Below are 140,909 nucleotides of genomic sequence, written 5' to 3' on the forward strand. Positions count from 1 at the left end.
CGGACTGGAACTCCAGCTCTGCCCCTTGCTCCATGCTCATGATCTTGGGCAAGCTGCTTAACACCTATCTGCCATATATACAAAAGAGATAATAACGGCTACCTTTAAAGGGTTGAGGGCTGAATGAGTTAGCATGTATAAAACACTTAAAGCAGTACCTGACAAATAGTAAACATCCACTAAGTATTAGCTGCTATAATTCATTATTACATTGTTATTGCCAAGAGATGATGCAAGGCTATACCACAGCAGTGGTAGAGAGAGTGGGAAGGAGAGAACAAGAGACTTGAGAACTAGAACATAGTAAATAACTAAATACATGCCCAGAGGAAGAGGGAACTTCAAGTTCCTTATAACTCAGAGTATTCAGCTTGCAAACCGCCCCTGACAGGAAATTCACTAGCTCTCACAACAACTAGTCAATGTTCAGGAAGTTCTATTCAGTTATTCCGATTTATTTATTTATTTTATTTATAAGATGGGGTCTCACTCCATCACCCAGGCTGCAGTACAGTGACACAATCTCTGCTCATTGCAACTTCTGCCTCCCAGGCTCCCATCCCAGCCTCGCAAGCAGCTGGGAAACAGGCGCACACCACCACACCTAGCTAATTTTTTTGTATTTTTGGTAAAGAAAGGGTTTTGCCATGTTACCCAGGCTGGTCTCGAACTCCTGAGCTCAAGAGATCCACCCGCCTCGGCCTTCCAAAGTGCTGGGATTACTGCACCCAGTCCAGTTATTCTTTCTGCTGAAGAATCTGTCTCTTAGTGCTTCAAACCACTTTTAGTTTTAGTTTTGGTACCCAAAACCACACAAAATAAGTCTCACCTCTTTTCCACAAGTGAGTTTTTATTTAGTGGCAGCTATTCCACCACCCCCTCACCCTTTCTACAGGCCGAAGGTCCCCAGTCCTCAAAAACATGCCTGTTCCACATCACGTCTTCTTATCTGCATGGAATCCTAGCAGCTCTCCTCTAAGTATATTTCACTCATCTGGTTGACAGATGGTGAATATAAAAAGTATACTTCAGTTTGTGTCTGCCCCTTTTAAACTGCTGCTCAGCACAGGATACAGGGCAACGGTCTGTGGACTGCACAGAGATCAGGCCAGCTCTGCCTCTCACCTGGCGATCAGCTCGCGTCTACCTGTACTATCAAGCACCATCACGTTTTGTTTTTGTCTCTACCACTAGGCAGACAATTCCTATATGCTGCTTATAGGGCAGAGACTATATTCCATTCATCACTATAATGGTAATTCCTATTACCTTGTACAAAACAACTGCTCAATTCAGCCCAACCCAGGAATTCCAGGTTCTTCCAGGGGTTGCTGGATTAGTTTCTCCTACATGCTTGGATCAAGAATGAGAAGGGCTCTCTTGCTGGTTTTGCCCTCCAGTTTTACTCCCTCCAGCAGTTTTCTTCCCATCTAGAGACTCCCGGCTCTGGTCCGGCTCCCTTTCTTCCACGACTTCTCCCTCTTGTGTCCCCCGAAATCGTCCATACAAGCCACACATCTCACTTGTGCCCCAAGCCTGGGCTCCTTCCTCATTCTACGTGCTATTTTAGGATCCACTCCTCCAAGAAGTCAGTCCTGACCAACCCCATTCTCCTTCCCACAGCAGCCACATTTGGTCTGTGAAAACCTTGTTGTCCCCTGCCCCACACAGTGAGCAGTGAGCAGCAGGGCCCACCAGAGTAGGGTCTGGAAAGTCTCGTCCCTCTTGTCCCCCCGAGTGGCAGAGGCTAACAGCTGCCTTCTCAAGCCTGGCTGGAGCACAGGGCGCGCCCATTCCCACCTTGAGTGCAGAGTCTGGAGCACGGATTCCTCAAGCTCGGCTCATGCCCTTCCTCCTCCTCCTCCTCCTCCTCACGCCCTGGTGCGACCTCCGCAAGTACGCGTCAACCTCCGCACGGCGCTGAGCCACAAGAGACCGGCTAAAAGCAAAACCAGAAAGCTTACTTGGCTCCATATCAAGAGACTCGGGACGGACGCAGGAAGGAATTCCCGCCCGGGTCCCGTACCCCCCGCCGCCACTACGCGCGAACCTCCACAGTCCACGTAACCAGGGAGGAACGGACTCCTCGGGTGTCTCGGGGGCGGCGCCCCGGGCCCGGGCTGGCTGGACTCGGAAGCTGGAGGAGCGCCCCCGTTCCGCCGTCCCGGGGGATGCCCACGCCGGCACAGGAGAGGGGGCACACGGTTAAAACAGCTCCCACCTCCCCCAACCCCCGTCCGCGACCAGCCTCTCAGACGCCACCACTCTCCCGGGAGGATCCAGACTACCTGGGTCGTAGGCTGAGCCGGGACCGGAAGCCGCACCGCCCCCCGCGCGCCGGGAAGCTCACCATATCCCGAAGCCCCGGAGGGGGCACCTGCCCAGTTCGCCGGGCCCCCGCACGCATGTAGCCGCCCACATCATCACGTAGTCACAGGAGCACATACAGATAGTCAAACGTTGCTCTCTGATCTGGGGGCTGCTCCTTTCGTGGTTATGTCTCGGATTTTAAGAGTTGATGGTGATGAGGATCCCCCTCATATGGACGAGTCCATTCAGCCCACCACCGAGAACGCTGTGGTGTTTCGGCCGGGACAACCGACTTCCGCCATAGAGACTGGTGGGAAGGAGAAGCCCTATGGGCTCTCGGCCGCCTCCCTAGGCCGAGCTGAGTCATCGGCGGCGAGCCCGGCCGGGGGACGCTGACGCGGTGCCCAACTCAGTCCGGACTGAGAGGCCTGGAAGGAGCACTGATCTCCACAAGATGAGGGGCGTACCCCGTAGAGAGAGGTCCTGAAGATGAGCCCACACCGCTGTGCTGCAGGACGCCCAGTGGATGGCAAAACTTGAGTTTGTTCAATGTGCGTAACAGACGGGATCCCTGGCCCTCCACCCACACAGATGCTGGAGAAAGGGGCTTCATCCCTCAGTGTTGCCTTCATGCAGCAGCACTACTTGATACTCCACGGTGACCAATCTGGTGACAGTCCTTCGGAGGCTAGTCATTCGGCCATTGCTTCCCTGCGTGACCCTTAACATGACTCATCCTTTCTGATGCTCTCTATACACAGGTGGCTGTTGTGAGGATCACAGGAGATAACTCATATGAAAGATTTTTGTGACCTGTAAAGTGTAATATGAATACAAGTGTATTTTTAGTCCTGTGTAACTTCCTGGAGCGCATTTGGTTCTCCATGTAGATTGTAAGCCCGAGAGCTCTGCTAATGCACCCACCTCCAATAGGAGGCAGTCTTTTTTTTGTTTTCGTTTTTGTTTTTGGTTTTGTTTTTGTTTTGAGACGGAGTCTCGCTCTGTCGCGCAGGCTGGAGTGCAGTGGCGCAATCTCGACTCACTGCAGGCTCCGCCTCCCGGGTTCACGCCATTCTCCTGCCTCAGCCTCCCGAGTAGCTGGGACTACAGGCGCCCGCCACCACACCCGGCTAATTTTTTGTATTTTTTAGTAGAGACGGAGTTTCACCGTGTTAGCCAGGACGGTCTCGATATCCTGACCTCGTGATCCGCCCGCCTCGGCCTCCCAAAGTGCTGGGATTACAGGCGTGAGCCACCGTGCCCGGCCAGGAGGCATTCTTAAGATGTTAGTTGGGGATTACCATGCTCATTTTCTGGCCATTGGGGTGCCTCACCCCTGTGATCCCAACATTTTGGGAGGCTTAGGACAGAGCATCACCTGAGGCCGGGGGTTCAAGACCAGCCTGGTCAACATAGTGAGACTCCCATCTTTAAAATAAAAATTAAAAAATTAGCTGGGCGTGTTGGTGTACCCCTGTAGTCCCAGCTACTTCAGAGGCTGAGGTGGAGGATCACTTAAGCCAGGACGTTGAAGCTGCAGTGAGCTATAATCACGCCACTGCACTGCAGGCCGAATGACAAAACAAGATCCTGTCTCAAAAAAAAAGCCGGGTGTGATGGCTCATGCCTGTAATCCCAGTACTTTGGGAAGCAGAGGCTGATGGATCACTTGAGGTCAGGAGTTTGAGACCAGCCTGGCCAACATGGTGAAACCTCATCTCTACCAAAAATACAAAAAAAAAAATAGCCAGATGTGGTGTCAGGCACCTGTAATCCCAGCTACTTGGGGGGTTGAGGCAGAAGAATTGCTTGAACCTGGGAGGTGGAGGTTGCAATGAGCTGAGATTGCACCATGGCACTCCAACCTGGGCAACAGAGAGAAAACTTGTCTCAAAAAAAAAAAAAAAAAAAAGCTCATTTTTCTAACACATGCTTTTATCTCCCAAAACAATAATAGATAACATTTATTAGGTGGAATGGAAAGGTCATGATTTTAAATACCATATATAGTACATATAAATTTAAACCTGATACTAATCAATCCTGCAATATAGATAAGAGATTGGGCCGGGCATGGTGGCTCACGCCTGTAATCCCAGCACTTTGCAAGGCCGAGGCAAGTGGATCATTTGAGGTCATGAGTTCAAGACCAGCCTAACCAACATGGTGAAACCCCATCTCTACTAAAAATAAAAAAAAAAAAAAAAAATAGCCAGGCTTGGTGGCACACACCTGTAATGCCAGCTACTCCGGAGGCTGAGTCAGGAGAATCGCTTGAACTGGGGAGGCAGAGGTTGCAGTGAGCCGAGATCACACCACTGCACTCCAGCCTGGCGAAAGAGCGAGACTCCGTCTCAAAAAAAAAAGAGAAAGAAAGTGACTGGGGAGAGGTTAAATAAGTGGCCCAAGGTCATTCAGTAAATAAGAGCCTTGAGTTCAAATCCAAAGCTCTTTGCCACTGTGGGAGCTCTCTTTCTGGCTGGCTTCTTCAGCCAACTCTCTCCTATGTACCACCACTCTCCAATACACCCCCACCCACCAGTGGTGTCCTGATAAATGCTTCACACCTGCTCTCTGGTAGGGGAAATGCCTTGGTTTGTAGCATTTGCCCATTTCCTACCATAGGTGATTTCAAACTACAAGACATCAATGAATGCAGAGTCCAGAATGGATGGACGATTGCATCTTGATCGTCAAGGTGAAAATCAGCCCTTGCAGGCCAGTGCCAGCTGGCTCCAGCACACCACTGTCACCACCTCACCCTTAGGCTTCCCCCCTCCCATTCAGTTCTTCCAAACCTGGCTGCACAAGCTCCTCCTCTGGCTGGCCTTTCCCCCATCATCTGTTCCCTATCCTCTTTCCTTCCTCCCCACAGTTCTGCCCTTTTTCAGCCCTTGCCTCTTATCCCAGGTGTGGGTACCTCTCCTGGGAGAAAGAGAAAGCTGCCTGCCCTGCAGACCAGCAACCTCTTCGGGAGGCTGCACAAAACCAGAAGGGAATCAGGAGGAAATATTGACAGATAAGGGTCTGTAAGGAGCTGAGAGAGGGACCAAGGGAGGTTGGAACCAGTCCTGGAGTGGAGGAGGTGCCAGAGCCCATCCCCAGAGACTGCCAGTGAATAAGGGAAGTGACTGATCTCTCTGGCCATCCACACACTCCATCTCAGAGCCCTTTGCGGCCACTAGCCTGACATCACCATCATCATCATCATCATCATCATCATCATCATCATCATCACTACTACCAATCATTGAGCCTCACTAGGTACCATGCCAGCACTCACAGGCCCTATAGTGCTGATTTTTCCAACTAAGGTAGATACAGTCCACCTCCCCAACACTCCACTCTGTGATTTACTGATATTATAACTGAAGCCCAGTCATACCTAGTGATGTATAGTGGTTTGCTGTGATGCTTAATTTTACGTGTCAGCTTGACTGGGACACAAGGTACCTAGACAGTTGGTTAAGTATGATTCTGGGCGTGTCTGTGGGGTGTTCTGATGAGCCTAACATTGGAATTGGCAGACTGAGTGAAGCCGATTTCCCTTCCCAGTGTGGAGGGGCTTCATCTGATCAGTTGAAGGCCTAGTAGAACCAAAAGGTTGACCCTTCAGTGAGTAAGAGGAACTCCTGCCTGTCTGTCTTAGAACTGGGACATTAGTATTTTCCTGCTTTCAGGTTCTAACTGCCTTCAGATAGCTGCTTTTCCTAGGTCTCAAGACTGTGCCGGGCACGGTGGCTCACCCTTGTAATCCCAGCACTTTGGGAGGCCGAGGCGGGCGGATCACGAGGTCAGGAGATCGAGACCACAGTGAAACCCCGTCTCTACTAAAAATACAAAAAATTAGCCGGGCGTGGTGGCGGGCGCCTGTAGTCCCAGCTACTCGGAGAGGCTGAGGCAGGAGAATGGCGTGAACCCGGGAGGCGGAGCTTGCAGTGAGCCGAGATTGCGCCACCGCACTCCAGCCTGGGCGACAGAGCGAGACTCCGTCTCAAAAAAAAAAAAAAAAAAGACTGCAATGACACCATCAGCTTTCCTGAGTTCAGATCTTAGGACTTGTCAGCCAGTTCCTTATAATAAATCCCTCTCAGCCAGGCGTGGTGGCTCACACCTGTAATCCCAACACTTTGGGGGGCCAAGGCAGGCAGATCACCTGAGGTCGGGAGTCTGAGACCAGCCTGACCAATATGGAGAAACCCCATCTCTACTACAAATACAAAATTAGCCAGGTGTGTTGGCGCATACCTGTAATCCCAGCTACTCAGGAGGCTGAGGCAGGAGAATCACTTGAACCCGGGAGGCGGAGGTTGCGGTGAGCTGAGATCTCGCCATTGCACTCCAGCCTGGGCAACAAGAGCGAAACTCCATCTCAATCAATCAATCAATCAATCCCTCTCTTTCTCCCGCCACATATATATGGGGGAGAAACTCCCTCTCTATAGTATGTGTGTCTATGTCCTACTGCTTCTGTTTCTCTGGAGAACCCTGACTAGTACACGTCCAAGGCCATGCAGCTGCTCTTTCCTCCTTCCACCAGTCTTTTCACCCACTTATGTCCCTGCTCTGGCACTCACACTTTCCATGGAGCCTTGCCTGCTGGACTGGGGAACGTAAGGAAGGCTGAGTCCTCTCACCTCTTTATCTCACATGCTGACCCACACTTGCCTCTTCCTACCTCCCTGAATTCTTACAGGGAAATTCTCACTGCAACCCTGGGTCTCAGCCCCTCTGAGTAGTCCCATCAGGGAGGGGAGGGAGTGGTTAAAAAACTGGCACTGTGTGGGATGAATTATCTCATTCCATGCCCCTACCTCTGATGATCAAGACGTAATCGTCTATTCATTCATTCATGCCACACATGTGGAACTGTCCACATGCCAGGCCCTTGTAATACCTTGTGATGCCAAGGGGGACAAGTCACAGTTCTAGCCCTCTGGGAGCTCCGAGTCTTCAGAGGTGGACCAGGAGATACCTGTGGTTAAGAAAACCCAACAAGTGGTATCAAAGAAATGGCAGCAGGTTTTGTGGGGACCCAAGAGGGCCAGGATGGAGAGATACTGGTTGCCTGGAGCAGAAAGTGACACATTCAGGCTGGATGCGGTGACTCACACCTGTAATCCCAGCACTTTGGGAGGTCAAGGCGTTGGATCACCTGAGGTCAGGAGTTCGAGACCAGCCTGGCCAACATGGTGAAACCCCATCTCTGCTAAAAATACAAAAAGTAGCTGGGCCTGCTGGCACATGCCTGTAATCCCAGTGACTCAGGAGGCTGAGGCAGGAGAATGGCTTGAAACTGGGAGGTGGAGGTTGCAGTGAGCCAAGATCATACCACTGCAGTCCAGCCTGGGCAACAGAGAAAGACTCTGTCTCAAAAAACAAAAAACAAACAAAAAACAGAAAGCGACACATTCAGAGTGAAGAGGAGTCCCAAGCCCTGCTCTCAGCAAGTTGGGAAGTGACCAGGCACCAGGAGAAAACCAAGACAGCTTGAGAGAGCACCAAGCAGCAACCTAAGGAGATGGCAGGGAAGGGGATTGATTCCAGGAGGAAGTGGGAATTATTCTAGGAAAGCTCCCTGGAGAAGAGGGAAGAAAAAAAACCAGGGGACAGGGGCAGAGAGTGGAAACTGAGGGTTCTGGGGCTGAGAGAGGCAAGGATAGAGAGAGCAGACTTTTCAGCCCGAGCCCAGAGCCACAGCTGCCAAGCAGATAGGCGACTGGCTGAGACTCTCCGAGCTATGCCTGCAGCAAAGGCCTGTGGGGAGACCTTGAAGGCCAACCCAAGACCTTGGGAGTAGGCAGCTGGCTTCGCCTGGTGAGTGTGGCCTTAAATGGCCCCAACTCATCCTGGTGTGTGCCTAGGGGAGAGCTGAGCCCCAAAGCTGCCCCTGCAAGCCACCCCAGCTGCTCCAGCACTGACCCCAGTGGCGTCACAGGGAGTGACTCAAGCCCCAGCAACAACAGTGAGTGGGACTGACGTCAGGCCGGGGCTCCTGCTGGTGGCCAGGCTGGCTGGAAAGCCAGTACCCTGCCTGCTGACCCTCCAGCCCGGGCAGGCTGCGGGGGTGAGGAGGACCAGCTGTCCCTCTCTGACATCTGACCCCTGGACCGTGGGCAGGGGCTCTTCCACCTCCCACCCTTTCTGGGATGTCACTTCCAGCCCCCACCCTCCCTGACGGGGAAAATGTCTGGGCGGATGAAAGAGTGGCAGAGAGCATGAGAAAGGGGCGCCTCCCAGCCCCAACCTGCCAACCTCACCAGGCAGCCCGGAGACCAGGACCAGGCCGGGAGCAACATGTGTGCTGTCTGTTCTCCTGAGGACCCAGGGATCTGTCCATGTTGGGGAAGTGTTGTGTGGCTTTTTTTTCTTTCTTTTTTTTTTTTTTCCAGAAAGGTCTGTGTTTGGCCAAGTTGGGGTAGGAGCCGGGCTTTATTTCTGTGCCTCCATCCCTCGGGGTGCAGGACTGTCTCTCCTTTGCTGCAAGATCTGTTCCTTTGGCAGGCCATTCTGAGCATCTGTCATTCTTTAAGGAAGAGGATTCTGGGCAACTATGCTTGCGAACGGTTAGGGGGCTGTTTTCTGCCCCAGATAAGGCAGTCTCTGTATCTGCCTCTGGGGAGCTGTTTTCCTGTCCCTGCTTTCTTGCCGGGCAGGGGGCGTCTCTGTATCTGTCCTTGTGGTATCCCAGCCACCTGGGGCCCTGGGGTGGAGTCCCGCTCTCCTGCTTGGCTATCCCAAGGCTGGGCTCCCTGGTTGGAGGCCTCTTTCCTCTGATGTCCTCCAGGCTAGGAGCGCAGCAACAGTCAGCAACCTGCCCGCCTGGCTTGCAGCTGGGCACTGCTCCCTGCTAACGCAGCATGTACCAGGACAGGCCCCCCCGCACTCCCCTCCCTGTCCCAGCTGCCACCCCCAGCCCCTGCAGCCACACCAGGCCTGATTTATGGCCCTGAGTTGGGGCTGGACAGTGCCAGCGCCTGGGTCAGACCTTGAGGAGACCTCAAGTGGCACCCTTGGCCTGGCAGGGTCAGGGCCCAGGAGGAGACAAGGGGGAGCCAAGGTGCTGGGGAGGATGAACACAGCAGGGGCCCAGGAATGGCAGGCAGGGGGTGGAAGCCAAGGCCAGGGCCTCTAGGGGCCCACAGGCTTCCGGCTGGCTCCGAGTCCAGCTGGGGACCCGGAAATGTGCCTCCTGCCTTCAGAAGGTCTCTGGCTTGTGTGGGAAAGGAGACATTGGAGAGTGAAAAGGGCTTTTCCTCTGCTTTGCACTGACTCCTTCCTGTACCCACCATCGGAGGCTGGAGGTTTCAAAGTCCCACTGGCCAGCCTAGGCCAAACCAGACAGTCTCTCAGCCTGGGGCCCAGGAAGAGGCCTGAGAGCCTGAAGCTGGAGCAGGGATGGAGGCAGAGGTTTGGAGCAGAGACTGCAGCCCAGAGCTGAGCACTGGCTGCCCTGGGAAAGACAGAGCAGCTGCTCCCTGAGCTATGAGGCTGCAAGGCCAAGCCCCTGAAGGGCTGAGTGCCAGATAGATACCCAGGGCTCACCCCTTCAACTTCATCCTCTGAGGAGGCCCAATGGCCCTGTGGCTCTGCTGCACTCACGGACTTGTGAGAGAGGAGCTGGGGCTCGCCCAGATGTCCAAGCTAAAACTCTCTTAGGATCCCAGGCCCAGCTCACAGAAGGCCACCCAGCACTGCCTCACCAGAGCACGACTCTGACGTGCCTGGCACAAATGCCTCATGGCTGCAAAAGGATGTCGCTGCTGACTGTCCGGGGACCACACAGTGGCCACCTGCCTCTGACAAGTCTCTCTCAGGCTGCCCTCTGCAGCAGCGGAGCTGCCGCCACACAGCTGAGCATGCTGGGTGCTCAGAGCGGGCCATGTGGACAGGACACCCCATTACAGCACGGTCTCCCATGACCTTCAGGAGCTTCTCACCTCCTGGAGGCTGACCCTTGCCACACCCCTCCATAACCAAGACCAGGTGGCTGGAACCCAGGTGTGGGGCAGCTTCCTCCACACTGGCCTCAGGGAAGGGCTACAGGCAGAGACCCCCGGAGTACAGAGCTCTCCCTCAGTCCCTAGACCTCAAAGCCACCCCTCCCCAGTCACAGTGGCACCTCAGGGCTGGGGAGGGGGCCAGGGGCCTCTGGGCACTGGGCCCAGCGTGGGTAGGGTGGGGGAGACAGAGAGGCAGGCTTCCTGGGTCTCCGCGTGAGGACAAACAGCAGACTTTGAGGCCTTGGAAAATCCCGCCTGGGATTCCAGGCCCTGCCGGCGTCACTGCCTTTTGACTATTGTCCCCGTCGGAAATGGGCCCAGCCCCCGGCCAGCCTGGACAGAGCAGCCATTGTGAGGCCCCATCAGGCTCAATGCCCCCTTGTTTGCCCTCCCATCCCATAGCAAGAGTTGGAGGCCAGTTCTTCCAGTTGCTGAGTGGAAAGAAAGGGCCTGCCTCCGGGCTCCAGCCCTTGGGCGGGGCAGGGTGGGGCAGGGTGGGGCTGGAGGAACTAGCCCCCCACCCCATACGCTAATTGCCAGGGTCCTGAAAAGGAACCACCATCAATGGAGCTTCTTATTTTTGAGGCCCTGGGCAGGGAGACCTAGTGGTTAAGCAGCCAGACGCACCCAGCTCAGCTACTCACAAGCCAGGTGACCTTGGGAAAGTCATAGCCTTTCTCTGAAATGAATTCTCCTCTTTTGTAAAAACAATAGCTAATATTTATTGGGTGTTTGCTGTGTGCCAGGCACCGTGAAAAACATTTCGTATGTATTCACTCCTATAATCCTTATAGTAACTTCATAAAATAGATTCAACTCGTTTTCTTATTTCTAGGTGAAAACACTGAGGCACAGAAAGATTAACAAACTTGCCCCAAATCACACAGCTAGTAAGAGCTGGAGCCAAGATGTAAACCCAGGCCTCGGGCTCCAGGGTCCTTGCTTTCGCCACTCTCCCATGGTGCCCCTGTGAAGTGGGAATAGCCAGGCTGTCTTCATGGGATGGCAGCTAGGGCTGGAAATCACAAGCGTCTGATGAAAAGAATCTGCCAGCGTGAACCCTAATACCCGCTAGCCTCATCCATAGCTATAGAGATGCTCCCTCGGCCCCACTCCACTCCCAGCCCTGGCCCCTCCCTGAGCATCTGAGCAGCCCTCTTGCCTTCCCCAGTGCCTGTCCTGTCTTCATGTCTGTCTGTGCTAAAGGCAGGGAGCTGGAGGCGAGTGACACAAAGGAAAAGGACTTGGTCCAGCCAGCTGGCGGGAGATTTCCCAGCAAGCTCTGCTCCTAACCAGCCTCACCTCCCCACTGAACCGATGGGAAACTGAGGCTCGGTGAGGAGGAGGGACTTCTCAGAGAGCAGCATGGAGTTGGAGGCAAACAGAAGCCCACCTACTGATGGCCCTGTGTCGTCAGGTGCGGTTGCAGCTGACAAAGCCTCTCTCAGGGGTCTGGGGCTCGGGGGGCGATGCCAGGGATACACGTTTGGAAGTCCACAGCACTGCTGGGAGCGTGTCCCAGCATGCTGCTTACCCCAGCCTCACGCGGACCTTCGGCAGGCCTGAGGCTGGACTGTGCTCCCAGAACCCGAGTGAGGGCATGTGGATGGGGGCTCCCTGCAAGCTGTGGTGGAGCACTGGGGAAGGCCCTTGCTTCCCCCCATCCACAGCCGAGAGCCCTATTCTGTTGGGCCCCATCCAGTAGGAGCTGCCCCTCAGCCAGCCACTTCCCAGGAGCCATGGAGGTGGAGACTTGGGGGTCCTGGGCCAAGGGCTGTGAGGAACACATGTGAGGGCACTGCCTTCAGGCCTCCTACCGGGTCCTGGAGAAGGAAACAGTGAGGCTGGGCAAGCACTGAGCACAGGAAGGTGCCAGACCCTGCATGATGACCAACTCCCGTGGGCCTCAGGTTAGGTCCATCTAGGTCTGTTTCTTAAAAGGGTGGCCCCAGGCCACCTGCATCACAAGCACCTGGGTACTTGCTAAAATTGAAGGTTTGTGGGCCCCCTTACCTCCCCAAATCTGAGTCTCTGGGTGTAGATCCCAGGAATCTGCATTTTAAGCCAGCTGACGAAACAACTGATGAGCCTGGGGGGTTGGAGGGCCTACGTGGGGACATGGGCACAAGTAGGGACTTCAGCACAATCTTCTTGCCGAGAAGGTGAGGGCCGCCAGATCCCTGGATCTTCTTGCTGGGGTGGCAGGAGAGTGGGGAGGAAATGTTGAGAACAGGGATGTTAAAACACTGAATATAACAGCTACTACCAATTTGGGCTTACTTAAACCCAGCCCATGCTAAGCATTACACACACACTCCTCTGATCCTAAAAGCTCTGTGAGGCTGGTTCTATTCCTGTTTTATGGGTGTGGAAATCAAGAATCAAAGAATAATATGTCCAGATTAGGAACCATGACAACCCTGAGATCTGCAGCTAAGTCTATTGCTAGGGCCCTGCAGTAACCCCTGGGCTAGTCGGCCACTGCAGACCCCAGCAATGAGCCAGGCACATCTAGTGGAGGCTTCCCCATGTTAGAAATTAGTCCAAGTGCTTTGAATAACAACCTCATGGAGCAGGTGTCATTATTATCCACTTTTTACAAATGAGTACACCGAGGCCTGACAGCTCAGGCTGGTAACATCCGAGTTTCATCTTGAGCGGCCCATCTCTTACGTAATGATGGGGTGTGTCTGGTGGGGGAGTGGGGAGGGGGCATCAGAGACAGACTGAATCCCAGTTCCAGCTACATGTCTATTTTTTATTCAATATATTAAATATATTAATCAGAAAAGTCACAAACTATAAATCCAGGAGAATACACAAATATAAATGTCAGAATCTGTCATTTGTCTTCTTCCTAGAGTGACAGTTTATGTACATGTGGAAGGAGGGTAGGAAGAGAGAGCCAGCAGGAGGCTGGAAAGGCTGCCCAGGCAGGTGGGGCCCATCCCTTCCTCCCAACCCTGCTCCCATCTCAAGCTCTTTCTTCCTGTATTTACAGCAGCACTGGGCTTATTTACAGCACGGCGCTATGTGTTAAAAATGGTTTATCTTACAAAAAAACATAAAGGCCGGGGCCAGGCTGGGGGGATAAGACAAATTGTGGGGTCACCCCCATGAAGGCATCCCCCTCCCCAAGGGCTTGAGCTCCCTGCCAACCTCCTGGAGCAGGTGAGAAGGTGGAGTCATTCTGCAGCTCAAGCCCAGGCTTGGGGGTGCTCTGGGGGTCCGTGGACTAAAGGCACGTGGGGTGGCATATGAGAGTGCACATGTGCACACGTGTTCCCAGGCGGGGGTCAGAAGGGCAGCGTGTCCATGAAGATCTTGTCAATGATGGGTGGAGGGGGCACCAAGTCCTCCAGCTTGAGGTAGAAGATGCGCTGCAGGCCCTGGGTGCACAGGGTCCGCAGCTCGGGCAGTTTGCCCAACAGACGTGACAGGCAGTTGGCCGGCTGGGGCTCGCCCGCCACAGCTGCCACGTGCTCTTTCAGGCAGCTGGCGATGCGGTTCTGCAGCTCCTCCACCCGCCGCGGCTCCTGCAGCCCATGCCGGTCTGCGGGAAGGGTACAGGATTAGCCAAACATCTGAGAACCAGGCCCCCAAAGCCCCAGTCTCCCCAGGCCCCTAAAACTGCTGCCCCTGACCATCCCTCATGCTCTGCTGGCACTTCACAAAAGCGCATTCACATGTTGGCCATTAGTAAGCATCGTCACAAGTCTGAGAAGCAGTAACCCTCATTATCTCATACTCCAAGTGAGAACCCGAGGCCCAGGAGGCTAATGACTTGCCCAGGGTCACAAACAGGAAATGAAATCCTAACCTAGGTTTTCCGGCTAGATCATTGGGTTTTTAAAATCTAGACTGTTCTGAGAAACCCAGCCTCAGAACTCAGCACTCCCTCAGCCCAGAGTACCTCTGATTGTGTTCTATATAGTTGGGTCCCCTGTGCAATTTAAGTGAAAAAAGGAACGAGGGTGGATTCTTTCCTTTAAAAAACAGAGAAATCTGAAAACCTCTGCATTCAACACCAGATTCCATCCTACAGAACTACATTTACATAAAGTCCAAAGCAGGCACAACTAATCTGATCTGCATTGTCAGAAGTCACAGTGAAGGGCTGGGCATGGTGGCTCACGCCTGTAATCCCAGCACTTTAGGAGGCTGAGGCAGGAGGATCACTTGAGCCCAGGAATTCGAGACCAGCCTGGGCAACACAGTGAGATCCCATCTTATGTTTTTTAAATATTTAAATAAAAAGTAGTGGTTACCCTTGGGGAGGGCAAATGACTGGAAGGGGGCACAATAATGGGTTCTGGGGGGCAGTTATGTGCTCCTTCTTGACCAAGGTGCTGGTTGGGTAAGTATGGTTTATGAAAATTGACCATTTGTATACTTTTCTATATGCAGCATAACTGACAGGAAGGTTTTAAAAACAAGCCAACACCCTAGGCCACATACATGACACCTGCAGTCTGGATCCTGACAGTCTGGGACCAAAGGCTCTCTTGGGCTTTAGAGCTGGATGCAGCTAAGCCCATCTACAATTCCTGTGGTCCCTACTTTACTGTTGGTATGAGCCTGGGGCAGTGCAGGGGCCCAGAAAGTGCTAGGTCCCGGCCCACCAAACTCCCTGGGACAGTGCCCTCCTGAGAACCAGTCAACCCCCTGACACCCATTCCCTTGGACCTGGTGTGGTGCTGGTCACTCACCGGTGATGAGGACAAGGGCAGAGAGGCAGGCGAAGGCAGGGACATCGACAACCAAGCTGTGCAGGGACCTTGAGAAGGCCAGGATGCTGTCAATCCAGTCGCCGAAGCCACGGGCACACTGCAGCCGGTGTAGCACCAGGCCTGAGCAGAAGATGAGCTTGCCCTCGCCTGGCTTAGACCTGGCAGGCAGATGGGCACGAAGAGCGATCAGGGTGGTTCACAGGCAGGTGTATCAGGGAAAGGGCTGGGCAGACAGTCAGTAGCTCTCACCTGTACGCCAGGCGGAGGATGAAGAGCTCCAGGAAGGCCGACTCCAGCAACAGGTCCTGGTCAGCTGGTGACAGCTCAGCAAAGCCAGGGATCTTCTCCGCCCACTTGCGGATGACCTCCAGAGAACCGGAGAGTAGGTCGTAGAACTGCTGTACATCCCCAGCATCTTCCTTCCCAAAGCGGGGCAGCACTAGCTCCTGGAACTAGGAAGACGGTCCAGTGGGGTCAGCACCCTAGGCAGGGTCCTGCACCCACCACCACGTACGGCTGTGTCAGACACTTGGATGCCAGATCCCGGGAGTGGGAGTGGATCTGAGATCCTGCCCAGGCTCTCGCTTGCCAAGTCTCACATATTAACCCAGGGCTGCAGCTGCCAGAAGGACACATTTTTCTAATTGGCCACCTGCCTGAGGGGGTGCATTTTCCCATCTGGTTAGCCGAGAGGGGGCTCCTCTCTTTGATCTGTCAAACTGGAGGGAGTAGCTTTTCTTTCTTTCTTTTTTAAACTTCCTTTCTCATTCAGTCCTTCCAGAGGGGGTAGCTCTCCTAACACGCACAAAGGCACTGCATGTGCTCATAGACCTCCCCAAGGCAGACGCGGGTGGGACCTCACCTTGGAGTAGTCCAGTTTGGCAGTGCTGGGCCCTGAGTCCAGGTGTGCACGGACCAGGGAAGTGAGGAGATTGGCAGGGGAGGCATCTGGGGGCTGCTTGGGTTTTGAAGGTAGCCGGCCCCGCCGCCCCTTCAGGCTGTCTGTTCGGACAACTGCAAAGGAATGGGTAGGGTTGAGGAAGGAAGGGATCTGAGGAAGGGCCTCTCAGCCCAAGCCGTGCACACCACTGCTGAGACGCACCCCACCGAGTCCCTAGGACCCAGAGTCCCTCAGATCCAAGGTACCCTACAGGAACCTCCCCCTGCCACCACCCTCACAATCCAGGCAGGTGTAGGCTGCCTCCCTCCAAGGCCTGGGGTTCAGTGGGGTGGAAATAAGACGTGCCCTCCTCTGGGTCCTCTAGGGCAGAAGCCTGGGGGCCCTGCTGGTCCCACTCCACTCAAGCCTACCCTTGCCCCGCTGGGCCGCACCCTAGCCACACACCTTCCTTCACCATGCCCACCGCCAGGCACTTCTGGAAGCGGCAGAACTGGCAGCGGTTTCGCCGCCTCTTGTCCACAGGGCAGTCCTTGTTAGCTAGGCAGATGTACTTGGCGTTTTTCTGCACTGTGCGCTGGGTGGGGGGACAACACGGAACAGGCTGTCAGAGTGTGGGGTGGGGAGGGGGGACCTAGGGGAGGGGACCGTCCAGATCCTGCTGCCATTGCAGACAAAAGCGCTCTCTGTTCACAGCTATTTTTCTAACATTTGGGTGGCAAGGGAGGGAGAGATAGGGGGTTGGGGGGGAGAGAAAAGTCTTGAAGACATTGGGGGAGGTTTCCCGCTCTGAGGAAGACCCCAGGACACAATATTGGGGGCCAGGGTCTCCCTGGCAGTCCAGACACCTGTATCTTTTCATGGGCCCTTGTCCGCCTGCCCTCTCCCTAGGGCAGACAGGAGAGGGCCAAGGGGCTTGGGGGTGGGGACGGGAAGCTAAGCAGGCACCATTGCTGGGACAAACACACAGCCTGTTCCCAAGTCCACCCCCAGCCCTCAGGAACCAAACCCTCCGCAGGGATCCTTTCATCTCAGGCCAGGAACATGAGAGCCTGGGGGCACCCCTTCCCACTAGAACGTTGAGTTGGGGGAGGGCAGGCAGAGGAAAACCAGAGGCTCGCCAGGCACCCTTGCAGCCCCTATCTGCCCCTATCTCACCCCTCCCTCCAGTTCTGTGCAATCCCACAGGCCCCTGAGTGTCCTGGCGAATCAAAGCTTCCAGCCCTGGCATCTACGGGTCTCCAGGAAGGCGGCCCACCTGGCAGGGCTGATCCACCCTGCAGGACAGGACTTAGCTAGGAGAACCCAGGGGGAGACCACAGGTCCCAATGGGATGAGGCCAGACTCTCCCCATTTCCAACACAAAGCCCCACCTGGGGCCGGGCGGTACCTTGAAGAAGCCCTTGCAGCCCTCGCAGGTACGGACGCCATAATGCTGACACGACGCGTTGTCCCCACACACAGCACAGCGGCCTTCACTTCCACCTGGGGCCCCGCTCCGGGCCTTGGTTGAGCTCACGGGTGCATCCAGTATCCCCGAGCCCTCAAGGTGTGGAGAAGTGGGTGCCAAACCTGGGAAGGCCGTAGGCATGGAATAGCTCTCTCCCTCCCCCAGCTGGTGGGTGGCCTGTGAGGGGAACAACTTCAGGGGGCTCTGGGCCAGGCTGGGGCTGGGACCGGTGGGAGGACTGAAGGAAAAGAAGGCTGGAGGCTGTGGGGGCCCAGAGGCTTTGGGCAGCTGCTCTGTCCATGCCCGCAGGCCTTCGTAAGTCTGGCTGGGTGAGAAGTGGCCGAATGAGCCATCCCAGGGAGAGAGCTGGGGCGGCTGGAAGCTGGGCGTGGAGGGCGACGGGACTGAGCAAGGGCTGCCATAGTAGTCAGAGCCACTGGAGGACAAGGCCTCATCCACTGGACCGCTCAGGGGGCCGGGGTAGCAGCCGTACACCTGGAAGTCCTCGAACTTGAAGGAGGCAGAGGCGGGGGAGGTGGCTGAGGATGAGGATGTGGAGGAGGCCGAGGAGGAGGCTGAGGAGCATGGCTGGACTGTTCCCGGCAGCTGGTAGAGGAAGGTGTCAAACTCTCCTGTGTAGCCGTCCATGAAGGTGCTGAAGCTGGGTAGGGCAGTGGGGGCAGCGGGGGCCGCCTCGGGGCTGGCCAGGTCCATGGTGGGCTTGATGAACTCCGGGGTCAGGGGGTCGCTTGCCAGGTGGTCACGGGGTCCTGGACTCGGTGCTGGTGTCCCATATTGGGCTTGGATACAGGGCATCTCTGGAGAGAGAGGAGACCCCAGGGAGGGAAAGGAGAGTCAGTGGGAGAAGCCTATAGCCTGGTCTCAAAGTATTTGGGCCCCAGAGCAGCAAGGTGGCAGGAATCTCAGCCTAAAGATGGGACAGAGGCACCGGGACCAGAGCACCCAGGAATCCTGACCCCTGGCCTGAGTACCATCTCGACCTAGGTGCCGCAAAGCCCCTGGGCAGCGGCCCAGCGTGAGTGGGCTCCATCAGAAGGCCAGCCACACCCTAGTCAGCCTGGGAACCCTAGGGGAGGCATCCAGCCAGCATTTCTCTGCTGGAACAGGGGGAAGCTGTGTTCCTCCAGCCCCCTGCCCCTCCCCCCTGGGGAAGGCGTGGTGGGGGCTGGGAAAAGGGTGAGTGGGAGAGGCAGCCCAGCAAAGCCTCAGCCCAGCTCCCAGGAGCAGCTCCCTGGTTGTTTCGCCAACCAGGCACTTCCTGGGAATACTCCCAGGCACACCCCAGCCTCTGCAAAGCCCCTTTTCTCCTCCCTTCGCAGTACCTAGGAAGAAGGACATCGTGGAAATGGAAGAGGAGCTGGGAGTGAAAGCCTGCCAGCTGCCTAAGAAGGCAGCCTAATGCAGAGGCCCCAGCCTGTCCCCAGTTTCCACCCTAACCCTGCACACTGAGCAAAGGCAGCAGATCCCAAACCCACCCCAATCCTGCCATCTGGGGCTGGGAAGCCACTCTGCACTGCTCAAGATGCTCCCAGAAGCAAAGAGGAAGGGAACCTAGGCCTCCTCATCGGTAACCTGGCTCCAGACCTTTAAAGGCCATTTGCTGGGGACAGAGGAAGCGGGAGGAAGGAGACCACAGCCCCCTGGACTCCCAGGAGAATGGACAACAGTACCTAAAAAGAATGTTCTGCTGCCCCCAGTTATTTTAATAAGAGAACTCTGAGACTCTGAGAGTCCAGCAGAAGACTTAAGGAGAAGCCTGCTGGTGGGTGGGTGGAAGACATTCTGCCCCTGCCTGGGTCCCTTCACTAAAGCGGGGTCTGTGCCCTGAAGAATCCAGGGGCTCAGGCAAAGGAGGTTACACAGCCCCAGTCCTGAGGAGCCTGAAGAGAGCCTGAACAGAGACAGCATCATTCAGGCAGATCCTTACGTTCACAGAATGGTCAAAAAATAATGCAGAGGAGGCTCCAGGACAGTCTCCCTCCCAGCCTACACGCCTGGGGTCTGCATAAGTCTGGCCTCACCAGTCAATGAGAGAAGCTGGAGAAGAAATCAAGCAGGAACAGAGTACCATAATCAAGGGGTGCAGTGATGGGGGCAAAGGCTGTCACCACCTCCTGGCCAAGAGCCCAGGAAGTCCTCTCTGATCCTAGCCTTCCTTCTAACTCCACGGGCCCTGAACAGGGCACCTCCACCCCTAGCCTGACATTCACATAACCAACCAAGACAACAGAGACCCTCGTAGCTTGGGCCCCACACATCCAGTGGCACCAGTCCACAGGCATTGCAGCACCCTGCGAGAGGTGAGGGTGGCCACATCTGCCTGCACTAGGACAGCCTGGCCAGGGGAGGAAAGACAGCAGTTGGGCAGAACTGGGCGTTCGTTCCTGCCTTATTCAAATCCTGTTTCTCCACCTGGACGTCCCACATCCGGATCAACCCCCATCAATCCCTCCCCCTTCATGCAGGTTCTTAACAACACAAGATATGGACCTACATCTAGCCTCACGGGAGGGGGGAGCAGTCCCACAGGAGGAGGAAGAGGTGGGGTTGAAGGAGGGAGTGGGGAGAATCCGGCTTCAGGCAGGTCTTGGCAACAATGTGGCTTGCACCTGTTCTGCTGAACAAGCCTCAGGCTGCACCCTACCTGTAAGATCCAACAGAGACTAGGGGAGGGGGCATAGGGATGATCAGCATCTGGAGCTGGAATGGTTGGGAGGTATCCTCTAGGCAGCACCGCCCCAAGACTCCAACACTGGCAACTTCTATCCAGGATCCCCAAGGACAAGGGTTTCCACCTCTGTCTGTCTCTCTCTCTCTCTCACTCACACCCCCCCACACACACACACGTGATCCAAGCCCCAGCGAAATCAATTCTCCCTGTGCTTACAGAGACCCTGCCCCGAATCCAAGAAGCCTCCTTTATTCAGTACACAGCAAGCAGCCCTCCACAGCTCAGCCACCAAGCCAGTCACTTCCATCAGTGATCCGGAGGCTTCCTAACGCACCTCAGACAGAAAGTTCAGGGTGGGGAACCCCTGCCAACTCAGCCGCAGCCTCTAAAGTGTTAAGAAAACAACCGGGGCACTGGGAGGGGGCTGACAGGCTGGGAGGAAGGAGGGTCTTTTGGAAATCCAATCCCAGTTGGAGTCGTATGGATCCCAGCAGCGCCAAAGCTCTGTGTACCTGTTCCCCCACGGTGCTGTGACCCCCATCCCCACCCACCCAAGTTCAGAGCACCGTGCGCCCAGCTGGGCACCCTAGGAGACTGAACTAAGGCCAGCTGCCTGCTGGACAAGTCCCTACTCCCGGCGCCAACCCCAACCCCCTACAGCTTCCACCTTGCAGGTAGTCAACCTCCCCTACCTCCTACCCCGCACCCAGTAGTTTCCAGTCTGACTTGGGTTCTCATCCCGTTGCGCTACAGCTGCACCATACACCCGCCCTCTTGCATGCTGGCCCTACAACATCCTCTCTGCCCGCGCGTACACCCATCTCCTTCATGCACCTCCCCTAAAAACAGATGCACGTTCCCCGAAGGGAACCTACCCGGCCGGCTCCCGCTGCCCCTGCCCGGACCGGCGCCCCGAGTCTCAGCCTGGTCCCTGGTCCCGCGTGCGCTCCCGAAGTTCTTCTGTGCACTCCCCTAAGTTTCGCAGCCTCAGCCACTGGGACTCCCCGGGCGAGCTCGACCCTCCTCTTAAGCGCTCCGTGACGCACGGGGAGGGGCGGGGGCGCCACTGACGCAGGCCGCCCGTCGAGCTTTGGCCATACAAGGGCGCGGGGGGCGGTGCGGTTCCGGCGGGAGGCGGCCAGGGGGAGGCGCAGCCCGGGGAGCCCGAGGGGGCGGGGCGAGGAGGGGGGGCCTGGAATGTCTGCGCGCGTGACGCACGCGGGGTTCCATTGACGCAGGGAGCGCGGATTGTTTGATCTATAAATAGGCTCCTCGCGCCCGCCGCGCCCGCTAAAAATAGCAGCTCCCAGGCCCACTAGGCTCCCCGCACCGGACCCGGGTCCCAGCTGGGGGCCCCCAGGTCCAAAATAACCAGCGGGAGGGCCAGAGCCCAAGAAGGGGCGCTGTGGAGACGCGGCCCCGGGGCTTCCCCGAATGAGGATCTCCTCACCCTCCAGTTGCTCCCGGGAGTCAACCGCGCCCGGTCCCTCCGGCTCCCTCGGAGCCCAGCCCCGCCTTTGCACCTTCCCAAGCCCTTCCTGGAGCCCTAGGGTGTCGCTGCTGCCGCTGCTGGGCGGTCAGGACAGGCCGCGGGCTGGGGCGGGTAACTCGGACACACCCTGGGGAGCCTGCGCCCTCACCTCAGCCCTAGGCCCAACTAGTGCACAGGACGCGGCTTCCCCAGCAGGGTCCCAGGCTGAGAAGCTGCCCGAGACGTCAGTTAGAGCCCTCGCTTAGTCCCTCCAGGCAGTCTCCCTACACAGCACCTTCCCGAAGGCAGGCGTTGGACAAGCCCAAGCTCGGCCAACAGCTCTGGCTCCGCTCCACAGGCTGAACTTGGTTTCGCACCGTCCCCTCCCCAGCCCCTTACAGGGGGAGTGCACCCTAGTTGGGAAATTACCGAATTTCAGAACCGGGTGGAGCCTGAGAAATCTTTTCAAACTTGTGCCAACTCTTCCCCATTTTATAAATAAACAGGCTCAGAGAAATAATGGCACTTGGCTGAAGGTCACACAGCCAGGTGGTGGCACACTGGGTTGGAACCCAGGGCCACAGACTGCTTCTCTAGGGATCTCTCCACGCCTCTGATCAATCCCCCTCCCCCGTCCACATCAGGGAGCACCGGCCCTCCCACCCCACCTCCCGCACCCGTGGGGAGGCAGCTCTGACCAGTTGTCACCTGCCTGGTGGAGTGTGGAACAGCCCGCCAGGGCCCTGCTGGGCACAGACCAGGCTTCAGCCATCTGGAGTCTTCCCTGGTTTGGCCGTCACCCCTCCACCCTGATCTCTCCTGAGCCTGGTGAGCCCTCACGGAAACGTAAGAGCAGAGGGTAGGGCAAAAAAACAAAAACAAGGAAAAGAGAGCCCTGCCACCCCACTGCGGCCCCCATCCATTCCCCTTCTCCCATGTAAGTCAATATCCATGAGTTTCTGCTTCCACTGAGCCTGCACCCACCCACTCAGTTCTCAACTCATCTGGTCACTCCATAGGACTTCCTCTGCCCCGGAGGCTCTGCCTGCTCCTGATTTCTGCCCTCAACCCCCATCACAGGTTTCCCACACCCTTGTCTCCAGCCCCTGCTTCTGCCCACTCAAAGGTCCCACAAGCACCTCAAATTTCATCTGTTCCAGACAGAACTTGTCATTTCTGCACCCTCTGTCTGCCACCTAATCTCTGCTCCTGATGCCCCATTTGCAACTTTTCATTGTTTCCTGAAATTCTTTTTTGGAACATCTCTTGGGTCCTTTCCTCTCCCCGTTTTTGTTTTGTTTTGTTGTTTTTGAGACAACGTCTTATTCTGTTGCCCAGCCTGGAATGCAGTGGCACCATTAGGGCTGACCGCAGCCTCGACCTCCCAGGCTCAAGCCTCTTGCCTTGGCTTCCCAAAGTGCTGGGATTATAGGCATGAGCCACTGCACTCAGCCTCTCCCGCTTTCCTACTGCCAGCCACAGCCCATGCCTCAGTGGTCCCACAGACCAACTGCCTGCTCCCAGTGACCACTCCTCCTTGCCCACACCCATGAAGACCATCCATTAGCCTGCCTGTCTCCTCTTTCTAAAGCCTCACTGTCCACCACAGAGGGAGCAGTCTTCATACACAGTTGACCCTTGAACAACACGTTTGAACTGTGTAGGTCCACTTATATGGGGATTTGGGGATTTTTTCAATCCAACATGGATCCAAAAACCCACATATACAGAGGGCCAACTTTTAGTATCTACAGGTTCCACAGGGCCAACAGTGAGACTTGAGTATTCACAGTACAAGTTGGGGTCCTGGAGCCAACCCCCTTCATATACCAAGGGGTGACTGTAATGCTGATGGCATTCAGTCATCTGGTCAGAACCTGCCAGAACCCTCCATGCCAGCATACAGTCTCAACGTGAATGCGTCTGCAGAGAGCTCTGGGTTGCTCCAAACCATCTTCCTTCAAGGCCACTGGTTGAACGTGAAGTGTGGGCAGGATGATGCCAATTGGACCCATCCAGGATCCCTGCCTCATTTCAGCCAAAGTTTTGCTTTTCTTCCTGTTAGACTTTTCCGTAAGATTTTGCTTAGATTTTGTGGAATCCTTTTGTGGAAAATGACCCCACAGCTTAAAAAAAAAAAAAAGAAAGAAAGGTTTAAAACCACGTATAGAATTCAAGTCCTCCCATTTTGCAGATTAGGAGTCAAGGGTTCCAAGAGGAGCTGCACCTTGCTCAGGAGCACACAGCAAGTCTTGCTTGGTGGAACTGATCCCAGCTGTGTCACAGGCTGGCTTCCTCACCCTAGCACCCACTTTGCCCCAGGATGTCTCCCTCCACCCCAGCAGGGCCTTCCCTAGAAAAGAGAGGGTTTCATTCTAGCCAGGATGGTTTGATCTCTGACCTTGTGATCCCCCCTTGGCCTCCCAAAGTGGGTTACAGGATGACCCATCAATTTTAATAGGTAGCAAAAGATGATCAGCCAAGCCAGTGTTCTTCCTGCCAACCAGCAAGAACAAGTGCGTTATCTGTGGCTTGACCAGTCTGTGCTCTATCTCAGCCTTGCTAGCTCTTTTGTTGTTGTTGTTGTTGCCCAGGCTAGAGTGAAGTGGCGTGATCTCGGCTCACTGCAAGCTCCGCTTCCCAGGTTCACGCCATTCTCCTGCCTCAGCCTCCCGAGTAGCTGGGACAACAGGTGCCTGCCACCACGTCCAGCTAATTTTTTGTATTTTTAATAGAGACAGGGTTTCACCATGTTAACCAGGATAGTCTCAATCTCCTGACCTCGTGATCCGCCCACCTCGGCCTCCCAAAGTGCTGGGATAACAGGCGTGAGCCACTGCCCCCGGCCTAGCCTTGCTAGCTCTTTGAGAGTTGAACCAGCCTCAAGCTCAGGCACCCTCCTCTCCTCCTCACAACTTGGCATTTGTAAAAAGTGGCACAGACCATCCTGTGGGGCAGGCCTACCCATAAGCCCAAGGAAAACTGAGTGTGCTGAGGAGCTGTCCAGGTCCCTGGTCTGAATCTCAGCATCTAGCCTCCAGATCTGGGCCTGCAGCCCAAGCCCCACCTCCCCAAGCTGCTGCAGGTTATGGAGGCTGCAGTCCTGCTGCCCCAAAGCCTGGAGGAGGATAAGGAACTACAGCTGCCACCTGGTCATGCTTGCAGGGGTGGGAGATGGTGGGGGTGCTCAACACACCACATTCTGAAAATAAGTAAATAAGGAGAAAAAGGCAAAGTCCCTCTGTGGAAACACAGGTGGGGCCACCAATGCAGGTTCCCGTGTGGAGTACCTAGCCTAAGATAGAGGTGAGAGAGGTGAAAGGGGCTTGGGGATCCCAGGCCTTGTGGGCCCTCCAGGGAGGATGGCCTGGGCCTCTGAGAGAGTGGGGTCCAGCTAGTGGAACTTTGGAGAAAGGCACAATTGACATGGATTTTGGGAGGCCTAAAACAAATGCTGGTCCCAGACTGGCCAGAGACTCCCAGCAGACACCCCTCCAAGTCTAACCTTCAAGAACAAGGTCAGAGTGAACAGCTAATTGTCGGGGAGATGGGGTAGGAGGGAACAGGTAATAATGAGAGAGGTATCCAAAACTAGACACAGGGACCTGGAGCTAAGGCAAGGCCATGACAACATGGAAGGGCGGGGAGAGACGTCACGCTGGAGACGTCACGCTGGAGACAAGAGACAGCCCCACCCAGTCAGGCCCCCACACCACGGCCCAGCCTATCCATCTGCCCTCATCACCCCAGTTCCCCACCAACCCCATATAAGGACCTTGAGCTAAACCTTCCCACCACCCACTTTGCACATACTGTTTCACCCACTATGCATACTGTTTCCCTTCCTCCTAGTAGCCTCCTGAGTAGCTGGGACTACAGGCGCCCGCCACCATGCCCGGCTAATTTTTTGTATTTTTACTAGAGACGGGGTTTCACTGTGTTAGCCAGGATGGTCTCGATCTCCTGACCTCGTGATCCGCCTGCCTCGGACTCCCAAAGTGCTGGGATTACAGGTGTGAGCCATCGCACCCGGCCCGAATTTTATTTTAAAATAGCCACGCCTGAATGAGAGGAACATACATATTTCTTCATATGGATCCACATGCAGATGGAACTTATTGAGAACAAATTCTTTCAAGTGTGTTCTTCTGAAAGTACAGTGGCTGTTTCTCATTATATATTTGTTCTATCAACAGAGCACAAGTACGGTTAGCAGGGAATGCAATATCTCATAGTAGAAAGGGGTCCTCCTGCTGACAACACAGTTTATTTTCTGAGCAGTTCACCAGGCCCTTACCCCTCCTAGTCAAATCTTATGGGGCCCAGGGATTTATCGTGTACTCAGACCCATCCCTCACCCACCAGTATGTGAACACCATGAGGACAAGGGCACTGTCTCCTAGTCCATGGTGGGAAGATCCTTTGTACATACTCAGTAGTAAGTAGCCCAGGGCAGGCCCCAAATGAGCAGCCAATGTCCACCACCATTCCCCAGCCCAGAGGGTAGGGGTGGAGATGGGTAAACGGGATGAAGGAAGTGGAATTACACAGCCCTTTTCCCACGCTGCCCCTCCACCTTGGGCTGGGCCCCACCCCTACTGAGTAGAGGTCAGGAACTTGCCCTACTTTCACTGAGACCGTCCCCACCCATGGGCCTCCACACCCTTCCCCTGGGGTGGGCAGAAGGAGTGAGCTTCGCCTTCTCCCGCTCAGAAGTGGCCCTGGGAGCTTCCCCTCCTTGGCCCCAGGGCCTATTGCCAGCCCTGACCTGGCCACTTCCTCTTCCTGCTCTGGCAGTGGGCAGGGGGATTTGTACTGTGGGCAGGGAAACACTGCCTACTGCCCTGGGGGCTTCCCATGGGCAGCTCTGGGAACCAGGGGTGAAAGGTCAGGCCCAGGCCCCTGGCTCTGCTCTCCTGGCCCTTGCCCAAGCCCTACCATGAGCACATGTATCACTAACTCCCCAAAACCAGCCTCCCAGGGACGCAGGCAGGTCAGCCAGTGGCCGCACTCCTCCCCTCAGCTCTCAGCAGGGGCAAAAGATGGAAGAGCTATCAGAGGCATCTTTGTCCAGGAGCTAGCAAGCCTGATGTGTGACCTAAGGCTAGTCTCTTGTCCTCTCCAAGACTGCCTCCTCATCTGCCTAATGCAGACATCACCAGTCCCAGTGCTGGTAGAATTCAGTTCACAATGGAAAGGAGAGGGTTCAACATCCAAATGTAGCACTGCCTGGGGCCTGGGCTCCCCCCCATCATGGGAAACCTGTAATGGCAAGTGAGGGTGGAAGTGGGGAGGCAGCAGTACCTCCAGGGCACAGGGAAGTGCTACAGGGGGATGGGTTCCAGGACCCCGACATATATCAAAATCCATGCATACTCAAGTCCCGCCCTCGGCCCTGTGGAACTTATGTCTGCAATGGGACAACCATAGCGGCCTGCAGCAGAATCCTGGGGCTGGCAGGGAGGGCGGCAGGGGCAGGAGATAGCAGGGTCCTCAGCTGGATGGGGGAGCCAGCAGCCCTCCTGCTCCAGGAACTACAGACAAACAGTAACCTCATCTCTACTTCTCCCACTCCTGGGCTGAGTGAGAGGAAAAGAGTGTGTGCCCAGAGATGTGGCTCTACCCAGCACTGGGAGAATTCCAGACTCTGTATGCAGCGAGTGGTCAATTAATACTCTGGAGAGAGCTAGTTAATTAAGGAGGTCAGGCTATGGCCACAGAGGCTACCTTCAGTCCAGTGATTTCTCTACCCCTCCCTCTCAGGCCAGAAGAAATTAACATACAGCACAAGAGAATAAGATCAGACTTCAGGAAGAACAGCCAGACGGGGCTGGAAAACACAGACAAGATCACGGAGTTCCTTTGGGAAAGGCTGCCCCATGCCTTGAAGCTCCCTCGGTTTCCCTCTCAGTCTCTTCAGCTCCTGGCCAGCTCTCTTCTCTCGCCTTGGAGGGTCTCCCACCACCTTGCAGAACATCAACACCCACCGAATTCCCTTGCCTCTGCCCAAGGTCTCCACCCAGCCTAAGTGGGCAAAATTTCAAATTCCAAAATAAAAACTCTCTGATAACGAGTCCCAGCCGGAAAGACTGATGCACTGTGCTATTGTTAAAGTATTTTTAGTCACAGGCTCTGGATTCGTTTAGAGACTCACGTTCAGAAAGGGGAAAATTTTTTTTGAGAACTGGGAAGGAGAGCACAGGAGCCTCCCACGTAAGGAGCTGCTGCCTGTTCCATGCCGGGCCAGCGTCCCTGGCCCGGGTCCCGGAGCATGTTTGTGGCGGGCTGGTTGGCAGACTTGCCAGACCTCTCTCCAGCTCTGCTTCTCAGGCACCCAAAGCAGCTGGGAGGCCCAGCAAGGGCCCGGCAAGCGGGGCAGGCCAGGGGCTGAGGGCTCAGCAGGACGCCAAGCCCCTGGCCCAGCCACTCAGTCCCAACTACTGGGGGCTCAGGGGCCCCACTCAGAAGCCAATCCTGAGATACCCCAATGGACACCAAACTCGCCGCAGTGACCAGTGCCTCATCCAGGCGGGGTGGAGAGGAGAGGAGGACGGAGACCCTGTGGGGAAGCTCTGAGGAAGGAGATAGACCGCATTACCTGTCTCTGTCCACCTCTCCCAGTTCTCAGTCACAGCGTTCACAAGTCCAACTACCGTCATCCAGCTGTGGTCAAGCTGCACACTCATGCCTCCAGTTGTCGGCCACCCTTGCTTCCTCCCAGCAGCCCAAGGCCAAAGGGTTTGGCATGACAGTCACAATGGGAAAAAATCCAAACAGCCCAGCTCCCATTCCTCAATGTCCCTGTCCCAGCACTCACCAGCTTCCTCCTCACAATCTGCTTTGACCCTGGAAAAAGGTCCCAGACAACCGCACGAAGGGAGAATCCCAAGATTGGTTGGGGGCTCTTCCTGGCAGCCTCAGGGAGCCCTGTGGGGAGAGACGTGCTGCCCAGCCAGCCTATCCTCACAGCCGAGGCTGGGCAGCAGCTGAGCGAGCTCTGGATGTGGTGCTGCCTCCAAGCCAGCGTGTCCTCCTCTGTTTATATAGCAGAAACCAGAGCCGGCCTCTGGGGATGGGGGGAGCCACTTTGGGCCCTCTTGGCTGGACCTGACTTTGGCCCAGGTCAGCAAGAGCCCAAAATAGTCAGCTGACGGGAGCCCCAGCATGAGCGTGACCCTGGGCCCGTGCCCAGGCCTGGCAGACAGGTGCCCACGTCACAAGACCAGCAGCTCTAGCACTCATGGGGCCCCGGTTGGCAGCCCCTCAGGGTGGCCTTGGCAGTATATCTGGCATGGGAGTTCCACCCAATCACCACCATCACCCAGACAACAAGGGAAACAAGGAATTCTGCCCACCAGGGCTGCTGTGTACCCAGAGGGAGGGCTGGGTGCTCAGGAAGCTGGGTCTGGACTGGGGGCAGATGTAGGGGCCAAGTTGAGGGAGGGACACCTGGCCACTGCTGTCATCTTCACTCACGTGCTTCCCAAGTCCAGATCTCCAGCTGACCAGAGAACACCTGCCTCTCCCCCTTACAGTAATTCCTCTCCCTGCCTTCAGCCCGAGGTTGGTGGTACAGCACCTGCTGCCATCGGGAGGCCAGGTGCACACCCAGCCCCGCCCCCAGAACAGGAGGCCCTGCTTTCCAGGGCTTCCCCCTTCCCTCCAGCCTGGGACCAGACACCCCATCCTCCCCACCCCAGCCACCTCTCTGGGGCTCTCTGCACCCTGAACGCTGACCCCCCAGAAGGCAACAGTGTTTGGGAAGCTGAGGGAGATGCTGAGCCAGTGCGTGCTTCATCCAGGATTTCTCAAGGCCTGGGAGGGCTGCTGCTCAGAGATGGCCCTCTTCCAGGGAAAGAGGAAGGGAATCTCATGACCCCTGTCTGGGGTGTAAGGCGGAGCACCAGCTCCTTTAGGCACAGAACCAGGACTACAGTGCCCTTGGCCCCGTCTCATGTCCCCAGGAAAGGCCTGCTGGAAATCCCATTCCCGTCCTCCACCTCTCAGCCCCAGATCAGTGTGGGCCTTCTCTGGAAGCACCCTCAGTCAAGGAAGGTATGTCTTCCACAGTCAGACCAGGTGCCTGTGCTTGCCAGCCACCCAGGAGGCATAGTTCTGGGCTTGGCTCTACACATCCTCACTGCAGGACCCCTGGAAAAGTCATTTCTCCCCTCTGTATCTAAGTCTCCTCTTCTGTAAGTGAAGGAGATGTGCTAGATCACCAGTAGTGGAAGGGCTGTCTCTGCCTTCCCATTCACAGAGGCCACCCCCCACACCACAGACTCCATAGGCCCTCAGGCCTGCCGCAGTGAGGAGGGGCAGGCACCACGCTTTCCACGGGGAAGGGAGGTCCCGGCCTTCCCTTCATGCACTCACCTGAACAAGTGTCTACACCCGGGAGACAGGCCAGCTCCCCGCTGCCACGTCTGCCCCATGATGCTCCCAGCCCATCCCCCAGATACTCTATTCTACCCTATCTGCTTCCTGGAATCAGGCACCAGCCCAGCCCCCAGATACTCTGTTCTACCCTATCTGCTTCCTGGAATCAGGCACATGCTGCCTTGGGAGCAGCTGTCATCTCCTACTCCCACCAGCCCATGTCACCTGGGCCCAGAGCCCTCCTGCCAAGAAAATAAGGCTTCCCCAGTCCCCACACTCACATTACCCCCACCTCTGAAGACATCAGATCCCGCACACTGAACAGCACCTCAGCTGCCACCTCCCCAGGGCTTCCCCTCCATCCCCCTAACCACATCCACTTTGGGCAGCTCCACCCCCACCTCTGCCCCCCAACCCCACCTGCTGGAGGGGTGTACAAAGGACAATAGCAGAGCACTTACCACTCTGGATGGACCAACAGGCCTTGGCCAACCACATTATCCCGTCCGCCTTCAGGGCCCAGCAGAAGGAGCCAGGCTGCCTTGGAGGGGCAGGGCCTGGCCTCTGTCCATGGTGGAGGCCTACAGAGGGAGAGTGGATGTGAGTGAAGAGAAACCAGCCAGCAAGCACATTCCCTGGAGAGAGCATGACCAGGACACGCAGGAATGGGAGCAGTGGCAGGACCTAGGCCACAAGAGGGGGACAAGCCAGCACCCAAGGACCTCCCTGGGTTAGGCATCGGAGCCTGGGGGCCAAGGCCCCAGGCAATCTGCTTCCAGGGGTGTAGGGTGTGGCCAGGAGCTGCTGACAGCATCTGGGGCATTTCAGAGCCATATAGACACATCAGCATCTAGCCCCTCCACCTCATACCCTTCCCAGCTCTCGGCCTTTGACCTGCACAAAAGGGCATGTTGCAGGCACAGGAAGGGAGCTACTGTGAGGACAGAGCAGAATACCCCTCTCTCCTTAAGGGGCTCCAGTTTGGCCCCTAAAGCCTCGGAGGCCCCCAAAAGGCAGGGGCTCCACTCAGAGCAGAGTGGATGTGGATCCCAGACTGTCTGGGTTCGAATCCTAGCTCCACTGCTTATCACCTCGGGCAAATTACATAATCTCTTTGTACCTCACGCTCCTCATCTGTAAAAATGATGACATCTGTAAAATTAACAATCACAGGGTTATCAGCAGGCTTTAAAAAAAAGCTAATGTGTAAAAGACTTAGGACAGCCGGGCGCGGTGGCTCACACTTGTAATCCCAACACTTTGGGAGGCCGAGGGGGGCGGATCACAAGGTCAGGAGATCGAGACCGCGGTGAAACCCCGTCTCTACTAAAAATACAAAAAAATTAGCCGGGCGTGGTGGCGGGCGCCTGTAGTCCCAGCTACTCGGAGAGGCTGAGGCAAGAGAATGGCGTGAACCCGGGAGGCGGAGCTTGCAGTGAGCCGAGATTGCGCCACTGCACTCCAGCCTGGGCGACAGAGCGAGACTCGGTCTCTTAAAACAAACAAAAAAGACTTAGGACAGTGCTAGATACACATATCTACTACATATCATTATTAGGAGAAGTTCAATGAGGACACACACATAAAAGCTAGCCCCAGACCCTGGTTCCTAGTCCAAGGAGCCCTGGGTACCTGGCCTCTCCTTCCAGGGTGGAAGCCAACTGTGTGCCTCACCCCACACCCCAGCCTCTTCAGCTCTCCCCCAACCCCATTCAGCCAGGGTATCTTGACCCACATCTCCCCTTCTCTTCTTCCATCCCCTCCAGTGCTCTCTCCTCTCGACTACGTGCCAGAGTGAGGGCAGGACCAGGCCTTCACTGGCTATTGGACTGCCCTTCAGACTGAGATGAGGTCTGGGAAAAGAGAAGGAGATGATGGGAGCTAGGAGGGGCAAAGAGGAGGAGGACCCCACAGGGTGGGCAGTGGGCTTCCTCACCCTCCTGACCTCTGCCCAAGGTCTAAGGCCAAGGGGAGATCCTCGGGCCCACAGTACCCAGGCTCTCCCCTCACGACATTGCCAGCACCCCTCCCTCCCGATCCTGTGGGTATGATGGGAAGCAGGAAAAGGCCACAGGAGACGACGGAAGGGAGGGCAGACTGGAACGTCTGGAGCACCTTTAACCCCAAACAGAAAGCAAGACAAGGCTTCCAACCTGCCCTGGCCCATGGACTACACCTGCTTTCCAGGATGACAGTGGAAACTGGTCTGTAGTTTCCCCCAGCCTTGTCTTTTCTCCCTACCACCCCACTGCTGAGGAGGAAGGGCAGGGAGGGCCAAATACCACCTACCATAGTTAGGCCCAACCTGAGTGCCCAGGTCTTCCCCATCTGGTTCTCAGAATGGGGGCCAGAGTCTGGCACCAGGTGGTGCCCACAAATGATTCATAGCATCTTCAAACAGGTATCTGTTTCCCCGCCTGTTCCACATCAAAATGCCCCCCTCAATAGTCACACCACAAGCATTCACTGAGGACCCCCTGGGAGCCAGGCAGTGTGCCTCGAACAGGAGAGCCAAGAATGAGCACACCAAGATCCCAAGAGCCCCAGGAGCTGATAAGGGATGAACCAAGGTCAAGTACAGTCTGCACTGTGCAGAGAGCAAACCAAAGGCTGAGTGGGCTTGGAGGAGGAGAAAGTGACCCCCAAAATGGGGGGACCATCAGGCCAGACTTCAGTCCCCAGCTCCTGCTCCCCACCAACCTCATTTCCCAGCCACTCACTTGTGGTCCCGTCATGTGGGCCTTCTCTCCCCACTCGGGGCCTCTGCATCTGCCATTCCCTCTGCCCAAAACTGGCTCTTCCTCATCAACCAGGTTTCCATTCCCATGTCACTTCCCTGAACAGCTTGCACCCCCACCCCACCACACTAGCCTGATTTTATTCATCATAGGTCTAATGTTCACATCTGTTCACTGGTTTATCACCTGTCTACCCAACCAGAATCTAAGGACGCTGTCCATCTCAATCACTGCAGTCTGCAGTCTCTAAACCCTGCTCAGCACTGGCAGGTGCTCAGTAAGTGTCTGTGGAGGGGTGGGGGATGCACATGCCTGAATTGGAGCTGTGCTGGGAGGAAGGTCAGCTAGGTGGGGAGAGCATTCCAGCTCAGGAGCTGTCCCTTCCATTTGGGGGCAGATCCAAGAGCCAGAGCAGAAGTTCTTCTTTATGTTGAATCACATCCCTGACTCTAAAAGTCCCCAGCCCTGGATCCCAGCTCTGTCCCCTGCACTGGTCTACAGGAAGCCTCATTCTAGTCCTTCCTAGCAAGTATTTTAGTCTTTTCTTAACTAAACTGCCCCTTGCAACAGGACACCGCTGACAGGCCCTCTGCCTGAAAGGTCCTGGTGGCCTCCTGAGTATAAGCTCTGCATTGGCCAATATCCCTACCCAGAAGTGGGCATATTACTATTATTAGCAATAACAACAGCAGCTAATATTTGTTAAACAACATGTGCCAGATACATTAAGCACTTTACATGCATTTTCTCATTTCAGCCTCACAATGCTATGAGGAAGGGATTATTATTATGCACATTTTACCAATGAAGAAACTAAGGCCCAGAAAGAAATGTTAAGCAACTTGCCCAAGGTCACACAGCTAGGAATTGGCAAAACTGGGATTAGAACCCAGGGAGCCTAACCAAGGAGTCCAGAATCAGGCATTCTTGCTCCCCCTGCCACCCACTTGGACCTGCGTAGTGGATGGAGGCTTTACACTGCACAGAGCAGTCCCACAGCCTCCGTCCAGAGAGCAGGGCAGAAGCTAAGGGCCTGGGTCCCTGGGCCTTTGAGCCAGGCACAGGGCCTGAACTCCTCAGCTGACTTTCTGAAGTCCAGCACAGGCCTCGTCAGTCACATTCACATCGTTAATCTCGGCCCATCCTTCTGCCCAGTTACCTTCAATTAGAATCTTGACTTTATACTGTGCACTTGTCATTCCTCACAGCTCTGGATGACTACAAGGAGTCGGCTGACTTCCTTTTTAAGTCTCCATCCAAGTCACTGATCTTTTTTTTTTTTTTTTTTTTTTTTTTTTTTTTTGCTCTGTCGCCCAGGCTGGAGTGCAGTGGCGCAATCTCGGCTCACTGCAAGCTCTGCCTCCCGGGTTCACGCCATTCTCCCGCCTCAGCCTCTCCGAGTAGCTGGGACTACAGGCGCCCGCCACCACGCCCGGCTAATTTTTTTTTTTTTTTTTTTGTACTTTTAGTAGAGACGGGGTTTCACCGTGGTCTCGATCTCCTGACCTCGTGATCCGCCCGTCTCAGCCTCCCAAAGTGCTGGGATTACAAGCGTGAGCCACCGCGCCCGGCCCAAGTCACTGATCTTAAACGTTCACTTGCAGTAGGTCTAGGAGCAAGCCTTGTAGCCCCACCACTAGGGCCCCAAGCCAGGCCGACGACAGCCCCCAAATCCATCAGCACCCAGTGGGCATAACTGTTGTGAACCTACCGACCTCTGCCCAGCCTGCGTTTTCCCAATGTGCCCCTAATACTAGCCCCACACCCAAATTAACAATTCACTGTAAATAAACCACCTCTGCAGCATTTCTCCCATCCACCACGTCATCTATCAAAAACGAAGCCATAAAAAGGGAAGGAGCCGGGCCGGGCGCGGTGGCTCATGCTTGTAATCCCAGCACTTTGGGAGGCCGAGGCGGGCGGATCACAAGGTCAGGAGATCGAGACCACGGTGAAACAAAAAAAAAAAGGGTGGTGGCAGCCTGGTGTCCCGGCTGAGGCAGGGGAGAAGGCTGAACCGGAGGCGGACTTCAGGGAAGGAGCCTGCCAGGCTCGGTGGCTCACGCCCTGTAATCCCAGCGCTTTAGGAGGCCGAGGCGGGAGGATCACAAGGTCAGGAGTTCGAGACCAGCCTGGCCAATATGGTGAAACCCTGTCTCTACTAAAAATACAAAAATTAGCTGGGCGTGGTGGTGGGCGCCTGTAGTCCCAGCTACTCTGGAGGCTGAGGCAGTAGATTCGCTTGAACCCGGGAGACGGAGGTTGCAGTGAGCCGAGATCATGCCACTGCACTCCAGCCTGGGCAACAGAGCGAGACTCCATCTCAAAAAAAAAAAAGGGTGGGGGGTGGGGGAGAATGAGCCAAGTCAAGGAACTGCACCCTGCCCTCCACACAGCCCACCATGGTAAGGAGCTCTGGAAATACAGACCCTCCCCCCGCCCCTACCCCAACCAATATAAGGAGGGAAGACGCTGCGGCAAAAAAACAAAACAAAACAAAAAAAAACACGCCTGGTAGACACAAGCCCCGAGTCCTAATCCGCAGCTCCGCCCGACTCCAAGAGACCCCCAGCCTTGCTTTCTTGACTCGGTCCCGCGAAGGGGTTGCATCACGCAGCATCGGTCCCTCCCGGCTGGGTCTCCTGGCAGACGAGCTCCCGCGCTCCTGGAACCGGTTCCCGCAGCCGGCGGAGAAATGGAAGGAATTTCTCTGGCCTGGCCACCTCCAGCGCCCCTCGTGGGCCAAACCCCACCCTTGGCGGGCTGGGAAGAGAAAGCCTTGGCCGTCGCCCTTGGGGGCTGACTCGGAGCCAGCGGTTCCGCTGGGAATCCAGTCCCTCCCCCCGACTCCCCAGTTTCCAAGCGGGACTCCGGCGTGGCCCCGAGCCCGCCCCACGGCATCCACCGAAGACCCAAGATTGCCCAGCCTCTCGGGGCCCACCTCCCGCGACCCCGGCGGCCCCTCACCTGGCCCCGCGGGCTCCGCTCGCCTCTCCACCCCCGCTTTCCGGGGTCGCGCACCAGCCGGCCCTGAGCTGCTCTGCGCCGCAGAGGCGCCCATGCCTGGAGGCCGGGGGTCGCGGGCGCCGCGAGGGGACCCCCGCGAGTTCCGCCGCCGCCGCCGCCTCGCGCTCCTGCAGCCGCGCCGCAGCCACTCGGCGCCCCCCGCCCCCGGGAAGCCCCCCGCCCGCAGTTCCGGCCGCACGGCGCCCCCCGCCCCCGCGCCCGCGGCCGCCCTCGCTCTGTCCCAGCCCCGGCGCGCCTCCCCCGGCGGGCGGGGCGGGGACCGTGACGCGCGCCCATTGACGTCTCCGGAATCCCGGCGGCGGCGGCCGACGCAGCCTCATCAATGGGGCTAAAAATAGCGGCGCCCGGAATAGCCGCGAGCGCCCCGCCCCGCGGCTCCCCCCACGCCGCACACCCGGTTACATAACCCGCGGCCAGAGCCGGGGAGCTGGTTCTCAGGTGAGGGTGCCGAGGCCTCGCTCACACCTCCCGAGGCTGAGCACCTGGGGCTAGGTTATAAGTAAACTTACCCGGGGCTTCCCCAGGAAGAGGTGGAAAGAGCGAGGCCCAGAGAGACTCGGTGGCGGCCCAAAGTCACACAGCGATTCGGCTGCTGGCGAGGAGAGGGCCTGGCCTTTGAGTCTGCGGGCGCCCTGCCTGCATCGCTTGGCATTCATGCCACCCCAAGGGCAAGGAACCCAGGTAGCAGGGCACCCAGCTTCCACACGAGAAGGCAGCTTACAGAGAAATAGGACTTCCTCCGGAAGAGGGCACTTCCCGAGGCGGGGGTACAGGCCCTGGCAAAGCCCAAGTGATGGATTCACTGATCTGGCTGCTCCCATACCACTGTGTGACCTAGGGCAGTCACTTGACCTCCTGAGCCTCAGCTTCCTCATCTCTAAAACAAAGACATGATCAGATTATCCACCCTGTCTGGCTGTCAGGATGATAACAGCTGTGGAGGTGCCTTGTATACAGTAGATACTGAGTTAGTTCTCCTTGCTCTCCCCAATCCAAAGGAGTGCTTAATGCACTCAGAGGCCCACCACGGTGGCCAGGAAGCCCTGGGAAGCCCACCCTCCTCTGACCAGAGTCTCCAGGCCCAGGCTTCCATGGTAAGAATCTTCCTGGGGGTGCAGGCACTCGGAAGGTTTCTCTCTCCCAGGTGACTGGAGCCCTCTTTGGAAATGGGAGAACCATCCTGTCCTGAGCAAAGCCTTCTCCCCCAGCAGCTGCCCACTCAGGAGAGGCTGGTCAGGAAGGCCCGGCCAAAGTTGGAGCAATGGGGTTGGGGCTGGCTGGGTGGGGTTGGGGGTTACCATCTCTGCTCCTATACCCCCATACAGGCAAGGTCATTGGGGAACACCCATTAGGGAGGATCCAGTCATGTGCTCTGCTGTGCCAGCCAGTAGCCCATGATCCTTGTTGGAGCCACCTTAAATTATGAGCATGCTATACAATCTCCAGCACCCAGGCCAGGCCCCACGCAGCAAAGAATCTCTTCTGTGCTCAAAATTGTCCAAAAGAGGCCCCACACCTCCACTCAGCCCTCATTCCAGGGGCTGCATTCCTCTCTCCACCCCCCTGCCCACCCCCAGAAATCCTTTGCTGGACAAATCCTAAACTCTTGGCTCAACTCAGAATTCCCTTTCTCTCAATCTTCATAATGATTCCAAGTACCTCTGCAGAGTTTGTCTCAAAATCACCTCCCAAGAACCTGTACATCTCTCTCCCAGATTCAAGTATTAGGTCAATTTACAGATAAAGAAACTGAGGCTTCAAAAATGACAAGGTGTCAGGATGGGGGAAAGGGACTGGCTTTTCCTCACTCACCCTGTGCCCTCCTGTTTCCTACCCCAGCAGCTTCTTTCACATGGGCTTCTTAGAGGAGCAGCTACCCCACCCCCTCTTTTCCTTTCTTTTTCCAGAAGTCTAACTTTTGAAATACATTTTAAAATATTTGCCTGTGTGGGAGAAATACATTTATTTAGACAGGAAGGGAAAAAAAGGGCTCAGTTACCAGTTTTTCCATGAAGCCTTCCAGCCCACAGAGGTCTCTCCTTTCCATAAATACTTTTAGCATAACTTGTCTTTATTATATATTCTCCTATTTATAGTCAAATAAAACATATTCTAAAATGTGGAATGCCAGAACACGCACGCTTTGGGTGGCATGTGGAGGCGGCGTGAGATGGTGGAAGAAGCAGTCTCTAGAAGTCTGGGATGGACACTGGTTGTTGGAGGACTGAACAGCTGCGGAGGTGCCTTGTACACAGCAGGCACTCAGAGTTAGTTCTCCTCCCTGCTCTGCCCTAGGAGTCTGATTTCCCTAACGCACAAGAGGCTCTACCTCTTACCAGCTGTGTGACTCCAGAGAAGTTACTTGCCCTCTTTGGGCTTCAGTTTCCTCACCTCAAACACAAAGATGATAAGAAACCTATCTCACAGGGTTGCCATGAGAGTGCCTCTTTGATAGCAGACATAAAGCATGAAGCGGAGTCTGGCACATCGTGGCAGATCTGCCATTTCCATACAGGAGGACTTGGAGGACTTGGGACTTTGTCTTAAAGCTGTATATCCAAGGTGCTTACCCTAACTTTGCCCAGCCAGTATGTTTATTGGGAATACTGGGGGCCTTGGGGGCTGCACAGACAGAAGCAATGTCGCCTCTTAGTCATTACAAATGTCCAGTAAACGTCTGCCCCATTGTTGTCTCCCTGATTCAGGTCACTCAGCTAGTGAGTGGCCCAGCCAGAACCATAGCCCTGGTCTTCTGTCTCCATAGCTCTGGTCTTCTGACTCCCAGGCCAGTGCTCTTTCTACCCAGCCTCTTGTTCCTTCATATCTAATTCCTCTCCTTTCTACAGGCACTGCTTCACAGTCCCTATTGCAGATAGGAAAGGTGAGGAGAGAAAAGGTGAACAACGTGCATGGCCCAGGGAGTCGAAGCAGAGGGGAGACAGGCCCCTCAGCCAGTGATGCCCCACATTGTGGGAGGTTCCTAGAGGACAAGCTCCTACACAGAAAGCTGGCTCCTAGTCTGATGGGGTGGCAGGACACAAGAATACGTATGGAAACATTGCCAGGACATCCAAGAAGTGGCCTCCAAGAAGCCTTGAGCTGGCATTGGGGTAGAATCTAGAGGACTAGTCTCAGAGGTCTCCCTGGAGGAAGAGAATGTAGGGCCCAGTGTGAAAGAAGAGACAGGACCAGGCAGGGTATAGAGAAAAGGCACTCCACGGAGGAGAGAGGCTGCCCCCAAAGCTTAGGTATGCGGCAGGGCAGGGCTGAGATCCTGAGGGTGGGAAGCAGTGGGCCAAGGTAAGCCGCGGGACCCGGGACCATCAGCCAGACTCTCAGTGGCCTTCCCCAGGTGCCCTTCCATCTCACAGCATCTGAAACTCCACCCCGCCTAGGAGACACCCTTCCACTCTACCTCCATCCTGGCCCTCTGGGGCGGGGGTAAAAGAATGTCAAGGGGGTTCCCTAGGGCATTTGGGCCGAGAAGGTGGTCCCCTGCTCAGCCCCGGCCCTGAATAAAGGAGAGGGGCTGTGGAAGGGATTCCCTTCATGGTTTCCTTCCTCTTCTTGAGGATCAAGAACTACCCGGCCGGGGTCCCCCGACCTCTCCCCAGGCTTAAGAGCAATTCAAGGGCCGAAAAAATAGAGACACAAAGACGAGTCTTCCTGGGGCTGTCTCAGGGCTCAAGGGCTGTCCAGAGACACCGCCCAGAGTGTAATCTGGGGTTACACTCTCCAGATTGCATAAGGATGAGGAGACCCCACTTGGTGTTTTCGAAGCACTTCCACTTTTGCTCTACTTAGTTGCCATGGAAGGCGTCAGGGCCCCAAGAGAAAGTGGCCACGGTCTCCAGACCGGAAATGGCAGAGCTGGAATTAATGCGAGATTTCCCCTAAATCCAGGCCAGGGCTCTTAAAAATCCTCTGCAATTTTATTTGTTAAATTACAAAATCAAACATGCTCGTGGTAAACAAATGTGAGCGTTGCAGGCCTGCGTGATTTACGAAGTGAGAGGCCCGTAATCGCACTCCCAGAGGAGCGAGAATTTGGTCATCCTCCGACGCCGGCTTCCAGGTTTCTCTCCGCGTCGCCAGAGATGGGATCTGGCCCGGCGGGTCCTCCCTGAGGGGCCCGCGACCGGAACGCCCGGCCGGAAGGAACAGGGCCGAGCCCCAGCTGCGCTCCCGGGGGCGGCCGCGCTGCGCTGCGCCAGGCCCGGCTGGGCGGGGTGGGGCCGGGGAAGCCGCTACGTCACTAGCCAGTCCGGAGGGAGCCGCAGCAGGTCCAGCCAGGATTCCATTACCTCACCCGGCAGCGCGGAGCTGAGGCTCGGTCAACACCCCTGCACACCATTGGCTACCGTGCCGCCCCTCCGACCAGTAGCACGGGCGCATGCAAATGAACCATTGAGCCGAAGCTTCCTTCGGGTCCGTCGTAGGCAAACAGACGTCATTGGGAGGATGGGGGAAATGAGTTAAGAGGGGTCCTGAAATCTGTAGAGTGCTGGTCTGGGGGCTCGCCATCCTCAATCTGTTCCAGCCTGTCCTGAGGAAAATGGAGTGTAATTAAGGGTGAGCGCCCTTAATTCTTGGGCTGTCTTTGCAGATACACCTCGCTGCTTGGAGACTGAGTGAACCTAAAAAAAGGTGCAAAAACTATTTGGGTCAACTTGGAGAGCAGGGAAAGGAAGAAATAAGAAATAAAGAGGTACGGAAAGCTGGAACATACTTCGGAGAAATACCTAGGCCAGCCCTCTCACTGGAAACACAGCACAGAACAAAACAGACACAGCTCCTGTCCCCGGGCTGACAGCCAAGTAGGAGAGATGAATGTTCAACAATCTTGCACATAAGTAGTAAGTGCCATGGTGTTAGCCAGCGTTCTCCAGAGAAACAGAACCAATAGGATGGATATACAGAGATATAGACAAAGATTTATTATGAGGCACTGGCTCCCATGATTATGGACGCTGAGAAGTCCCCAGGATCTGCCCTCCGCAAGCTGGAGTAGTTCCAGTCCGCGTCTGAAGGTGCAAGAATCAGAGCATGGATGTCTGAAGCAGGGAGAATATGATGTCCCACCTCAAAGAAGAGCAAATTCGCCCTTCTTCTGCCTTTTTGTTCTATTCAGGTCCTTAACAGATTAAATTATGCCTGCCCATAGCGGTGAGGGCGGTCTTCTTTATTCAGTCTACGGATTCAAATGCTAATCTCTTCCAGAAACAGCCTCACAAATACACCTAGAAATAACATTTTACCAGCTGTTTGAGCATCCCTTAGCCCAGTCAAGTTGACACTTACAATTAACCATCACGGTGGCTCACGCCTGTAATCCCAGCACTTTGGGAGGCCGAGGCGGGCAGATCACTTGAGGTCTGGAGTTCCAGACCTGCCTGACCAACATGGTGAAACCCCGTCTCTACTAAAAATATAAAATTAGCTGGGCGTGTTGGCGGGCACCTGTAATCCCAGCTACTCCGGAGGCTGAGGTAGGAGAATTGCTTGAACCCAGGAGATAGAAGTTACAGTGAGCTGAAGGTTGTAGTGAGCCGAGATTGTGTCACTGCGCTCCAGCCTGGGCAACAGAGCGAGACTCCGTCTCAAAAAGAAAAAAAAATAACCATCACAACCATAAAGAGAAAACGAAATGGAGGATGTCAGTGAGATATTTAACAGGTAGTTATAATTTTTGCAAGGGATGGGTAAGAGAGAGCTTCTCCAAGGAAGTAGCTTTTTTGTTTGTTTGTTTGTTTGTTTGTTTGTTTGTTTTGAGACCGGGTCTCACTCTGTCACCCAGGCTGGAGTGCGGTAGCACGATCTCGGCTCACTGCAACCTCTGCCTCCCAGGTTCAAGCCATTCTCCTACCTCAGCCTCATGAATAGCTGGGATTACAGGCGCATGCCACCAAACCTGGCTAATTTTTGTATTTTTAGTAGAGATGGGGTTTCACCATGTGGGCCAGGCTGGTCTCACACTCCTGAACTCATGCGATCTGCCCGCCTCGGCCTCCCAAATTGTTGAGATTACAGGCGTGAGCCACTGTGCCTGGGGGGAAGTAGCTTTTAAACTGAGGGAAGGCTGGGCACCACTGGAGGCTCAAGCCTGTAATCTCAGCACTTTGGGAGGCCGAGATGGGAGGATTGTTTGAGCTCAGGAGTTTGAGACCAGCCTGGGCAATATAGAGAGACTTTGTTTCTACTAAAAATAATGATAATAATTTAAAAAATAGCCTGCTTGGTATTACAGGCCTGTGGTCCCAGCTACTTCAGGGCTGAGGTGAGAGAATCACTTGAGCCCAGGAGTCTGAGGTTGCAGTGAGCTGTGACAGCACCACTGCACTCCAGCCTGGGCGACAGAGTGAGACTCTGTCTCAAAATAAATAAACTGAGGGGAGTTTGTCAGTGGAGAGTTAGGGGAAAGGGATAAGTTGCAGGGAGAGGAAACAGTAATGAAAAAGTGCCAGCTTGTTAGAGCAGCAGAGTAAGGCAAGTGGCTGGAGCCCAGCGACTAAGGGGGACAGAGCTGGGGATGCAGCGAGAGGAGCACTCAGCCCAATCCACAGGCCCTTGTGCCAGGCTCTGTGCTGATGACTTTTTTTCCTTGTCTCTTCTTTCAGCAGCCATTGAAGGTGGGCACTATTTTAGTATTGAGGAAACTGAGGCTCTAAAAGGTTAAGTAGGCCAGGTGCGGTGGCTTGCGCCTGTAATCCCAGCACTTTGGGAGGCCAAGGCAGGCAGATCACATGAGGTCAGGAGTTCGAGACCAGACTGGCCAACATAATGAAACCCCGTCTCTACTAAAAATACAAAAATTAGCCCAGCATGGTGGCCTATGCCTGTAATCCCAGCTACTTGGGAGGCTGAGGCAGGAGAATCACTTGAACCTGAGAGGTGGAGGTTGCAGTGAGCCAAGATTGCACCACTGCACTCCAACCTGGGCAGCAGAGCAAGACTCCGTCTCAAAAAATAATACAAAATAAAAAATAAATAAAAGGTTAAGTAAATATGTCCAGTGTCACACAACTGAGAAGTAGCAGAGCATGGATTTGCATCCAGACTAGTGTGGCCTCAAAGTCCTTACACTGAGCTGCTATGTTATTGCCTCCCAGCGAAGAAGTTGAGCTTCCCAGAGGCGAAGAGATTTGCCCTTCATTTCATGGCTTGCCGCAGAGCTGGGACCCCTGCCTCAGAGAGTTCTGTAGATACTGTGAAGGGAGACAGGGCCTAAGAAAGGGGAGAGGGACAGGGAGGGTGGAGGTGGAGAAAATGCTCCTGCAGCAGCATTCCCTGAAGACCCTGCCTGTGCCCAGACCCTACCCATGCCTTTGCGCCTTTGTGTGCAAAAGTCCTTGCCCAAGCTGGAACTTAGGGTTTGCTGGGGTAGAAAGACGCAGAAGTTTGTAAGTGTCCACTTCTAGGGGTGTGCTGCTGGCCAGCAGCCACCGCCCTGAAGGCTGTGGGAGGGCTGGCCACTGGGGCAGCCCAGATGAGCTGGATTTTGTGTGCTGTGCCTGTTGCTAAGTAACGCTGCTCCTGCTCTCCCCAGCGGAGCCAGCTCTGGTTACCGGTGACAACCCTCAAGGGAGGGTGCCTGGAGAGACATGAGGCAGGCAGGAGGGAACTGAAGGAAGCCAAGCCCTTCCCCACACAGGTTTATCTGGCACAGGGGTAGGTATTCCTTAGCTCTCTGGTGTTCTGGTGTGTGTGTGTGGTTTTTGTTTTTTGAGACAGGGTCTCATTCTGTTGCCCAGGCTTAAATGTAGTGATGCAATCATAGCTCATTGCAGCCTCAGCCCCCCTGGCTCAAGTGATCCTCTCACTTTTGCCTCCCAAGTAGCTGGGACTACAGGCATATGCCACCATGCCTGGCTAATTTTTGTATGTTTTGTAGGGACAGGGTTTCACTACGTTGCCCAGGCTGGTCTCAAAACTCCTGAGCTCAAGCGATCCACCCACCTTGGCCTCCCAAAATGTTGGATTACAGGTGTGGGCCACCACACCGGCCGTCTCTGGAGTACATCAGGGGCCTGTTTCCCCTGTGCCTTGGCCATGGGCTCAGAACTCCAGGACCCACAGGCACACAAGGAGGGTGCAAAGGCATGGACAGGGTCTGGGCACAGGCAGCGTCTTCAGGGAATGCTGCTGCAGGTGTTTGGAGGGGAGTTCTGCCCCCACATCTGAGCACCAAGGAGAGAGGCGGAGTGTGTGTGCATGTGTGTGTCCCTCCCGTCATTGGACAGGCAATCTGTGGTCAGGCAGGTGGGGCAACTCACTCACTTTCCACTGCTCTTCTAGAAAATGTCCCACACTTCTCCAGCTGGGGGCTTCCCACCTGTCAGAGGGTCCTGGAATCAGAGTAAACAGGTCCTAGCTCCCTGGGAGTGCCTATTGTGCCTATTCCACTAAAGGATTTGGGGAATACTAGAGAGATAATTTCACTTAAAGCATTAATATTTTTAGGGAGAAGTTGAATTTTGGTCTTTTTGTTTTTGTTTTTGTTTTTGAGATGGAGTCTCACTCTGTCACCCAGGCTGGAGTGCAGTGGCACAATCTCAAGTTGCTGCAACCTCTGCCTCCCAGGTTCAAGTAATTCTCTGCTTCAGCCTCCCAAGTAGCTGGGATTACAAGTGCCCACCACCACGCCCAGCTAATTTTTGTATTTTTAGTAGAGACGGGGTTTCACCATCTTGGCCAGCCTGGTCTTGAACTCCTGACCTCATGATCCACCCACCCCGGCCTCCCAAAGTGCTGTGATTACAGGCATGAGCCACCGTGCCCGGCCTGGTGTTTTTGTTTTTTAAGCAGGTATCTTTTTTGTTTTTTTGTTTTTGTTTTGTTTGAGATGGAGTCTTGCTCTGTCACCAGGCTGGAGTGCAGTGGCTCAATCTCAGCTCACTGCAACCTCCGCCTCCTAGGTTCAAGCAATTCTCCTGCCTCAGCCTCCCAAGTTGCTGGGACTACAGGCATAAGCCACCACGCCCAGTTACTTTTTGTATTTTCAGTAAAGACAAGGTTTCACCATGTTGGCCAGGATGGTCTCGATCTCTTGACCTCATGATCTGCCTGCATCAGCCTTCCAAAGTGCTGGGATTACAGGCATGAGCCACTGCGCCCAGCCCCTTAAGCAGGTATCTTAAAGGCACAGAATTGGCATGGCCATAATCATTCATACTTCTCTCTGTCCTTTTTTTTTTTTTTTGAGACAGGGTCTCATTTTGTCACCCAGACTGGAGTGTAGTGGCACAATCTTGGCTCACTGCAGCCTCAACTTCCTGGGCTTAAGCGATCCTCCCACCTCAAACTCCCGAGCAGCTGGGACTAAAGGCACATGCCACCACACCCGGCTAATTTTTGTATTTTTTGTAGAGACAGGATTTCACCGTGTTGCCCAGGCTGGTCTCAAACTCCGGGACTCAAGCAATCCTCCCACCTCAGCTTCTAAAAGCGCTGGAATTACAGGTGTGAGCCACCGTACCCGACCAACATAATCATAATTCTTAACATATGATCCCCATATGCTGGGAGAACGCCCTCCTACACTCCTGAGCCTAGCCATGGTACTCTCAGAAGTAAGGGTGTATGTGCCTAGTCCCTGGAGGGGTGTGTGGCTCTGCCCTCCCCAGTGGGCATCAGAGTGTGTGGGTGCCCCCCTGTGTCCAGGGCCACCAGTTCAGTAACAGAGTGGGCCGTGAAACAGGAGGCATAGGGATGTGGGTGGAGTGCAGCCCTGGAATGACACCTGCAGCCTCCACGTGCACCCTGAGTTTCTCAGGCTCCTCTTCCTCTTTTCTTGGGGGCCCTTAGCACAGGAGCCAGAGCAGCAGAGCTCTCAGCCCTCCCAGTGCTGACTGTCTGCAGAGATCCAAGTGCTTGCTCTGGGCAAGGCCCTGGCTCCCAGCATCCGGAGGGTGCCAGTGGGCACGGCGTGGCTGGGAGCTGCCTTAGCTGCTCAGGCTTGGGAGAGGGATCATCCCACAGGAGCTCAAACCATAAATGTCCAGACACAGAATCACATCAGAGCCATCCTCAGCAGACCAGGCAGGGCTGCCTCCCAGGGAGAGCTGGGTAACCAGAGCTGCTGGCAGGCCCTCAGGTCACTTCAGGAGCACAGGGCAGTCAGCTGACGCTGCTGGGCTAAGAGGCACTTGTGGTAAGGATGGGGCTGCTCCCACCTCCCACTGTAAGGCCCCCCCCCAATCCCTAGTCTCCCTATGGAGATTTGTGGGGAGCCCACAGCTCTGGCTGGAATCCCTATGGATAGCCACTGTGCCTATCAACACACCCCTCACTTCCTGGCCAGAAGATGCCTGGCCATCTTCTGTCCATGGAGTTGAGGCCACCAAGCAGCCTCTTCCTCAACCCCATCAGCCCTGCCCAGTCTCTGTGCTCTCACCTTCCCCTCCCGCCTCAGAGGAAGAGTGGGTATGTCTGCTGCTGCCCCTCCGAAAGAACCTGTGCACATTCCTGAAGACCCTCCTAGCTCCTGCAGGCCTGGTTTGGTGGGTGGTTAAGCTGGGCTCAAATACGCATATTCCCAGTGTGGCTTTAGGCAGGCTTTGTATATCTGCTGAGCCTCAGTTTCTTGTTTGGGAAATGGAATGATAATAATAATATCTCCCTTTTGGTGTGGCTGTGACTGTGGGACTTTAAGAGCACATTCCAGGAGGCAGATTGCCCAGCCCTGTCTATCTGTGTGGCCTTGGGCCAGTCACTTAAGCTGTCCGGGCCTCAGTTTCCTCGTGTAGAACAGGACAGCGATATGACCTACCTCCCTGAGTTGTTGTGAGGATCCAGTGAGTTTTTATGCATAAAGCACTTAAAGAGTTCCTGGCATGAGGTCAGCACCATGTAAGTGTTGGCTATAATTAGACAATGTTTGGAGATCACTTTCCTCTGCCTTGGCTCCTAATAAGCTCTTGGTGAAAGGTAGTAGTTATTTTTAACTTCTTCATTCTCCTTCACTGTCTTAATTCCCACCTTTATTTAGCCTTGCAATTCCCTTTAAATACCTTATCTTCTCCCCTCTTTTGTTGTCAATCTGCTGCACTACCAATAAAGGCGTGCATAAATTATATTTGTCCCATGTTTACATTCATAAAACATTTCCCATGCACTCCTGTCCCGACCTCACAGCAAACCCGTGAGGGAGCAGTGCGGCTCATGTCATTGCCCTCATTTTGAGAGCCCGGGACAGGGTGTGATCTGTCCAGAAGCAGCAGCTGCTCAGGGGTGTGTCCAAGCCACCAGTGAGGGTATTCCGACCTTGGGCACCAGAGCACACCGGATGATGCACCCAGGGCGTGCCAGCTTGGTGCTGCCAGGGCAGATTAGCGCAGGGGGCCCTCCTGCTTCCGGTCCCAGCTGTGGGAGCGCCCACATTATGGGAGGAGAGGCCTGTGGGCTTTTTAAATACCTCCCATTCCAGCAGGAGCCCCTGCGGCCCCCAAGTGCTGTACGGTGCTTCCCTCTGCTGGTAACAGGAGGTACTGCTACCTCTTATAAGGGAGGAAGTTGGATCCCTTCACATCTACGCAAAAAGCTAGCCAAGGCCGGCTATGTGCCGGGCCCTCTTCTAGGAATCACAGAGGAAAAGAACCTCGGAAAGCCCTGGCCTTTCATGGAGGTGCCTTCTATGGGAGGGATAAAGACAAAAACATATATAAGAGAACGGCACATAACGAGAAGTGCAATGAAGAAAAACAGAGCCGGGTGAGCTGCTAGCGAATGATAGAGGGCGCTAGCGATACGGAACGGCCAGAGACGGCTTCTCCGAGGAGGCGACAATGTAGCAGGGACCTGAGCGAAGCTAGGAAAAGAAAGGCCCCTACCCGGGGAAAGGCCATGGAAACACAGGACAAGTGGGAAGGCGCTGAGATGGGGAAAGTCTGGGTATGCCGCAAGAACAATGAGGCCCACGTGGTTGAGGGCAGTGCCGAAAGGGGCCGGGCGTGGTGGCTCACCCCTGTAATCCCAGCAGTTTGGGAAGCCGAGGCAGGTGGATCACCTGAGGTCAGGAGTTCGAGACCAGCCCGGCCAACATGGCGAAACCCCATCTCTACTAAAAATATGACAAATTAGCCCGGCGTGGTGGCGGGCGCCTGGAATCCCAGCTACTCGGGAGGCTGAGGCAGGAGAATCACTTGAATCTGGGGGGCGGAGGTTGCAGTGAGCCGGGGTTGTGCCATTGCACTCCAGTCTGGGCGACAGAGCGAGACTCTGTAAAAAAAAAAAAAAAAAAAAAGCAGCAGTGAGCAAGGTCGCAGAGGCGGAGGCCTCCAGCTCCTTCCTTACCACGTGGTGCGTGAAGAAGGCAGAGCTCGTGCAGGCTCAGGAAGCAAAAGGAGAGCCCTAACCAGCATGCAATGGGCTGTGTGCGGGGCCTCACCGCTGCCTGTGAAGTGGGTATTCCTGGCATTACCACCATTTTGCAGAGGAGGAAACTGAGGCTGAGGAAGGTAGAGGTTGTGTGGTTTGCTCAAGGGTGGAAATATAAAGTCACAGAGCAAGGACATAATCCAGGTTTGTCTGACTCTAGTTTTTTGGTTGTTTCTTTTCTTTTTGGTTTTTTGTTTCCTTTCTTTCTTTTCTTTTCACTTTCTTTCTTTCTTTCTTTCTTTCTTCTTTTTTCTTCTTCTTTCTTTCTTGTGACAGGATCTCACGCTGTCACCTAGGCTGGAGTGTAGTGGCCAGTGGCACAATCATGCCTCACTGCAGCCTGGAACTCCAGGATTCAAGCGAGCCTCCCCTCTCAGCCTCTCCAGTAGCTGGGACTACAGACACTCAGATCATTCTTAAAAATTTTTTGTGGAGACGAGGTCTTGCTGTGTTGCTCAGGTTGGTCTTGAACTTCTGCTCAAGAAATCCTCTGGCCTTGGCCTCCCAAAGTGTTGGTGAGCCACCCCTCTGGCCGAATCTGGGCTTTTAACCATAAGTTAAGCACTTGGAGAGAGAGAAAAAAAGGCAGCACAGAACAGCACGTAGAGAATGGCCACAATTGTGTTCAAATACATATATGTGTATTTTATATACAGAAAAAAGGCTGAAGGCAATCCACTGCATGTGATAATCTCCGGAGGTGACTTATGTTCTCCTTCCACTGTGGGGCTGGGGCAGGGAGAAGGATGGTCGTCACCCCCGCAGAAGGCAAGAGACTGCCCTTAGCGTTGATAACAACCATACCTCACACTCACAGGCTCCTTTGCGGTTACAAAGTGTCCTTCACTGCTGAGCGTTTGCTCCTCACCACAGCCATTTCACAGGAAAGGAAGCCAAGCCTCAGAGAGGCCGCGACTCTCCCTCAGATACCCCGTGGCACGGCTGGGGCCAGGACCGACCTCTGCACGTTCTGAGTCCTGCAGGCGCATTTCCAGGAGAGAGGAGAGCTGACAGAGAGGTCCAGGAGGGTCCAGGAGCCAGGCCGGGGGCGGGGTGACGAGTGTGGCCGTTCCCGAGTCTGCCGGCAGAGGGCGCCGCCGCCCCGCAAGTCGGCCAGGCCACGCCCCCTAGCGGGACCCGCCCCTTTGCAGGGGGGAGCCACAGCACCCTGTGAGGAGCGGCTCGGCGGGCTGGGGTTCGAGGCCATGGGGATGAGAGGACGGTGGACGGGCTGGGCCGCGGCAGGAGGAGGAGCAGCAGGGGAGGGGCTGGGCCGGGGCAGAAGGAGGAGCCGCAGGGGAGGTCACCGGCGGGCCAGGGTCTGCGTGGGTGAGGGGTTGAGCGTGCAGAGGCGCCCGCGTCTGCGGCTGGGAGCGCGAGATGGAGGCGGGGTGGGGGCGGGCTAGTGCGAGGGGAAGGTCCCAGTGTGGCGGGCGGCGGTGCGCTACGGCGCCAGGACTTCCTGAGGCGGCGGGACTGGCTGCCTCGGGAGGCGGTTACTCGCTCCGGCGCTGCCACCTGCTTCCTTCCCAGATCCCAGCAAAGCATAACCCCGAGGCCCGCTCTGCGCTCCCACCCCACTCGCGGCGGCGGCACGCCCAGGAGGGAGCTCGCCTCTGCAGCTCAACCCACAGCCTCGCGGCCCCGGGGCGGACGAGGGTGGAGAGGGAAGGCGGCTCCCGGCGGACTCCACCCGAGCGGCACCGCCAGCCCCCAACCGCCGCAGTCTAGCCCAGGCCTTGAAGGCCAGCCTGCAGCCTCTTGAGCAGCGCGGGGGGCTCCAACTCCCAGCACCTCCACCTGTCCCATCTCTCCTAGCTGAGCCCCAACTCTGGTCTAGACGGGAACCCGTGAAGAGCAGACTCCGGCAGGGACCCCCCGCCGGCTGTGCGCCCCAGCCCCGACTCCTCTCCCTTCCCCTCGCCCCTGAGCACTGGCGTTACCCAGCCAGCCGGCAGGGGCTGGACAGTGTTGAGCCCCGCCCCCATCTCCTCCCTCGCCCCCACCCATACCTCCCTCCAACCAAGGCGAGGACATAGATGTGTCAGCTAGGATCCCTGCCCTCTAACAGCTCCCAGTCTGTAGGCAGACGGCCACCATCCATACCAAAGCTTACACCAGGCAGCAGAAAGTGGTTCCGGGCCAGTGGGAGGCACAGGTCCTTAGCTCCCCAAGAAGACACAGCCTCAGGGGACCGAGTTCGGCCAGTATTTAGAGTCCCAAGGATCTGTGTGGGACGGAGCTCAGAGATCTCCAGAATTATCTTCAGTCAACATCCTTTCAATAAAGACTCACTGAGCAGCTAGGGTGCTTTAAAAATACCAACGCCTCAGCCCACCCTAGAACTCCTGGATCAGAATCTCAAGGGGGCCAGGAGTGGTGGCTCACACCTGTAATCCCAGCACTTTGGAAGGCCAAGTTAGGAGAATTGCTTGAGCCCAGGAGTTTGAGACCAGCCTGGTCAACATAGCGAAACCTCTCTCTACAAAAAATACAAAAATTAGCCTGGTGTGGTGGCCTACGCCTGTAGTCCCAGCTACTCCGAACGCTGAGGATCGCTTTAAACCCAGGAGATTGAGGCTGCAGTGAGCTATGATTATACCACTGCATCCAGGTTGGAAGACAGAACAAGACCCTGTTTCCTGTTTCTTTCTTTCTTTCTTTTTCTTTTTCTTTCTTTTTTTTTTTTTTTGAGACAGACTCTCGCTTGTTGCCCAGGCTGGAGTGCAGTGTCCCAATCTCTGCTCGCTGCAACCTCCACCTCCCAGGTTCAAGCGATTCTCCTGTCTCAGCATCCCCAGTAGCTGGGTTTACAGGTATGTGCCACCACGCCCGGCTAATTTTTATATTTTTGGTAAAGACTGGGTTTCACTGTGTTGGCCAGGCTGGTCTTGAACTCCTGACCTCAAGTGATCTACCAACCTCCCAAAGTGCTGGGATTACAGGCGTGAGTCACCGCACCCAGCTGACCCTGTTTCAAAAACCAAAAAAAAAACCAGAAAAGAATTGCAAGGGGAGGGGAAGGGAAAAAAGAATGGCAAGGGTAGGAGTACGGCCCTATCTACTGTTAAATGTCCCCCACCCTATTGACTGCCGTAGCTGCCAGCCACTGGTCTTGCCTTATTTGCCGAGAGACCACACTCCTCAGAGAGAGTGGCTCGTGCCAAGCCCTCAATTAGAGTGAGATTTGGGGGGCTCCAGAAGAAGAAGCTATGTATGCTGGGACCTGGGTGGGCTGTCACTCTGTGGGTTGCTGAGTGGACCAGATCAACTGTGAATCACTAAAGGCTAAGTGACTCTGTAGGGGAGCAGCTGGGAAAGAGACCCAGAGGCAGTATTTGCATTTTTACTTTTTGCATAAATTTGTGTGTTCTCCCCACAAAGGCCAACTCCAAGATGGAAGGATCACTGAAGCTTAGGAGGTGTCCCTGAAAGCAAAAATTCATGTGTCTTAGGCAACCTGGTGGCCTTCTGCTCCTGGGAGCTCCCCATATTGATTGCATGCAAGACACATCTCTAAAAATAAAAATAAATTATAAAAAAGTAATAAAAACACTTTTGCATCTTGCAGTTGAAAAGTATGTTTCCTCTCCACTATCAACCACAGTCCATGAGCTTTCATACCACACAGGGTTCTGTGCAGAGAAGGTCTGTTGGTTGGAGTCATTTAGTCATGTAGTTAGATGTTCTGGACTCAACTGTTCATTCATTCATTCATTCAGACGTACCTCCCTTCCATCAGTGCTGGTGTGAGATGGGGTTCACTCCCTTGGGAGCCCACAATCTGGGTGGTGGGGTGAGGAGTGGCCCTGGGGACCAGAAGTAGTGGGAGGGTGTCTGAGCACTTCAGATAAATGGTTGTGGGGTTCAGGGGAGGCTCCACTTTGTACAAGCCTGCAGCAGGCTGAGGAAGGGCTGAAGAGGTGGGCGCTAAGGAGGGAGGGAGGCTGCTCCCAATGGTTGGCTGATGGGAGAGCCCTGCTCTGTGCCCCTCTCCACCTGGTATGGTCCCGGCTTCCCACCAGGGGTCAGCACACTGCTGCACTCTGGCTGTTTTACTCTCTTGAGGAACTCTCCTGGGTTTCCCTGGCCCCTCCACAGCCCCTAGCTTCCTTTCTGTCTCACTTCTCTGAGCCCATCACTCCCCAGTTACCGTCATTTCATCCACCCGTCAGTGCAGGACCAGGCAGCCTCCCAGCCAGCCAGCCTGATGTCTCTCCTGAGCTGGGGAATCCCACAGCCTCTCTCACTTCCCAGCCTCATGAGCTTGGGCTGGGCAGCAGAAGGGGCCTCCTGCTGTCTTTCCTCTTCTCCTGCTGCCATTCAGTGCAAGGTCTCTGGTTTGGTTTCCAGGGGAAATGGGAGGGTTCAGAGGTTCGATCCTTCTAATGAGTTTTCCCACATGTGTTAGCAAAGCTCTTCCCCAAGCCCACCTCCCATGTTTTGTGGACCCCACCAAGTCTCCAGAGCCCCCCTATGCTCCCCTTAGATGGGAATGCTCTCCCTCCCTCCAGCACAGCACCTGCATGCATGGAACCGGGAACTCTCTGGGCTGGCCCCTCCTCCTACTGCTCCCTGGCAAACCTTGGACCTGCTCTTTCGGGTCCTACCTCTCATATACCTCATATACCCACCATGCCAACACCACTTTTTCCACAGGCGAGGCCCCTAGCCTGAGAGGCTCAGCTCATTACTCACCATCTCTTCCACCCTGTCTTCACACCCCTTCCTCCAGGAAGACTTCCTTCTCACCACCCTAAGCTATAGAGACAAACAGGCATGAGAGCATCTTGGCCTTGCCAGGCGCCAGCTATGCTGCCTTAACCTAATTCTCAGTCTCTTTATCTGTCAAATAGAGAGAGCTTTCAGATGTACTGTGAGGTCTCAGTAAGGTAATGGATGTGGAAGTGTTAGCCCAGCACATAGGGACACAGAAGTCACCTGTCCTTTTTTTTATTTTTTGAGATGGAGTCTCGCTCTATTGCCTAGGCTGGAGTGCAGTGGTGCTACCTCAGCTCACTGCAATCTCCACCTCCCAGATTCACGCGATTCTCCTGCCTCAGCCTTCCAAGTAGCTGGGATTACAGGCACCCACCACCATGCCTGGCTAATTTTTGTATTTTTAAAAGAGACGGGGTTTCGCCATGTTGGCCAGGTTGTTCTTGAACTCTTGACCTCAGGTGATCCACTTGCCTCGGCCTTCCAAAGTGCTAGGATTACAGGCACGAACCACTGTGCCCGGCCACCTATTCTTTTCTTGTGGTGCAGCTGCCACCCCCACTGCCCACCCCCAGCCTGATGATGAGAACCTGCCCTTGCTAGGCACACTGGCTGCTTCTGCAGGGCTCTGTGGGGACCTCAGACCAGAACCCTATCAGCAGGGCCATGTCCCTCCCATGACCATGCATGAAGCCTGGAGTGGAGGCCTCTGTCCTTCCCTGGAACTGTCGGGAGCCCCTTCTGGCCTAGCATGGGGGAGGGGCTCCCACAGAGTTCCCTGAGGCTTTGAGAGGAGCAGAAGGCTGGTGGGAGGCAAAGGAGGGGCGGCAGGGCAGGGGGAATACCGACCACACAATATTCTGAGTCCCTGCTCCTTTTCCCATCCACCCCCACCCCCTCCGCCAAACACGATCCCTGGGTTAATTTTTAGCATCGCAGCTCGCACATTAGTCACTCCCTGTCACCCACCTACACGGCAGGAGGCTGCTGTGCTGGTGCCGTCATCCCATCAGCTGAGAGGTGGGATCTAGCCCCGCCCTGGGCACCCCTCACCCTCCCCTACGAACTCACGGCTGGCCAGGAGTCCCCATCAGCCTGGGTGAGGGGGCACCGACATCACTCCTGGGACTAGCTACATGGCAGGGGGTGGGGACAGACTGGTGGCCAAGGGACTTGGACTCTACTCAGAGGAGAAATCTAGGGAGGCCCCTGCAGCCTTCCACTCCCCTGTAAGGTGCCAGGCTATGCCCAGGCAGTTGGTCTCCTGGCAGCCTTGGATCTGGGAACGAAGGTGTGAGGGGGCCCCTCCCCTAGACCTGAGCCTCTGAGAGCCAATATTTGTCAACGCCGCAGAGCAGCTGTTCAAACAGGGAGCTTGGGGAAGCTCCATTTTCTTAATCAAATGTCCTCCCTTCCTGGGACAAGGGAGGACAGGGTGGCCAGGTGCAGGTCCCCTGGCTGGGGCCGCCACCCAGCCCCAAAGGGATTTTCAGAGAAGGGCCTACAGATGCCAGCTACAGATGGAGCAGAAGAGGGGCGGTCTCACCCAGTCCCTGGGGCTCAGAGGTGAGGAGGTGGTGGTTACCCCTAGGCAGGGTTGGCCCCAAGGAAGCATTTACTCATCGGCATGAGTTAATAGAGCCCCTCCTGTGTGCCAGGCTCTGTTAGATCCTGGAGGTGCAACTTCAAACAAGGCTGGGTTCCTGCCCTCACAAAGGCAAGACAGAAACAAAAGAAGTCAGTGCGATTCCCAATTGGGAGAAAGTGCTATGAAGTAAAAAAGAAAATAGACAGGCGCGGTGGCTCATGCCTGTAATCCTAGTACTTTGGGAGGCCAAGGCGGGCGGATCACCTGAGGTCAGGAGTTCGAGACCAGCCTGGCCAACATGGCAAAACTCTGTTTCTACTAAAAATACAAAAATTCGCTGGGCGTTGTGGGCGCCTGTAATCTCAGCTACTCAGGAGGCTGAGGCAGGGGAATGGCTTGAACCCAGGAGGCAGAGGTTGCACTCCAGCCTGGGTGACAAGAGTGAAACTCTGTCTCAAAAAGCAAACAAACAAACAAACAAGCCAGCCCAGAGGACTGAAGATAAAGAATAACGGGGTCGGCAGGGCGCGATGGCTCACACCTGTAATCCCAGCACTTTGGGAGGCCGAGGCGGGAGGATCATGAGGTCAAGAGATCGAGACCATCCTGGCTAACACAGTGAAACCCCATCTCTACTAAAAATACAAAAGAATTAGCTGGGCCTAGTGGCAGGCGCCTGTAGTCCCGGCTACTCGGGAGGCTGATGCAGGAGAATGGCGTGAACCCGGGAGGTGGAGCTTGCAGTGAGTCGAGATTGTGCCACTGCACTCCAGCCTGGGCAACAGAGCGAGACTCCGTCTCAAATAAATAAATAAATAAATAAATAAAGTAAATAATGGGAACTCAGGGAACTGCTTCCTATTTGATCAGGCAAACCTCTCTGAGGAGGTGATGTTTCAGCTGAGTTGTGAAGAAGAGTGTTCCAGGCAGAGAAGACAGCATGGGTGAAGGCCAGAGGCAGTAGAGAGCTTGACATATTTGAGGAATAGGAGCAGAAAGGATAGTGTGCTTAGATGTAACAAGTGACATGGAAGGAGAAACAATTTGAGATCAGAGAGAGAGGCAGGGACCAGATTCTAGAGGGATTCATGGAGGGCATCAGGATATAGTTGCAGAGGTTGGATACTGCACAAAAGGCTCCCAGTTACCAAACTGTTGGGGCTATGTGGCTGCTGTCAGCCTGGAGAAAGGGATGCTATGTTGTTATTTGTCTCCCCAGAAGGACGTGTTATGGATAGGCCATGGTAAAGTGTTTGGACCTTATTCATTTATTCCAGGGAAAGGCATGATGGGTTTAAGCAGAGGAGGGTTGTGATCCAGTTTCCTTTTTGAAAAGATCATGCTGACTGCTGTGTGCAGAAGGGATGCTCAAGGAGCAAAAGAAGAAACAGAAATGGACCCACTCAAAAAGCAAGAACCATGGGGCAGGACAGGCGGGGAGGGTCTGCTCAGACCTCTCTCAAAGCCACCCTTTGCATGCTGGTTACTTCCCAGGAGGAGCACTGGAGCAGGGGCCTCAAGTCCCAGGCCCAGCTCTGACACTAGCTTGCTGTATGACTCCAGACAGGTCACTTCAAAGAGGTCGTGACCACCACTTGGAGATGCTTGAGCACACGCCATGTTGGCACATACTGTATTGAGGGTCTACCATGTGCTAGCGTCAGGCAAGAATAAAGCAGTGAAGACAGAAAGCCCTGCTGCCAGAAGCGTGCATCCTCCTGGGTGGGGAGGGCAGGCAAAGATAAACCCATAAAAGTCAAGACAGTCTCGGATGGCGATGCATAGTCTGATGGGAATAAAACAGGGCTGTCACAGGGGAGGGTATGACTGTATTTACCACTGAGTGGGAAGGTCTTTGGGAGGCAGGGCTGAGGACTGAAGGAGCCACCTGTGGGAGGGGTAAGAGCAGAGACCCTGATAGAAGGGGTCTGAAGTGTGCCAGGTACAGCCAGCAGCGCAGCCAGAGCAGGGAGTGAGAAGCAGAGGCTGGCAGGGGTCAGAATCTCATCCTGGGAGGCCGGGCGCGGTGGCTGACGCATGTAATCTCAGCATTTTGGGAGGCCAAGGTGGGCAGATCACCGGAGGTCAGGAGTTCGAGACCAGCCTGGCCAACATGGTGAAACCCCGTCTCTACTAAAAATACAATTAGCTGGGTGTGGTGGCGCCTGCCTGTAACCTCAGCTACTCGGGAGGCTGAGGCGGGAGAATCACTTGAACCCGGGAGACGGAGGTTACAATGAACTGAGATAGGGCCACTGCACTCCAGCCTGAGCGACAGAGGGAGACTCCAACTCAAAAAAAAAAAAAAAAAATCTCATCCTGGGAGTATGGGAAACCGCTGAAGACTGCTAGAACAGAGTGATCCGTGACTGGGCCCGTCACAGGCCAGGTGGTAATGCCTCAGGTCCCTGCAGATCTGGCTTGTGCCCCTCAAGGGAGACCTCAGAAGCTGGGAAGAAAGGCATGCCAAATGCCGAGCACACGTATTTCTACAGGGATGGCTAAGGACTTGAGGCAAGCCTTGGCCACCACCTGCTTTGGGTATTTGGGGAGGGAGGCTCAAGTTGTGAAGAAGCGTGGGGCCTCCAGCTCAGGCCCATACATGTAAGTTTAAATCTCCCAGCCTATTTCCCTGGCTTCAGGCTGCAAGAAAACAAGATGTGTGTGTGCGTTGGGCGGGGGTTGGGATGGTGGAGTCAGAGCTTGCCCCAGCCCAATCCTCCCCCTCAGGCAGTCACCACACTCACACAGATGCAAAAAACCATCCATTTTATACAGTTTGTGGTTCAGAAGCAACAATACGCTGAACGGTGGAACAGTCTGTGCTGTCCCCACTCCACCTGAACTTGCCGGTCCTCGTCTCCCAAGGGGCACAGAACACAGGCCCCCTGCCTGGCAGGACCCGACTTAGTTACAGGCCCCTGGGAGGGGCGAAGCCCTTAGGGGTCGAGGCCAGGAGGGAGGAGGACCAGCACCTGATGCCCCTGGGGGCCCGCTGGGTCATGGAACTGTGTGTGTGGAGGGTGGGGGGTCAGCCCACCATGGGCCATTTCTCCCCAAGGCTAAGGGCGGGGGAGCAAGTAAAGCTGAGGAGAGGGCTGCATGGGACAGGGTTCCCATCCCCTGCTGGGAGGGTGTTCCTGGATACCCCACAAGGCACTACAGATGCAGACTGTAGGCGAGCACCCCCATCTTTGGCCCCCGATTGCCTGGCTCTCCCCCTGCTCCAGCTCCCACTGTGGTTTTGGGGGGGAGAAGAGGATGGGCTGGGCCCCCAACTCCCTCAGCCAGGAACCGACCCGGCGGGCCGAGGCTAGCAAGGACCCTCTCCCGCTGCTCTGGGCTCCTGGGGTCCTCTCGGCTCGGCCTCCCCCTCTTTTAGTGCTGGCTGTTGCGAATAAATAAATAAATACCTCCCTGCCCGCCCCCGCCCCTACAGCTGGCTCTCCTCCTCCTCCAGGGAGCGGTTGAGTCCGGGGATGAACTTGAGCAGCCGCCGGCGGAAGCTGCGGTACTTGGTTTTGCGCAGGCCGGGGCCGCATAGGACCTGCTCGCGGGCCTCAGTCCACAGCGCGCCCGGCGCGCCCCCGCCTCCGCCCCCGCCAGGGCCCGCGCACCGCACACTGGCGCTGCGGCTCAGCGCGGCCCGCGGCCCGGGGACCGGCCCCACGGCAGGGGTCTCGGCGGGGCCCGGGCCCAAGGCGCGGGCCGGGGGCGGCGGGGGCGGCAGCGCCGGCGGCTCGGAGTCCCCGAAGAAGCACGTGTGGTAGACGGCGTCGTCGATGTCGCCCCTGGCCCGTCGGGCGCCTCCGCGGGGACGCCCGGGAACGGCGAGCAGAGGCCCGAAGGGCAGCGAGCCCGGGAGCAGGCCCGCGCCGTACAGGCAGGAGCGCACCGACTCCAGCGTGTCGTAGATGCTGGGATCCTTCACCACCAGGCCTGCGCGGAGACGGGAGAGGTGGGAGGCGGGTCAGGCCGGGGCCGTGGTGTCCTCCGCGAAGGGTCGGGGGCATGGGCGGGGCACCCCTGCTCCGTCCTGCTGACCATCTCTGTGGCCCTGGCCAGGCACAAACCTGAGACCCTACTTCCCTCACCCGCAAATCAGGAATTATCACTCGGACCCTTATGGGGGCCGCTTAGCACAAACGGGCCTCGGAAAGAATGGACACAAACTCTTTGAGCCCTGGTGTTCCCCTCTGTAACGTGAAGATGACACGGTCTGTTACTTACCTGCAGAGGGCTAGTGTGAGAATAACCAGAAATGTGGGTGCGGCAGTACCCAAAGCAGTAGTAGCTCAACAAACCTTGCTTTACTGTGGAGGTTTACTAGTAAACCCTTCTTTACTGGAACCCGCCAGTTCTGAGGGGGAAGCGCAGATGGGGTGTCTGTAGCAGAACAAGTGGCCCCTCACACCCCGGGGTCTACTCACCATGCACCAGCCGCTGCTCCTGCACCATTAGGGACCTGTACTCTCCCCACTTCTCATACAGGGTTTGCTGCAAGAGACAGTCCCCACCACTGTCACAAGCTAGCAGGAAACTAGCAGGACGTGGGTACAGACGAGGGATCGGGGAGTAGACAGAAGAAACCCTCAGTTAAAGGAGATTCAGCTATAAGTGACCCCCCACAGGACAGAGGCTTGGGAAGAGGAGGGTGGAGGCCAGACATTATCTAGGTTCCCCTACCTTCAGGTACTGCAGACGAGCCTCCAGTTCCGCCTTCCGAATTGACGTCCCATATAGAGTTTCCAGTCTGAGGTTGGGGAATCAAAGGCTGAGTGAGCCACAGGCTGAGGAAATACCAAGAGGCTGAGCTCAGGAATTCAGGCACCTCGGCTCCCAGACATACCTGAGAACATTGCCTGATGCCTTAATGATGTCCACAATCTCTCGATGCCGGATGCCTTCCACATTCAGGCCATTGACGCTGGCGATGGTGTCCCCTGCCAGGCAGACAAGGGGGTTAGATTTGCTCCATGGGGCATGCTAGAATTCCAGCCTCCTACCTTAGCCAGAAAGGGGAGAAGGGTGGGTGGTAACTCCAAGGAATACTCCTGAACTCCCTCCTCCAACTCCTCATGGTTCTCGGTAGACCTCTGACATCTCTCATACTCGATCCAAACACACAGAACCACAGCCATTCTTCTGGGCCTGTAGTGATTACCAGGTTGTCCAGGCCCAGCACCCCAGCCAAAGGGCGGGGACCTCACACACCCAACACCCTCACTCTACCCTCAAGAAGTTCTGTCCCAAAGCTAAGCCCACCCAGGACCCTGGGCTGCCCTCAGATTTGGTTATTTCTGTCCAGTCCACGCTGGCCCTAAGACCCAGTCAATTCAGGGAAGGGCAGGTGAGCAGCACCCAGCTGGGAACTGACCCTGGCCCCAGGCATGGCAGGGCCTCATGGATCCACAGAGAATCAGTCCAGCCTCTGGTGGTGGAAGAGAAGCACAGGGAATGACTGGCCCCCAGAGGGATGGTTCTGCTACCCTGCACCACTGGAGAGCCTCCTGACCTCAAGTACAGTGTGCCCCATGTCAGGGCCCCATTCCCATCTGTAAAAAGGGGTATGGATCCCTGCTGTGGATGCTTCAGGGATGATGGGGAGGGAGAGTGGATTTGAAACTACCTTGAGAAGTTGTAGTATACCACTTGGCTACTGCTACCATTTAAATATGATTTGTCCTCAAAACTCACGTTGAGCCTTCATCCCCAACGTAACAGTATTGAGAGATGGTAGGACCTTTAAGAGGCATTTGGGGCCGGGCGCGGTGGCTCATGCCTGTAATCCCGCACTTTGGGAGGCTGAGGCGGGTGGATCGCCTGAGGTCAGGAGTTCGAGACCAGCCTGGCCAACATGGTGAAACCCCATCTCTCCTAAAAGTACAAAAAGGAGCTGGGCGTGGTGGCCGGTGCCTGTAATCCCAGCTACTCGGGAGGCTGAGGCAAGAGAATTGCTTGAATCTGGGAGGCAGAGGTTGCAGTGAGCCGAGATCACGCCATTGCACTCCAGCCTGGGCAACAAGAGTGAAAGAAACTCTGTCTCAAAAAAAAAAAAAGGCATTTGGGCCATGAAGGGATCCGCCTAGTGAAGGGATCCATGCTGTTTTTGGGGAGTGAGTTCTTGCTCTGGCAGGACTGGTTTAGTTACCTGGCGGGTGGGTTGCTATAAAGGAAGATCACCCATGTTTTGTCTCTTTTGCATGTGCCTACTCACCACTCTTGCAGGCGTTCCTGCCATGAGATGCCATCCATCATGTCAGAACGCAGCATGAGGCCCTTGCCCGATGCGGCCACCCAGTCTTGAACTTCCCAGCCTCCAGAACCATGAGCTAAATAAACCTCTTTTCTTTATAATTACCCAGTCTCAGGTATTCTGTTATGGTAACAGAAAATGGACTAAGATAGCTAGCACGGGCTGCTGGTAAGTGGGAAGGAGGTAGGGGCTTAGGGGCAAAGATGGTGGAGGGGGGATTGATTCATACAGTTTCAGGCTGCCCTTCCTGGAACCTAGGGACTCTAGATCTGCTCAATCCAGGAGTCTCCTACTGAGGCATAATTTCCTTGTTAGAGGAAGTAACATATTGCTTTGGGAGGCAGAGGCAACAGGAGGATCGCTTGAGCCCAGGAGTTCAAGGTTATAATGAGTTATGATCATGCCACTGCACTCCAGCCTGGGTGACAGACTGAGGCCCTCTCTCTTAAAAAAAAAGTTTTTAATGTTTTTAAAAGGGAGTAACATCGGTTCCTCAGTGTTGGGCCCATATGGGGGCAGGATTGGCCTGATCCCCAATATCAAGCAGACTCAATGGAATGTTGCTTCTTCCCCGGCTCCTGCCCATGCTGACTGCCAGGTTGCTGGGAAGAATCAGAGCAGCAGCAGCAGCATCCACCATTAATTAGGCCCTGGCGCTGTGCCCAGGGAATCCCCTTGTCACACTGTGATGTTTGGATGCATTATTACCCTCATTTGGTAGATGGGGCTGTGCAAGATCACACAGTACATGGCCAATTTGCCTAGATCCAAAGTCCAGATTCTATCCATTCTTCTTTCTGGCCTTCTCAAAGAAGGAAAAGGAAGAGGAATTGATTTCAGGAGAGATTTCTCACCCCCTTTGCTTGGGAGTAAGGTCATATCCCCTTCCCAGACCTGGGTGTCCTGGGCTCAGGCCCCACCTGGTGTGAGCCCAGCCAGCTGGGCAGGGCTAGACTCATGAACTCGGCAGACGAAGGTCACCATTTCCACACGCTGCTCCTCCCGGTGGTGAAGTCCATAAGTCTGTAATCGACAAGGGGACCCTCAGCTCAGGGTTGGGACAAGTCCGTTCATCCCTTAGGCTGGCCGTCCAACCCCCCCCAACCCCTGTGTGCAGCTTCTCCCACCTGGATCTCAAAGCCGAAGGTCTGGTTATCCTTCTTCTCCAACGTCAGCACTTTCCTGCAAGAGACACAGGGGTCAAGACAATCAGGATTAAAAGGTGTAGCAGTCCCATAGCTTGGGCCTCCCTGGATATTGACAACTGGTCTAGAACATTCCAGCAGGACTCAGTCTCCAGTGACAGCTCGGTCTCATCACAAATTATTGGAATGTCTTTCCCATACCCAGCTGAAATCAGCCTCATGGAGCCACAGAGAACCAATCCAGCCTCTAGTCGTGGGAGGGAAGCACAGAGAAGGGCCAGTCCCCTGAAGGATGGGCCGGCTGAGTTTTTTAGCCACATCCCAGCTTTCCAGTGAGCCCTACAGTACCGCTTACTGACTAGCTAAGGCCCCAGATTCAGCCACAGCCTGGAGCCTCCTCTGTTCCACAGCTTTGGAGAGAGGACTGGCCCCACCCCCAGAGGCCAGTCACGAGGCTCAGCAAGACCACAGCTGCTCCTCCCAGCTATGCTAGGGCCAGCCCACCAGATGTGGGGGCTGGGGGAGGGGGGCCTCGAGGCCGCCCCTTCCCGCACTGAAGGCCTGCCCGCTGGACACAATGGTCTGGAGCTGCTCCAGATCCTTGCCTGCTGGGGGAGCCCAGTTTCCTCTGCCCACTCCCACCCCCTTCCTTCCCGCCCAGCCAGACGCACAGTTAAAGCAGCCTCCAAAGGCCCCTTCAAGTAGCTCAGCCTCGGAAAGGCCCTGGAGCCCAGGCTTCTTCACTCCCAGCCTGACCCAGATATTCCCCCAAATGCTGAGCAGCACCTCCCCACTCCAGCTCAAGCCCCTCTCACTGAACAGGCCTTTCCCCTCTCTGTACTATTGGGGCAGGGAGCGGAGTGGCTGGGAGTTCCGCGTCTACCCCAATGTTCTAGGGTTTTTTGGAAGGGTCAGCAAACTTTTTCTGCAAAGGGCCAGATGGTAAATACTTTAGGCTTTCTTTGCAGGCCCCTTATGATCTCTCATATATTGTTATTTGTTTTTATTTTTACAACTCTTTAAAAATTATTAGCTCAAGGGCCAAACAGGCCAATCTGTCCAGCAGGCCAGTTTGCTGATCCATTTTAGAGAAAGTCAAGCCCAAATCCGGGGTGGGACATGAGTAGGGAAGGGAAACTGTGGGGTCCCAGGGCCTGGTGTCAGCACCTACTTCTGCCCACACTCAGATCCCTCCTAAGAGGGCTGTCACAGGCTGGGACCAGAAGAGGACTGACATTCTGGAGGCAGGGGCAGCCAGCCCCAAGCAGCTGGACACAGCCTGGCTAAGGTCTGGGCCCATGGGGTTTGCCAAGGCTGGGAGGGCTCAGGGGAGCCCAAGAGGCCTGGGTTAGGACGTTCCCCATAGACTTTGCCTACACCCCCTCCCAACTCCCACATCCATTCATCCAGATCTCCCCAGGGAGTGGTAACTGGCAGGGACTGGGGGTGTGTTGAAGAGCACCTAATGACTCAAAAGTCCCTACCTCCTTTCTCTGCCACCCCCTTCACACAGCCCACACCCCCACCTGCCCTCACTCCCAGCCAGGAGCCATGCTTAAAGGCTAGGAGAATGACTACCCTCGCTAGGCTGAGATGCTGTCCTGGCACCCCCCAACCCAGCACCTCACCCCTGTGGACCACGGCAGGGGCTGGGTGCTGATGACTCACCGCTGCTGTTCAGGACTCTGGCTGAGATTCTTCCAGCGGAATCCTGAGCCCTGGGCAGTAAGATGGTCAGAAGGAGCAGGTGAGGCGGGACTGTCCTTGAGCAGACACTGGGAGCACTACCCTGGACACAGCGACCCACTTCCTGTCTGCCCCTTCCCAACTCCACATCCACACCTGCTTTGGTGCTGGTGGAACTATTTGCCAAGTCCCACTACTGGCAACACTCCTCAACCTTCTCTACAGGCCTTACCTTCGTATCTGGGACTGCAGTGACACAACCATCCTCCTGGGTTCCAGATCCATGAATCTCTAAGCCCTTGCTGGTTTCCACACTGGCAGCAGGTGGGGAGATCATTATTCTAGAATGGTCTCCACCCCTAGGGCCCATGTCTGTAGAGGCTCAGGCCATCCAGACTCCCAAAGCTGAGGCAGGGGCTCTTCCTCAGTGGGATTCAGAGGATAGGTGTCCCCTGGGCTCACCTATCAAGGTGCTCTGAGGACCTTCTGCCAGTTGGGTCTCTCCATCTAATTTCTCAGCTACGGACAGTGGCTTGGGAGGGCTGGGGTCAGGGACCCTGGCCTGAAGGGCTGGCAATCCCAGCCAGAATTTGGGGTCAGAGGTGCCAGGTCTCCTAAGGTACAGGCCGTTTCAGGGACCAGTTGTGGATCCCAGCTGCAGGTGACCAGCTGTGCCCAGCTACACCTGGGTCTCTCTCTCCATTGCCATATATTTTGTGCTTTCTGGGACAAAACATCTTAGATGTCAAACTTGTCAGCAAGTCTCACTAAAGGAGCGAGATTGGGAGTTCTTTAGGGGCGATGGTGGGGGGTGTGGAGGAAGGATGAGAGATGAAGATTCCTGTCTCTTCAGGGTCCTTGATAAACTAGTCTCTCACCCTCCCTAACTTTTTGGTCCTTGGAGGAGGTCCAGTCCCAGAGCAGCCGTTTTCTTTGGAGCCTGAACAGCCCAGGGCCCTTCTGGTCTGTGCCTTTGCTAACCCTCCCCCCAGGCTGCCCAAGGCAAGTAAGAGAAGGGTCAGAACCAGATTGGCCTCAGGGGTGGGGACAGTTCCCAAATGGCCAGGGAGGAAGGACTGGGCAGCACAGAGAGACCCCTTTGTCTTTCAACATGATTTTCATAAAATGCAAATTCTCAACAAGCTGTTCATTGTGTGGGGGCTAGCTGGGGGCCAGGGGCGAAGGAGGGCGGCTGGGTGAGGAAAGGCCACCAGTCCCCTCTCCTTAACCTGGTGTTGTGTAGGTTCTGAGCCTCAGGTCCCCTGGGGCCAGAGGAAGAGGCTGGCAGAGGGGACTCAGAGGTGGGCGCGGCCCGCATCCTTCCTGCCCCGCGGGCGCCCTGCGACCCCTCCCACTGCGTCCGGTTCCGACAGAAGTCCAGGGAGCCGTGGCCCTCGCGCCCCGCACGTCAGACGTGGGGCCAGGCGGCAGGCCCCGAGCCCAGGAATCGGGGAGTCCCCTCGGAAGGGTGTGCTCTCCGGAGTCAGCGGCTCCCCACGCACTTCCTCAGAGTGAGAACGCACGCGGCGCAGCCACCCGCCCACTTCTCCCACCGGGGGCTCTCGGACCTTCAACTTGTCTGGGGCTGTCTCTGCCCCTCGGGCGAGGGGATCCTGGGGACCCAAGACACCAGGCCACGGGGAGGCCCTCAGGGCATGGGGGGCAGAAAGCCAGATGGAGCGAGTAGAAGAAGGAGGGTGCTGGGAGGAGTCAAGGAGGGAGAGAGGGGGAGCGCTCGGGGCGCGGAGTTGAGAGCCACTGAGCCTGGGCGCGGTGTGCAGGCGAGGCCACGGCCTTCGGAGCAGCGGGGAACGCGGGGAGTCGAGGCGCCCAGCGGGCCGGGGAAGAAGGTGGGGGACTCCGCGGACGCCGAGGAGAGGGCACTGCGGAGTCAGGAGGCCGTGTAGGGGGTCGGAGAGGGGCTGAGCAGGTCCCGAAGGCGGGCAGGGGACGCACCTTTCGGCGGGGCAGGGTGCCCCCGGACACGGCGAGCGCGCGGTACAGCTCGGCTGGGTGATAGTCCTCCAGCGCCGCGTACAGCTCGTCCGCTGGGGGCCCAGGGGTGGCGGCTGCGGCAGGGGGTCCCGGGGTCGGGGTCGGAGCGGCGGGCGCGACTTCCGAGTCGGGAGCCCGGGCGGCGGGGTCCGGGGTGGCCGCCGCCTCCTCCTTCTGCTGCAGCTTCCTGAGTCGGCGGAGGGTCATGGCTCCGGCGCCGGGCGCCCCTCAGAGACTGCGCTGGCTCCGCTCGGCGGGGCTGGCGGCGGCTGGGGGATGCCAGCCGGGCGGGCCGCGGGTCGCCTCCCTTTATAGGCTCCGAGAGCGGGGCGGGGTTGGGGGCGGGCGGGGAGCTGCTCGGGTGGCCTCGCCCCCAGACGCAGGACCCTCCCCGCGGGGCGCAGCCGCCCTGGAGCCCCGCCCACGGCGCTCGACGGCCGAGGAAACTGCGGGAGCTGGGCGCTCAGGGGGGGAAGCCGAGCCGCGGACGCGAAGGGGCGGGATGAGGCCCCCGGGGCGGGGCTCGGGGCTACGCGATACCTGCAGGGGTCTGTGAAGGGACATTGCGAAAGGTTTGAAATTTAGGGACGAATAGCTCTGGCGACTCATGGAGGGGGGCACGGTAAAAGGTCACTGTAAGAAGCCTGGGGAGTCGGGGAGGTGGGGAGAGTCACGGGCATCCGAGGGGCTGCGGGAGACTCTAGGGCAAGGAGAGCGGCAGCGGGGCTGCGCGGGAGTCGGGCTGGAGGCGCGACGGAGGAGGGAGGAGGCTCCCTGAACTCACTGCGCAGAAGCCCCCAGGGAGTGAGAGGGCCCAGGATTTTCCCTTGACACAGCTGCCCCAGAAGATCTGAAAGAGGCTGCCCCCTGTTCGCACGTCTAGGAGAAAGGGAAGAGGTGGAAATCCTGAAAGCAGTAGGCTTAGTTCTGGCCTGTCCCCTCCGAGGGGCTTGAGTGATCCCTGCTGGAAACACCTTTCCTCAGCTCCTGATGCCGGGCTCAGATCCCCCTTCCCGGCAGACAGACGCTTACTATGGACTTGACTCAGGAGGTTGGGATGAGCCCAGGCTGAGTGGGAGTTCAGGGCTCGGGGGATGGCCATGCTCAGCCGTTCTCTGACCCCATCTTAGGGACCATCCCCCAGGCTGTTACCATGGCTGCCAGGCGGTAGGAGAGGCGGGAATGGCCCAGCCGAAGTCTCTGTCGTCAGTGGTGCCCGAATAAGAAGTGAGAGGAGGAAGTGGAAGGCAGCGTCTGGTGTCTAAAGAGCGGCTAGCCACCACAGGGCGTCAGCAGCACAAGCTGGGGACTCCATGTCCCAGCACCCATCGGCCAAGAAGCAGAGGCGGCAATGCGGTGCCCCTGTCTGTCCCCTCCTCCCCCAGTCTCCCCAAATCTGTTATGCCTTCACCGTTAACATTTATTGAGCACTTACCATGTGCTATGCACACTGTTTGTTCTGTGTGTCCTTTTACATACATGCATTAACTCACTTGGTCTTCATAACAACCCTACGAAATAAGCACCATTATCCTCCCTTACAGATGAGGAAACTGAGGCCCAGAGAAGATAAGTAATTTGCTCTAAGTCACTCAGCGGCAGAGCTGAGATTAAAAGCCAGGCAGCCTGGTTCCAGAGCCTGCAATCTAACCACTCTGTGATGTTGTCCAACATTTAAGCCCTGCTGTGTGCCAGGTACTGGCTAGGCACTGGGGTTACAGAGGCTCTTGGCCTGGTAGGGAGTGGTACCTTGCACATGTGCTGTGTTAGACATGTAGCATAAGGAGCACAGAGGGGCAATGGCCACGTTCACCTGCGAGGCCAGGAAAGGCTTTCTACCTCCTGCCTGTCTCAGTTCTCACGCCTGGCTCAGTCTTCTTCTTCTCTAGTCTCCTTGACTCTGTGTTCTCCTCCCCATCCCCAGTCCTCTAGGCCCCCATCCCCTACAAGAGGTGTGGGTGGAAGAGGGTGCTTTTCCGCCCCTCAGTGATTGCACAAGTCCAGATGGCAGGATGCTCGTTGGGTGGGGGGCCGGGGTGGATTGAGGACTGCCAGGAGCTAAGAGGTAGCTCTCTTAGTGCCTTCTTCTCCCTCCTCCCACCTCCCGCCTTGGCACCACCAAGTGGCCATCAGCTGAGGGGCCGAGGGGGTGTCGGTGGGGAAACATGGGACTCTATTGTGAAGCATTAGCACAGATGGACCCTGGGACCGTCTGTTGCCTGCTCCTGACAGACAGCATCTGTGGGGGGCGGGAGGGGGAAACGCAAAGCGGAGAGACAATGATATATATTCCATTCATTCCATTGCTTATCCCCAAAGGGACCCAGCAAAAGGGCATCTTGCACAACCTCCTCTGTGAAGGAGCCACCCCAGCTATCACAGAGGGTTACCTAAGGGACATGTCTCCTTGCCTGAAACCTGGAGAAGTGGATGCCACAGGTGTGGCACAGCCCCTGTGTCTAACAGCCTGTGGAGCCAGTCATCCTTCAGCTGATGTGGAGGCAGACTTCCCCAGTTTATGCAGGGCAGTCCACCTCCAGGCCTCCAAGTGAGTGAACACCACCAGAGGACTGAAATTCACACCTTGTTTCCTCCTCTTGCTAGGCAGAAAGCCGTAGAGAACCCCAGAGTAAGGGTGGGCCCAGGAAATGCAATTTTTATCAAGTCCTTTGTGTGATTCCTTAAATCCTGGGATTTCAGAGCCAGAAATGGCCCTGTGGTCTGGAAAGGATAGTGTATGGTCCAAGCCCTCATTTAACAGAAGGAACTGAAGCCAGAGAGAGAAAGACAGAATCATAACAGGGACTAGAACCCACTAGAACCCAAGTCTCTTGACTCCAGAGACTGTTTAATTCAGCTGCTGGTAGCTCCCTGAGAGCTCAGAGATCCCTGCCTGCTTCCTCCTCCCAATTTCCCCAGTTTCTCCAAGGAGGCACCCCTGGAGCCCAGGATGCCATACTGTGGAGTGGTTATGCCCTCTGGTGGCCATGAGTCTGGGTGGAAAATCTTCAAGCCAGGCGGAAAGGCTGGAAGACTCCACCTGGAATCCCAGCCCTGTTTCAGGATCCCCCACGGCTCCTCTTCCTCCCAAGAGGATCTGGGCACAACTGGGATGCCGAGCTCCACTTTGGTCACTGAATTCTGGAATCTCACAGCCAAGTCAGTTAGGAAGTTTTTTGCATCAAAGCTGCTTCTGCTGCAGGTGAAATTCAGCAGGGAGAAGGCAGACAGCTGGCGGGCCTTCTTGGTGCACTAACCTTTGCATACCAGGCAGTATATATGAGGCCTCTAAAGCTTTGCCTTCAACTCTCCACAGCTTTCTCCTAAGCTTGAGTCTCTTGGCTAGCATCTGTTCTCATCCTATCTTCTGCAGCCCTTTAAAGCTTGGGCGGTGGGGGAAGCATTCTGCACACCACCTGCAGCTTCATACCAGGATACATCCCCCTCCTCCTCCCTCCAGGAAGCCTCCCCAGAAAACCTCCACCGCTCTGGCTCCTCAGACATCTGTACTCAATCTGTACCTTCTTTCCAAGCCAGCCTCTCTCAGAATGAGCTCTCAGGTTTCCCTTCCTTTGCTCTGCCTGCCCTGGCTCCTGACACTCCTGGCTGGCCTGGAGTGGGGGCTTAGACGGTGGGGGCGCAGCTAAAGGACAAGGCCTAGGTAACACTCCTTCTCTTCAGGGCAACCCCTTGCGTGGCTATGTAACAGTCAGCAGCCCCCTATGGAGGGAATTGGGAGAGCTGAGTCTTCCACTGAGCAGCTTAAGCTCTAGGGTACCATGATGAAGTCAGAGCACTTGGGGCTAGTGCTGGCCCCTCTGGAGTCTGACCTAAGTCTCAGAGCTCTAACATGGGCCTTGTCCATCAGCAGGGCCCGGAACTGGCAGAGATGAATAGTTTACTGGGAGTTCCTCACTGGGTCCTGTCACTGCTCCTAAGCTGGGGAGGTGGGAGGGAGAGGGCCTGGCGCCCTGGCTCTCTGGTCTGTCAGGAATGAGGAGGGGCTGGGCCCCCAGTTGCATGACATCACCTCTTGTGGGCGGTGGACAGCTGGTGGGCAGCTGACTGGGCGGGGAGTGGCTGTTTTACTTCGTGGCTCCTATTGCCCGACCATTTCCATGGGACAGTGTCTGTGCGTGTTCGGGGACCTAGAAGAGAGAATCTAGCAGTATGGTTGATCTGGCACAGTCCAAAGATCTGATCCCAGGGGGTCTTGGAGTAGGATCAAGGTAGATGTTGCAGTTTATTTGCATTGAATGTGGGTGGTCTCTGGGTCTAGTCCTGTTCAAAGGCCAGGGACCATCTGGCCTCTTGGATGAAAATGGCAGGGCATCTCTGGCATGAACGGGCTGGAGTGGCAGAAGGAAGGAAGGTTAAGTCTCCAGGTTTCCTACAGCATCTGCACACAACTCCTAAGACATAGGGTATGTGTTATGTTATCTTACCCGGCCTCATTTCAGAACAGGTGCACATAGTGAAGAAAGAAAATGGCAGTTCTTAGGGCCCTAGACGGCCCACATCTCTTTCCGCTTGGCAAACACACTTGCTCAGCTGTTTCATCCCTGGTTCCCTCTCCCAGGGGACAGTGTTGTGCACCAACCCCCCCAACCCCCAAACACATATGCAGAACTGCCAGGCTAAGATTCTTTTACTCCAAACGGAAGTCAGCTTTCCTCTTTCCCTCACCATTTGATTATGCCCCAAACCTGAGTATTCTACCCACTCTCTCTCCTGCTATTGTTCCCAGCTTCTTCCTTTTTTTTTTTTTTTTTTTTTTGAGACGGAGTTTCGTTCTTATTGCCCAGGCTGGAGCGTAATGGCGCAATCTTGGCTCACTGCAACCTCTGCCTCCTGGGTTTAAGCGATTCTCCTGCCTCAGCCTCCCATGTAGCCAGGATTACAGGCACGTGCCACCACGCCCGGCTAATTTTGTATTTTTAGTTGAGATGAGGTTTCACCATGTTGGTCAGGCTGGTCTCGAACTCTTGACCTTGGGTGATCTGCCCGCCTCTGCCTCTAACAGTGCTGGGATTACAGGCATGAGCCACCGCGCCCGGCCCTTCCCAGCATTTCTTTTTTTTTTTTTTTGAGACAGAGTCTCACTCTGTCGCCCAGGCTGGAGTGCAGTGGAGTGATCTAGGTTCACTGCAAACTCTGCCTCCCAGGTTCAAGCGATCCTCCTGCCTCAGCCTCCCAAGTAGCTGGGATTATAGGCGTGTGCCATCACGTCTGGCAAAATTTTTTGTATTTTTAGTAGAGATGAGGTTTCACTGTGTTAGCCAGGATGGTCTCAATCTCCCGACCTGGTGATTCACCCGTCTCAGCCTCTCAAAGTGCTGGGATTACAGGTGTGAGCCACTGCGCCCCGCCCCTTCCCAGCTTTTCTTACACTGCCACCACTACAATTCCTTTCTAAAGTCAGCACTGTGATTTTCCCAAAAGACAAACAGGATCACATCACTCCCTTGCTTAAAATCCTCTACCATGGTCTGAATGATGGTGTACCTCTAAAATTCCTATGTTGGAACCTAATACCCAATGTGATAGTATTGAGATGTGGGATCTTTAGGGGGTGATTAGGTCACGAGGGCTCTGCCCTCACGAATGGAATTAATGCCCTTATAAAAGAGGCTTGAGGGAGCCTGTTTCCCCCTTCCACCATGTGAAGACACAGAAAATGCCATCTAGGAGAACAGGCCCTCACCAGACACTGAACCTCTTGACCCCTCGATCTGGGACTTCCCAGCCCCGAGAACTGTGAGCATTACATTTATATTGTTTATAAATTACCCAATCCATATTATCCTATCCAAGGAACTTTTTTTTTTTTTTGAGATTGTGTCTCACTCTGTCACCCAGGCTGGAGTGCAGTGGCATGATCTTGGCTCACTGCAACCTCCACCTCCTGGGTTCAAGCGATTCTCCTGCCTCAGCCTCCCAAGTAACTGGGATTACAGGTGTGCACAATCACGCCTGGCTAATTTTTGTATTTTTAGCAGCAGCAGGATTTCGCCATGTTGGCCAGGCTAGTCTCAAACTCCTGACCTCAAGTGATCTGCCCACCTCGGCCTCCCAAAGTGCTGGGATTACAGGCATGAGCCACCATGTCCAGCCATCAATCTAAGGTACTTAGCAGCAGCAGCCAGAGCTGACCAAGACACCCTCCAGTGGCCTATTCCCTACATCAAGAATGACAAATGTGTTTTAACTTATGGGACAGTAAGCACGCTGTTGAGAAAAATGTGGAGACCAACTCAAGAGGACAAATTACTGATAGATTAGTACAGTCTGAGGTAGCTGTCACAGGGCAAGTGATGGCATTGGTGTTACCTATTTGCCATTTCTGGCCCCAGGATGAATTCCTGACCTTTCAGAAGTCAGCATGGGAACAGCTCTAGCAGGCTCCCTCATACTGAACATCTGTGGTTCTTGATTGGCAATTCTTTTTGACTAAAACCCCCTCCTCTCCTCAGTCAGCAGGCCGAAATAGATGTCCCTCTCTTGCCCCCAACCTCCTCCCACAGTATTCTATCCCTATGGGAGTACTGATCTCCTTCCATCCTATCTGTTTACTCACCCATTCCACCAGGTAGGGAGCCACTGGAGGGCACGGATATGTTACTTCTTCCCCGAGACACCTCATCTGTGGTCCCATGGTACTTTGCATACTGCTCTGTAATGGGATTTGCCCAAATCTGGTATTGCTGCCTGTACAAATCCTATCTGTCTAGATTATAAACTCCTTGAAGGGCAGGGACCATGGATTGTTTAGCTTTCTTTTCTCTTTTCTTTTTAAGACACACTCTTCCTCTGTTGCCCAGGCTGGAGTGCAGTGGTGCAATCTCGGCTCACTGCAACCTGCAACCTGCAACCTGCAACCTTCAACCTCCACCTCCCAGGTTCAAGTGATTCTCATGCCTCAGCCTCCTGAGCAACTGGGATTACAGGTGTGCGCCACCACACCTAATTTTTGTATTTTTAGTAGAGATGGGGTTTCGCCATAGCTTTCTATTCTACCTACCACTCCATTCATTAAGGTTGCTCGACAAATACTTATTAAAAGAGCCCAGGCTATCCAATTGTTCCTTAAACTGCCCTAAACCCCCATTAACCCCCCATTTTGGCTTCCAAGGAGAATTCTCAGAAGAACCCAGGGATATCTTCCATATTCCTTAAATCCCATCCTCTGACCATGGAATCCCCAATAACTTTCAGGATAGTTGTCCAGCTGTTTCGTCATATGCTATTCCAGATGTTGCTGTGAAGGTATTTTAGACGTGATTCACATTTAAATCAGTAGACTTTGAGTAAAGCATATTATCCCTCCATAATGTGGGTGGACTTCATCCAACCAATTGAAAGCCTTAAGAGAAAAGGCTGAGGTGTCCTGAGAAAGGATTCTGCCCCTAGGACTGCGACATCAATTCTTCCCTGGGTCTCTGAGCCTGCTACCCTGCCTTGCAGCCCACACAACCATGAGTCATCTCTCTTTCCAGTCTGTCTGTCCATCCATCCTATCCATTCCGTTTCTCTGGGGAACCCTGACTAGTAACACCGTTCCTGGCCTGACCCAGGGCTTCTCCTACTTCCCTCACCTGTGCTGTGCATTCCTCTTACGTTCCTGAGTCTCTTGAACTCCACCACTCCTCATTCTGGTTTGGTTGTGTTTAGCAAGCACGTTCTAAGGCCTGTAAAGGTCAGAAGACATATGGGCTGGGGGACAGAAATTTAAGCTATGTGAAACAATAACTCAAGTGATACAACATTCAAATGAAGTCAAGCCTCCTGTGTCACAGGCCTTACTAAGATGAAACATTGTTGGCAACCTTCAAAGGCACAGGAAGAGGCACTAGAATGGTTGCCATTCTGATTTTCAAAATGGTAGAGTTGAGCCTGCAATCATAGCCTAGTGAATTTTAGGTCCATGCCTGGCAAGATGACTATTCACAGGATGACCTGTAAGGGGCCTTCATTTGAACCAGGCTGAGATTCACTACAAACCACTCTGTCTTTCTTTCCAATAACAGGTAGATAGATCAAAGAGAGCCACAATTATACTTTAGCAAAGTACTTGGGCTTCTTCTGCTATCTCTGTCCATCTAAAAATTATGGGCCAGGTGAAGTGGTTCATGACTGTAACCCTAGCACCTTGGGAGGCCGAGAAGGAGATATTCCCTGAAGCCAAGAGTTCAAAACCAGCCTGGGCATCAACGGGAGATCCTCTGTTTAAAATAATAAATAGGCCGGGAGCGGTGGCTCACACCTGTAAGCCCAACACTTTGGGAGGCCGAGGTGGGCAGATCACCACCTGAGGTCAGGAGGAGGTGGGCAGATCACCTGAGGTCAGGAGTTCGAGACCTGCCTGGCCAACATGGTGAAACCCCCGTCTCTACTAAAAATACAAAAATTAGCTGGGTGTGGTGGCGGGCGCCTGTGATCTTGGCTACTTGGGAGGCTGAGGCAGGAGAATCGCTTGAACCCTGGAGGTTGCAGTGAGCCAAGATCACGCCACTGCACTCCAGCCAGGGCAACAGAGACTCTGTCCCAGTAAATAAACAAAAAATAAAAAACAAAAAATTGGCCGGGCACGGTGGCTCACGCTTGTAATCCCAGCACTTTGGGAGGCCGAGGCGGGCGGATCACGAGGTCAGGAGATCGAGACCACGGTGAAACCCGTGGCGGGCGCCTGTAATCCCAGCTACTTGGAGAGGCTGAGGCAGGAGAATGGCGTGAACCCGGGAGGCGGAGCTTGCAGTGAGCCGAGATTGCGCCACCGTCTCAAAAAAAAAAAACAAAACAAAAAATTATGGCCAGGACACAAGGACAATTTAATTAGCAGCTGATTAGATTATTGGGATAGATGCCAAACTTAAACCAAACTTTTAGGAGTAAGTTACTTGATTTTCTCAGCCCAGCAGAGTCTCAGACAGGGAAACTCAGAACAATGGAAAACTCTGGGTAATAATCAGGATTTAAAAGTAGTGACAGGCTGGCTCAATGGGCATGGTCTACAGTGAAGTTTAATAGAGTAAAACTATAAGGTCCTGCACTTGAGTTCAAAACACCAACTTCCTTTATACAAGGAGAGGGTAGCTGGATTTTACTCAATCAAGAGATGAGATGCGGCCGGGCGCGGTGGCTCACGCTTGTAATCCCAGCACTTTGGGAGGCCGAGGCGGGCGGATCACGAGGTCAGGAGATCGAGACCACGGTGAAACCCCGTCTCTACTAAAAATACAAAAAAATTAGCCGGGCGTGGTGGCGGGCGCCTGTAGTCCCAGCTACTCGGAGAGGCTGAGGCAGGAGAATGGCGTGAACCCGGGAGGCGGAGCTTGCAGTGAGCCGAGATCGCGCCACTGCACTCCAGCCTGGGTGACAGAGCGAGACTCCGTCTCAAAAAAAAAAAAAAAAAAAAAAGAGATGAGATGCAGTCCTGGGATGTGATCTGCGGCATCAAGCACACAGTCTGTGGGGTTCTTGTTCTAGTCTGTGATGTCTGCTAGACATCAGACATCTGGATGGAACGTTATGTACACATCCTTTGGGGCCCGACTCTAGCTGGGTTCAGAAGAGAGCAGCCAGCCTGGGTGAGGAACGTGGAACCAGAGCAGGATAGTGCAGTGGGGGAAGGGCTGTGCTCTGTGGTCAACATCCCGGACCCAAGGTCTTTTCCACCCGTGAGCTACGTGATCTTGGGCAACTTATTTGACTTCTCCAATCCTCTGTTTCCTAATCCATAAAGAGAAGATAATGATGCTCATCTCATATGGTTGCTCTGAAGATTAAAACAGTTAATATACGTAAAGCAAATTTTGGCACATTGCTTGGCATGCAGTGAGTTTTCAATAAGTATTCACTAATATTAACTGAAGAAACTCGAAGCTTTGCCAGAAGATTCATGACAGCTGCCTGTAAATATTTTAAGGGACCTTATAAGGGAAGAGAGACTAACTGCTTAGAAAACCCTGTAGAAGTCTCATGGAAGTTGCCCAGCTCTACAGAAGGAAGGGTTTTCCACTGAGCCACGGGGCCTACAGATGGAGCTGTGGTCCAGCATTAGCAGGAGGCCACACAGGCACCTGACCGGGGACATCGTAGGGAAGTCGAGTGCCTGACAGTGAACTAGGGGATCTTGCAGGTCTATTCTAAACTGGATTCTATGATTCTAGGACGTGTTATCTTAGATTCCCTCAGCCTAGAGAGAGAGGACATTCACACCCAATACACGCTGAGAATACCAGAGGGTAACCACTGAGGACTCCCTCCTCAAAGTCACCTAAGCATCCCAGAATTCACAATTTCACTTCAGCTTAGGAGGAGGGCTCATGCCTCTAAGACATGAGAGAGTGTGACTAACCAGGAGCATGACCCTGTTGTGTAAATAGGTAAAAACATGAGAAGACAAATTCAGACAAAGCCCAAGAAAAGGGTGCTTGGGACCCGCCCTCCAGGAACACAAAGCGACAGTCTCAGGAAGACCCAGGACGCTGGGATCAGCATTCCTCTTGCTGGGGTCTGCTACAGCTGGTGTGAGCACTAGACCCGGACCTTAGAACATTCACCCCATTCCCAACTCCCCTGACAAAAGCTGGGTGGCCGCACTACATATGTGGGACAGATGGCACCAGAGCAGCTCTGTGAATAAAACTTTTAATAATGTACAGCAGAAATTGGACAGGCTCATTCTTATATTAAAACAAAAGATTTCCTATATTACAATTTATTTACATTTGCATACTGAAGAGGTAAAGTGTCTAAGTGGCTATTTTACAGTCCTTTCTAATAAAATGTACAAAAACAAACAGAAGTACCGAGAATGCCGTTCGGGGGCCTTTATGGCGACGTAAGAACGGGCTTGGACTTGGTCTGTGAATCCAGAATCCAGAGGTGCAGGTAGCACTATGGATCAGGGTTAGCCTCGGGGGGCCAAAAACACGGCTTCAGTCTCTCCCCAACTCTCACTTAGTGTTAAGAGTGGCAGGGGTGGGTGTGGGAGCTTCCCAAAGACCTGCTCCATCTTCCCCAAAGGTGGAAGAGTTGGACTGTGTGTGGGGTAAGGGCAGAAGGGCCAACTGGGGAGTGGGCTAGTGGCTTGGGAGTGGACGTGTGTCGGCAGATCCCAGAGGCTACTTGTGACTCTGGGAAGAGGAGTCTAAGTTCCATCATCACCTATAAACCACCAAGGTTCTGCTGCAGGGCGGATAGGTGAGAGGTCAGCAGGGGTAAAGACAGTCCCCCCAATGACACAATGGTATTTAAACGAAATTAGTGGCCAGTAAATTGGCCCAAAGGTTAGGGGAAGATCTCCTTTAATGCAAGGAAAGAAGCAATAATCAGTCAAATAAATAGAAGGGCCAGGAGCACTGGGGAGCCTGAGGGCAGGGACAGGGCTCTCCCTCCTCCACAGGCTTTGGCAGAGAACTGCTGGGTTGGAGGCAGAGATGCTCTAAGGCTGCATACACAATACACCTCCCCTGGGGACAGGAAGGGGGCTCAGAATGAATGCAGGGATTTGAGGTCTCACCTAGGGTTCTAAACCCCAGGTCTCATCACCCGCCTCTGGTCTCTTTGTGGAGGGGGTTGTGGGGGTTCCTCTTTCTTCAGTGATCTTACATAAGAACAGTAATTCTAGGCTCAAAAGGATCGTAGAACCAATTATGAAACCTTCTGGTCTCAAAACAGGCATCTACTTACTTGAATTAGCTCTTTTTACAGTGCTCCAGCAGTAGGACCCAAGCAGGTCTTGTCCACAGATGTATTCCCAGCACCTGGCACCCAGCAGGCACTTCACACCCATTTGTCGAATAAATGCCTGGAGAGGGTACAACCAGCTGGACAGTGCACGAAAGGGCCCTAGAGCAAAAACCACTCATGGAATTGGGGGTGGGGACAAAATGCGAGAGAGACTGAGCCTCAGGGCAAAGAGGAACTCTCACTGCTGAGTGGGAACAGGCTCAGGTGCAAAGGACAAACATTTCCAGTGTGATTGAGCTATGTGCGTTCAATTGGATAATTTTTTTTTTTTTTTAGGGATTTCTTTAAAAACAAATAGATTGAGAGGTAATCACAGAGATGGTTTTCCTTTTACAAAAACTTAATATTTAACAACATTAAAAAAAGTTAAAATCCAAACCCTCCCAATAAAATTAAAAAAAAAAATCAAACCACTCCAGTTAAAAGTTATGGCTTCAAAGTTATTATATACCTAAGATATGCTGACCAAATCACCACCCACAGCCGTGCTTCTAGGCTTCGTTAAATACTATACTCAGGTTAAATAACATGTTCGGCTCAGGCTGTTCCCTTCAGTAGGGCTCCTGAAGTGGATGCAAACCTCTCACCTTCCCTCCACCCTGATCAGACAGTCCAGTAAAAGAAGACCCATGCAGATGCCTCCCTCCCACCCCAGACTCCCTCCCCACTCCTTGCCCGCCCTTCCCTTCCCCACCCCAAACCCACCATCACCAAAAATATACACTGCTGTTTCCAGGATCTGGGAGATGAAAGACAGATGTGACATTCCAATCTGAGTCCCGAGATCTGGCTTCACATTCCTCGGCCCTTCCTCGATGCTGCTGAGGATGATGCCCTTGGGCTGGCTCATGTCCCACGGCTGACACTAACACCCAAGACTTCCACCAGGATTCCTTCCCTGACCATCCCACCCGCCTCCCTCACATTTTGGCCCAAAAGCCTCTTTTGTCATGGACAACTGGGCCAGCTTTGGTTCCACAGTCTGAGATGGAGGAGGAGAGCTGTGCTGATGCTGGGGTGGGCAGAGTAGCCTGCCGGACACAGAGTACCACTGTGGCATGAGGGGCTCTGGGGGAGGGAGAGACCTCCAGGGAAGGGCACCAGGGAAACTAGATGCTGCTCACTACTGAAAAGAGGCACCAGCACGCACGGACAGCATGACGACCACACCCCCGACCTGCACATGCACAGAAAGCTCAAGCAGGTAAGTGCGCACCTACAGACACACACACACACACACTCACACGCACGTATAAGGGCATGGCACGAACCAGGCACAACGGGGGACGCACCTCGGCACATGCACACACGGCTGGACAGACAAGCGGCAGATTCCGTCTCCACTGGCAGTCTCCCCGCAGCGTCCATCCCAGGGAGGAGAGGAAAGCGCGGCTCAGAGCTGCCTGTGAGAGGCGCTGCACCTCCGGTTCTTCCGGGCCACCTTGGTGTGCTGTGGGCTGGTCCCCGAAGGGAACCCTCAGCGCAGCTCAGCACTGGCAACACTTCGGCTCCTCCGGCCCCTCCCAGGCCCCCCCCCCCACCCCCGTCACCGCTCCTGGCCACGTGCCAGGTGCACCGGGTTTCGCGGGGCTTCCCACTACAGCCAGTTCGAGTTGTGGCACTGAGTTCTCCACACGATTCGCTCTCAGAGTCTCCATGCCATTAGGAGGTAAATAGAAAAGGTGTCTGTCTCAAACCCAACATGGGAGTGAGCGAGTCTCCCGGGCTCTGTCCCTCTTGCGGGCCAGGGATCCTGGCCACGGAGGGCTGGGCAGAAACCAGAGGTAGGCCTCCATCGTACGCTCGACGCGGCAGCTGCGCGTAGTTCTCGCTGCCAGGAGCTCCGTGTGGAGAGAGGGAGCAGTTAGATCTTCACGTCTTCCTGCACGCTGAGCTGGGAGAGGGTCTTCTTGATGCGCAGGGCCGTCAGGCGGGCCGCGCCGTTGGCATACCAGCACTCTCGCATCATCTTCCCCATCACCCGCAGCGCCTGCGCAGAGAGGCCCAGGAACCATCAGCTCGGCCATGCCCTGGAGAAGCCTTTCTGGTCCCGAGGCTCTCACTCATTTCCCTGCCACCTCCCACTCGGTGCAGAGTCTGGCAGATCCACCTCCACCCGCCGGCCGACCTTAGGGAAATGCTCTGCAAGGCTCCCTTTGTCCCTTGGCTCTTACTTTTTCTTTTTTCTTTCTTTTTTTTTTTTTTGAGAAGGAGTCTCACTCTGTCTTCCGGGCTGGAGTGCAGTGGCACAATCTTGGCTTACTGCAACCTCCGCCTCCCAGGTTCAAGTGATTCTCCTGCCTCAGCCTCCCCAGTAGCTGGGACTACAGGCACGCGCCACTACGCCCAGCTAATTTTTATATTTTTAGTAGAGACGGGGTTTCACCATACTGGTTGGCCAGGATGGTCTCGCTCTCTTGACCTTGTGATCTGCCCGCCTCGGCCTCCCAAAGTGCTGGGATTACAGGCGTGCGCCACCGTGCCAGGCGGCTCTTCCTTTTTAAGGGACAGCTTGCACAAATGAAAGGCAAACGCTGCAGCTAATGGCCAGCTCTTTTGGTCTCACCTGCCCTCTGAAGCAAACCCTGCCCCGAGGGTTCCAAGGAGTGCGGTGAGAAGTGCTGCTCTATGATGCAACACGAAAGCATCAGCTAATATGCAATTCTGTTCTGAAATGCAGAAATGCCCTCTAGTGGTTAGACTCTTTAAAGGCAGGGCCAACCTCTCCTTGCCTAGGTAAGTTCTGGGGCTCTAATGGACAGCAAGGTGACTAGAGTCAACAATACTGCACGCCTGAAATGTGCTAACAGTAGGTCTCAACTGCTGTCACTACACACATAGGCAACAAGGTGAGGTGACAGATGTGCTCATTAACTTGAATGTGGTAATCATGTCACAATACATACATGTATCAATTCAGCACCTTGTACACCTTTGTTACAATTTCGTTTGTCAATCACACCTCGATAGAGTTGGGAAAAAAATAAGTAAAAGGAAATGCAGAACCGCAAGTGACAAGGAGGCCCATGAGCACTTAGCTAGGCGAAGCCTGTTCCCCTGAACACTCTTAAGACCCTAGAATTCCATGTTTATTAGTACATATGTCACAAACATGTCCTCCTATCAATTCTTTCCACCAAATGTTGTTTCCCCCACACCCCTGATTTCATCTGCCATCTCTCCCAAATTCACATTCTCCATCCCAATCCCAGCCCCGTCATACACATCACCTCCTCCCTTCGGAGTTTCTGGAAAGACCACTTTCCTCACAGGCATGTCCTCCTCCTCTGTCTGGTGTCAGGGCTTCTCTTATGGACACCTCCTCCTCACTCTTCCATGGAGCTCAGCTCAGCTCAGGCTCCAGAGCTGCTTTCCTAGTTTGGTGTCTAACAGCTCTGGGTTCAGTTGTCACTTGTTGACCACCTCTCTCATCTGTGTCTTGGAGACAAAGCCTTTTCCTTTTTCTTTTATGAGACAGGGTCTTGCTCTGTTGCCCAGGCTGAAACACAGTGGCCCAATCATGGCTCACTGCAGCCTTGACCTCCTGGGCTCAAGCAATCCTCCCACCACAGCCTCCCAAGTACCTAGGACTACAGGTGGTGTGCCACCATGCCTAGTTTTTTATTTCTTGTAGACATGGGGTCTCCTCACATTGCCCAGGTTTGTCTCGAACTTCTGAGCTCAAGCTATCTTCCTGCCTCAGCCTCTCAAAGCGCTAGGATTACAGGCCTATGCCACCACACCAGGCCCAAAGCCTTTTCTTCTTCTAGGCTGTGAACTCCAAATGGCACCCTACAGGGTCCAGGACAAGAGACTGTAGCTCCAAAGGGCTTGGGATATGTATAATAGCACCTAATAGTAAATAATAACTGACACTCTCAGAGGGCTCCTTTGGGGCCTGACCCCATTGTGAAGAATCCCTTTTCTAAGGTGGAGAAATCAGGCTGATGGGAAAGCCGCAGGAGGCCGGCTTCTTACCTCATAACTCTGCCACCAGTTGGGGATGTTGGGACGCAGCTTCTGATCACATACGACCTTTCGCATTTCCTCAATGGAAGGGTCAGAGGGCACTAAGTCGTAATATGGCAGCTGATATTCTTCATGGACTCCTGGGAGAAAAGAAAATTATCTGAGTTATCAACAGCAGGAAGAGATTACTCAGAAGCCAGTGACAAAACCTACATTGTGCTCTGTAAATACCACTACCCCCTAAGGTTCCTTAGAAAGTTAGTTAATTCTAAGTATGGAACAAGAAATACACAAAAGGGGCTGGGCATGGTGGCTCATGCCTGTAATCCCAGCACTTTGGGAGGCCAAGGCAAGCGGATCACCTGAGATCAGTAGTTTGAGACCAGCCCCGCCAACATGGTAAAACCCCATTTCTACTAAAAATACAAAAATTAACCAGACGTGGTGGCGAACACCTGTAGTCTCAGCTACTAGGGAGGCTGAGGCAGGAGAATCGCTTGAACCCTGGAGGCAGAGGTTGCAGTGAGCAGAGATCGTGCCACTGCACTCCAGCCTGGGTAAGAGTGCAAGACTCTGTCTCAAACAAAACAATTAAACAAAAAGAAATACAAAGGAGTAGCCAGGAACATTTTTTTCAGAGCCAAAGCAAGGAATCTATCAAAGACTACTGGGGTCACATCAAAAGGCACCAACTTGATAAGCTCCCAACTGACCAAAGATGGGAACCTTTAAGTAACAATAAGACAAATAACTTCAATGGAAACAAATATTTTTAAAGTCTAAAAAAGGAAACTTCAGTCACCTCTGTGAGAGGCTACAGAACCACCTCATTATTTTGAAAAATGGTAAATAAGTGGAAAGAATCAAGTATTTTTTCTGCCTCTCCTATTCCAACTATATATCATGGGAACCAAATACATATGTAGGGGAAGTAATCATTCGCTTAGTTCTGGACAATATCACCATGGCACGTTAACAACACAAAAATAGAGAACCAACACTACGCGACTTGTCACAGAAGGACAGAGGAACCTCTGTGAAGGATACGTGTCCCCAAACCCCCAGAAATGATTCTAGCTGCCAGATCTAACTACCAATTCATAGGAAATACCAGGAAGAGTAGAATATGTGAACTCTACCTAAGCAATCTGTAAAATCTAGCCTGGGAAATTCTACAGGACAAATGACCTGGATTCTCCGAAAAAACAGAGTGGGAAGAAAAAATGAGAGGGAACAGGTAGACAAGAAGAGATGTAGGAGGTGTATTCATCAACTGCAGGGGATAAAACTTATTGGAACCCCGATTTGAACAAACTGCTTTAAAAATTTAGGAGACTGGGGAAATCTCAACACTGACTAGATGTTAAGTGATATTAATGTTTGCCAGGCACAGTGGCTCACACCTGTAATCCTAGCACTTTGGGAGGCTAAGGCAGGTGGACCACCTGAGGTCAGGAGTTCGAGACCAGCCTGGCCAACACAATGAAACCCCATCTCTACTAAAAATAGAAAAATCAGCCGGGAGTGGTGGTGGGCGCCTGTAATCCCAGCTACTCGGGAGGCTGAGGCAGGAGACTGGCTTGAACCCAGGAGGTGGAGGTTGCAGTGAGCTAAGATTGTGCCATGGCACTACAGCCTGGGTGACAACGACAAACCCTCTCTCAAAAAAATAAAAATAAAAAGCCAATTAATTTTTCTCAAGCCCTTTTCCAGAAAAAGAAAAACAAAACTAAACAACAAAACCCTGCTGTCTTGAGCTAATGAGACAATTTTTTTTTTTTTTTTTTAAGTAGAGATGGAGTCTCTCCTACCTCAACCTCCTGAGTAGCTGAGATTACAGGCGCCCACCATCACACCTGGCTAATTTTTGTATTTTTAGTAGAGACAGGGTTTCACATTGCTAGGCTGGTCTCGAACTCCTGACCTCAGGTGACCCGCCCACCCTGGCCTCCCAAAGTGCTGGGATTACAGGCGTGAGCCACCATGCCTGGCCCTCATGTCTGGCTAATTTTTTTATTTTTGTAGAGATAGAGTTTCGCCACGTAGCCCAAGCTGGTCTCGAACTCCTGGCCTCAGGTAATCAGCCCACCTTGGCCTCTCAAAGTGCTGCGATTACAGGTGTGACACAGTGCCCACTCTGGGAAATATTTTTAAATAGAGAATTGGACTTGGTAATTATCTAAGGGGTAGTTACAGGCTTAAGCCCTGGCCTCAGCCTGTCCGAGTCTGAACCCTCGTTTACTAAAATAGTTATGTGACCTTGGACAAATTTCCTAACTTCTCTGTGACTCATTTTCTTCATTTGTAAAATGGCGATGATAATAGCACCTACTTATTTACTTGTAGTAGTAAAGATTAAATGAGCTTATACATAGCAAGTGGTGAATGTTAGTATTGTTATATATTTAACCTCAATTTCTGGATGTCATAAGAAGAAATAAACTTATTCACAGTTTAAGACCTGTGTGACCAGATTTTTCTTAGTCGGTTTTTTTTTTTGGTTTGTTTTTTCTTTGAGATGGAGTCTCGCTCTGTCGCAAGGCTGCAATGCAGTGGCTCGATCTTGGCTCACTGCAACCTCTGCCTCCAGGGTTCAAGCGTTCTCCTGCCTCAGCCTCCCGAATAGCTGGGACTACAGGCGTGCACCACCATGCCCTGCTAATTTTTGTATTTTTAGTAGAGACAGGGTTTCACCATGTTGGCCAGGACGCTCTCGATCTCTTGACCTCGTGATCTGCTTGCCTTGGCCTCCCAAAGTGCTGGGGATTACAAGCGTGAGCCACTTCGCCTGGCCTCTTAGTCTGTTTTACTGCATATACTGATCAAAATTTAGAGGTCCAATTCCATGAATACTACCTAGGCACTATTTCCGTAATTTGGATTTTACCAAACATGTCATAAATGGAAGCTGGAAGAGGGCATTAATATACAAAACAGTTCTGCTGGAAGACTTGTCATATTTTTTGTAGATTAGATTTTTTTAAATTTTAATTTTTGTGGGAACACAGTAGATGTATATACTTATGGGGTACAACATGAGATGTTTTGATACAGGCATGCAATGCGTAATAATCACATCAGGGAAAATGGGATATCCATCCCTTCAAGCATTTACACTGTGTTACAAACAATCCAATTATATTCTTTCAGTTATTTTAAAATGTACAATTACATTATTGACTATAGTCACCCTGTGGTGCTATCAAATACTAGGTCTTTAAAAAATATGGAATCCTTCAGGAATTTGCATGTCATCCTTGCACAGGGGCCATGCTAACCTTCTCTGTATCGTTCCAATTTTAGTACATATGCTGGCGAAGTGAGCACCACCAGTTCTTTTTTTCAACCACTTTCACTGCCCTGGAATCTCTTATATCACAGATAAATGGCTGAGAGTAGGGCTCTAGAGGTCCTGGAACTTGATCATGTGGCAGAATATGTGGAAATTATCATAAAATACTGATATACTAAGTTGACAATAAGAAGTGTTTCTGCTAAATCTGACACTATTTCTTACTGCATTCTGTCACGAATAAGAAGTTGCAAATGCCAACGATTTTTAACTATGGGAGAAAAAACTCACTTTTAAGAAAAATCTATGCACTTTTATAAATTTAGAAATTAGCACTAATATTTTAACAATGAAACAGCAGGGTTTCCCATGAATGTGGCTTGGGAGCCACCGCGTTAGAATATACTGCTTCTGATGTGAAGGAGACCACTGCATGAATACCGTACTATTCGCACCGGGGCACTCCCGGCCAGGGACTAATAAAACAATGTTTGTTTGTTTATAAAGCCAAAGGAGCCTTCAGAACGGTTACCATAACACACAACACTATTCAACAGGCTGATCCCTGAAGAATAAACACACCCTAAGCACAGCTACCTCCACACCTTTGATGGCAACCTTAAACAATGATTCAGGCTCTGGCAACAGGCATCCAACAGGTTGTAAAAAGAAAGGGGGCAGTAAAACAGCTTTGGGTGATCCAGCATCCTGGAATGGGAGGTAGAAGCAAAGGCAAAAAAGAAAGGTACCTCCAGAATTGCATCTTCGAGCAATCTCCCAATATACAAGCCCGAGGGCATAAATATCAGCACATTTAAAGGAGTCAAAGTGTTTCATATTAATGGTTTCATCAAGTACTTCAGGGGCCATGTATCTGCAATAGCAAAACAAACATGGTCACGCACAGAAAATGATGACTGCTCTCTTTAAATCAAAGTATTGATTCAGGAGCCCTCTGAATGTGGAAGAGTATCACCCTGATAAAGTCCCTTGGGGCAGAAGAAGCGTACATATCTCTTCATTGCAAACTCCCATGTTTTAGATTTGATTCTAAATACTTCAGCACAGATTTGGCAATACCAGGCTACTCTGATGTGTATCTCTATTTTTAACCATCAAGATTTGTTTATTTGGCCAGGTGTGGTGGCTCACGCCTGTAATCCCAGCACTTTGGGAGGCCAAGGTGGGCGGATCACCTGAGGGCAGGAGTTGGAGACCAGCCTGGCCAACATCGCGAAACCCCATCTCTATTAAAAACACAAAAAATTAGCCAGGCATGGTGGCAGGCACCTGTAATCCCAGCTACTCAGGAGGCTGAGGCAGGGGAATCACTTGAACCCGGGAGGCGGAGGCTGCAGTGAGCCACGATTGCGCCATTGCACTCCAGCTTGGGCAACAAGAGTGAAACTCCATCTCAAAAAAAGAGAGAGTAAAGATTTGTTTATCTGAAGCATGTTTTGACTTCTTGGCAGAAGTAACTGTAATGTGGGTCACCGGGGCAGTAACAGTACATAATATTTGGTTGACACCAGGGTCTTTCACTTTATTGAATGTAGTCACAGTGATGGGTTGAGCTTAAGTTTCATTCTGAACTTCTTTTGTTATCTTACCTGACTGTAGATATGTCAAAATTAATTCTAGAGGTGGTCAGTGGCACCCTTGATGACTCTGAGTAGTAATTATGAATAATTACTATGATCCCAGCCACCCCACCCCAGCCCCCACAATAAATCAGGGGATAACCTTAATTAAATTCATTTAGATTCAGCAAATTTCCACCTCTTCCACTCTATTAAAAGGCAGTCCCATTTCCAACTCATGAAGTCAGTTTGCAATCACAGCTCCTTACTTCTGCATGAAGTGGGAAGCAGGCCCATAATCTTGAAGGGCGCCCCAAATCTCCATCCTGGGTTACCTCTGCTATAGTTTGGCAAATCTGCTCTCCAGTCCCTAAGAACATGCTCCCTGCCTCCTTCACAGCTCTCTGCACAGGAGATGACAGTGTTTTCCCTCTTCCCGAGCCACACCTGTTGCGTGCTGTCCTTCTAAATGCTGCTCTAGATTGTCCTTCTCTACCCTCCGACCTTAATACCACCAACACCCATGTGCATACAGTTTATGGAGCTGTGCTCTCAGTACTTGTATCCGTTACATGCAGTGATGTAACTTTCCAGTGTGGGGAGTGCATGTTCAATTCAACTTTCAGTGGGCTGAGAGCAAGGTCCTCGCCTCCTTTATCGACACCTCCTTCTCCTGTGCATACGGGAAACGGCACAGATGGGATACTCAGTAGAAGCTGCTTAGCAAGGGCAGAGGCCCAGGCCCTCCTACCGTTTGGTCCCCACCCTCTGATTCGGGGCAATGTCGATGGTGTCAGTGACTGCATCGTGACGGACAGCCAGGCCCAGGTCTGCTATGGCACACATGCCATTTTTCTTCACCAGAATGTTCTTTGACTTTAAGTCTCGATGAGCAATTCCAGGCTTCCCTGGCAGAGAAAAAAACAGGGATCTTTACAAAAAGATGATATAAATGTTAAAAGCATAGACTCTGCAGCCAGACTGTATAGGTTTGAGTCCTGGCTTTGCCTCCTGCTAATCCAGTGACCCTGGAAAAGTGACTTTAGCCCTCTGTACCTCAGTCTTCTCATCCATAAAATCAGAATGACAGTACTTATTTCATGGGACTGTTGTGAGGATTAAATGCATTCATGTAGCTAAGACCACAGAAGGACATGTGTATTTAGCTAATATTTGTATTAATATTTACTACTACTACTCGCCTTCCCTGAACAAATATGCTCAGGTACAGAAGTGCTGAGGGACTGAAGGGAAGTTGTTGCGATGCCTAGTTCTCAGAAGGAAACAGGCCCGATGATGAGAACGGCATTGCACAGGCTATAGGGATAGGATCCACCTTTCCCGGGTGATTTTCCATTGTGGCCCTGGTCAACCAGGCATCAGGGATCACACCTGCCATTGTGACAAGATCCAGGATCTCCCAAAGAGCCGACATGATAGTCAACAGGCAGCAGAGCTTCAGGTCTTCTTCCTCCAGGAAAACCTTCCCAGATTAGTAAGGCCCAGCATCTAATCCACCAAGTGGCCTTTAAGCCAGCTGTCCCCATCAATGAACATGGGAATCACTAAACTGATGTTCCCAGTACACTGGTTTATCTTTTTAGTTCCATTTTTTCTCATGTCTACTGTGGGATTCGAAGATGATTACTCCTTCATAACAAAGGACTATGTCAAGCCATTGATTGACAAGTAGCTGAATATTGATATTATAGGGTTCCTGAGGGAGTTCTAAAGACAGAGGTGAAGGGAACATCCTGTAGATACCTCACTTAAGTGAAACTCAAACCTCCTTTCCTTTAAATTAAACTAGAGTTCCTGAGGTCCAGCCCCAACTTCCTCAGTAAAAAGGAATTCTAGGAACTAAATCAGGACAGTGTGGAACTTTCATGCCTACACCACTTCGCCGCTCCTGCGCTAGTCCACTCACCTTGGGTGCCCACGATCTCCATGTGCAGGTGTGCCAGCCCACTAGCAGCAGACAAGGCCAGCTTAATCATCCCCTCAATTGTCACTGTGTACCGGTTCAGATAATCAAACAGGGACCCGTGCTCATGATAGTCAGAAACAAGCCACAGCTGTGTCCAGGTGCCATTATCTGCAGAGAACCACAGATGAGTTCCAGAAAAAGCGTAACTATCAGCAAAACGGTGAAGGTTGGTAAGGATGAGTGTGTACGACACAAAATCCAGTTAGACTCCTGAATTCACATTTCCCACCTCCATGCCCCCTGAAGCCCCATCTAGCACCCTTTCATTTACAGTGGTCTACCAGTTTGGGACCTCAGTAAGGACAGGGGAACACCATTTCTTTCTTAGGACTGCTCCTGATTTCTTTTAGGTGAGCTGCAGGATTCTGAACATTATCTCAAATTTGAAATGTGAGGTACTCAGGAAAGAGGAGGCACATGCCTGGGGAACGTAACAGCTATCACCAGCTTTGTCTGCAGCACTGCTTTGATCCTCACCAAGACTTGCTCATCTGCACGGGAGAACCACAATGAGCTGGATCTACCACCACCAAACAGGAAAGCCTTGGAGGGCCTCCTGTGTCCCAGCGACCCTCTGAACACAGCCCAAACACAGCACCTGTCTCATCTGTAATGTTTCTTTTCAGTCTGTTGTTCTTACCAGGCTATGATATCTCTGTGAGTAGGAAAGATCTCCTTTATGCATTATTGGATTCCAGGCCAAAAAATGCTTTTCAGTGCATGAACGGCCCACTTCCAAGTATTCCCAGAGAGGCATCTCATCCTTCAGAGGAGCAGTGGAAGGTAGAGTGCATACACTTTATTTTCTCTTTTACACTAGGGACAGCAGGAAGGAGGAGAGCAGGAGGAGGGAGAAAAAGAAACACCAAAGCCAGGAATCGAATTAAGCCATGCCGTCGTCAACTGGAAGACTGGAAATTGAGTTGAAATCTCCAAAATTCCAGGCTGGCGCTGATTCCAGGGCACCATACTATATATACACCATGTTAAAAAGGCAAGAACGAGGGAGTCCGATTGTTTCCCTTCCCTGGCCTTAATGTGGGTTTTGAAAGCCAGATCCCTATCACACAAGCTGCCAGAATCAATAAAGGGAATGGATCCTGGAAACGCACACATCTTGGCTTCTCTTATCACAAACAAGGGGCCCACTCCCAAAGTCCTGAGGACCCTGCTAACAAGTTCGAACAGAAGACATGATTTGATCCTTTTAAAACATGTAAGATTTAAATTTTATCAAAAGGTGATAGTGTTTAAAAAGGAATAGCTTACTCAGTGGGAATAAAAACCTTGCTCTTCCCCTTCCTCCCTTGTATTGGAATCTAAGGCTCCTCAGCTTGGGGGCAGCAGAGGCCATTACAACTTCCCACAGCAATGTGAGGAATGAGCAGTCTGCTGTTGTTTCAGGAATGAAAAACAAATAGCATCTTCTGTAGGCTTTGTAGACACTAACTTCTAAATTGCACCGTGCCACAGGAGCAAGTCATGTCACAACTGCTAGAGAGACCCTTCCACAATGTGAACCAGCCACTCATGGCATCCTCTCTGCGCTCCGGGTGCCATTACCTGTCCACGTGTCTGTCCCCTTCTTCCTGGGAGCTCTGTGAGGGGAGGGACTGTATCTTGCTCTTATGTGTGATGGTCCAAGCAGCCAGCAGAGGTCTGGCCCACAGGAGTCAATAAATGTTATAGAATTAATGAATGAAATTTTAATTACTACCCACTATCTTCAGAATGGAATACAATCCTCTCTCAAAAAGGCCCCTCATAATCTGGCCTCTGCCTGCCTCTCCACCCACAGCCATCCAAGTTACTTGCTGGGCCCCAAACCTCACCTTCATACATGTCTGCAGTACCCTTCCCTGCAAGGAAGGTTTTTCTTCCTGACCAATTCTTGCCACCTTTGTCTCAATCGGGCTCAGGTACGAGTCAGCCCCAATTTGTGCTCAACAGAACAACTCATGTTTACCTCCTCTAATCACCCTTACTCGTCATCCTTTGCTAGTCAATGAGGTCCTCAAACATAGGGAGGTGCCTGGCACATAAGAGATTCAAAAACTAAAGCAATAAAAGGGAGAGAAAGAAGGAAACAAGAATCCTCAGGGACAGGACTGACCAAGAGCAGAGTCTGAAGGCGACACTTCGTGGACTACAGGCTTTTCTGTCGTTATCTTCCCTGCCAGGGTCGAGGCCACAATTCCTCACCCCCAGTGATTTTCTTTTTTCTTTTTTTTTTTGAGACAGAGCCTCGCTGTGTCGCCCAGGCTGGAGTGCAGTGGCGTGACCTCAGCTCACTGCAACCTCCGGCTCACTGCAACCTCCAGCTCACTGCAACCTCCGCCTCCTGGGTTCAAGCAATTCTCCTGCCTCAGCCTCCTGAGTAGCTGGGATTACAGGTACGTGTCACCATGGCCAGCTCATTTTTGTGTTTTTAGTAGAGATGGGGTTTCGCCATGTTGGCCAGGCTGGTCATGAACTCCTGACCTCAAGTGATCTGCCTGCCTCGGCCTCCCAAAGTGCCGGGATTACATGTGTGAGCCAACGCGCCCAGCCCATCCTAGTGATTTTCAAAATAAGCTTATGGGACCCCCTGCAGGAACTACACTGGAGGTGGGTTTGGGGGAGTGGAGAAAGAGACATTGAGCAGGTAGGGTGAGGGAATGTATCTTGTTTATCTGAGTAAGAACTGCTTGTTTATTTGCTTGATAACCTGGATTTCTGTATAAGCTTTTCATGGAATAAAAGGCTCCACACTTTAAGGAAAGCATGGAAACCTTGACCTTACTCAAGTTTTCTTTCTACGGGTTACAATGATGAAGGCAAACAGAGCTGTGCGCCCCACAGCGATGCACTTTCTCTAGCGTCCTCCATCTGGGAATGCTGTATCGAAGCCCAGCCCTTACCTTTATTGTCAGCAGCAATAAATCCAAGGATGTTTTCATGGCGCAGCATGACCGTCTGGTATATTTCTGCTTCCCTGAACCAGGACCGTTCTTCACGAGAGGAGAATATTTTCACAGCCACATCACCACCCCTCCAGCGGCCCCGCCATACTTCCCCAAACCGACCCTTGCCAATAATCTCTTGTAAAACGATGGTTCGGGCCACTGTGCGCTGGACAAAGAGGGGTAACCCTGTGGACCAAAGAATAGGAAGAAACCTGACATTGCAAATTTGACAAATTTTCCAACTCCCACACTAATTGGCACAATGGAAAGACCCTTAACATGGTGTCTTCATCCTACACTGGTCCATTAACCATGGAGAGCTGCTGCTGCCCCTACGCATTTCTAGGTAATCTACCAGAGGGCTGAGCCAGGCGGAGAGATGGGAAAGAGTGAACACAAACAGGAAACGTGTATGATTAGCTACTCCTTATCTAAGCAATTTCTCCTCTCAGTACGCACGGATGATAGATTTGAATGTAAATGTTTGACCAGATTTACCAACTCTTCAGCCAGCCACCTGTGGGCCGATCCACCCACATCTGCTTTCTTTTGGTGGAGGAAGGAAAGAGAGCAGAGGGCATGAAAGTGTGGGCTCATGTGCTGGGGGCCACCTTCTAGCTGTTCCGCTTATTAGACACTAGAGGGCAGTGCTGTGAGGCCCATGGGTTCCCACCTCCACAGAGAGCATGCTCTGCTCCCAAGCGGAACTCCAGATGTAGAATGGAGGACTATCTACGTTTAGTCTAAGATTAACTTTACTGTCTTTATAAAACTCAACATTGCTTCATTTGACTCATTCAATATATCTCTATGTATCCAATCACCCTTACCATCACAAGTGACTCTTAACTGTCTTACTCTCACCCCCAATCAAATAAATAAATGCATTATTAACCCCTAGGTCTGGTAGATGGGAACTACCATTTACTGCATGTTTACTATGCGTTAGGCTCCGTGCTAAGGGCTTTACATACATTATCTCACTTCCCCAGACCACCTGGAAGGTAAGGCACTGTTACCTCCCCATTTTATAAACAAGAAAACTAAGGCTCAAAGAGGAGGTTATGTAATATTCAAATTTATACGAGCAGTAAGTGGCAAAGCAGGGCTTAAAATCTAGGACTGTCTGACTCTATAATCTATGCTTTTAATGACAACAGTATAGAACCACCAAAATGTTTCTCAAATTAGCCCCCGCCTCCCCATCTCCGTCCGCCTGTCCTACTTTTGGACCTTCTCTAAAAGACTTCCAACAGGTCTTCTGCCTTCCATCTCAGTCTGCTCTTGCCCTGTGCACCCACACACACCCCGCCTCACCCCACCCTTCCCAACAGAAGGCTGGTAGTGAATGAATTCATCCTCCACACCACTGCCAGAATTCCTTCCAAAGGAAAAAATGAACATTCATTTCCCACATGGAAACTTTCAGTGGAAGCCCCTTACCTAGAAGATAAAGGTCAGCCCTCAAGGTCCTCTACACGTGGGCCAGCCTGACACTACCCCCTGCTTCCCCAGCACAAGCACATCATGCTGGTCTCCTTATCATAAAAGTTCTTTAAACATACAGTGGACCTTCATGCCTTTTTTTTTTTTTTTTTTGAGACGGAGTCTCCTTTGTTTTTTATCAAGGTTTTTCTTGGCCTGAATTTTTTGCCTTTGCCTCTTTAAAATTCCAATCTTTTCAAGTTCTTTTTGTGTCTTGCTCTGTCACCCAGGCTGGAATGCAATGGTATGATTCCAGCTCACTGCAACCTCCACCTCCTAGGTTCATGTGATTCTCCTGCCTCAGCCTTCTGAGTAGCTGGGATTACAGGTGCCCGCCACCACACCCAGCTAATTTTTGTATTTTTAGTAGAGATGGGGGTTTCATCATGTTGGTCAGGCTGGTCTCGAACTCCTGACCTGAGGTGATCTACCCAACTCGGCCTCCCAAAGTGCTGGGATTACAGGTGTGAGCCACTGTGCCCGGCCTTTTTTTTTTTTTTTTTGAGATGGAGCTTTGCTCTTGCTGCCCAGGCTGGAGTGCAATGGTATGATCTGGGCTCACTGCAACCTCTGCCTCCCGGGTTCAAGTGATTCTCCTGCCTCAGCTTCCCGAGTAGCTGGAATTATAGGCGTGCGCCACTACACCCGGCTAATTTTTTGTATTTAGTAGAGACGAGGTTTCACCATGTTAGTCAGACTGGTCTCGAACTTTTGACCTCATGTGATCTGCCCACCCTGGCCTCCCAAAGTGCTGGGATTATAGGTGTGGCTGCCCAGCCTCAAGACTCCTTTAAATGTGCCCTCCTCTATGAGACTCTTCCCAACAATTCCTGTCTCTCTGATCCAATCCTGGATCAGCCTTTTCTTTTTTTTTTTTTTTTTTTTTTGAGACGGAGTCTCGCTCTGTTGCCCAGGCTGGAGTGCAGTGGCATGATCTCGGCTCACTGCAAGCTCCGCCTCCCAGGTTCACACCATTCTCCTGCCTCAGCCTCTTGAGTAGCTGGGACTACAGGCGCCCACCACCACACCCAGCTAATTTTCTGTGTTTTTAGCAGAGACAGGGTTTCACTGTGTTAGCCAGGATGGTCTGGATCTCCTGACCTCGTGATCCGCCCGCCTCGGCCTCCCAAAGTGCTGGGATTACAAGCGTGAGCCACCGCACCCGGCCGGGTCAGCCTCTTTCTAATCTGTTTAAAACCATATCACCCAGAAGGTATTCAGTATATACTTATTTAAATGAATTAAAAGTCGTATGAGCAGCATGGACTCACTACTTTAAAAACCACATTATTAGAAACCTAACACCTTGGAAGCTCTGCATATTCTCAATGAAGAATATACTAAACCACTCAGAGGGAAATAGTTATTAACCATTTTACTACAGATGACTAAACAACTACCATGGCCCTTCCCTTGCTTCAGCTGGTCTGGGTCTTAAAAAGACTTTGGAAAACCCAATCTACCCTCCTCTAGCAGCAAATCAATTCCCACAGTCAGCCAGGAGGTTCTAACCACTGCCCCAACTCTTTCAACAAGGAACAAGCCCTAGATTTTTGCTGTTTCTAAAAATATGCAGCTTTTAAATATATCCATCATTTTGGTGCTCTCTACTGCAGAGCTTAATAAAAGCAAAGCCACTGAAATTCAGGAGATGTCACAGCTCAAAGTACTCCCGTGTCAAGCAGAACGTCTGGGCATGACTGATGGCATAATTTCCCCACAGAGCAACAGTCTTGTCCCACGTCAAGGAAACATACATAAAAACATGCAAAGTTCTCACAAATAAGGTCCTCTGCATTTTAGCTAGAATGGCAACAGTGATCTTTGTGGATTTTTTTTTTTCTTTTTTAAGAACGGACTTGAAGCCAAGAATTTGAGACCAGCCTGGGCAACAAAGTGAAACCTTCCACACACACACACACACACACACACACACACACACACACACACACTGCCAGGCTTGGTGGTACATGCCTGACATCTCAGCTACTCAGGAGACTAAGGTGGAGGATCTCTTGAGCCCAGGAGGTTGAGGCTGCAGTCAGCTGTGATTGCATGATGGCACTGCAGCCTGGGCAACAACAGAGCGAGACCATATCTTTAAAAAAAAAAAAAAAAAAAAAAAGGAACGCAATACCATTGTCACAAAAATAATGGTTTATCTTCATTAAAAAAATTCTTTGTGAGGCGGGCGGATCACTTGAGGTCAAGAACACAAGACCAGCCTGGCCGACGTGGCAAAACCTTGTCTCTACTAAAAATACAAAAATTAGCCGCTGTGGTGGCACATGCCTGTAATCCCAGCTACTCAGGAGGCTGAGGCAGGAGAATCACTTGAACCACGCAGGTGGAGGTTTCAGTGAGCGGAGATTGCGCCACTGCACTCCTGCCTGGGAAACACAGCAAGACTCTGTTTCTAAATAAATACATACATAAATAAGTTAAAAAAATTCTTTTGCATTCATGTTCACATTTAATAGCTAGCTGAGCTATACCCTGAGACCTAAACAACCCCAAGCCCCTTTATCTTAAATTCTCGTCTTATGCCAAGGTCCAGTGTTTGTTTCATTTCCCTCATCTGAGAAAGACTTGGTCAACAAAAGGCAGTACAGGAAATAGTGCTGATGCTATGCTGGAGGCCCACACTGCCTTTATTTTCACCCCCACCAAAAACCCTTGGGCAACTGGTACAAGTCAATGATTCACCAAATCCCAACTCTAAGCTTTACTGGATGTCCTTAAACTCCCCTTGTGGTTGCTCAGAGATCAATGATTAGCTGTCACCACTTCACAGGAATCTGGCACACTCCTGTTTCTCAAAAGGGGCCCTGAAATCGAGCACTCCACTGCTCAGGTGGAACTGGCTGAATTTTAATAGATGTACGTACAGTTGCAAAGCTTAGAGAGGCAGGACTTCTGTAGTGGATAATTGTGTACTATACCTTGGGAATCCCAGGGAAAGAGAGATTTTCTGTGAACCCATTATCTTATCTTATTACACGTCAGACTCCAAAAGAAGGGAAACTAGGAAACCGAATGACTCAATGCTGGTAGAAACAAATGCAGGGCCCCCAGCCTTCGCTATAAGCACTCTATCCTGCTGGGAAACAGACACGATGCCCTGGAGAACTCGGTACCTGAGCCAGACCCTGAGGTGGAGAGATCGTAGACGAGATCCTGGAGCGTCTTGTCTTTGGAGAGACACATCTCACATGAGGGATCTTCCATGTCCAGTCTCTGGCGGTTGTGATAGACACGCTGATGATAGTTAATGACAAGGAAAACAATGATGATGATGAGGAACAGGAGGAACACCGGGCCAGCGATGATGCCCACCAGCTCCACCGGGCCCCACATGGACGGGTGCTCAGGCTCCTTGAGGTGACCTGGGTCAAGTGAGAGAGGAGAGGGAAAGAATGAGAAGTAAAAGCAAGAGAAAGAGTAAAAACACCTCCCTCAAAGTGAGGAGTGAAAAAGGCCCCTTTCCCTGTCGATGTGTTCAGGCTCCCTTGATCTCTCTGATCTTCCTGGCTAGTCTTGTCTGCCTAGATGCTCTCAACTGCCCAACTTCTTTAGTTAAGGCACCTCTTTCCACAGTCAAACCCACAATCTACTTCGTAATCTCACGCATTTCACGGTACTATCCTCGCCTCAGGCCCCTACACAGATGCCTGTTTCTGCTCTTTAACTGCCCACAGTTCCTCTAAGCTCTGCTCTAGTTTCTCTCCTTTTCCTGTGGGCTCCACAGTAATGCCTCCTGAATGGTAGACTTGCAAAAGGGTGGTATGTGGTGTTTCTCAGCTTTGGTCACTGGCCTTTCCTATTCTGGTCCCTCCTCACATCTAACCATCATCCTCCCTTGAGGAGTCACCTTTGCTCGGCTCTGGGGCCATCTCTTTCTGGATCAGTCCCACATCCTCCCGTGGGGATCTCTGCCTGGTTCTTCCACTCCTCACCGCTGCCTATGGCTGCTAAGCCACTATTCAAAACACTGCGGGCACCTCTGGGACTAACTTGAAAATCTGCTTCCTCACCCTCTAATCTACAAAAGCAACTCCTGAGAAACCCCAGCCTTTGTCACCTTGGGGAACATCCAAAAGGCATCTTTACCGTCAAACCAAGTGAGTGGGCAAGAGTAGAAAAAAATGAAACGACGGGGTGCCCCACCTCCAAGCTGAGCCACTAGCCCAACAAGGGCATGCACTCACCACTGGGCACCCTCAAGTCGATCCTGTTGCAGTAGTCAGTGTAGCAGCAGTGGGTGTTGCGCAGGTCCTCCGAGCTCAGGCAGTAGAAGGGCTTCCCGGCAGGGACCAGCTCCACTTTGGGGATGCAGGTGCGCACATGGTGCTCCATCCCATCCAGATTGAAAATGGAAACCATGCAGGCCCCATCTGTCTCACACGTGTAGTTGGCCTGGAGGCAGCTGGTGCACGCACACAGCAGAGCTGCAGGAAATTGGGGAGCAGACACTGACATCAATGGTGAGATCTTTTGCAGGTCCTTTTCCAAACTTAGAATATAATCCCTTAGCATACTTGATGTTCCAAAACAGTTTTTGTAGAGATGGGGCCAAAAAGATATCCTTAACTGAGCACAACTTCACCTGTTTATTTAGCTCACAAACAAGGATTTTGAGGCTCCACTATTATCCTCTAAGTGCTCTACTTTATGCCTGTGAGAGACAGAGGAACCACCTTTTCTTCAAATTGAGATGCCTGACAAGAGGAAAGCATCTTCCTTTTGGAGAATGTGGGGCTGCCCCCCACTTCATGCAGAGCCACCTAGGGTTCTTGGAGCTATCACCAGCCCTATCTCCCCCAGCAGGAACCAAGCACACCCACGGCTTCCTGCAGCATGCATGCTCTCACACATTCTTTTGCTGCAATGCTTTTTTCCTGCCTAATTCTTACATATCCTTCAAAATTCAACTCAAATGTCACTTCTTTTGAAAAGCTTTCCCTGACCACTCCATTATCGTCCTCCTGCCTTTAGAAGTCCAAGTCAGGTGCCCCTCTCATTCACGAGGGGCAAAAAGGATATCCTCCAAAGAGGAGAACTTGAGAGCCTCCCTCATGAAGTTATTGTGAGAATTAAGTGAGATAATGCATTAAAAGTGCTCAATACATTTAACCCATCCTGAAAGGCCCCTGGATAGCATGCACATGCATTCACGCATGCGTGCGTGCACACACACAAATTTTTTTCAAACAGGCAGTGTACACAATCACCTCTGGGATTAATGAGTTTTGCTGGGTAAGTATCATACATAAGTGTGTCCCATTTGACAAGAAATTACTGCAAATGAATTTGGCGCCTCTGAAAGCCTCTTCAGCAGCCCTGGAATCTGAAATCCTTTATTTATTCAACTAACAAGAATAGCACAGACAGCAGCAGTTGGTTCTCCCCAACACTGTCTCCCATGAGACTAACCTAGCTCTGACCTCTTGGCATGGGCAGGAGTGCTGCTTTGCCCAGTAGAACACTGAGGCTGGGGCTCGGAAGTGCTGAAGGAAGCACTCACACACTGGCAGGTGGAGGTGGTGCGGGCCCAACTGAGTCCCAGATCACACACTAAGTAAATACTATCTGGATAACAACTGGGAATGCATTCACACTATGGCCCCTGGAGATGAGACACTTATGGGCAGTCCCATGAAAAGCTACCCTGTCATCACTCACCGATTTAGGCTGTACATAGTCTATCTTCGTCTCTTCCTCCAATATTCTGAAAGGCATCTCTTGGCTTTTCAAATCCAAAGACAGATTCTAAATATCTCAGTGCCCAACCCCTCCTTCCTTAGGCTTTCTATAAATGAGCCGATTCCCTGCTAGTCCCACCCGAGGAAACCGAGGAGGCAGCCCTGACAGGTGGACAGACAGTGTAGACAGACAGTGTAGACGGTGCAGATCTTCACTTATGGCCTGTTGCATTTTTCCACGTTTCATCAGATCCCTTTCTTCTGGGAAAAATTTTAAACATGCAGCCTCTTGCTTAAGAGTTTGGGTAGTGTTATTTCTTAAAGTCAGAACATTTAAAATAGGTGCCTATTAGACTAGGGTCCAAATGATAAAAGGGATTTTTAAAAGTAAATTTCTCCTGAATTTTTATTCTAACCCATTTAGACACAAAAAAGACTAAGGAATCGCTTCATTTTCCCTTCCAAATACCTTTGTTTGCTCCCTCTCTTATTCTTTCTGCTTTTACATTTACTTCTGAAACTCTTAGAATACTAGATCCAAACCTCTTTCACTCACACTGGAATCTTAACTCAAGAAAGCTAACTCCCACTCCCCTTTGTGGCAGTGGGGACATTCAGGCACTTTAAAAGGGGTTCCCTATGGAAAGCATACCTCTCAATATTTGTGTTGTGATGTCCAGCAAAGAGAACAACATTGGTTCTATTTTGGGAAGCAAGAAGGGAAAAGTAACAACTTCAAGAGAGGACTATTCTGAGCACAGTGAGACACAAGCCCAAACCCACAGTTGTCTTTCAGAAAAGCGCTCACTCCAGAGCCCACCAATTAGAGGGACTGAATAGTCAGGAGCCTCTGCTTCCAGATACTTATGCTTCTTTCGTTAGTTCACAACCTCTTTTACAGTGATTCATTCTGGAGAACGAACACACCCACACGTGGCTCATTATTTTTGGGAAGTACTTAAACAATCTTGGTGTAAGACAGGAAAGAACAAAAGTGGTGAAATCTATGCTAGACAGGACGAAGAACGGAACTGGGGGCTGGGCCGTGTGGGTTTGTGATAAGGCGCTGGGTGAGTCCCTGAGCCTATCTGGGCCTCAACTACCCAACCAGAAAACACCGTTTATCTTACAGAGATGGTATGAAGATTAGCCAAGCAACTGCTAAGAGCTGTGGGTCCTCTGAGAAAGGCCGCTCTACACGTATCTATGTCTAATTACATATTTTACAGAGTGAGAAGTCTGAAAAAGACAGATTTTAAAGATAACTACCACCGCTGCCCATATCCCCTGAAAAGATCAGAATTACCATCACTAGGAGCCACAGTGGGAATCACAGCAGGAACAGGCCAGAAAGGCTCAAATGCCAGCTTTAATATTAACCACACAACCTTGAGCAAGGTATTAACCTTCTTGTACCCGTTTCCTAATCTGTAAAGTGGGGCTGTTAATATACAGCGTTAGGCAATTTTGTTGCTGTGTGAACCTCACAGCGTGTACTTAACACAAACCTAGATGGCATAGTCTAAGTGGTGTAGCCTCCTGCTCCTAGGCTAGAAACCTGTACAGTATGTAACTGTACTGAACACTGTAGGCAATTGTAACACAATAAGTATTTGTATCTAACATAGAAAAGGTGAAGTAAAAATACAGCATTATAATCTTATGGGACTACCATCATGTAACAGTGTGGTCTATCACTGACCAAAATGCTGTTACACGGCCCATGACTGTATTTCACAGGCCTATGTAAGAATTACATGAAGAAATATATATCTAGTTTTTAGAGACAGGGTTTTGTTATGTTGCCCAAGCTGGACTCGAACTCCTGGGCTCAAGGGATCCTCCAACCTCAGCTTCCTGAGTAGCTGGAACTACAAGCACGTACCACCACGCCCAGCAAATATATTTTTTAAAGTACTTAACAACTAGTAGATATTCAATAAATATTAATCCCCCCTCAGTGTAAAACCTAAAAACAAAATAAAAAAACGCCACCCAAGTAAAAATATGTCTCCTTAACCACTAATTAGGAAGTGGCAAGTTTCAGTAAGAAACTGCTGTTCAAGTTTCAGCTCTATCAGGAACTAGTTGCATGGCTTTGGGCAAGTCATTTAACCTCTCTGAACCTCATTTTTCTCATGATTAACCAGAAAGAAGGTACTGAACTATGTGACCTCTAAAATCCTTTCCAGCTATGTTTGAATCTAGTTTTGTTTTTAAGTTCACACTGTTTGATCCCTGACCCAACACTGGACAATTCTGCTCTGTTTTATATGCCTTTTCCTAAACATCTTTTACAGACAGACATTTTGGCTAGCCTTCTGTTAACATTCATTTTCCACTGAAACAAAAGTGATAAATTATAAAAACATCTAAATTTACTGTAAATCTTAGTTCATTAAATCACGCACACTAAATTCAATTCTCTGAAAAGCTAAATCTGGACTAATGATAACAGCCCCCTAGAATCTGTTTCATAGTGACTCATCGGGTTAAAAATTTTACACACCATGTACATAAACAATACATACCTAAAACTCTCCTTATTCCAAGGCGGAAGAATTACGTAGTAGAAATAACACAACTCGGAAAACCAAATCACAGGAGTAACAAAATCACTCTACACATAAACAAGTTAGGAAGTGGTCAGAACAAAAGCCCTACTAGCATAGACTTTTGTCATTAACAAGTTAGTCAAATTTAAACTAAAGACAAAACCACCTTGGCAGGGTTTGAACATGGTTCCAAAGTATGATTGGAAGGTGGTTTGTGGTAGGATGTAAATGCAAATTTGATTCATGAGACAGGCTGTGTTTTGAGTAAGGCTGACAAGTTCCAACCTGGGCAGGCTGTCTAGCTCCGTGTTATAGAGGCGCCTAACACAGCTGGAACTCAGAAAAGACGGGCCACTCAGTGACACCATAGCCCAGCTAAGAATTCTCAAAAACCGCCACACAGGGTCAGACTCACGGCCATTTAGCCCAACATCCCGCCTCAGACACTCACCAGGAGCGGTGTGGGAGAGGGCAGCATGATGGCGCCCCCTGTGAAAGGGAAGAGGCACAGCACACAACGTCTAAGTTTGTCCTAACAGATGAAGGTCCAGGAGTGCACCTAAAACTTTTTTGAAGCTATAGTAATTATGAATTTTAACTTAATTACTACTTGGGAATAACAAATTTCATAAATTTAGTACTGGTTGTGGAGCACTGTCCTGTTTAGGTACGCTAGACTTTTTCAAATTTCACCGGGCAACCTTCTAGTTCTGCCCTTATTCTTCCTGATTTTATGACTTGATCATAAACTGCTTCTCAGCACTCTTTTCAGATGAGAAATTCACCGAACAGGCCAAAGTGATAAGAATAGCCTAATACAACCATGATTATTTTAATTATTCTTCCCTGGCCCTTATCCCAACCCCCTCCCGTTTCTCTGGGATAGAACAAAGACCATAACTCTACACAACTGTGATTGCAGGATCAGAGACATCAGTTTTATATTCAGGTAGGATGTTTTCAGTTTGTTTCCCGTAAGAAAACACTGTGCAGAGCTACGCTGTGTTATTGTATCAGGAGTTTTCACTTTCATCCTCTCCTGTGATCCCCACAGGAACTCAGGAGCTGAGGCAGGTATAGCTGTCTCACTTTATGGATAGTAAAGCCTCAGAGAAGTTAAGGGGCTCACAAGTGGTAAACCAGTAAAACGATGGAGCACATCTCCAACTCAGGTCTCCGGGGTCTAAGTCCGATCTTTTCCCCACAACACCACACAGCATTCTACCACACTCTTTCTGACAACACTTGGCACACAGAGCCAGCAGGGCCATGGCCACACTAGGAACACTTTCATGTGATCAGATTCAGCACCCTGCAAATATCATTCACATCACTCTCAACACATTCTTACCCTCCCCGTATCAAATGCACTATTGGTTTTCTGACCAAAGTGCCACACCATGTCTTCCTGCAGTTCATCTCCAGGAATTTAGTGTGTTACAGCCTATGAATTCCTTACTTCATATCGGTGACTCTACCAATATTATACAAGTGGTGCTTTATCCCTACTTTATTTTTTAAGACTTTTTAAAAAATTTTCTTAGAGACAGGGTCTTGCTATGTTGCCCAGGCTGGAGTGCAGTGGCTATTTACAGGTGCAGTCATAGCTCACTGCAGCCTCAAATTCATGGCCACACACGATCCCTTCTGCCTCAGCCTCCTCGGTAGTTAGGACTACAAGTGTACCCCACCACGCTGGCTAAGATAGTTCTTTATACACAGTGTAAATTCCTTTAATCCCTTTGTGACTTTAAAATAACTACCTGTATAGACTTTATTAGGGTCTTTCAAAGTCCAGATCAAGTCTTTCTCTTTATTCACATGCATACTTACCTCTATAAAAAATTCCAATTAGCCCGCCTGGGCTTTGGAGAAACCATACTGCCACCTTCTCTCGAGTGGGTAGTATAATGTTCTCTTAGATTCAGTAGCCCTAACTTTTATTATAGGTCTCATCAGCATAGCAACCAGGGTCTTTCTGGAAATCTCTTTACACATATAGGAGTAACAGGTCAATTTAACAGTCTTCTGGCTGTGGTGCCATTTGAAGAAATAGACTGTGTTCCATTCACCTTTGCATCTCCAGGGCTGAATTCTAGTAGGTCCACACTAAACATCTGCTCAAAAATGGCCATTTATGATGACAACATTAAAGTCCTTTGAGATGGGAGGAAAAATCATATTGTCCCAGTTACTATGGTCATATAACAAATTACCCCAAAAACCTGTGGCATAGAACAACCATTTAATCTATGCATGGATTCTATGAGCCAGGAACTTGGACAGGGCAGCAGGGACAGCTTATCTCTACTCCACAACATCTGGGGCTTCAGGTGGAAGACTCCAAGGCTGGGGCTGGAGTCATCTGAAGGCTTATTCACACTTACATTTGGCGCATGATGCTGGCTGTTGGCTGGGGACCTTCGTTCTTCCTGATGTGGTCCTCTCCAACTACAGGATGAGCATCCTTTATCCAAAATGTTCGGACCAGAAAGTATTGCAGATTTCTGATTTGGGGGGATTTTAGAATATTTTCATATACATCTGACTGGGCAACCCTAATCTGAAAATCTGAAATCCAAGATGCTCCAATGAGCATTTCCTTTGAGCACACTGGTGCTCAAAAAATTTTAGATTTTGGAGCATTTTGGATTAGGGATGTTCAACCTGTAGTCCCTTTGTGTGGGTTAGCTTAGGCTCCTCACAGCATGACAGCTGCCCTTTTCCAGAGAAAGATCCCAAAAGGAAACAAATCTGGCAGAAACTGTGTCCTTCCAGCAGCCTAGCCTAAGATACCACAGAGCATCACATCCACCATATGCCACAGATCAAAGCTGTCAAGCCTCCACCCAAATTCAAGGAAGGGACATGGGTAGACCCTGCCTACTGGAAAGAGTGTCAAAGTCACATTGTAAGAAAAACATGTGGGATAGGAAATATAGTTGCAGTCATTTAGGAAATACAATTTGCCACAAAGACCCACTTCGTTAGGTCTAAAACATCCCATATATTTATCACTACTTAAATTCAGAATAAAATAACATTTATTACAAGCCAACTATGAATATAAAATTGGTTTTAAACCTTTACCTCGAGAGGTATCTAACATCTACAACTTGTCCACTTTGAAATAATTTGGACTTTTATGTTTCCATAGCACGCTTCTCAATACAAGTAAAGAAATAATTCTTCTTTTTTGAGACGGAGTTTTGCTCTTGTTGCCCAGGCTGGAATGCCATGGTGCAATCTCGGCTCACTGCAACCTTTGCCTCCTAGGTTCAAACAATTCTGTCTCAGCCTCCCAAGTTGCTGGGATTACAGGCACCTGCCACCACGTCTGGCTAATTTTTTGTATTTTTAGTAGAGACCGGGTTTCGCCATGTTGGCCAGGCTGGTCTCGAACTCCTGACCTCAGGTGATCCACCCACCTCAGCCTCCCAAAGTGCTGGGATTACAGGCAGGAGCCACCGCGCCCGGCCAGAAATAATTCTTTCAATTTCTCTGCTACCTCCTCTATCACTGACAGCACCTTTAGGGAGATATAATTACATAGTGATTAACAGCCTGGGCTCTGAGGTCAGACAGCCTAAGCTTAAATCCTGGTTCCATCACTTGTTAGCTTAGCAACACAGGACTCGGGCTGCCCAATTAGACAACGCAGAAAACTAAGAGAATCAACTTCATAGGGTGGCTCTGAAGAATAAGATAATCAGTATATAAAGCTCTTAGCCAAGTCCCTATACAGCTAAGTGTACAATTAAATGCCAGACATTCCCATTAGCACCAGCCACCGATTCTCTAGCAGGTTTCCCCCAACCTTTTTTTGTTTGTTTGTTTTTGTTTTTAAGACGGAGTCTTGCTCTTGTCACCCAGGCTGGAGTACAATGGCACGATTTTGGCTCACTGCAACCGTTACCTCCTGGGTTCAAGCCACCACACCACCTTTAATATTTTTAAGTGCCTTTAATTTTTTGTCATTGATATTGCAATCTTCCGCAAGTTATATTTTAAATTGCAGTTTACCACAATATTATTATCATACCTAAAATAACGGACAATAGCCTTAATATAATCAAATATCCAGTCAGTGTTCAAAAATCCTTTATTATCTTGAAAAAATTAACAACTGGCTCAAATCCAGATCCAGGAAGGGCATGGTGGCTCACACCTGTAATCTCCGCACTTTGAGAGGCTGAGGTGGGAGGATCTCTTGAGCTCAGTTTGAGATCAGTCTGGGCAACATAGCGAGACCCTGTCTCTACAAAAAGTAAAAATATCAGCTAGGTGTGGTGGCACACGCCTGTCGTCCCAGCTCTTCAGGAGGCTGAGGTGGAAGGATTGCTTGAGCCCGGGAGATTGAAGCTAAAGTGAGCTGTGACTGCATCACTGCACTCCAGCCTGGGAGACAAAGCTAGACTCCGCCTCAAAAATAAAATAAAATGAAAATCCAGATCTAAATGAGGTTCTTCCACTGCACTCAGCTAAGAGATCTCCTAAAACCGTTTTTAATCTATAGGTTCCCCCTTGCGCTGTTATTTTTCCTTGCAAGTTATCTGTTGAAGAATCTAGGCCATTTGTCCTGCAGCTTCCCATATTCTGGATTTTTTGGGTTGACTCTCCAAGGTGTCATTTAACATGTTCCTCTCTCCTCTGTATTTTCTATAAGCTATTAGCTAGAGTTAGAGGTTTGATCTGATTCAGGCTCAAATTTCTGGCTAGAATACTAACAAGTGATGAATACCATCCCTACCATCCCTTGCAAAGGCACAGAACTTCCAGTTGTCTCTTTTTGTGATGTTAATTCTTTTTTCTTTTCTTTTTTTTTTTAGTAGTGTTTTCCTCTTCTACTTTTCCAGGTCCTGTGTAGGCATTCCCTCTATCTCCACACTCCCCTCCTCAACCCAACACCATTAGCTACACAGATTTTGGCGCACACACACACACACACATCTTTAGTCTAGAAAAGACTAAGTATTCCCTCTTCCAGACTACTTGAAATTTACTTTGTAATCGATTTCATCCAATATGCAAGATCAAATTCAGTGTATTTCCTTAAGTAGTTCTAAGACTGCGTATCCTAAGGATGGGTTCTTAACCAAAACTGCTATATTCCTCTCTTGTTCGTGTTTGGATAATCAGTCTCTAATCACTGACGTCCGGCCTAATTCTGTGGCTTCTCCAAGCTCATTATCCCAGTCGGATGGTCTGCATGGTATCTCTCTTAGCCCAACTATACCATCTATATAAGGAAAGGACCTCGCTGAGCGATCTCACATGGTACTGTCTTTATCCAGTAAAGCTTCTACCTCCCATTGTGCTTTGATGCAGCCACATCCTCCCCACAGGTCTGTACTCTAACATCTCCAACCTACTGGTTGTCTTCCCACCCAGCTGCTGACACTGAATCAAATACATCAAAGCTCTTACTTGCTACTAAGCATTTCAATTCTAATATTTCATTTTGAGGAATTCTACTTGGTGGGGGGGTCCAAAACCATAAATGTTGTGCTATTATGAATACCATATATAAGGGTTTTTTAAAATATACTTTATCTTTACTACCTTTTTTCCCCCTGCTTACCAAATTAATCCATGTTTCCTTGTTTACAAAGAACTTCAACCACCACAGAAATATATAATGTAGAGGTTGAGAGCCCCTCTAATTCCTGCCCCAGAGATAATTACTAATACATGTTTGATGTATATTCCTCCAGGGTTTCTTAGGCATACTATTTTTCAAGAGGAATTTTTTTTGCAAATTGATACTGAAAAACTGAGAACCGAACTTGTCCACCAACATAAATTAAATTACACATAATGTACAGTAAATATATGATCATATATTATATATAAATTATATACATCAGATGAGATTCAATACAATCCCTATCAGAATCTCAGTGGCCTTTTGTTTTTTTTTCCAGAAATGAAAAAGCCAATCCCAAAATTCATATGGAATTGCAAGTGACCCTGAATAGTCCAAACAATCTTGGGAGAAAAAAAAATAAAGTTGGAGGACTCATACTTCTTGATTTCAAGCTTACAACAAAGCTACAGTTATCAAACAGAATGGTGCTAAGTATAGACATACAAACCAACAGAACAGAATTGAGAATCCAGAAATAAACCCATACATCTATGATTAACTGATTTTCAACAAGAGTGCTTAGAACATACAGGGGGGAGGAAAAGTCTCTTCAAAAAATGGTGATGAACAAATGGATAACCACATGCAAAAGAATGAAGTCAGACCCTTACCTAACACCATGTGCAAAAATTAACTCAAAATAGATCAAAGACCTAAATATATCAACTAAAACTTAAACTTCTAAAACTCTCAGAAGAGGGGTAAAACTTCAGGAACTTGGATTTGGCAATGGTCTGTCAGATACGACACCAAAGCACAAGCAACAAAAGTAAAATGGATAAACTGGACTTCATCAAAATTAAAAACCTTTGTGTATCAAAGGGCAATATCAAAAGAGTGAAAAGACAATGGACAGGAGAAAATATATGCAAATCATATATCTGAAAATGGTCTAGAATCCAGAATATATAAAAAACTTTTCAAACTCAACAACAACCCAATTAAAAACTGAACAGGAGCCACGCAAAGTGGTGCATGCCTGCGGTCCCAACTATTCAGGAGTCTGAGGCAAGAAGATCTCTTAAGCCCAGGAGTTCAAGGCTGCCATGAGCTAAGAATACACCACTGCACTCCAGCCTGGGTGACAGAGCAAGACCCCTTCTCTAAAAAACATAATTTTAAAAAAACCAACAAAACTGGAAAAAGACCTGAACAGACATTTCTCCAAAGATATACAAATGGCCTGCAAACACATGAAAAGATGTTCAACATCATCTCTAATGTATTGCAAATTCAAATGCGAGTCAAAACCATAATGAGATACTACTTCATACCCACTAGGAAGGCCATAACAATATGAAAAAGAAATTTAATAAGTGTTGGTGAAGATTTAGAGAAACTGGAACCCTTGGTGCATTGCTGGGACATAAAAGGGTACAACTGCTGTGGAAAAAAGTTTGATGGTTCCTTAATAAGTTAAACCTAGAATTACCCTATAACCGAGCAATTCTACTCAAGGCATATACACAAAATAACTGAGACAAATGTTTAAACAGACTTGTACATGAATATTCTCAACAGTACTATTCACAATAGCCAAAAGGTGGAAACCACCCAAATGTCCATCAAATGATGAATGAACAAAATGTGGTATATTTATGATGGAATATTATTCAGCCATGAAAAGAAACTATTGATACATGCTATAATATAGATGAAACTCGAAAACATTATATTACATGAAAGAAGCCACATATTAAGATTCTATGCATATGAAATGTCGGCCAGGCGTGGTGACTCATGCTATAATCCCAGCACTTTGGGAGGCTGAGGTGGGTGGACCACTTACAGTCAGGAGTTCGAAACCAGCCTGGCCAACATGGTGAAACCCCGTCTCTACTGAAAATACAAAAAATTAACTGGGTGTGGTGGCGCATGCCTGTAATCCCAGCTACTCAGAAGGTTGAGACAGGAGAATCGCTTGAACCTGGGAGGCAGAGGTTGCAATAAGCCGAGATCCATGCTATGGCACTCCAGCCTGGGTGACGGAGCAAGACTTTGTCTCAAAAAATAAATAAATAATTAAAATAAAAATTAAAAAATAGTGGTGATGGTTTGCACATTATGAAGGTACTTAACACTACTAAATTGTACAATTAAAATAGCACATTTTATGTTATACATATTTTGCTACAATTTAAAGCTACTACCATAAATCCCTATTTGCCAAACAATATACAATATAATCTCAATAACAAAAACAAAAAAAACTACAGTGTTTTTCAAACTGTCTTCTTCCTGAATCTCTAGACTCTCCACCGTGTCCAAGAATCTCTGAACTCACAAAGAGGAAACCAGTGTCCTTTTCAACAGTTTCTCACTGGTATCTAGTACAGCACCTGGCAAATAGCACTGTGCTCAATAAACCTCACTCAACAGATCTCAGCCTAATAATTTCAGGGGCAGAGGGGCCTCTGCCAGAGTTGCTCAGCTTTTACTCACTTTATAAACATTTCTATATTTTCATTTTTAAGAGTTCCACTGTCTTAAAAAGAAAGACAATTGTTAATAGCTACTGATCTAGACAACTGCCAAAATGTTTATGAAAATCTGAATCAGGTTAAAAACTGTCTGGCACTAAACTGTTCACAAAATAGAGGCAACGTGTGGCTTTCTTGGGGGGTGGGAAGGCAATAACTAGGAACTGATTCTGCACTAGCAAAGCCTAAATAGAAAAATCTCGCAGCAGTAAAGCAATCACATGCTATTTGGTTAAAAGAAAAAAAGACCCAAGTTACATTTTCACCTTTTACAATCATCAAAATTAGATTTTAAAAATACATTAAAACCAAAAGCTTTCAAGTACCCACGAGCCATAATAAAGTCAAATTTTACAGGTGCCAATGGTGGTATATAGAAGAAAAAAACAAAAAAAAATGTACTGGTAAAAAGCACTTATGAAAAAACATAACTGACTTAATAAAGGAAGCTATTTGTATGGTGGGGGGTGGAGAGAAACACAGATTTAACAATAAGACACTTGATAAGCTTGGTATTTAATTCCAATCTGGGAAAAGGTCTTGGAATGGGGTTTGCATAAGAGAAAGGTGTTTGGAAAGCCAGCTCCACACTGTATCCATTCTACAAACTGCCTTTCTGACATTCTACTTGGAGACAAACCCAGCCCTAGAGAGCTGTTTAAACAAGTTCAACCTTAAGTCTCAGAGAATGAAAGCTTTGTTCTCACTCAGAAGAGACGTTTGATGTTTATGCTAAGGAGACCTGTCATTGCAACTTAATTTATGGCTGACTGTAAATACCTGAACATCTAGCAAGGGCCCACCTGCTGCCCAGGAGAATGTCAAGGTAAGACTGAAATGAGTGGGCCTCATTATGAGGGAGTGTGTCCAATGTTCCTGGGACCTATGTGTGCAGACTCAGCTGTCATATTTAGACAATCAGGAAATTGCATTTCTCCTTTGATTTCAATTTATGATGAACATGTAAAACCACTGTTTTCTTTGTTGAGTCTGAATAAACATACTTCTGGCTCAATAGAGCAGGGAAGGATATTTATCCCTGGTATTTTCTTCCTGACCTATTTATTATAATATGGACGAATGGAGAGGAGACAGTGTATGTCACAGTTTTGAGTGAGAAGAGGGATAGGAATGATTGTTTCAGGCAACTGGGACAATGAAAAAGAAAAAAAGAAATCAGTCAAACTGAGAATAAAACTAATGAGGTTGACAGATCAAGTTCATTTGGCTGGAATAAAATGGGTAGGTGGTAGGACAAGCAGAGATGAAAGAGGTGAGGTAAAAAGAGAGATTATGATGTTCCAAGTCACTCACAAATGTGGCAGCATTTTTTGAGTAGGATTAAAATACTATATATACAAGATCATAATAAAATTAGAGCAAAACAGAATTGGAATTATTTACCTAGGATTTTACTGAGGATGGAAAAGAAATGAATGAATTCAATTAAACAAACTTATTAAGTACTTAAAGCATGCAAGGCTCTGTGCAGGCCAAAGCCATATAATGAATAAGCCAGCTCCCCGCACCAACTCTTTGGGCAGAGAGTGGGAGGAGAAGACAACTATAAACAGTGCAACTCCAACTACCAATACAGTCTGAGGGGAAAAGCAGAGAGGATGGAATCACTGACCAGGAGAACACAAGAGGACGACGGTCCACACTGGGGGACACTGGGTTTGGCTAGAAGTGAGAAGCATTCCAGAGAAAAGGAAAAGGGAAGGCAAAGGGCTGTGAAAAGACATTAGCTATACTGGGTTCACAGTAAATTGACAGTTCCAACAATGCCAAGGTTCCAGCCAAAGACAAGAACAGTCAGGGAGACTAAGACCAGATGAAACTGATTGCAATGCTAAGCGAAGGGGTCTAGAGTTGATCCTAGAAGCCACACAACCTCTAGATCAGACAAACAGGGTGCATTTCCAAAGTTAGATCTAGCCGTAGGATGGAAAACAAATGGGAGATTGAAGGCAGAGAGCCTGGTTAGAAGGTCACTTTTACAGTACTCACAGTTTATAGTACAGTACAATATTTAGAGCACATGTTTTGGACTTGGATAGACTTTGGACCCACTGCTTAACTTCTCTATGCCCTAGTTTTCTCATCTGTAAAATGGGAATAAGAGTCCCTAGCCTCTCAAAGAATAACTACATAGAGTAAATGATACAACACAGGTGCTTAGCATAATACTTTAGTATATAGTAAACATTCAGCAAATCAGATGCTTTTATTACAATTGTCACCTGAACTCCTCATAGTCTGTGGTAGTTCCAACAAGCAGAAAAAAAGTCCATTTGTGTGTAAACTTTTTTTCTTGAGACAGGATCTCACTCTGTCACCCAGGCTGGAGTGCAGTGGTGCAATCATGGTTTGCTGTAGCCTCAACCTCCTGTTCTCAAGCTATCCTCCCACCTCAGCCTCCCAAGTAGCTGGGACCACAGGCACACGCCACCAAGCCCTTGTAATTTTTAAAAATGTTTTGTAGAGACGAGGTCTCATTATATTGCCCAGGCTAGTCTCAAACTCCTGGACTGAAGCGATCCCCTGCACCTGATTCTCCAAAGTGTTGGGATTACAGGCATGAGCCACTGTGGCCGGTCTGTGTGTGTAAACTTCTAAAGAGCAAGGACAGACTCTCTCCTCAGGATCCCTCTCAGCATTCAGCTTGGTGCTAGGCACATCCTGGATATCAGAAATGAACACTGACTGATCACAATTCAATCTTCTACAGGTAATATGCAAACATATACCAAGGCAATATACAAGGATGTGGGGAAAGGTGAGTCCTCTACTACCAAAAAAAAAGAAAAAAAAACAAAAACCCAGAAATTACTTCAATTCCCAGATTCCTCAACTCAAACATCCCAAGCACCTAAAAAACTTATTTCCAAAGCATCCACAATCCCCTCTCCCCTCCACTCACAAATATCTAGAAAAAAGTTATAGTCAGATGAAAGCCACATGTGGTCAAAGGATTTATTTTTATATGTGAGTGATGGGATGGCTGGGCACCAGGTCTCAAGTACCCTCATGCCTTTCTTGGGGTATTTCTCATTATTCCCCTCTCTCGCTTTACCTATTTTCACCATCACCGTTTGACTTGCTCCCACCCAATGCATACATTTTTTAAACCACCACCTAGTTACTATTTCACAGTTCCTACAGGTCAGAAGTCCAGGCACAGCATGGACAGTGCCAGTTAGGGTTGCCTTCTCATCTAGGATTGGGTCCTCTTCCAAGCTTACTGGTTGTTGGCAAGATCCACTGCCTTGCAGATGAAGGACTGAGGTCCCCACGTTCCTCCTAGCTGTCAGCTGGGAACCACTCTCAGCTCCTAGAGTTTGCCTGCAGTTCCTTGCCATGTGGCTGTTGGGATCGGCAGTTCACAACATGGATGTCTGCTTGCTTCCAAGCCAGCTGGAACATCTGATTTCCTCTTGTGCAATCAGCTGAGAAATCTCTCTGCTTTGAAAGGGCTAGTTCAATCAGGACAGACCCACCATGATAACCTCCTTTAGATGGCTAAAGGTCAACTGATTGAGACCTTAATTCTATCTACAAAGACTAGCATTTGAATACCTGAAGCAGGTGTGTGTACACCAAACATGGGGAATCTTGGGGGAGTGAGGAGCAGAAGGTGGACTGTGGTAGGCACAACTGCCTTACATTTCATACTTTTGTTTATTGTCCACCTCACCTGGCAGAAGGTAAGCTGAGAGAAGGCAATTTTGTCTCCTTTGGTTTACTACTGTATCCCTAACAGCTGTAACAATGCCTAGTCTATGACAGGTGCTCAATAAATATGTGTCAAGGGACCCTTTGGATCAGGGGTCCCCAACCCCTGGGGCCACAGACCGGTACTGGTCCACGGCCTGTTAGGAACCAGACCACACAGCAGGAGGTAAGTGGCAGGCGGGTACCTGAGCTCTGCCTCCTGTCACAGCAGCGGCGGCATTAGATTCTCACAGGAGTGGGAAACCCACTGTGCACCGCACATGCCAGGCATCCAGCTTGCATGCACCTTATGAGAATCTAACATGCCTGATGTGCCTGATGATCCTTTTTTTTTTTGAGTCTCACTCTGTTCCTCAGGCTGGAGTGCAGTGGCGTGATCTCGGCCGACTGCAACCTCCGCCTCCCGGATTCAAGCTATTCTCCTGCCTCAGCCTCCCAAGTAGCTGAGATTACAGGCATATGCTGCCACTACCATGCCCGGCTAATTTTTTATTTTCAGTAGAGATGGGGTTTCACCATGTTAGCCAGGCTGGTCTTGAACTCCCGACCTCAGGTGATCCACCCACCTCGGCCTGATGTGCTTGATGATCTCAGGTGGAATAGTTTCATCCCAAAACCATATCGCCCCTACTTCCCCTGTGGGAAAATTATCTTCCACGAAACCAGTCCCTGATGTCAAAAAGATTGGGGACCACTGCCCTAGATCACCATGCTAGGTACTCAACATGCATATGTTTAGTTTGCAGTCTGGAAATGGGACTTCTAACTACATGTATTAAAATTCTGGTTTAGTGAAATTCTACAATTTTATTTATACCACTTTTGTATACAGTTCTAACAAAATACGGTTAATGCAAATTTATTTGTAACCCCAATATCAACATTCATGGTACCTTCCTGCTCACTGACAGCCATGCACAGAATAGTGAAACATTTGAAACACCCACATGCGTTCCCAACTGAGGTCAAACAAGGCAACACCCTGCCTTCTTGTTTCAGCTGGCATACTGTAAACAAGTTATCCTTTCTGCAGTATATTTAGTGTCATGCTTTTCATTGATGATTTTGCTGTATAAAATGGTCCCCCACAAGTAGTGCTGAAGTGCTGTCTAGTGTTCCTAGGTGCAAGAAGATAGTGATATGCCTCACAGAGAAAATACATGTTAGAGAAGCTTGGTTCAGGCATGAGTTAATAGTTCTGCTGTCAGTGAAGTTCAATGTTAATGAACCAACAATATGTATTAAATGAGGTGTCTTTAAACAGAAACAAAGCCAGGCATGGTAGCTCAGGCCTGTAATCCAGCCCTTTGGGAGGCCAAGGCAGGAGGATAATTTGAGCCCACGAATTTGAGATCAGCCTGGGCAACAAGTGAGACCCCATCTCTACAAAAAATTTAAACATTAGCCGGGTATGGTGGCATGTGCATGTGTTCCTAGCCACTTAGGAGGCTGACAAAGGAGGATTCCTTGAGCCCAGAAGTTTCAGGCTGCAGTGAGCTATGATGCTTTTTTTTTCTTTTTTTTTTTTTGACGGAGTCTCACTCTGTCACCTAGGCTGGAGTGCAGTGGCGCAGTCTCGGCTCACTGCAACCTCCGCCTCCCAGGTTCAAGTGATTCTCCTGCCTCAGCCTCCTGAGTAGCTGGGATTACAGGCGCACACTACCACGCCTGGCTAATTTTTGTATTTTTAATAGAGACGGGGTTTCACTCACCATGTTGGTCAGGCTGGTCTCGAACTCCTGACCTCATGACCCACCCGCCTCGGCCTCCCAGAGTGCTGGCATTACAGGCGTGAGCCACTGCGCCCGGCCTATGATGCACTCTTGTACTATACAGCCTGGGTGACAGAGCAGGACACTGTCTCAAAAAAATAAAAATTAAAAATAAAAATAAACAGAAACAGAAACACATAAAACAGGCCAGGTTCAGTGGCTCATACCTGTAATCTCAGCAGGTGAGGCCCAGGTGAGTGGATTGCTTGAGCCCAGGAGTTCAAGACCAGCCTGGGTAACATGTCGAAACCCTGTCTCTACCAAAAAGTAAATAAATACAAAAATTAGCCAGGTGTGGTGGTGTACACCTGAGGTCTCAGCTACTCAGGAGGCTGAGGTGGGAGGATTGCTTGAGCCTGGGAGGAAGAAACTGCAGTGAGTGAGATCATGTCACTGGACTCTAACCTGGGCAACAGAGCAGGACCTTGTCTCAAAAAAAGAAAAAAAAAAAAGAAACACGTAAAATAAGGTTATGTATTGACAGGTTGAAAAAGCGACCAGAGGCTCGCAGGAACCTAACCCTGTATTTCCCCTAGGAGCAATGGTTGAAGATTTGGTAATTCAGTTCTACAATTCAACTTTATAGAACTACCACAAATAACAAGACTGTATTAGTCCCATTTTACAGATAAAACAATGAAGCTGAGAAAGAAGTGAAGTGGCAGCTCCAGGCACACTATGGCACAGCATCCTGTTTTATTTGCTTCACAGCACTCATGGACTGATAATTGTGTTTACTTATTTATTTTCAGTCTAAGCCATTGCAATTATAAGTTCCATAACAGCAGAGATTTAGGGACTTTTGTTCATCTTGTTCTGTTATTTCCCCATGCCAAAAACTGTTCCAGGCACATACCCAATCCAATGAATAAAGAAATCTATATGTTAACTGTGTAAATATTAGGGGTGATGTTATGGTTTAAAGGGAAAGGCAGTTACTTTCATTATGCTAAATTCAAAATATTTAGGGAGACAAATGCAGGCTTAAGACTGGGTGGAGACTAAAGAAAACCAAAAAGCCCAGAGTTGCCTAAAGTGGCACTGTCTCTGAACCCTAGAGAGCAGATAAAGATTGCCTGGGATGGAAACTTCACAGCTAAACCAAACTATGGCAACTCTACAGAGTAAAGGAAAGAAAGATACTCTCTGAAATCATATTTTTGCTTAGCATACAATTTCTCCATAACAGAGGAGAGAGAGCAGACATGGACAGAAATGGTGCCTCTGAAGCCAAAGCTCAGGTTAAACCTGCATGAGAGTAAAACACTGAGAAGAACAGAAACTCAGAGCAGGTATCTGAACCTGGCCATGAGGCAGTGCCTGCAGAATGAGAGAAATACAAGTTGGACTTAAAAGGTTCTCGCATTCCCAGTCCAGGTGGAACTGATGGGCTGTGGCTGCCTGCAGTTATGTCCAGCATCAGAAGCACTGGTGAGAAAGGACTCTAGGATTCCCTTTTTATGAATACAGAGAGGAAAATGAGATTAAGACCCTCTTTTTTTTTTTTTTAGACGGAATCTTGCTCTGTCGCCCAGGCTGGAGTGCAGTGGCGCTACCTCAGCTCACTGCAAGCTCCGCCTCCCGAGTTCACGCCATTCTCCTGCCTCAGCCTCCTGAGTAGCTGGGACTACAGGCGCTCGCCACCACACCCAGCTAATTTTTTGTATTTTTAGTAAAGACGGGGTTTCATCATGTTAGCCAGGATGGTCTCGCTCTCCTGACCTCGTGATCCGCCCACCTCGGCCTCCCAAAGTGGTGGGATTACAGGCATGAGCCACCGTGCCCGGCCGATTAAGACCCTCTTACACCAACTCCTACAACAGCTAACACAAGAACTGAAGACAAAGAGGCGAGATCCCAGAATTAATGTTCACCGCTACTCTGAACAAAAACTGAACAGTAAACAATAAAGATTTCAAAATTATAAAGAGCTACCTCAGTATTCTAATTTAACCTTCAAAAATTAAGATGACCTAAAGCACCACGAACTGAGAATTCCATTCCACATCAACACCCTGTGCTCCTCAGCTATTATGAGAACAGACTGCAACCCAATTCAACTCATGTTCCAAAATGCAACAAGCAGCTTCAACAGGACATGCTGGAAGAAGCAGCACGTCTCATCGTTTACTGATTCATATTTTGGTAGCAAGGTTACAATTAGCTCACCGGTGGAGAATAAACCTATTTATAACACAGCAGTCCACCTGAAAGACATAATCATCTAAAAAGGTTCTTAGAGGAAAATAAAGTGCAGGTTCTTCCTGTACTGATTGCAGATTCCCAAGGTCCTTTTGGATAAAGTCCTCAGTCTAACCTTCCTGTGTTCACAGTCACCATTCTGGCCACTTCTCAGCCTCCATGTTCTTATGTAACATTTACATAGTGCCATAAACATACCCAGAGTTGCGTAAGAATTAAAACGTTGCCAAACCAATAAAGCCTAAAGCAGGTCACTCCCTCCAGACTGTCTTTGATTAGCACAGGTATGCTGCCTAGTCAACAGTGTAAGAGCCTGCCAGAGACAGAAATTAACTTGAGGAAATCTGAAAGGGGTCTAAAAAAGCACAAAAAGAAAATAACCATACTGTGACATGCTGTACGTCTATCAATCACAGAGTATGTTTTTCTGCTCCTTAAGATAAAAAAGTAACCCAGCATTGCTTATTCACTGAAGTCAGAAACTGTGTCTAAAAATACCTCCCCGCCAACTGGCTATCAGTAAGTCAGTCTCACAAATGTCCCAATAAGAGTGACACAAAATATTTCCTTATTTTACAGAGGGAAAACTGAGGCAGTCACAGAAAGGTTAAGTTACTTGTTCAAGGACAACTTGTAAGGGAGCTAAGTTCTAGGGATGAAAACCAGCCTCCTCCCTCCATCTGGCTTTAACCTTTAACCAGAGTAGCCATTTTAATATGTTTTATCACATCTGTTCCAGGAGCTGTTTAAACAAAACTAATCAGAGGTCTCTACAAGACTGCACTTCCACTGTACTTAAAATCCATGTCCACTCAACAAAATTACAAGGCTTGGCTTGAAATTAGATTTTCAGTCCGCTCACAAAATTTCAAAATGTTCCTATGAGAATGTCAAATGTCTCTCTTGTTGCTTTTGTCTTAAGAAATGAATGTCATGTTCTCCTGCTACTAACTCAATTTTACATTTTTAAATGTGAAAATTCCAAAGCCAGGCCTTAAAACATGTACACCTATCAAACGGATGCTATTTCTAACTGAAACTCATTCTCCTTATCACTGGCCTTTCACTAAGTCCTAGTTAATTCATTAATTAATAGAAACACCTATCCCTTACTGCCCGCACATCATGTCCAAGTATCAGGCATCAGAGCTGTCTGGCTCTGTCACTACATAGGAAATGCAGGGGAGGGGAAAAAAATCAACTTCTTGTTATCCCACAGCCTCTATTTTCCCAGAACTGACGTTTTACTTTAAGCCCTTCGCAGCAGTGGTCTCCATAGCATGCACTATTGGCAACTAGACGTGTCCCGGAAAAAACTGTAGTGTCTGGCCAAGAAGTTTAAAGGCCCTGGAGAATGTTTGCTGGACACACAACCTAATTTCCAATTTACCAAAAAAAGAAACGAACTCCCTATTCTACCCACCCACCTTAACCCCCACAAACATCCATTTTAGGAAGGTTACAAAAAAATGAACTCTGCCCCATTCAGAACCACTTGGATTATCAAACATTCTTAACTAGGCTCACAACCAGAAAAACCCCACAAACACTACATCAAATCAGCAGGGAAATGACTGTTAAAAATCCTGGATATATTAGGGGCAGGATAAAAATTCCTATATGAAGATTTAAAGATTTATACATACACACACAAAATGACAAGCCTAGACGTTCAATCTCCCTTTTTTTTTTCTTACTACCCAGTAGAGAACATTATGTTACACATTCCAAAAACATGGCCCTTAATAAGGCCCGAGGAACATCCTTATTCATGCAAATCATTATCTCACCACAAATATCAAGCTCTGTTCATACACCTTCACCATGTTTCTCAAACCCCACGGCACAGATACCTAAGCCACAGAGCAGTGAGGCCGAAGAACACACACGAGGTGCTCCTTAGGAGAAGCATTAGCCCGTGAACAAAGACCCCGCTGCACAGGCTCCACCACTGGGAACAAATATCAAAGCCGGAGATAATGAACTTGTTTTTGAGACTCCAAAGTGGCATGCTGTCTTTTCTTGACTGTCTGGTTTATTAAAGACGACTGAACCCACCTGAGAATCATTATTTTTAGTGTAAGAGAAGCGAGCCACAGAACACACTTTATCTCCCATTGCTGGAAGGTTAGGGGCTGCTGAGAAGTCAAAGCATCAGGCTTTGTACCTCGGGAGCCAATACAATCCTGATCATCTCTCCCAGATCCATCTGTGGGTCAATAATCGCTTCAATGTAACTGCCAAATATAACCTTCATCTGCTACCCCAAGGCCAAAACACATTCGCCACGACTCTCTTAAATGAAATATTTTAGGGTTTCATCTGCTCTTAGCCCCCAAAGCCTCAAAAACAACACAGCCAGCGGAGTGTCCCGCAAAAAGGTACCCGCTTCTAGAGAGAGGAGAGTGGGGGTGGTATAAGGCGAAATGCAGACTGTGGGGATTGGAAGGTAAGGGGTGTGTGAGGGTGGGCGGGCTGGGAAGAGGCATCGTGTAGGAAGGTAAATAAGTACTGACCAAGGGCCGGGGATACAGTCCAGTGGTGGGATCTTTAAATAATCTTGGGGGGTTGGAGACAGGTTCTAGGATTTCACCTGAAAGGCATCCACAAAGTGATTAACTGAATGGGCCCCCCGGGGTAGGGTGGGGGAGGCGAGGAGGAAAGCAAATACACCTAGATTCAGATCAACCCTTGGGGAACTCGTTTCCACAGGGTTAGGGATTCCAAAGCCAGGCTCCAAAAAGGTTTAGGGGCCTGTTCGTCCCACGTCCCACTTCCTCCAAATAGCCTCCACCGGGCATGAGTGCCGGAGGGCGGAGGGGGGATTGCCCCACTGAACTCAAGGGATTGAGTGAAGGGGAAATGTGACTCCCTTTCCCAGAACATTAGGGAGGCAGTGGAGGGAGGAGAAGAAACACGCCAAGTGCAGGACCTGAAGGAAGGGTTAGAGACCCCTTCCCCTACAGTCTGAGGTGCGCGGGCTCTCAACATCAGGATCCCTCGGAGAGGCTAAGACCCCACCGCCCGAACCCCACAATCTTGGCGGGAGAAAGACGCCCCCCAGGAGCATCTGGAGGGAAGGAAGAAAGCCCCCCGCCCCTGGACACGGTGAAGGGCAGAAACCATGGACCTCCAAATCTTGGGGCTGGAAGCTCAGACTCCCCTCTATGGAACATGAGGGCGCTGGGAGCGCGACCCCTGAGAGCTGCCCGAATCCAGTTCCGCCTGCAACAGGGCTCGGGTCCCCAGGGGCCCGGCGTGAGCTCCGTCGCCGCCGGGCGGCCGCGCCTCGGAGATCGGGGAAGCTGACTGGGGGTCACCCCGACTCCTGTGCGCCCCCCACCCGGCCATATTGTGCGCATGGGGAGGGGGCGCGCTGTAGTCCAGCGGCCGCGGCTCGAGGCCTCGCCCTCGCCGGGCCCTCTCCATCGCGGCCCCCGCCCCCCGCCCCAGGACTCACCCTGGATCCCCCGGGGCCCGGACCCGCCGCTGCCGGCGAGCAGGAGAACAACAAGGGAGAAGAAGGAGGAGGCTCCGGTCGACTCCGCCATAGTAACCACCGCCGCCGCCGCCGCCGCCGCCGCAGCCCAGCAGCGCCCAGCGCGCGCGCGCGCGCGCCCCCGGCGCCTCCCCTCCTCCCGCGGCCCGGCTCCCGCCTCCCTCTCCTCCGCCCGGCGCCTGCACGTGCGCTCCCGGCGGAGCCGGCGTCGCGGCCGCCGCGCGCGCCCCCGAAGGGCGGGGCCGGGGCGCGCGCGGGCGCCCGCCTTAAAGGGGAGTGTCCCTGTTAAAGGGGTGGGCGGGGCTCCTGCCTCGGCCAACCTCGCGGATCGGTGCCGAGCCCGGCGCGGAGGAGGCCGGAGCCGAACGTGCAGTCTCCTCCCTCTTCGGCACCCCACGCAGCGCAGAATTATCTTATCAGAGTCGATCCCCCGCCCCCGTCGAATATTCTACGAATCCCGTGCGTGTTCCAGTTCCTCCTTCCCTGCGCCTTAGCCTCAAGCCCCTAGCGCGTCCCCTGGGATCATCGCCGCGGTCTTCTAACGGGTTTCCTTGCCTCGCCTTGCCCCCTGCCATCCTCTGGACGCGGCAGCCTGTGTGATGGAATCGCGGCACGCTCCTTTTCAGAACATAGCAAGGCTCTTTATTGATGACAGTATGGGTAAGGGTGCCGTGTGAGGCACTCTGATTGGGCTGGTAGGTAGAACCCTTTTGGTAAACAATTGGCATTATGCATCAAATGCCTTAAAATCTTCATATCCGTTTACCCAGTATTGTCCCCTGTCCTCAAGAAATAATAAGAGGACAGATGTTTATGAAAAATGTTAACTGTATATTTATCATTGTAAAAAGGTGGAAACTAAGTAGACAATAATAGAAAATGTTAAATTATGGCCCATCCATATCATGGAACATTATTTAGTAATTTAAAATCCTGTTTAGACATGAGAAAATGCTTACAAGATAATGTTAAATTAAAAAAGCAAAATGCAAAACTGTTTACAGTATTATTCAAATTGTACTGATAATATGTGTTTATCGGAAAAAAAGACTGGAAGGATATTTACCCAATAGTAACAGTAGTCATTGCCATAATTTTTTTACTTTTAACATTTCAATAATTTCTAAATATTTTTCAAATAAATGCTACTTTCAAATCTAGAAGAAATGCTTAAGAAAGTATACAAATCACTCCATATCTTTCTGAAAAGAGATCAGTTTCTTTAGCTTGAGAAAGAGCTTGATATAATGGAAAGGGCAGAATTTTTGCAGCCAGAGAATTCTGGATCTGAATTCTGCTTTCTACTAACTAGCTGTGAAAACTTGGGCAAGGTTTGAACCTCTCTAAGCACAGTTTCACCATCTGAGATCTAGGGGTGGAAAAGATGGCCAAGAGATAGGGGGAACAGTTTCTTAAGTGGAATTCTCACCTTCTGAGTTTCACCAACCTGAAGAACTCCCATCGTCATATCCGGAAAAAATAAAACTGAAGACACACTCACCAGACACAGTGTACACACAGTCACATAAAGTCATGGGGAGGCGTTGTCTACAAGTTGGTCAGTGTAGCTGGATGAGTAAATAACTTACTCTCCTCTCCCTCGTCTCCCCCAAATAGGCACACCCCACCCAGTCCATCTAAGTGGTTTCCAATCCATGCTCTATCCACCCAGCTGCGGTGCACACAGTGCTAGGTTACTGTGTTCGTTTCCTACTACCAAACTGGGTAGCTTAAAATAACAAATGTATTCTCTCACTGTTCTGGAGCCTAGAAATCTGAAACCATGGTGTTGGCAGGGCCATGTGCTCTCTGAAGGCTCTAGGGAAGAATCCTTCCTTGCCTCTTCTAGCTTCTGGTGGTTCCCAGGATCCTTGGTGTTATTTGGTTTGCGGAAGCATAATCCCATGTCTTCACATGGTTATCTTCCCTCTATGTCTACATCTCTGTCCACAGTTCTCTCTTCTTATAAGGATACCAGTCATTGGATTAGGGCCCACCCTAATCCAGTATGAGTGCAAATGATCTTAATTGGTTACATCTGCTGCTAAGATCCTCGTTCCAAGTAACATTACATTCACAGATTCCTGGTAAACACGAATTTTGGGTGGACACTATTCAACCCAGTACAGTCACCAACCCCTGCAGTTAAGAAAGGAAAGCCAACCCCTCAGGAGCACATATCTGAAGCCAAGGGGGAGGGAGGTGTCTTTCCTTATTCCTTGCTAAGTGCTGCCATTGTGGCTGCGAGGCCAGGGGTCCCAGAGGGGACCTGTGGTTGCTTCACTCCTAGACAATAATGTCAGCCATACAGCTAAATATACAGATCAGGGAACCAGAATGCTGGCTCCACAGACCAAATGCCACCTCTGTCAGCTCCATCAGCTCACTTGACAGCATTGAACTTTGGGCAAGATACTTTACCTCCGTAAACCTCATTTACTCGTCTTGTAAAATGGAGCTAATAATAGTTCTATGTCATAGAGATGTTATTAGTATTGATAAAATATGGTAAAGCATTTAGCATAATCTCTGACACATAGGAAGTGATCCAAAAAGAATAGCTATCATCATCATTATGAGTTGACCTTCACTACAATCCTAGGAAGTGGTTGAGGCATGTCAGAGTGTGCCCCCATGAAGCGACTGAGACAGAGAAGGTAAGCGACTTGCCAAGGCTCACAGGCTCACATACAATCCATCATTAAAGCCACAGCTGACTGGTCGTGTGCTTTCTTCAACAGCAGAGCATCTCCTGCTTTCATAGGGACTGGTCTTCAGGACCCAGCTGAAGGTGGGAAATGAGGTGGAGCAGGGAAGGGGTTAATCATATACCTCACACCCCATTTGTGAGAGTTTGGGGTATCTCCAAACTAGAGCTTTCCTAGGTGATGTGTCTACCTTCCTTTTAGGTCCCGCGCTACATAGAGACTGCCTAATCCCTACCTGTGCCCTTTGCTCCTTCCCACAGCCTGGCCCAAGGATGCTTCCTCCTAGTTCTCCTCACCATCCCTAAAGGCCTCAGTAAGTGTCCATTTTCGTAAGCCTTCTTTTTTTTTTTTTTTTTTTTGAGACGGAGTCTCGCTCTGTCTCCCAGGCTGGAGTACAGTGGCGCGATCTCGGCTCACTGCAACCTCCGCCTCCTGGGTTCAAGCGATTCTTCTGCCTCAGCCTCCCAAGTAGCTGGGACTACAGGCATGCGCCACCATGCCTGGCTAATTTTTGTATTTTTAGTAGAGACAGGGTTTCACCACGTTGGCCAGGCTGGCCTTGAACTCCTGATCTCATAATCTGCCTGCCTCGGCCTCCCAAAGTGTTGGGATTACAGGCGTAAGCCACTGTGCCCGGCCTTGTAAACCATCTTAATCTTAGGGCTGGACCCACATCACAGTCTATGAACTTCTTTTCCCCTCTGCTCTGTCTCTTTGTCATGAGAGTCCCCAGAGCTATCAGGAGCCACTTCTCCAGGAAAAAGTCTTACTCCTTAGTCCCACTAACTAGAGTGACAAGCCAGTGTGACAGCTGCCACATTGGTCGCAACGCACAGAGTCACCACTACCTAGGGTATCATTTGCCTTGGTGAGCAGCGGGTCATTCATCCCAAGCAGACAATAGCTCATCTTCGCTCATCCATTCCACAAGCACTTACTAAGCACCTACAGTATACCAGGCACAACATATAGACATGGATAAGCTTGCCTTCATGGAACTAAAAATCTAATAGAGAAAAGCATGAGAAAAAGAGCAACAACGGGTTATCTCTGTGAGGACACAAGCCTGTAAAGAGCCAATGGGGGCCACTCAGGGGACATGAATGGTTCAGCTGTGAGTGGACAGGCTGAGGAGTTGAGAAAGATTTCACGAAGAGACAGGCTACACTGATTCTTGGAAGATCAAAGAGTCCTCCCCAGATAGGCCTGTGTCAGGAGGGCAGGAAATGGCAGGAGACTGTTTTGCCTGGCATTTAGGAGAACCGTGAGCAGCCTAGTGGCACACCCAGAAGATGCAGGCTGAAGATGATGGAGAGTGGAAAGGTAATGTTGGTGAGCTAGGCAGACGTGGAAGTCTACTTGGAAATGCAGCACACTGGAGTGGGAGTCTAATAAGAGACCCTCTTCAGTACACTTGGAAGGGTTCTAAGTGTAAATTGATCATGTTTGTATTTTAGGAAAGGCTAAACTGATCATATTTGTAAACTGATCATATTGTGTTAGGAAGATCACTTTGCTGAAGCAAGTGAATTTGAACTTTGTACAGAGGCTGGTTGGAGGAAGACAAGACTGGTTGTAAGGAAACCAAAGAGGAGGGAAAGCCCAGGCAAGATAGGAGGTGGACCTGACCCCAGGCAGCAGCAATGTGAAGGTGGAAAAGAGAAACAGATTCAAGAGTTGAAAGAGGTAGAAATGACAAGATTGATTAGATACGGGAAATGAGGAAAGGGGATGGTCCCATATGACTCTAGGATAATCTTAGGTGACTAGCTGTCTGGTAGTTTCATTCAGCAGACTAGAATGGGCAGGTTTGGGGAAAAGAAAATGAGTTCCTTGGCTGGGCACAGTGGCTCATGCCTGTAATCCCAGCACTTTGGGAGGCCAAGGCAGATGAATCACCTGAGGTCAGGAGTTCCAGACCAGTCTGACCAACATGGTGAAACCCCTAAAAATACAAAAATTCGCTGGGCATGGTGGTGGACACCTATAATCCCAGCTACTCGGGAGGCTGAGGCAGGAGAATCACTTCAACCCAGGAGGCAGAGGTTGTGCCACTGCACTCCAGCCTAGGCAACAGAGACTCCATCTCCAAAAAATAAAAAATTTTAAAAATGTAAAAAACGAGTTCCTTGTCAGGCACACTGAGTTTGAAGGTACGTGGAGCCATAGAGATGTGGATTTGGAAGTTAGCAGCATATCACTGTTGTTCGAACAGCTCAAGGAAGCAAAAGAATTCTGGAAATACAGCAACACCAGCAAAAAAGAAGACAGAAGGAACAGTAATAGAAGTAGGGATAGAATCTTGCCAAGGCAAGAGAGGCTTTCAAGAGGTCCATGGTTTGTAATGTTGAGAAGAGGCCAAGTAAGATGAGGAACAAGAGTCTCTTAGGGCTTTGGTGACTTCTGATTGGTGACGTTTACCTGGGCAGGCTCAGTGGAGGGTGGGGTGAAGGCCTAACTTTAGGAGGCTACAAGTGGGGGTGAAGGCTTAGAAACACTGAGTATCATCTATTATTTAAAATAACTTGGCTATGATGGGAGCCTTGATCATTAATCAGCCTTGATGATTAATACATCAGTTTCTATCTGGGATGCCCAGTGGCCAAATGGGATTGCTCCTCTGGTCATTTTCCTTTTGTTGTGGACCTCACAGCTTTTGCCCATCTGGCTGGTCCCCTCCTGTGATGGTACAGTCCAGAACCTTACACAACACATCTCTGGGACTACTGGTGGTGTAACCTCCCTGCCTCCTGGTCACCCTCCTTCCAGTCCACGAGGCACCCTGCGACATAACTGTATTCTAAGAAAGCCTCCTTCATTTTGTCTGTCATCTGCCTTCTTCAGAATCCACAGGCTCCCTATGGCCAAGCCAAAAGCATGGATTTCTAAACTAAGAGGGGATTTGAGAAATGATTCAGTTGGACTCCCTTGTTTCACAGATGAGGAATCCCAGGCTCAGAGAAGATGTGTGACTTGCCCAGGACAGAGCCAAAACTGGTAGTGAGGCCTCTACATGATGAGAACTTACTATCCATCCTAACTCTCCTGCACATCACAATACATGCAGAGACTGCATGTACATGCTTAACCTCTCTGACCTTTGGGTTCCTCATCTGTAACATGGGAATGATAATCTTTAATTTTGGAAAAATGTTGTGAGGATAGAACGAAACTGTCGTTTATCGATTGCTAAAGGCTGTAGGGAACATTGACTCCTAAGAACTTGACACAGATTATTTACTCAATCTTCACAGCAACCGCATGAGAGTAGTAGTATTCACCCCATAGTAGGGACAAGGAACTGAGGCATAGAGGGATTAAGTAATTTGCCCAAGGTCACCTGGCTCGCCCCCGTCCTGATAGCTCCTCTTTTGTCCTGGCTTCCCCCATCCACCGCCTTCTCACACACGCACGCGCACACACACACCACACAACCAAGTGCCTCATGTAGTTTTCCTCCTGTCTGGATCACCAGAGTCTGACACTGTCACCTGCTATACCCACTTCTCCTAGGGGAGTTTGCGTGGTCTGCCCTCTGGCCACAGATGATCGCACCAGGGCTGGGCATTGAACCAAGGGAAAGCAAGAAATAAACTGGCTGAGCCATGCAAGTCCTTTCTCATGAGCATTTGAACTAAAAAGTTACAAAAACCGAGTTACTTAGGTGGTGGCGGGCAATGGAGACTAGCTGGAAGCTACCCTGGGCCAGGGTGAGCCAGGAGAGGTGAGTGCAGCAGAGGCCCAGGGAAAGGAGAGACAGAGACCCCTGGTGCTTACCCCAGGTGTGCTGGGAATGTGTTCATGCACACACACCCTCTGGCCTCGCCCACTCTAACAGAATCCCCAACATATAACCAGCCCAGCGTCTTCTCAGATCCCATGAGATCTGACTGTATATTCCACTGCTGGGTTCTCTGAGATTCCCATCTATCTTCCTAGGAAATCCTCTTTTCAGTTCCGCTGGTTTGAGTGTGTTTGTCCTTATAGCCTGTGAGCCCTGGCTAGAACACCAGCTCGAGTAATTCGACCAGCTCAGGGCCTGACTCCTCTGGGAAGCCTTCTCCCTACTTCTCTGTATTCATCTCGTCTTCCCCAGACAGACCCCAAACCCTACCACAGCAGCGGTCACTTCCCTTTCCTTCTCAGCATCCAGCACGTACCCGTGGATTGGCCACATCTTCTACCTTGGGGTGCCCATTTCCAATTTTGCTCTTTGAAATTATACTATCCTTATGGTTACCACTTAATGTTCTAGCAAATCCATGTATCCGTCCATCATCTGTTTATTCTTGGAACATGTATTTAGTGTCTGTGTCAGGCACTGGGCTAGGCCCTGGGAATGATGAGGATGTAGTTCTTACTTCTTGCCCCATAGGAGTTCACAGTCCGGGAGGGAAATCCAGCTTCCTCTTGCCAAACTGGTCACACCAACACAGGCTTTGCTTTCATGATCCCAGCTACACACAAACACACATTCCAGACGTGACTATTAGCCCTGTCACGTTGTCACACACACCCAAAAACAGGCTCTGTCTTGTTTTCTCCTCCCCATTCCCCTTCTTCACACCGAGTGCCACCCCTGTTTCCTGCCTGGCCTCTCACTGTGCTCAGCTCTGGAAGATGCCCTGAAGTCCTCGCTCCACCCTCTACTCTCCCTCCTTTTTTGATCCTCATTCTGTGGTACGGGAATTGACACTGTAGTCTAAATGTGTGTGTTTGTCTGTGTGCGTGCGTGCGTGTGTGTGTGTGTGCGCGCGGGCCTTTATGCTATTTTAAGACCCCAGCACTTTGCAAAAACCTGATGGAGAATCCTGCCAAAGCCCAAGGGTGGGGGAGGGGAGGCTGGGCAATCTGAGCCTGGGGCAGACTGGGCGTCTGGGGAGCCAGGTTAGCAGCCGCCAGCTGCAGAGCCTGGGCTCAAACTGCCGCCGTCAACTGCTGGTTTCCTGGCCCGTGCCAGCCCAGCCCGACCCGGTCCGTCCACCTCCTCTTTGCCATGCCCAAGTCCTCATTCCTCTCCACGGGTTGCTTAGGAGTTTGCACACCAGGCATCATGTAAAATTGTTGTGTTTCTGGAAACACATACACATGCAGAGAAGCCTTGAAATTCTTCTTGGAACAGGTCCAGGGATTTATTTATGAAATTCCCAGGGGGTGAGAGAGACAGAAGTCTGGACTTTGCAGACTGAGTGCTGTGCCGTCATCTTATCAACATAACCACCAGCTCTAGTGTGCACTTACTAAATGCCCACTGCATGCCCGGGCCAGGCTGGAGGGGGCTTGTGGGGAGCACAGGTGCTCAGTACTGCAGGCAGCAGGGATGCCTTCTCTCCCCAGAGGAAAAAAACCAGACATGGTATTGACATATTTTGGGCATGGTCCCCAACTCTGACCTCCCTGCTCTCTCTCCCAGCAGCCCTATCTCCTCACTTCCTTGCTCTCCTCTCTCAGTCTGCAGCCTCTCTTTCTCTTACCCACTTTCACTTTGGAGTCTATGCTGTCCTGTGGATGGATGTGTGGGTCTTCCAAAGAAGGGCTTCAAGGGTAACATCTACAGCAGGGAGAAACTGTAGTGTGCTCAATACGCTACTCCAATTCTTTGCAGTATGGCATGGAGAAGAAATGGGGTTTATGTGCAGGTGTGGCAGGGTCTGCAGAGGCTGGAGAAAGCTGGGGTGTCCAAGCCTCTTAAGATAGTTTCCGCCGGGCACGGTGGCTCACGCCTATAATCCCAGCACTTTGGGAAGCTGAGGCAGGTGGATCACCTGAGGTTGGGAGTTTGAGACCAGCCTGACCAACGTGGAGAAACCCCGTCTCTACTATAAATACAAAATTAGCCGGGCGTGGTGGCGCATGCCTGTAATCCCAGCTACTTGGGAGATTGAGGCAGTAGAATCTCTTGAACCTGGGAGGCAGAAGTTGCAGTGAGCCAAGATCGCGCCATTGCACTCCAGCCTGGGCAACAAGAGCGAAACTCGGTCTCAAAAAAAAAAAAGATAGTTTCCATGCCCTCCCCAAGGACTTTAGGCAGACGCTTCACGGGGAACTAGATGGTCCCCAGTCTGGTCAGACTGATGATGTTGGGGATAGAATCTTTGCTTTGCTTCCAGGAACCAAATGTGTAGAGCTTTCTGCAGCAAGACAGGTCAACAGGTCTCTGCCACTTATCTAGCCCACCATCTCCAAGAGAACCTGGCAGGACTTGAGGCTTCTGTTGCCTCCCTTTAATTCAGTAGGGGTGGGTCTGAATGTGTCTTTAGTTTCCCATGTGCACCCTGCCTTTGAGAGGAAGCCATATGATCAATATCTGTGGAATGACTGATCTTATGCAAATGTGATTTTAGAGGTAAGCTCCCAGTGGAAAATATGGACTAGTCTATCAGAGATGAGATAGAAAGACATAGAGGGCCACTGCACTTACCACAGGAAGTGGGGGACTTTTAAAAATCAAAGGTGGCTGGGCGCAGTGGCTCACACCTGTAACCCCAACACTTTGGGAGGCCGAGGCGGGCAGATCACTTGAGGTCAGGAATTTGAGACCAGCCTGGCCAACATGGTGAAACCCCATCTGTACTAAAAGTACAAAAATTAGCCGGGCATGGTGGTGGGCACCTGTAATCCCAGCTACTTGGGAAGCTGAGGCAGGAGAATCACTTGAACCTCAGGAGGCAGAGGTTGCAGTGAGCTGAGATCGCGCCACTGCACTCCAGCCTGGGCGACAGAACAAGACTCCCCAAGATTTGAGGTGCATGAGTGTGATCACCCACTGCTCCAGCCAGGGGACAGACAGACAAACTCCTAAAAAAAAAAAAACTAGAAAATAATCAAGTCAGGGGAAAGATAATGAAATATACTAAGTAAAAAATGAACACTGGAACCTGAGCAACATAGTGAGACCTTGACTCTACCAAAAAACATTTAAAAATTAACCGGGCGTGGTGCTGTGTTCCTGTAGTCCCAGCTACTCAGGAGGCTGAGGCAGGAGGATCACCTGAGCCAAGGAATTTGAGGCTGCAGTGAGCTGTGATCACGCCACTGCATTGCAGCCTGGGTGACAGAGCAGGATTCTCTCAAAAAAAAAAAAAAAAAAAAAGAAAAAGACAGAAAAGAAAAGAAAAAACAAACACTGGAACAACAATAGGAAGAGTCCTTTAGGGATGACAGAACTTTCCCTACTCTACTCTAAGCAGCCTAGGCTCCAGGCTCTGAAGTTTAGGCTCCCACTTGGTTTAGAAATAAAAAACCCAAAACGTCCCAGGGGTCTCGCAGACCTCAGGAATTCTCTCCCTTCCTTGGGAAGCCCCAGCCTGCTTACACGGAATGAGTTGGGGTGGGGAGACATGCCTTCCATGCCTTCCAGCAGCCTCTCCCAGGTGAGGCAATCAGGTGTAGGCAGGCTCACCAGCCTGGGAAGCCTGTTGTGAGTAGGCGGGCCCATTCCTGGCTGAGAGGAGGGCAGCGTCTGCCTGCCAGGGCCTGTGTTCACGCCCATGCATGCGTGCATGTGTGTGTGCATGTGTGAGTGTGTATGTGTTGGGAGAGGGTTGGCACGGCACTGAGGACACAGAAATGTATCCCACTCATATCTCTAAAGCTAGCCTATGCTACATGACCCTTCTCCCAGGCTTATGGGAGGATAGGAAGGCTCAGATCTGTTTCCTGGCATCTTAGTAGCAACCATGGGCTTTGGGTTCAGACACATCTGAGTTCAAATCCCAGCTCTATTACTTGCTAGCTGTGTGATTTGGGACACATTGGTTAACCTCTCTGACCTTTGGGTTCCTCATCTGTAACATGGGAATAATAATCCTTAATCTTGGAAAAATGTTGTGAGGACAGAATGAAACTGTCATTTATCAATTGCTAAAGGCTGTAGAGATGAGAATTGTGACTTCCAAGGGGTCCATAATGCAGGCACTGACATCAGACTGCCAGGTTTGAACCTCATCATACCTCTGTCACCTCACCTGTAAAACAGGGATAACAATGGTACCTACCTCATTGTCATGAGGATCAAATAAGTCAATACATACACAGCACATTTAATAGTATCTGGCTATTGTAAGTGCTCAAAATGTGTCAGCTCCTAGCACAGAGCTGGTGCTCACTCCTCTCTCTGGTCCATGTCCCAGGACCCAGCCCCACTGCAGAGCTCCTGTCCCAGCCTGCCCGGCCTGTGGCTTCTGGCCAGTTTTTTCTTACAGTAAAATCTGTTTTTTCCTCAAGCTGGTCCTTCCCAGGCATGCTGTTGTCATGGGAACCTACAGAGGCCGCCTGGGTTTGGGGGAGAAAGGGGTTGTGGATTAAAGCCAAAGAATCCTGCCACTGCTATTGCAGCCACTGCAATAGTGGGATAGCCACCATTCTAGCCCTCCAGAATAGAGCCAGATGGTGGGGGGCCAGAAGGGGAGTTTATCTGGAGGTTCACTCCTGCCTTGGCCTCATCTGCTGTTGAGTGGGCCCCTAATCACTCAGCACCGGCTGAGTGGGTAAGACCCTGTGATTCAACACTCTCTGCCACCACTCCTCTAGCACCTTTTCAAAAATGGAGCCGGTACTGAGCACTGTTGTTTCCTTGTCCTTGTAGGGCTAAACAGAATCATGGCTTAGAGTAGGGCTTTAGAATTGATTTACTGCTCCTCTTTACCTTCAAGACAGATGCGCATCTCCAGAGCAGAGACAATTAGCTTCATTTAACAGATGGGGAAACTGAGGCCTCAGGCACCCAAGTAACCACCTGAGTCATTTAGCCGGTGAAATGTGGAACCAAGACCTGGAACCTAAGTGTTTGGATCTTTGCCATTACCCCCAAATGCCTGGGATCTCTGTCTCAAAAAAAAAAAAGACCTATCCACAGAGATGTACGTTGCATCTGATAGAAAAATCAGAAAGCACGTCTATATAGGGGATGGCTTAATAAATTAGATAATACACTATTAAATATTGGGCAATCATTAAAAGGATTGCAAAGTCTGTGTAGAAATATTAAAATGTTTATATGTTGAGTAAAAAATACTAGACACAAAATAGAATATGCACCATGATTATAAGTATGCAAAGTATATATGCAATGAAAATATCTGCTTCAATTTGATGGGGTGAGATTATGTGTAATTTTTTCTCTTTTCAAGTTACCAAAATATAATACTTTGCCTTTTCAAGCAAAACAAAACAAAACAAAAAAACTCTTGGGATGATATAGGGTTAAGCACTCGGCCCTATTTCTGAAACTATTATAAAGAAATGAGTGCAGAGAGTTCCAACATCCCTCCCTCAGTCCTTGCCTCATTCATCTATTGGGTATATATTGAGAATAATTTTTTATTGAATATCTACTATATGTGTACATATCTTGTTTCTAATTTTCACAATAATTGTTTCACAAAATAGGTAAATTACTTAGGACTTTGTTGGTTTCATGTAATAAAAATCCATGCTAGCTATTTAAGGAATTTTTTTTTTTTTTTTTTTTTTGATACAGGGTCTCGCTGTGTTGCCCATGCTGGACGCAGAGTGCAGTGGTGCGATCTTGGCTCGCTGCAACCTCTGCCTCCTGGGCTCCCACCTCAGTTCCAGAGTATCTGGGACTATAGGCATGCGCCACCACACCCTCCTGACTAATTATTTTTATTTTATTATTATTATTATTTTTTGAGATGGAGTCTCACTCTGTCACCCAGGCTGGAGTGCAGTGGCGCCATCTGGGCTCACTGCAACCTCTACCTCCCGAGTTCAAGAGACTCTCCTGTCTTAGCCTCCTGAGTAGCTGGGATTACAGGTGCCTGTCACCACGCCTGGCTAATTTTTGTATTTTTAGTACAGATGGGGTTTCACCATGTTGGTCTGGCTGGTCTTAAACTCCTGACCTCGTGATCCACCAGCCTCAGCCTCCCAAAGTGCTGGGATTACAGGTATGAGCCACCACACCCAGCTACTTGTTTGTATTTTTTGTAGAGATGGGGTTTCCCATGTTGCCCAGGCTGGTCTTGAATTGCTGGGCTCAAGCGATTGGCCAGCCTCTGAACTACCAAAGTGCTGGGATTACAGGAGTGAGCCACCATGCCTGGCCTTAAGGAGATTTTTTTTTTTTTTTTTTTTTTTTTTTTTTTGGTTTAAGGGTGCAGGTTTCTCACAAGCTCAGTGCAGCTGGCCTCAGTCAGTCACTGAAACCAGGACATTAAATGTACAAGACGCTTTCTCTGTTTCCACCCTCTCCTCCTCTCTGGGCCTTTGCTTCCTTTGTGCATTGGCTTCCATCTACTCTTATGCAGACCAGCTTTTTCTGCTTCCCAGCCACACAGGAACATATGGCTACTGAAATATAGCCATGGGGTCTACAGTCAGTCTAGCTGTATGGGAAAAGAGTCCAGTGTGACTCCCTCTGGGTTCCAATTCCTAATTGGGGATGTAGCAGCTGATGGTGCCAACCTCTGGCCCAGTCATCTGTGGGGAGTGGGCTGCATCCTGTTGGACTAACATGGCGGCCAGGAACCACCATCGTCTCTGTGTGCATAGGGAGGAAGGATCAGTTCTCAGAAAAAGCGGGTGAGAGTGGGTGGGTGGAGATGGGTCAAGTGATTGAAAAGAGAAATCAACATATGGAGACATGGTGAATATTATGATGCCTCTCTCTGCAGATGAGGACTCTGAGGCTCAGAGAGGTTGGTTGACATCCTTAAGTTTTTACAGCTTGAAAAGAACAGAGCTGGAATTCAGACCCATGCCTGCCTCTCTCCAAAGTCCACTCCATCACACCACCCACTCATGTGCTGATAAATGCAAGTTGGCCAGGCTAAGAGTATCCAAGAGGGGATAGTATGTGTAGAGCCCTGGTGGCAAAAAGGAACTGTGGGTCTAAGGAGCTGAAAGGGACATGAAGAGAGAGGAGGACTATGGAGGGAGGTGTGGCCAGAGCTGTAGGCCAGATCAGATCAAGCAATAAGGGCCTGTTAATAAGGAGTTTGCACTTTAACCTGAAGGCAGTGACACTCAGCAGATAGCATTATGGAATAACAATTTGCATTTTACTTTATTATTTTATTTTATTTATTTTGGAGGCAAAGTCTCACTCTGTTGTCCAGGCTGGAGTGCAGTGGCATGATCTTGACTCACTGCAACCTGTGCCTCCCTGGTTCAAGCAATTCTTGTGCCTCAGCCTCCTGAGTAGCTGGGACTGCAGGCGTGTGCCACCACGCCCATCTAATTTTTTGTATTTTAGTAGAGGCGGGGTTTCACCATGTTGCTCAGGATGGTCTCAAATTCTTGAGCTCAGGCAATCCACCTGTCTCGGGCTCCCAAAATGCTGGGATTACAGGCATGAGCCACCACGCCTGGCCAACAATGTGTATTTTAGAGGAACTTCTCCAGCTACGGTGTGAAAAACGGACTGGAGGGGTCAGGATGCAGGAAACCAGGAGGAGGTCCCACCACCCTAGGTGAGAATGATGGTAGCTAGGACCAGGGTAGGGATGAAGAGAGGTGGACAGAGTTAAGATATAACAGAAGGTAGGATGGACAAGACTTTGTGTTCATTGATTGATTGGGGATAGGGCCTTTGGTGATAAGAGAGAAGGAAGTCCTAACAAATCTCATGTGTTTATTGGCTAGTTATACCAGTCTTGGAATATTGAGGACAGAGCAGGTTTGGGGAGTTCCGTTTCAGACACGACGAGTTTGAGAGGCCTGGGAGCCATCCAAGGAGCCATCCAGAAGGAGCTGGGCCTTGAGGTCTGGAGCTCAGGAGGGAGGCATGAGCTGGAGACACAGATCTCAAAGTAACCAATGAGCACTAAAGGCAAGGCATGATGTGCTCACCCAGGAGATGTATGGAGAGGGAGCAGAGGAACTGGGCGCTAGGAACACCAGCATTTAAAGGAGAAGCAAAGAGAAACCTACAAAGAAATCTGAGGAACCCTGCAGAGAGGTAGGAGGGAGATGAGCTGAGTGGGGTAGGAAAGCCAAGAGGCAGAGTGGTCACTGGAATAAGGAATGACTGGGAGGGTCCGCTGGATTTAGCAACAAGACCAGTGGTGACCTCCAAATGATCAGTTTCCATGGCAAAATCAGGGGGCGTGGGCTGAGGAGTGAGTGGGAGGTGAGAAGCTGGCTTTTCCAATAAATGTGAGCAAGAAGGGGAGGAGGAGGGAGTCCAGGGTGGCTGGAGGGGTGTGGGCTTGAGGGTTTCTCTTGGCAGCCAGTTGATGCCTTGTGGGAAGGACCTGATGGAGAAGAGTAAGTTGAGAATTCATTCAGAAGAGTGAAAGGTTATTAAGTGTGAGGAACCTGAGGCCGGGCGCAGTGGCTCACACCTGTAATCCCAGCACTTTGGGAGGCCAAGGCAGGCGGATCACCTGAGGTCGGGAGTTTGAGACCAGCCTGACCAACATGGAGAAACCCGAGCTCTACTAAAAATACAAAATTAGCTGGGTGTGGTTGCACATGCCTGTAATCCCAGCTACTCGGGAGGCTGAGGCAGGAGAATCGCTTGAACCCGGGAGGCGGAGGTTGCAGTGAGCTGAGATCGCGCCATTGCACTCCAGCCTGGGTGACAAGAGCAAAACTCCATCTCAAAAAAAGAAAAAGAAAAAGAGTGAGGGACCTGAAAGGGGGGCTGGAAAGGTAGAAGGAGGAAGCAATAGAGACCCAGGTGAGTTCATAGGTTTGTTGTCTGCCATTGAGGGCATCTTAGGGCTTCTCTTTTCTTTTCTTATCTGATGGAGTCTCACTCCGTCACCCAGGCTGGAGTGCAATGGCACGATCTCAGCTCAATGCAGCCTCCACCTCCCGGGTTCAAGCGATTCTCCTGCCTCAGCCTCCTGAGTAGCTAGGATTACAGGCGCCCACCACCACGCCTGGCTAATTTTTGTATTTTTAGTAGAGACAGGGTTTCACAGTGTTGTCCAGGCTGGTCTCGAACTCCTGGCCTCAGATGAGCCGCCTGCCTCGGCCTCCCAAAGTGCTGGGATTACAGATGTGAGCTACCACGCCCAGCCTAGGGCTTCCATTTTATTTATGAAGAAGCAAAGTCAGCATGGGGAGTTTCAGTTGTTGGAGAAGTGTAGAATGTTTGAAAGAGACTTATTGGAGGATCTGAGAGCCACAAAGAGGGTTGTGACTCTCAGATCCTCCAATAAGTCTCTTGTTAGAGGAGAGATTGTGATAAATCTGTTTTTGTGGTTTTACCTCAACACTATGGGGATTAGATTCCCAAATTCACACCTGAAACACAATAAAAGTGCAAATCTGGAAGAATGGTGGAAAGACCAGTTTGAATAATGAATATTGACAAAAACAATAAAAGAAGAAGAAAGAGAAGTAATTTTATTCGTTTCAGGTACATACAGTAACACAAAATATTACCTAGTGGTTGGGAAAGAATCATTTGTAATTAGCATAGAAATTGTTTGCAATGTAAATGAGTGTTTCTGAAGTACTTGACTATGCTTAAAAACAGTACTTTAGTATTTTAAGAATTCCCCTTGTGGGGCGAAACCACTTTATATCTATTTTAAGACCTTGTTAAGTCTGCTTAAATGTAGTTAATTTTTTTTTTCTGGAAAAGATACTGGCTACATCAGAAAACAGTTTCTGGCAAAGGTAAGATTGTGCAACTGCACACTTTCCAAAGGCCATTTCCACCAGAGAGCAGATCTGATTGCCGGAGATTGTTACTAAGGGAACAGTGGGGCATGAATATAAATTTCATTTCTCTAAAGACCTAACTAAAGTATTGATCCAAAGGGAGCAGCCAGTGAATACAGGATGAAGAGCCTTTTTCTAATTGAAATAAATACGTATAAACATAGAAGTATACATATATATAATCACAGGTTTTCACCTTTTCACCTTGCCTTGCAAATCTCTCCTATTTAGCTGCAGCCCAGATGAGGAGGCCAGGGAAATAAAAGAGCCAGGAGCTGAGGAGCAAAGCAAGAGGTGTTGACACCAAGCTGGTCTGCAACTCTGCAGAACTGAACCTGCGAACACTATCGGCAGGGATAGCGTACTATCATTAGCATTATTTTTATTATTGAACAACAATTCTGGCCAGGCCTCTTGCCCAACATGATCACAGCCTCACAACCGCCTTACGTATTATCCCCATTCTGAATAGGAGGAAACTGAGTCCCTGGAGGTTCTGTTATGTTTCATGCCCAGGATCTCAGGCTCTGCAGTTGTTAATTTTTTTTTTCTTTTCCCTCTATGGTCTTCGGGCTAATCATGGGGTAACATGTTATCATCCTTATTCTGTGCAAGGTAGTGAGACGTCTCTTAGATTTTATTTTCCAGCTCCTTCTCCAATCCCCCTTTCCATCTCCACCTATCTTGCTGTCCTCACCCCCAGGCACTGTAGTGAGCTTGCTCCATGTCCTAAAACGTATGCATATCCTTGCTAAGCATATAATGTTGTTTTGAATATGTATGCATCCTAAACTTATATAAAAGGCATTGTGTTATAACCCTCATTCTCTTTATTTGCCAATCAATTCCATATTTTTAAGGCCTATCTATGTGGCTGCATATATGTCTGGTTAATTGCTTCCAATGGATGACATCGTATTCCGAACATTTTGCTTATCTGTTCCCCTGGGGATGGACACCAAGGTTGGTTCCAGTTTCCTGCTACCACAAGCAACAGTGTGTTGAACTTCATCATGTGTCTCCACTTATGGACTTGTATGAGAATTTCTAGGAGATACATGGTTGACCCTTGAACAAGGTGAGGTTTGGGGTGCTGATCTCCCATACAATCAAAAATCTGTGTATGACTTTTGACTCCCCCACAATTTAATAATAGTCTATTGTTGACTGGAAGCCTTACTGATAATGAACAGTCAATTAACACATATGTATGTTATATGCATTATGTACTATATTCTTAAAATAAAGTAAGCTAGAGAGAAGAAAATGTTAAGAAAATCATAAGGAAGAGAATATATATCTGTGTGTGTATATATATATATATATATATATATATATATATGATGGAATCTCTCTCTCTGTCACCCAGGCTGGAGTGCAGTGGCACGATCTCGGCTCACTGCAAGCTCCGCCTCCCTGGTTCAAACAATTCCCCTGCCTCAGCTTCCTGAGTAGCCAGGATTACAGGTGCACGCCACCACGCCTGGCTAATTTTTTTTGTATTTTTTAGTAGAGACGGGTTTTCACCATGTTGGCCAGACTGGTCTCGAACTCCTGACCTCAGGCAATCTGCCGGCCTCGACCTCCCAATGTGCTGGGATTACAGTTGTGAGCCACCGTGCCTGGCCGGAAGAGAAAATGTATTTACTATCCATTAAGTGGAAGTGGATTATCATAAAGTCTTCATGTTGAGTAAGCTGAGAAGAAGGAGGAAGAGAAGGGATTAGTCTTGCTGTCTCAGTAGTGGCAAAGGAGGATGGAAATCTGCATGAAGTGGATGCGTGTAGTTCAAACTTGTGTTGTTCAAGGGTCAACTGTATACCCAGGAATGGTATCATGAGGCCAAATGGCATAGGAGTACCCATTTTTACTAAGTAATGCTTAAAAGTCTATGCCAGCTTATACTTCTACAAGAACTGCACAAGAGTTCTTATTCCCCCACACCCTTGACAACTCTTAGCATTATCCACTTTTCTCATTTTGCCATTTTGATGGATGTTAGTTCGTATGTCATTTACACGTACATTTCTCTGATTACTAGTGAGTTTGAGCATCCCATTCTATACTTGTTAGCCATTTGGGCTTCCTCTTTTGTAAATTAACTCTGCATGTCTCTCGCCTATTTTTCTCTTGGGTCTTACTGATTTGCAGTTTTTTATGTATTGTAGATATTAATGCCTCAACAGTTTTAAGGACTGTAAATATCTCCTTCCAGTCTACCATCTGTCTATGAGTTTTATTAATTTTTCCAATGTTAAATATATATATAGTGTATAATTGAAGAGTGAACTGATATAGTCATATTCATATTTTGTTTTACAGTTTGCACTTCAAGGGTCTTCTTTTTTTTTTTTTTTTTTGAGACAGAGTCCTGCTGTGTTGCCCAGCTGGAGTGCAGTGGTGCGATCTCAGCTCACTGCGACTTCTGCCTCCCGGTTCATGCGATTCTCCTGCCTCAGCCTCCCAAGTAGCTGGGACTACAGGCACCCGCCACCACACTTGGCTAATTGTTTGTATTTTTAGTAGAGATGAGGTTTCACCATGTTAGCCAGGATGGTCTCCATCTCCTGACCTCGTGATCCACCCGCCTCGGCCTCCAAAAGTGCTAGGCTTACAGGCGTGAGCTACCGGCGCCCAGCCAAGGGTCTTCTTTAAGTCTTTCCCCAACCCTCGGTCACAAGGATGTTCTCTTGCATTTTCTTTTACTAGACTTATAGTGTGGCCTTTTACACTTTGGTCCTTAATCCATGTGGAGTCCATCTTTGTAGACGATGTAAAGGAGAGTCCCAACTGCATTTTCTATCTGAACGGTGATCCAGTATTTCCAACACTGTCTAAAAAATCTGGCCTTTCTTCACCATATTTTAACAGCTTTATTGAGATATAATTTACATCCCATACAATTCATCCATTTAAAGCACATAATTCAATGACTTTCAGTATATTCACAGAACTGTAAAACCATGATCACAGTCCATTTTAGAACATTTTCCTCACCCCCTCACAAAACCCTGTATTTTTTAGCCATCATCTTCAGTTGTTTTTTTTTTTTTTTTTTTGAGACAGGGTCTCACTCCATAGCCCAGGCTGGAGTACAGTGGTGTTATCTCAGCTCACCGCAACCTCTGCCTCCCAGGTTCAAGCAATTCTTGTGCCTCAGCCTCCTGAGTAGCTAGGATTACAGGTGTGCGCCACCACGCCTGGCTAATTTTTGTATTTGCAGTAGAGACAGGGTTTCACCATGTTGATCAGGCTGGTCTCAAACTCCTGACCTCAGGTGATCTGCCTGCCTTAGCCTCCCAAAGTGCTGGGATTACAGGCGTGAGCCACCATGCCCAGCCTTCACTAATTACTGATGCAACCTTTATCACATGTCAGTTTTCAGATGCGTATGGATTTGTTTCTGAGTTTTTTGTTTTTTGTTTTGTTTTTAAGATAGGATCTCACTGTCACCAAGGCTGGAGTGAAGTGGTGTGATCACGGCTCACTGGAGCCCTAGACTCCCACCCGACCAGCGGGCTCAAGCAATCTTCCCGTCTCAGCCTCCTGAGAAGCTGGGACCACAGGCATGTGCCACCGCGCCTGGGTAATTTTTATTTTTTGTAGAGACAGGGTCTTGCGATGTTACCCAGGCTGGTCTTGAACTCCTGGGCTCAAGAAATCCTCCTGCCTCAGCCTCCCAAAGTACTGGGATTACAGGCATGAGCCACTGCGCCTGGATGTTCCTGGGTTCTGTTTTGTTTTGTTTTGTTTTTCAGACAGAGTTTTGCTCTTTCACCCAGGCTGGAGTGAAGTAGCGTGATCTTGGCTCACTGCAACCTCCACCCTCCAGGTTCAAGCGATTCTCCTGCCTCAGCCTCCCGAGTAGCTGGGATTATAGGCACCTGCCCCCACATCCGGCTAATTTTTGTATTTTTAGTAGAGATGAGGTTTCACTGTGTTGGCCAGGCTGGTCTCAAACTCCTGACCTCAGGTGATCCACCTGCCTTGGCCTCCCAAAGTGCTGGGATTACGGGCGTGAGACACCGTGCCTGGCCTGTTCCTGGGTTCTTTATCATGTTCTACTTGTCTAGTTGTCTACTTGTCTGGTACTATTCTATTTTTCTGTGACTTGTCTTATTGTCTTCTGGGGCAAGTCTCCCCCTTTGCACTTCTTTACAACTGACTCGGCCAAATTCACATATCTTTGACCCAGGAATTCCACTTTTTAGAATGTATCTTACAGAAATACTTGAATAAAGGAAAATAATGTATACACAGGTTTATTCACTGCAGCCTTGGTTATAATGGCCCCAAACTGGAAAAAAAACAAAACTTCCAAAAATAGGGGACTGGTACATTCAAAGAGTGGAATACTACACTGTTTTAATTTTCTGTAGGGACTAATTCTTTCTTTGCTGCCCAGGTTGGACTCAAACACCTCAGCCTCCCAAAGGGTTGGTATTATAGGCATGAGCCACCACACTGGCCTTTATTTCTTTATTTTAATTTTAT

The 140,909-nt window shown here is 50.8% G+C and overlaps 4 protein-coding genes and 1 non-coding gene across 19 annotated transcripts in view; all 5 read right to left on the reverse strand.

Annotated features, from left to right (window-relative positions):
* The window catches only part of ATG101 (autophagy related 101), a 7,494-nt gene extending 5,179 nt beyond the window's left edge, over positions 1-2,315 (reverse strand). The window contains exons 1-2 of one of the 2 annotated variants that reach the window (XM_032143445.2): positions 2,289-2,315; positions 1,801-1,939 (exon numbers count right to left, since the gene is read on the reverse strand). The gene's annotated coding sequence lies outside the window, so the exon portion shown is untranslated. Of the gene's footprint in view, positions 1-1,800; positions 1,940-2,050 lie in introns of both variants that reach the window. The other variant, XM_032143444.2, reaches the window with a different exon arrangement.
* Positions 2,316-13,050: 10,735 nt separating this feature from the next.
* Positions 13,051-35,916, reverse strand: NR4A1 (nuclear receptor subfamily 4 group A member 1). 4 transcript variants are annotated; one of them, XM_032143446.2, is made up of 8 exons: positions 35,639-35,916; positions 30,395-30,514; positions 17,332-18,209; positions 16,389-16,518; positions 15,906-16,057; positions 15,293-15,495; positions 15,023-15,201; positions 13,051-13,866 (listed from the first exon to the last, which is right to left on the reverse strand). In XM_032143446.2, exons 1-8 carry the CDS (start codon positions 35,730-35,732, stop codon positions 13,610-13,612), a joined length of 2,013 nt encoding a protein of 670 aa, XP_031999337.1. In that variant the 5' UTR covers positions 35,733-35,916; the 3' UTR covers positions 13,051-13,609. The 4 variants fall into 4 exon arrangements, with proteins under 4 accessions (XP_031999337.1, XP_058289570.1, XP_058289571.1 ...); XM_058433587.1 differs by lacking the exon at positions 35,639-35,916 and adding an exon at positions 28,372-28,481 and having other exon boundaries at positions 30,395-30,450; XM_058433588.1 differs by lacking the exons at positions 30,395-30,514; positions 35,639-35,916 and adding an exon at positions 22,694-22,990.
* Positions 35,917-57,132: 21,216 nt separating this feature from the next.
* Positions 57,133-65,691, reverse strand: TAMALIN (trafficking regulator and scaffold protein tamalin). 2 transcript variants are annotated; one of them, XM_032143516.2, is made up of 8 exons: positions 65,424-65,691; positions 63,450-63,499; positions 61,764-61,818; positions 61,557-61,659; positions 59,230-59,323; positions 59,067-59,133; positions 58,811-58,877; positions 57,133-58,319 (listed from the first exon to the last, which is right to left on the reverse strand). In XM_032143516.2, the coding sequence occupies exons 1-8, from the start codon at positions 65,667-65,669 to the stop codon at positions 57,814-57,816; spliced, it is 1,188 nt and encodes a 395-aa protein (XP_031999407.1). In that variant the 5' UTR covers positions 65,670-65,691; the 3' UTR covers positions 57,133-57,813. The 2 variants fall into 2 exon arrangements, with proteins under 2 accessions (XP_031999407.1, XP_031999408.1); XM_032143517.2 differs by lacking the exons at positions 61,557-61,659; positions 61,764-61,818; positions 63,450-63,499; positions 65,424-65,691 and adding an exon at positions 60,598-61,545.
* A 565-nt stretch (positions 65,692-66,256) lies between these two features.
* On the reverse strand, positions 66,257-120,226 carry ACVR1B (activin A receptor type 1B). 10 transcript variants are annotated; one of them, XR_009211577.1, is made up of 10 exons: positions 120,028-120,219; positions 96,683-96,922; positions 95,612-95,860; positions 90,945-91,175; positions 87,985-88,152; positions 86,809-86,965; positions 85,227-85,351; positions 81,195-81,325; positions 73,058-73,150; positions 66,257-66,341 (listed from the first exon to the last, which is right to left on the reverse strand). XR_009211577.1 is itself a non-coding variant. In XM_032143515.2 (10 exons), the coding sequence occupies exons 1-10, from the start codon at positions 120,116-120,118 to the stop codon at positions 79,081-79,083; spliced, it is 1,641 nt and encodes a 546-aa protein (XP_031999406.1). In that variant the 5' UTR covers positions 120,119-120,226; the 3' UTR covers positions 78,772-79,080. The 10 variants fall into 10 exon arrangements, 6 of the variants coding, with proteins under 6 accessions (XP_058289383.1, XP_031999405.1, XP_058289386.1 ...); XR_004246166.2 differs by lacking the exon at positions 66,257-66,341 and adding an exon at positions 66,791-66,973; XR_004246168.2 differs by lacking the exon at positions 66,257-66,341 and adding an exon at positions 67,512-69,811.
* Positions 84,406-84,512, reverse strand: LOC116462193 (U6 spliceosomal RNA). Its single transcript, XR_004246282.1, has one exon. It is a non-coding gene; the product is annotated as a U6 spliceosomal RNA (small nuclear RNA).
* Positions 120,227-140,909: the final 20,683 nt, after the last annotated feature.

Source organism: Hylobates moloch, unplaced genomic scaffold (genome assembly GCF_009828535.3).
Source record: "Hylobates moloch isolate HMO894 unplaced genomic scaffold, HMol_V3 SCAFFOLD_22, whole genome shotgun sequence".
Lineage (NCBI taxonomy): Eukaryota > Metazoa > Chordata > Mammalia > Primates > Hylobatidae > Hylobates > Hylobates moloch.

What these genes read in the sequence shown, in the direction of transcription:
- NR4A1 (XM_032143446.2), bottom strand. Translation starts at nt 35,732, where the DNA reads ATGGGCGCCTCTGCGGCGCAGAGCAGCTCAGGGCCGGCTGGTGCGCGA. An exon ending in GGTGGGCATGGTGAAGGAAG is followed by an intron (nt 16,058 to 16,388) that starts GTGTGTGGCTAG and finishes ATTCCTTTGCAG; the next exon opens with TTGTCCGAACAGACAGCCTG. An exon ending in CCAAACTGGACTACTCCAAG is followed by an intron (nt 15,496 to 15,905) that starts GTGAGGTCCCAC and finishes CCGTCTTCCTAG; the next exon opens with TTCCAGGAGCTAGTGCTGCC.
- TAMALIN (XM_032143516.2), bottom strand. Translation starts at nt 65,669, where the DNA reads ATGACCCTCCGCCGACTCAGGAAGCTGCAGCAGAAGGAGGAGGCGGCG. An exon ending in CAGAGTCCTGAACAGCAGCG is followed by an intron (nt 61,819 to 63,449) that starts GTGAGTCATCAG and finishes TGTCTCTTGCAG; the next exon opens with GAAAGTGCTGACGTTGGAGA. An exon ending in GGAGCAGCGGCTGGTGCATG is followed by an intron (nt 58,320 to 58,810) that starts GTGAGTAGACCC and finishes GTCTCCGCGCAG; the next exon opens with GCCTGGTGGTGAAGGATCCC.
- ACVR1B (XM_032143515.2), bottom strand. Translation starts at nt 120,118, where the DNA reads ATGGCGGAGTCGACCGGAGCCTCCTCCTTCTTCTCCCTTGTTGTTCTC. An exon ending in TATTGCTGCTGACAATAAAG is followed by an intron (nt 89,437 to 90,944) that starts GTAAGGGCTGGG and finishes CTGAAACAACAG; the next exon opens with CAGACTGCTCATTCCTCACA. An exon ending in GGAGATCGTGGGCACCCAAG is followed by an intron (nt 86,966 to 87,984) that starts GTGAGTGGACTA and finishes TTTCTCTGCCAG; the next exon opens with GGAAGCCTGGAATTGCTCAT.